The sequence below is a fragment of the Pieris napi genome, chromosome 4, assembly GCF_905475465.1.
Source record: "Pieris napi chromosome 4, ilPieNapi1.2, whole genome shotgun sequence".
Classification (NCBI taxonomy): Eukaryota; Metazoa; Arthropoda; class Insecta; order Lepidoptera; family Pieridae; genus Pieris; species Pieris napi.
In genome coordinates, this window is record NC_062237.1 from 3,895,394 (window position 1) to 4,039,572 (window position 144,179).

The window sequence follows — 144,179 nt, forward strand, 5'->3', positions numbered from 1 at the left end:
ATCTGCTTGCAGGTTGGGACAATTTTTTTGAAAAAGTCAATGCTAGTAAATTTTAACTACTAGATGTTTGGAATATAATGGTGTGACTGATGAGCAGGTAAAGCTGTCGGTCATGCGCCTGCTGTCGTGAGATTCGTCATGTCAGACGTCCGTACTCTCCTGCGAACATGTCCAGTCTTAATAGAGATTGACCGTCATGGTCGGATCAGACTTGAAAACATTATTCATACATATTGATATATATACGAATTTGTATTTGTATATACCACACAATATTTAATAATTATTCTGTAGAAACACCATAATCGGTATATTAAATAATGAATACACCGATAATTCTGAAATTATTGTACATACATAAATTTAAAAAATATATATTATACATATATACTACCCGCTTTTCTGTTGAAATTTTTCCTGAATTTTCTTTGCTATAAACCTCACGGAGCCCGAGACCTTTCCAACGAATGCAAAACCGTGGAAATCGGTTCGTGCGTTCTTGAGTTATAGCGTCAGGAAGGAAAACCCGACTTATTTTTATATAGTAGATAAGACCTACCTCTATAGAAATATTATTTATTACATGTATCGCCCGCGTTAGGGGCGCTTCGCTAACCAAGTTGGAGTGTGCAGTACACCCGAAAGTTGTGACTTCCGCCTCAGGTTCTTGCTTCGTCTCTCAATTATTTCCACACTATGTCCCCGACCCGTAAGTATCCTTAATAATAAAAGTAACCCGTAAGTGTCCAAAAACTGGCAAAACAAGCTCTCTTCTGAGGCGTAGCTGGTCATAACCCAGAACACACAAACAATATCTCATTAAATCTTTGCATTGTTTAACTCATAATTATTTCCCAAAGTTATAAATCAACTATCATAAAAAGATCTTATGTGAAATGAGATGTAGGAAATTAAACGCATTATATACCCGTTAATGTCAGGAAATGCGGAAAACAAGATTCCGAAAATAATGAATTGCATTTTTTTATTTCATTCCATTGTGCCGCATTGAATGTTAATGCTGTAAGGTCATGCCCATCTTTGGAGCCGCCGAATATCATTGACAGTCATTATTCGAACATTTACAACTAGCTCTGATTTTACTGAAATTTTGTGAATATTTTTTATTTTTTATTTATGATCTTAATTGACAATTGTTAAAAAAATATTTTTTATAATGTTCGCAATAACACTTGTCGTACGGCGAAGGAAAATATATATTTATTTACACTTTGTTACCTTAAACATACATATAAAAAACAGCTTAAGTACATAAGTTTTAAGGCAAGGGATTTCCTGATCGCTAACCATCGATTACTTCCAGGTAACCCTAGTATGTCAAAAGAAACACCTACTGAGGATAAAGTATAAGAAGTCCATAAATAATTAACAAACATAAAACATAAAATTACATGTAACACTGTAAATATAACAATTAAAAAGTAAACTCATCAAAAATCTAAAAAATCATCTAATCTTAGGGTTAATGAGTCATAATTAATATATTCAATTTCAATTTCAAAGCCTTTATTTCAACTAATACAAGAGAAAGTTTGCAAAATATAAATGTATATAAAAAAAGTTCTTTAAGAAGGTTTTGTTGCACAGCTGTCCTTTTGTACAGCATGCCTTTGTGGCACAAAGGCCTCCGCCAGCTGTTTCCAGTGCTTCCTATCCCTGGCAAGTCTTTGCCACTGAGGACCAGTGGCTTTTTTAAAGTCATCAGCCGAATTAATATATATAGGTAGATAATTACGAGGCAGAAGATAAATGCTCAAAAAGAAGATTATTCTTAAGGAAATTTATAGACGCACGTCTGATTTCAAAGATAAGAAATTCCAAAACAGAATACTTTGCGCAGTAAAGAAGGAGTGATAGAAAATATCGAAAAGCATCACACAACAATTTATAATGTCAGGCACAAACGACCAAGCTTTAACGGACGGGAAATTCTAACGATTGTTTATGGTTTCATGTTTCAATGCGAGCATTTCGCGCGAATTTCCATGCTCTCCGTCTGAATAGAGAATGATTTATAAAAGGTTATAATAAAAAAATCGTACGTAGGTAATATGAATTCCATACGTATCCAATGAAATAATAAATCAAAGCGGAGGTGCTAATTGGAATTCGACCTAACCTCCAAATGTATATGTCACCGTAAAATTGTAAACACCGTTAGATTGTAATATATCTCGCGAGATTGTAAACTGTCGAAAGATTGTGAACCTCAACGAACTGCTTACAATTTAAGGTATTATTATTCGGTAGTTATATGAAATTGTTGGGAAGTAAAATTAATCTGTAATTGACCAAAGAAGTTTGAATGATAACTAAGTTAGTGTAGTACAATCTACCGAATAATAATACGTTAAATTGTAAGCAGTACGCTGAGGTTCACAATCTTTCGACAGTTTATAATCTCGCGAGATAGATTACAATCTAACGGTTTTTACAATTTTACGTTAACATATACATACAACCAGAGGCGGATTATCCGTAAGGCAAACTAGGCACATTAGGCACATTAGGCACAAGGGGCGCGCGATCTCAGAATTTTGAAATAAATAAAGAAAATAACATATCGACGATTAAGAACTAAATGCTACACATATACATTAAGGCCTATTTCCCAGAGCAGAGAGGAATCATGAATTTCGATGTTCGTTCTGTCGTCCCTCTTGATTTCTTTACAGTTATAACGTCATATTTCATTCGCACTAGCGTAAGTACAAGGGTCCTGGTCTACTAAAGTCTAGGGTTTGATGATACAACGTCATCGTCATTGCAAAAACAACTAGTTAAAATTTATAGTATTATGATGGCCATTTTTAGCCGGTACAGGGGCGCCGATAAATTGCCTAGGGCGCTCTGGACCTTTAATCCGTCACTGCATACAACATACTTGCCATTGATCCCTTGGAAGATAGGACAGGCTTAGGTATGGGATGCTACTTGTGTGAACACGTTTGCCCCGTGTCACCTCCCTCGGACAAGCAGCTGGCGCGGCCGCAGAGCATGTGGAAAATAATAAAACGGCTCAAATATAAGTCTTTCCTACAACTTCGATTTTGACCGGGCTCGTCCGTGGGGTTCAAGTGCACAGGCGCTAGTTAAAGATTTAAGTTGCCGCTTGGTAGATAGTACCAGTGACCCCAGAGCTGGTGGTAGCGCAATACAGCGAGGAAATGCTGCCTGCGGTAAAGGTACCAAACTTTTTAAATTTGTTTTTATTAATTTTTAACTATTTTTATTATTACTTATTTATGTTAAAAAAAATTGTAAATAATTTGATTGTTATGATTACTAGTAAACAAGATCTGACAACATACTTATATACAAATAATAAAACAAGGAACTTAAATATTATCCTAAGAGGTTTATAAATACTATTAGTAGTAATATAATATGCCTAATTTAACTTCCTGTTCTATGAATTCCATTGCATAGATAAAATTAAATATAAATATCGCGCGAGCCGGAGCTGCACCACGAGGGTGGATTTTTATATACATATGACAGTTTCGAGTCCTGAATTAATCCTATACAGCGCTTATTCATGCCGTGTTTCTAAGTGGAACTACTCGTATATATACACCAAAGCGTATTTATTATTGTTATACAGTAGATTTTTTTATCAAAATAAAATCAAAAACTAAATCAAATCGACAACCAAATCAAATCTAATATAAAGTCGAGAGATAACACGCGTTTATGTTTATTTCGTTTCGTATATTGACGAGGAAATAGTACAACTATTACCTATTGATATCAATCCTTGGTAACAATGAATAAAAATCTAATTTGTAGGCAACTCAACGCTAGTAAACATTACTTTTTATGATCCAATGTCTATTTGTGATAATAATACTTCCATATGATTCAAGATTGTCATCAAAGGGAAGAATGTATCTTAGTATTAAGATAAAAGATAATTTTAATTTTTCATTCATTATATTATTTAATAACAAAGAATGTAATGCGTATCGTTATAAATTATTTAAATATAAATGTATTAAAGATTACATCATTACTTATTAGTTATTACTATAATTACGTTACTTTTTGTATAAAAATATTTTTAATATACCATATCGAAATAAATTGTTTTCCTCTTCTTTAGAATGAATCCAAAGTTGTTTCGTTTTTATTTTCGTCAGAGTTAATATAAATTTGACAGATAGAATTAATTTTGAATAAGCTTAACATAAAAAAATTCGGAATTCTACATGGATTCAAAAGATATCAAAAGCCACTAACAATACATCTTTTTTGATAAGATTCCAAAATGGATAAAATTACTTCTAGAAAAATCTGTTTGTTTAATTCCTTGTAGATAGGAGTATGTTATTATTCTTATCAAACAGTCATTACCAGCTTGTTTTATCTAAAAAATTACACTTCATAAATTGATGAATCACAGATAACATTTACAAGCTTTGTAGTAAACATTAAATAAGTATATTACCACAGATTCTATCGGCAGCTATGAAAGCAAGGGCGGAACCTGGACAGGAAAAAGCAAAACATATGGTTCTAGGTTAAGTTCACGCTCTAGATTTTTGTGGTGTGAAAGAAAACATCTTCCGCATTTATACTTTATACATTGTATGTATGTTAACATTATAAACTCTAATTAAGTGTTCGATGTCATTATGACAATTAACTATTTTTGCTGGTCTATAGAAAAAATGGTAAGCGATTGAAAACTGTTGTTTATCGTATAACGATTGAATTCTTATACCAAATACAATCGATTTTATTGAAAAGTTAATCCAACAAAAAAGTTGTTTTAATTGATCTACCTATTTAATAGCTTTAAACGAGTTGGGCAGGTATGACTTACCGGAACCCTATTATGAACGTTCGACGGTACCTTCATTTGTAAAATTCTCGGTTAATTGCATTTAATTGCTATCCTGAAATTATCAATTTCAAATACGGCTTTAATCTAAAGATAACTTTATTAATATTGATATTTCAGTTAAAATAGTGTTAGTATTTTTTATTAATAATAAATAGATAACATTCTGACATACCTACTAAGTTACTATAAGTACTACTGACAAATTATATTGAATGCTAGTTTAACTAATAAATATTGATACTTTTACTATCTGAACAATGGTGACTCGGCTACATAAGTGAATATTGACGACTGATTTAAGAATGGCTTTTTACTAAGTCCATGATGAGCTTATTTAAATGTAAGTTTAAAGTAACCCTTAATAATTATTATGTATACACACACTCTATAGTATATAGTTTAATTGAAGTAAGGTTCAATCATCTATATATTTTACCTCTCAGCCCACACACACACATTGTTTAGGTACAAGTTATACTTGGGGAATTGGGTTACTGTTGTTCTTATGAACAACAGTAACCCAATTCCCCATAAATAAAAATAAAAGTCAAAACTCTTATAATATTTATTTAATTCTATAATAGTCCTTCCATTTCCTTCATGAACTGCATATAAGCGTCATCTTTGGTTGGCACTTGTTTTGGCATTTCAGTCCTATGTATTGTCGCCTTAAGCTCGGTCTTCGTCCTTTTATCTTCACGTTTGACACGCAACGCTGAAGGCACAAAACGCGTGACATCCGCTGATAAATTCCGGATTTGGGGCTTCGCACTTATTGTTGCACCTGGAAGAAGAAATATAATAATATATAGTGAAAAATACCTAAATTAATATGGTTTATTTTTTATGTTTTTTTTTTGAGTTGAGTTTTGTGTCCCATGACCCATGAGAACAGCTTTACAGCTATATATGTGCTCATCCAAGATACAGGGTGTTCACACCCCGAAATCTTAATCAAAATGTCTGTCGTACGGGAGTCAGACTTGATGCTAAGTTTCGTTTCTGAGAACCCTTAGGGTCAATAAAAAAATTCTTTAAAAAATTGCAATCTTTATATATATAATTCTTCTGTGAGTGTGTATGTCACTGAACTTCTCTCAAACGACTGGACCGATTTTGATGAAATTTTTTGTGTGTGTTCCCAGATCCCCTTGGGAATGGTTTAGATTCACAAATCAGCCCGGCAGGTGGCGCTGCAGTCGGTACTTTCATACTTTAATATCCTAATAGCTTGAAATATCATGCAGGACAACGTCTGTGGGGTCCACTAGTATCATCTTATATTTGCAAGCTCACTAGTATACTAATCCTAAATAATCATGATTTGCAGTTGAACATGTCACTATAATTATGAGAATGTCGAACTTAGACGGTCAATTATAATATAGTGCAATAACAGACGCCAAATATTTTTTATCCTATATCTAACTATATTTATTTATTCGTTGCATACTATATAAGTTATCAAATAAAAACAATCGTTGACCACAATTATTCCCATATGGTTCACAAAAGCGCCATAATCAGACCGACAACCGATTGTAAAAAGTATATGAAAATTACTAAAAAAAAAAATTAACAATACTATTTTCCTCATAACATTTTAATAATTTTATTAATCGTTAACTTTTGCGTATTTTTCATAAGAATTTTTGCATTGAAAAGATTGTAAGCGGTATCTATTGATTGTGGTACGTGATGACGTCACTGATGCTGATATTATCTGTGCTGTTAGCTATAATACTTACTCTGTGGCGCATCCTTCTTCTGAATGAGTTGTGGGGCAGCCGTCAGTACTGATACATGTGGTGGTGGGGGCACTAATGGTCTCATGAGTCGCGGAGGCGCACCGGGGGGAGGCCCAGGGGGACGTAACGGCCGACCGGGTAGACCGGGTGGGGGTCCAGGGGGCATCACAAGTGGCAGACCGGGGGGCGCTGGAGGAACCCCAGGGGGGACACCAGGTGGTGCACCGGGGGGCACTCGAAGCATTGGGGGACGTAGACCTGAAACTGTCGTTTTGAATTAATAATTATTATAAAATAAGAAAAATATATTTTTGAAAAATTCATATGGGTAACACAATTTACAATGTACACATGATCGTCAAAAAAAATAAATGTATATGAAATGCTTCTAACTTTACATTTAGTGCCAGTTCTCAAATCAAGGTCGTAGAACAGTAGAGAACTGGCAATAAACTCTCCGCCACACTTTTTAATCGCCATGTTTTTTTACACAACGTTTGTAAGGAGCACTTAAGAGAGAACTACAGGATACTACCACTTTAATAATGTAGTTAGTTTAGTCCAAAATAAAATTAGTATTAATTTGAAGAGCTTTAAACCAATAAATAAAATATAGAATTTAATGTACCATTTTATACTTAAGTTTTAGGATATATCTTGCCCAGATTAACCGTGGGGTAAAGATTAACAGACTAACTACAAAAAGCTAACATAATAGTATTTTTTTTTTATTATTATATTACTTATTTCTCTATTAGCAGAGCAGTGCTGGTTAACCCTGAGGTCGTCCGTTCAATTCACGGCTGGATTAAAGGGTTTTTCTTTCTATAATTAACACTCGCTCGTAAAATATCGCTCGCAAAACTCTACAAATCTAATCTTAGAGCTGTTGAAATGAAGAAATGAAGTTTGAAGTATTTGACAGCGCTTATGACGAGATCGTGACTTGAGATATGAATTAGAATATACCCTTAGACCCATAAATGGGCAAAGAATGGCTGAAGAATTAAGAAAATACAAAGATCTGTCAAGACTTAGGCAGTGGCGCCAGTTTTGATGTGGATCGTAAATTTACAGGAAGCCGTACCTGGCATTAACGGTGGGGGTATCATGGGCCGTACTTCTAACCCTGGTGGCTCCACGTCGACTGAGTTCTCGGGCTCACTGTCAGAGTCACTATCGCGACCGGCTTTAGTCCGCTTGAGTGCACTCAAACTGTAAAAAAATTTACAAAATCAACATCAAAAAATATCTAAATAAAAAGTAAATAATTACTTCACGTAAATGTTGCTTGTAAACGGTACCTCAGTACTAAAAGAAAAAAAAACTCCTTTGTTTTAATCGACTTATAGTATATTTTTAAGTCTACAAGGATTATCTTTTTTTCTATGGCAATAGTTTTCACTTGATGCCAGTCTCAAGTAAAAGGTAGGGACACTAAACGCGAGAAAAATAAACAGACATCAAAAGAAAACAAAGGGATAAGCATATTAAATCTTAATTGATTATGAAACCATTTTCTTTGTGTGGACTTATAACTACTGAATAAATTGGAAAAATTCAGAAAAAGAAAACTGCCATAATGAGAGAAAATTAATAGGGATCATATTATTTCTCACTTAAAACCCCAAAATAATCAGTCTCTAGACCACGAGGGTCGTTGTATCACAAGAGCAACATGCCTTTACGTGCTTTCCAGGCCTCGAGGGTATTCCAGCACGAGAAAATAACCTTAATACAAGCAAATATTATATTAAAATTTATTGTTTAGAACGCATTTTGAAGTGAAAACTTCTTTAGCGGCGTTGTACACTTTTTTTGGAATGGGTAAAAAGTGTTAAACTCGCGTCAGGACACGTGACCTGATCGAAAATTCGTAAGACGGATGGAGAGTAGACTGCTGGCGCGGCGTATTTAATGTAATATAAATTGTCATGTTTGTGTACGATAGCGCAATAAATAAATATTGTATTCTTCCACATAAATAATAGTACTTTTATACTGATAATTAAAGAAATTCGCAGCAATTATTCCCTAACCATTCCAAAATATCGAAAATGCACAACGTTAATATTCAAGTTTTCACTTCTGCCGGCACTCCCGGAGTGCAACCCGTCGTTTTTTTTTTCAAATGTACATACCGTGCATTCAAATCCGCAGCTCTGTCCCTCTCTCTCTTTCGGTGAACCTCTTCCATCTCCTTCATAAAGTCGTCTATATTCTGCCCAGAGAGAGCCAACATTCGTTGCTGTAGTGATGTGGGCTTTGGAGCAGCCGCAGCGCCGGGGGCTCCAGGGACCCCAGGGGCACCAGGGGCATCAGCGATACTACCGTTTTGGACACCTGGAGGGATTGGGCTGGGTGGGCTATCCTCATCCATTGCTTCATCATTGCTTGCATCCAGATTTTGGCAACACTGTAAGGGAAACAGCTGTTTAATTTAGGTCCTGTAAAAATTATAATTTTTAATCACTTTGTTATATATTTCCTTAAAGTTTTTCCATTTTGTTGCTAAATATTTCATTAGTGCTGTGTTTAAATAGGATTTGCTAGCAAAATTAGCGTCTAAAACGCTAATATTGTGATAAAAAGTTAAGTGACAGTAAGGTTGAAAAATTCAAATTTTTATTTCCTTTTGGACAATTAGTGTTTTGTGTATTATACATATAAAGTAAGTACTACTTTAGGAATATATATATAATAACTAGCAGACCGGCCAAGCGTTGCTGTGGCTAAGGTTTTAGTTATATTACATAGTAGTAACCTATTCAAGGGAAACGGTAGGAGACCTTATGTGAAAGGTAGATAGCTTATGTGAAACGTTGGTACTTTTAACACAGCGCCATCTGTTAGAATTGTATCAAATAATAAACAAATATTTGCAATAAAATAATATTGCGGGTATAAATTGAGATGTAAGCTATCCTATCTTTTAAGTAAGATCAAACTGCACACGGTGTGCAAATTTGATTGATATAGGTTCGGTAGTTTAGGAGTCCATCGCGGACAAACAACGTGACACGTAATTTATATATATTAAGATAATAATACTAATAGACCTGTGCCATTAGTCTAAAATTACTACATACTTAACTTGAGTATTAACACTTCTTATTGGAAGCCAAAGCAACACCTTGTAGCATTATGATAACTCGCAGAGGCCTTGCCTTACAAGAAAAGTCTAAACTTAAGCTAGCGCTAAGGGAATTGAAAGCTTCCAGGGAGTTGTGTGCTCAGTTTACATTTGAGAGAGAGGACAATGAAAGATAACTGTTGGAAGTGCTAGAGGCCAATAAAAAGCTTAAAGCCGAACTATCGGTACGGAATAAGTTTAAGGAATTAAATATTATGACACTATCTGGTCAATATATTCTTGAAGCCTTGTTGTATGTCCAAAAAATATAAACGATTTTAAAACAAATGGTGACTTTCACCAGTATAATACGCGAAATAGAACTAATTTGAGTGTACGACCAACCAGGCTCCAAAAGATAAACCACTCCTTATATGGAAATTGTATTCGTTTTTACAACAAACTCCCAAGCGAAATTAGAGAATTATCACTAAATAAATTCAAAGTCCTCGTTAAACGAAAATTAATCAACAAAGCTTTTTATAAATTTGAGGACTACTTAAATGATCCTAATCCTTGGGATTGAATTGCTCCAGTTCAAACAATTTGTATGACAATACTTGGCGATTAAAAAGAGTGGCGGAAAGTTTCTTGCCAGTTCTTCTTACCCGCTCTACGCCCTTGACTTGCGAACTGGTAGTAAATGTAAATTTACGATTAATTTAACTTGACGATTCAAAAGTGTACTTGGTTACCCACTTGAATAAAGATATTTTGAGTTTGAGTTTACATTAGTTGTAATAATTACTTTTTGACAAAGGATAGATATAATCTACAGATAGCTGATTCGCTATCATATTTATTGTTTATAACAAGAATAATACTATCAATCTGGGTCATTGAGTTGTTTTTGAGCAGTGAAAATGTTGACATATAGTGTATTACAGAACACTGGTTAAAGACATGTGAACTTATGTTCAATTTTTGTAATCATCAGATTGGTAGTTCGTTCTGCAGAGGAATTGCAATACACGGTGGCTCATTAATATTGCTTAGTAAAAAAATAAAATTTAAAGAAAGGAAGGACATAGTGAGCCTCTCTGTGGAACGCTCCCTGTATCTTGTGTGAAGCTGGAGCAATTTATTTTTGTTAGTTTGTATAGCCCTCCTTCAGCTCAATATGATAGCTTAGAAAAAATATTAGAGCAGGTTCTGTACAAATTGCAAAAATCCAAGAAAAAAAGTAGTTAATGCTGTGTCGATGATTGATACAGGTACCGGCAAACATCTTGAACAAATGTCTTTGCCTTTGCAATTTTTAGGTTGGGGGGGCGGTGGTGCGCGGCGGCGGGAGAGTGACGTGTCGATCGCCTGATTGGTAAATCAGTTGACGTTTGTGTCCTCGTGTGTGTGCTCGTATATGTACGATACGCACTTTCCCCCTCTCCCTTGTTTAATGCTCAAGAAGTTTTCCGGTATCTGTACTATGAAATTTTTTGGTTAGACAATCTACATATTTCAAACTTCCTAAAAAATTAAAAATTACTTAACTTTGTTTATTATAAAAATATGTGTTTGGTTAAAATTAAGCAACACACACATTAAGGGTTATATGATATTCGCGTAGTCTCTTTTCTGAATATAACCCTAATATCTTTAATCAAAAAATGGGCTCAAACTTTAAGTTGCTGTCACCAGCAACATAAGTTTACCCTGCCCTTACCTCTCCTTTTTTAATCTTAGATACGCTAGAGTTTACGTTAATTCCCGGTGGTCCGTCATCAGCTATATCAGAGAAACGTATGGTCTTCTTCTCAGATATGCTTAACTTGACAGCCTCAGCAAGTAAAAGACCATAATCGGGTGGTGGACCTGGGGGCACCCCTGGGGGCTCTACTCCTGCTGGTCTTTCCTGAAAAGTTTGTTGAGTCTTCAGTTAGTCTTGACAAAAAAGGTATGTAATTTTTGTCTTAATAAGTCCTATATCACTAAAATAAAATATTGACACAACAAGTGTTAAGAATGTGTTATCTCTGGAAATATATAAATAACTTACACATGTTTGTATCTTCTGTGATTGAGTGAAAAAAAAAACGTTTTTTTTTTATTTTATAGAGTCGACTATCCTTTTCAATTTTAAATAGATTAAATTTTGCATTTAAACTCACTTAATGGGAGACCCCAAGGAAGCTATGGAAGAACCATTTCCATATTTTTACTTACTTTGAACTATCATCAAACGGAAAATCTGCTAGATATATTACAATAAATGTTACATATCATGGTTTTAAGAGTGTGCCTGATACCACACACACCCTCCTCAATACTTACACACACACACTCACTCACACAGACACACACACAACTCTATTTCTGTAGGAATCTAGTTGACAGTTTTGATTAGTTTTTTTTCCTTTTTTAAAAACTAAAAACTTTGTTGCCTACTCATATGATTTATGTACTTTTTTTTGTTATAACTCAGTATGACTTTGTTGTGAAATGGAAGCCTGGTTATCCATATCACAGGTTCGTACCTAGCTTGGAAACCAGTCTCCAAATACATTCTTAATTGTAATCGTACTGTTTGTTTCAAATGTTAAATGGGTAAGAATTAAAAGAAAGAAAATAAAGAATTATTATTATATTCACATTAATAATTCAACATTTTTGCAAGTGATAAGTTTTCTACAACATCTAACCCATAACAATTGTCCTGATGGAAATTTAACCCATTAGTAATGTGGTTGTTTTTATCGTTATTTCCATATAAGAAGAATGTTATACATATAAATGGATTTAACATATTGCTATGTGGTATAAATTAAGCCCCCATGGCATTAAAATAGAATTAGATATTTTTAATTGCATGACATAGCTTCTATGACGTTATATAAAAATTGTTTTTGGCTTCGTCTTTGAACACGTAGTATAAAATAAATACATACTTTATATGCAGAATCCTTCTTTAGAATTGGTTTCATTGGTACACTTGGATGTAATGTATCAGCTGGAAGTGGTATTTGTAATGGCAAGTTTCCATAAATCAAGTTATCAGGGACCTGAAATAATGTAAATGGTTTAAGATTTATTCTAATTCACCAAAATAATGTTTTTTGAGGTACATTTATTAAAATCAAAATTGATCTAGGAACTATCTGTGTCTCACTCCTCTTTGCCCCTTAGACTAAATAATCTTAGGAGGACTTAAATTTAATATAAGTGTAAAACTATATTTATTGCAAAAGTAAATTTTAAACAAATTGGTTTGGAAACTCTTTAACTATTTAGTTATTATTTACTTAAGGAGAAACTTAATGCTTACCAACACATAAAAATAAAAATTAATGTTTGTAGTATCCCGGACTTGAAAATCCACTATGTACTTTTGAGTGATATACACATTAGTGAATAATATATATTTTTACTGCCTCCATTTAAATACAGAATTTATATGAACTATACTTAATTTTTGAAATAAAAAATTTAAAACTATAACAAATACAAATTACCTGTAGTGTTGGCAAAGGAATATCATCAACTTGCACTGATTGTGCATGTTTTACAGATTCATAATAAGATATCAAATGAGCTCTTCTTTTCTCATACTCCACTTCTTGACGTTTTAAGTCAACCCACTTTTCTGGATCATCCTTGTACTACAAACACAAAGAAAAAATACTGAATATAGTATTTGTAAATGTTTTCTTCTAATTAACAATAGAAATTGTAAAAAGGACTGTTAAAACTGGAGTTAACATCTGAATAGAAAAGAGACCCTTTAAATACAATTAAGATTCTCCTCACTCTCCAGTTTGACACATAAGAATTAGGACCATCTGTACCAAATAAACATATAAATATGTTTATTCAATTAGCTAGGAACCTGTCATGATTACTTACATACATCTTTAACACCCTATCAAATGTTTCTTTTAACTTTTTTCTCTTCTCTTTCAACACTTTTTCATTCAGCGGCGAGGGTTGTAATACATTATATTCTGTAAGTTAAATTAATACTTTTATATTACATATAATGTTAAGAATTTATTGTCATATTAAAAACGTTTTGTATATCTAGATGGCGGATAAACCATTATTACCGAGAATTACAAAACAATTAATCTCTTCACATCAATCTCAGTATAGTGGTCGAGTTTATTTTAAGTACACATACAATACAATTATGTGCAAGTCAATTTAGATAGCACATTAGTATCTATATTGACGTTAAAGCTTTTGAATAATACTATTCAGTACCCATTTCATCGATTTTTTGTAGCTCATCAAGAATCTGTGTAGGATCTTTCATTTTGAGCACTGCTGCCCTGACCATTTGTCGTTGTCGTTTATTCTTCTTCAGTTCCTTCTTTCGGGCTTCCTTGCCTTAAACACAATTCAAATAAGTTTAATAATTTGTTTATAACCAACAGAATTAAGAGATGCTTAAATACTTACGAGCTTGATCCGTGGGATTCATGTATTTACCACTCTTGGTGGTATTTATTGATCGTCGACCCATTTTGATTTGATATATTTAAACTGTTTACGAAATAAAATTTTATTAGCTTTTAATATAATAACAATTTTTATCACATTTATTTGCAAACTCCTAGAGTCCTAGCTTAGCCCCATCTCTCTCACAGACTAGGTAGAATTAGAACTACAAATTTCGGCAGAACCTTCAACCGAGAACGTATATGACAAGCCACAGAGTAGAACGGTACATATAATTATTTAACAGTCGTTTGAATGTTATTGTGGGCAGTGCATATTAATTAAATTTATTATCTGTCATTATTATTCCACAGACTACATATTAATTTTTGTAATTCATGATTATTTTGTCGGGCAATATCTAATTACAGCGTCGTTTAAATATATTGCGCCAGAAGTCCTAAAGAATGTGGCTATATATTTATATATAGATTATAGAACGACTTTTTTATTTATTTTTAACCTGACCGACACTAGGTAGATTATTTATAATGTTAACATATTGTTTAATAAAATTATAGTAGGTATGTATTAAACATTGTCTTTGGTTTTCACACGTATTAAAACATTTTAAGAAATTATATTTATTGAATCTCTTCTTCTTCTTATAGTGCCATCTCCTTGCGAAGGTTGGCGATCCTCATGGCTATTTTAATTTTGTATGCCGCGCTTCTAAACAAAGACTTGGTGCTTTGTCCAAACCATTTTTTTTGGAGGACGTGCGTCTGCGGCCAGGTCTCTTTCTACCTGCCACTTTGCCTTGTATGATTAGTTGAAGCAGCTCATATTTTTTGGAGTTGCGTAAAACTTGTCCGAAATACTCAAGTTTCCTTTTCTTAACCGTCATAAGCACTTCTTTGTTCTTCTGCATTCTGTCCAGCACGGTTGTATTTCGTATGCGGTCTGTCCAAGATATTTTAAGCATACGTCGGTCGTCGATAAACCCAGATCTCAAACGCTTCCAGTTTTTTGGACATAGTCTCTGTCAGCGTCCAAGATTCTACGCCGTAGAGCAGCACAGAGAAGACGTAACATCGCGCAATGCGAGTTCTAAGCTGTAAATTTAGGCGCTTGTCACAAAGTACTTTTTTTAGTTTTGAAAAGGCGTTCCGATCTTGTTCAATTCTGCAGCCGATTTCGATGCTATGGTCACCCTTTTCATCAATCACTGTGCCTAGATATCGTATTTTCGAGACACGTTCCAAGGTCTGATTGTTGAGGTATATATGTTGCGTGAAAAGCTCCGGTTTTCGGCTTATTGTCATATATTTTGACTTTTTTGCATTGATGCTAATACCAAATTCAGAACTCACAGCGGCAACTGAATTGACTAAATTCTGTAGACCATCGAGGCTCTCTGCGATTAAGACGTGTCATCAGCGTATCACAAGTTATTCAGCAGTTTGCCATTAATTGCTATGTCATGTTGAAAATTATCCAGGGCTTCTGAAAATATTGCACCGGCATACAAGTTAAATAGCAAAGATGATAAAATGCAACCTTGACGCACACCTCTCTGAATCTCGATATATGAAGAATGTTTGCTGTTTACCCTTATATTAGCACTTTGTTTCCAATATAGGTTTTTAATGAAACAGCAATCTTTATAATCTAAGCCAATTCTCTGGAGTATTTCCATCATTTTACCATGTCGTACATTATCAAAAGCCTTCTCATAATTGACAAAACAGACGAAAAGATCCCTGTTCATGTCGAAGCATCTCTGTATCAACACTTGATAGCCAAAGAGAGCGTCTCTCGTTCCTAAACCACTTCGAAAGCCAAATTGGGTGCACTATCCGTGTTGATTCACATTTAGAGTATATCCTATAATGTATCAGTTTCAGAAAAAGTTTCAAAACATGGCTCATAAGTGAGATAGTCCGATAGTCGTTGCATTTTTTCGGATTCTTTGTTTTCGGAATAGTGATAAATGTTGACTTAAGCCAGTCAGAAGGAATGGTTCCTGAGTCGTATATACCATTAAAAAGGGTTGTAATATAATCTAAGTTACATTCCTCAATTTCCTTTATAATCTCTGTTGGTATATTATCAGCTCCGACAGCTTTCCGAGTTTTTGCTTTTGTTATGGCATAGTAGATTTCACGCTTTGTAATAGATGGACCAACATCACTACACTTGAGGTTAATATTTTCTGGTCGTGAGTCACAGAAAAGTTCATTAATATAGTCTTCCCAAGTGTTAAGCATGTCATCAGTGCAGGTTGTATATTTATTGAATATAAACGAGAATTGATTACATTATTAACATAATTCAGTATCAGTATGTACAACAGTTATATTTAAAGTATATTATTAAAATGTCATAAGTATACGGAAGTATGCATTATTAGATTCTTCTGAAAGTTATCGAAATTTTGTGTATTCACTAATCACAATTTAATAAAAACATCGGTACTCCTTTAATTTTTATCCTAAATAAAGTATAATATTGCCTTTACTTTTTAACTTGTATCGTAATCAAACACAATATAAAATCAGTTATCTAAAGGGTACGAACGGACAACAACAATAAAAGGTTTATTACTTAATTTTTTTGATAATATTCTTTCATTTTCATTTTAAGATATAAAAACTAACAAATATATAAAAACAAATCTACTGAATATCTATTATTTATTCTAGTTTGCACTGCGTCTGTCTAGCGCCAGACTGAATATATAGGTGCTTGGATAGTATTTTAGTATTTACGCGAGACGACGGCGGCGCTTGTATTACGTATATCACGTACTACGCCAAACACACACAATGACAATTTTACGAGACATCAACTACGTCTGCACAAATACGTATTATCAACTACTCACTGATTTCATTCATGTATTGAAACTAGACCTCTGTTTCTGTCTCTTTCTGTCTAACTTCTTTTTAAAAGGTGTGAGTGAAACGGGGACAATGTTTCTGACGGAAAGGCGCTGTGAACTAATTCGTCGCGTCTCTCGGCTCGAGCCGCAGTCGTAGTCTCGCTCGCTCGTCGCCCCTTCGGCCTCCGGCCTCGCGCAGTGGCAAAGAACGCGTTCAAAGCGTGTGTTCGACTTTCTGGTAGCGACAAACGCTACAGCGTGTCTTTAATCATTGATGCAAAAGTTCCACGATGGTTGATCACAACGAAAAAATATTACAGGAATTGCTTAAGAAACCCGGAAATCAAGTGTGTGCAGATTGTGGTGCCGAGGGTATGTTGAGTGTTTAATAATGATTCATTTCGCCTTGTAAAAGCGTGGTATTTCCATGGGATGGTGTATAGGCGGGGGGCGTAAGTGCGTCCATGCTCTGGAGTTCAGTGACCCCAAAGTAAAATGCATTCATTGAAAACAAATCGTCAACATCAACTGGTAAGATAGATCACTATTCTGAATAAGAAGAAGTCATATGTTATCGTTGGTTTATGCGGCAGAGCAAATAGTTTCCGGTTATAATTCCGTAGAAGGAACGCTTAATGTAAATTGATACCTATACGTAGCGAAATGGTTAATATTCTGTTTGATACGTTCCGTTGTATTAATCTACTCCTAGTATCAAAAAATTGTTTTGCCAATTAAAAAATAAAAAGCTTTACCAATTTAACGAAGGTATCTACTAGATAATAACTTGTCGAAGGACATGGGCTAATATTGTTCTAATTCTAGACAGATTAAGTCGTAGTAAGTATGTACATTAAAGCCTCTACCAAGTGTTTCTCATAGACTTTCCATAATACCTCAATAACAAATCGTGATTCATACAACATGATACATCACCGATATTTTATTATTCTTATCAACGCTTCACCTTTCTTGAGCTTTTTCGTTAATAGCGGATTTTCCTCATATTGTTTAACAAACATATTTTTATGTTTATAATATACGTTTAATAAATGCAGTAGAGACACAATTATTTTATCTAATAAGTACCAGTTATTTATAAAATATTGTGTGCGAAACCGATGTGAAGTTAGGGGCGGGCCTCTAATGCCATAAAAACCTTTAAAAATTCCGCGAAAAGTATGACTCAGGTATAGAACGTTCCAAGAATTCCATTTAAAAGTGAAAGTAGGTAGACACTTAGAGTACATTGAGTTAGCAAAAAAATTCCTTGGCTCTTGTTTATTTGTATAAAAATAAGTTTGAAATTATAGAGTTTAGTACCTAATTAGGTACATTCTTTCTCGTTGGTCAATTAACTACATTTCACTCTCTTCAGAAATATTTATATCACGTAACAATTATTTGTATTGTTAATGACATACAAAACCTTGTAATCCATATATACCAATCACGTGGTTCAAAATATGTTTGATAAGAAAGTAATCAGCTGTTTCTAGCATGAGTCAAATGATTTTCTTAACAATTTTTACCATATTTGGGAATTTAGCAATTTGATCTACTTTTCCGTAAACGTTGATCCAGTTTTTGTGTGTGAAGCATTTTAGATTTTAGTAAAGATTTTTATATTGCTTTTATTTTCTATTCTCTTTTTTATCTTTCGATTATATCGTTTGTGAACTTATTTTAAAGATACTCGGAGTCGTTCATTAAGAGTTGTAGCCGTGAACTCTTAATGAAGATATAATATATATAGTAAATGTATAATATACAGTATAAGTTACGATCTATATATTTTAAAATATATGACAATTACGGTGAACATAAAATTTACGAATAAAAATATATATAGAAATTTTAGTTTCTACTTTGGAATTAGTTATTTAAAAGTAAACATATTTAGTGTTTTTTCTTAATCCTCCTTCGACCGCTGCTTCTTTCATCTCTGATCATCTCCAGCTTGGTGAATGGCGTCAGAGACGTTATTGCCTTTGTGATACTTGGTCCGTCGTATAGTTTCTCTTAATATAACATAAAAAGAACAAGCTTTAATTATCAAAAGATACATTCTATAGTAATAGAGACTAAATTGGTATGTCGATGACGAACATAGTATACCTCCTAGATTTCTACTTTCTTCGAACTCTGCCACTCTGCAGGTACCGGACCTGACACAATTCTTATTCGCTTTAATATTTTATTTAAATTTAGAATAAAACATATACATATGTACTAAAATCATATTTCGTATAAAACCGGTTTTGAAAGATAGAGTTATATAACGTAAACAGCGAAGCTTGGAGCCCTGTGTTTTAAATTTCGAATAATCTATGTAATAATAAATTTAAAATGTAATATAAAACCTTCATGCTAAAGTAATTAATTAAAAAACGGATTTATATTTATTCTGTGACATTATCGGATGTAAGTTATCAATTTCGTTTTGACATTAATTAAGCAAATCGATTAACGTTCGCATATTTTAATTCTTAATTACAATACTTTATCAATGAAAGTTCGTAAATGTTTTCGTTCTCGTACCTACTATGAGTTTCTTATCGAAATATTCGATATATTTTTACATAAATTATCGCAGACTGGTATAATATGTCCTGTAACTGTATAGATTCAAACTGAAGACAAGCCCCGCGTACGACTGTGACGAAAGAACCGACTAAACAGTAATTCATTTACTTGTTGTCTGTGCGACTTTCGAAAGATCCAGGTGGTCTCTGGAGCTGGAGACTGGCATGAGGGTATCTCGGGATGGGCTATCCGACATGTTGCTTGAGCACAGATCGCAGCTGGAAAATGCCGTAAAACTGTCAAATATGTCAGAAAGATAAATAGCACAAAAGGTAACGCGGGTCCCGACTCCCGACCGGTACATAATACAACAGAACGCTACTTATTCATAGCTTGGAATATTTATTTTTGGGCTTCTTTATTAAAAAAAGGCTAGCTAAGCACCTGTCAGGTACCTAATCCGAAATATACGAATAAGAATCTTTAAATAACTAATTACTAAGTTGATGAATTTTTCTTCTCTTTTTTGGAAGTGTATTTTTATAATTTTTCGTAAATTTTATGTTTACCCTAATTGACATATTTTAAAATATATAGATTGTAACTTATACCATAGCAAATTATATATGATGTGGTGTGATAAATACATATATTATATCTTACTCGGAGTCGTTCATTAAGAGTTAATTAACGATTCCAAGTATAAGGCACAATAATTCATTTCCAGCTGTGATTTTAAATCAGTATTTAACTAATGAGTATTTAAATGTTGTAGCGAAATTACACGGTTCTTCATATTATAAACATAAAAAGATAATTAATTGGATATCTAAAGACTGTCGTTGGGATGCAACCGCTATCCGTCAAAATCCAATGACCATTTGACGCAGAGAGTCGCGCTTAGATTAGTTTCTGAATAAGCATATTATTATGTCTATATTAATAGTATTAAACTCAGCATTTGTGGCCGGCGACAGGCTCTGACTCGACTGATCACAACTCCAAACATCGCATGATGTAAATTATGTTAAGTATTTTTGATTATGGCCGATAAAAAGGTTTTAATGTTTTAATATACTCGCGGAGAATTAAGCTTGGCAAAGCTATATCACATTTTGTAATAACTGTAAAAAATCGTATCAGCCATTAATGGGCACTTTCTTATAAGTAATAAAGGTAATTTTATAAAGCAACAGAGTATTTAAATAAAGTTTAAACTGAATAAAAAATTCATTATATCTACATTAATCTTGCTAAAGTTTATTGACCTTTAGTAGACTTGTGCCGATATTAAATTAACATTCAAAAGTGTAGGTAATTCACTATCTCTATCAATTGTAGAGTTTTAACTGGCTATAACCTGTTTAAAAGATAATTATCAGCAATTGAAAACCGATATTTTCATGTATGTTTTACTTGTTTTCTTCGGCAGTTTTGAGAACGATTTCTGGCGAAATCATTTAATTTTGGTTTCAAGTTGGCTCGCTGGTTGGGTCGCTTTTTTATTGTAATTTTAGATTTGCTCTCAAACATCACTCGTGTTAAAATGAGGACAATGACACACTTATGAAAGTATGTTATAGAATACACGTGAGAAAATGACAAGAGAACTTAAGAAGGCGCACCGCTAACCAGATCCACGCAACTCCCTTAAGGCCGATTTACATTATATTAGTGTTTAGGAGAGTGCTTTAGGATAGTACTTTAGTTGAAACATGTAAACGCTACTTGCTTTAGTAAACGCTACGCTAAAGAACTTGCCTTTCAAGTTGTACTAAAGCACTCTCCTAAACACTAAGATAATGTAAATCGGCCTTTACACCGAGTAGCCCACAATATCGCAGAAAAAAGGGGCCTCTTTGTATTGCAGTTGTCGCATGTCATTACAACAATATAATAAACGGACCAATGCATCCATCCCGTAGTTCAACCAACATATATAAATATCGATTTCGTGTCGATTAACGATCATAATTCGCTGTTCGAACGTCCGAGAAGATCCACCCACAGCTGTTACGACCAAAACATTGCTATTTACGACGTCTGTGAACACATTGAAGAGGCCACGGACGCTTGTGTGCGTCACTGTGCGTGACGTTGGCGTGTAAACATGTGATGGCTATTTTCTTCATCGCTCAATGCAACCTGTGTATTTAGAATTTTAACTGATTACTAAATAAACACTCGACGGGAGCGCCTATTTTTGGAGAACCACCGCGGAGTTTAACGTGAGCTAGCTGCTAACTTTTCACGTGGTTTAATCAATACAGTGTAATTTGTTAGAATAACAACGATTAGTACAAGGTTATTACGATTATTCCATTAACGAATATTTATTTATAATATTCAATCTCCTATACCTTGACGCATAGTTCCAACAAAACGAGAAATAAATTGTTTTGTTTATTCAATGCAACGGCCTCGATGGTATCTTGAATACTTATTTGCTTTAAAATACCATATTCCCTTCATGTGATAGGACTTCCCCAAAATTATCGTGTCGTGGAACGTTTTGTTTTTCACCGTTCTTATCATGTCCATTGTGATTTGTGATATGAATTGATAAACAAACAGTAACCAATATATAAACTAATAACACAATTTATACCAACAACGTAAACAAGTTTTAGAAGCGTTTAGAATATTGGATCGTATTTGAAACCGGAAATTTGACACGTGTACAGGCTTTACCGATATTTTGTTTAAAGAACTACCTTAACTTCTAGTAATACCGATCCCCATATTTTTATATGCAAGTTCGATGAAGCGCGCTAATGTCGCAACCTTGAGATCTCGTGGTACAATAACAGAGTACAGACGCAATAAGGCCCTTGTTGCGTCCCTAATTGCTATTGTCAATATTTACGTGATTCATAGTTTCTAATGATGGGAGATTGAACGTCTTTTAGAGGATCATTTGGCCTTATTCATTAGCTGTGTAACTTATGGTATCTTGCAATACCTCTATGAGATAAACCATGCTAATCCAAGGAGCGCGAAAACCTCTCCAAACAGAGCCGTTCATAATCTGTCTTCGTACAGAATTTATTTGAAATATTATTGAAAGGAATCCGGCGAGGTAGTCGTGCCTACCAGAGAATGTCAGGTTACCGATTCCTCTCTATTATAGGCTTGGCACCTAGACTCATACCTCTGAATAAAAGAGATTCAGAGGCGACCTGGGTAGAAAAACATAACATTAATATATTAATTTAAAAAAAAATTAAGCAAATCGTTTAATTATTGTGGCTTGCATACCTACTCTATTTTTCTACGTATTCTGTGTCAAACTGTTTGTACTAATTAATACGTCGCAATATGCCTGCAGGGGTGCCCGATTCTCCTGCTCTAGTTTTTTGTCTAAACTAATTCACGTATAACAAAACATTTTGTTTTAAGAATGTACGTGAAAATAATTATATCGCTATGACTACCCCACCATTAATGGTTCGTCATTGAAATCATATCTACTTATTGAGATTACCGTTAAGATTGTCGGTATGACTAACCATAGATATTGGTCGGTAAGTCCCCGTAGCTGCAATTTATGGATATTATTTAGACAAGTGCTCACGGACAGCGTTAAATTCAATACGTTTTTGACATTTTAATGAATAATTAAGGTCCCTGGAGTGAGGCTATGGAATTTACTTGCCGTCCCTTTCCGATTAGCTTCTTCTCTGTCTTCCTTTAAATCTCTGCTGTACAAGCATTACCTGTCCATGAGCTAACTAAAATTATTGTTTCATGTGCCTTTTCTTTTTGACGTGTTTTTTGTCTCTTTCACTGTCTTTATGTTTTAATTGATTTGTTTTGTTCCATTATTTTTGTCTAAGCATTGTAGCTATGCACTTTTCGTGCGAAAAAACTTCTCACAGTTGCCTGTAAGAGATCGCTCGAAATCGATACGGCCGCCACTGGCCTCCTTTATATTTAATTATTTCTATTGTACTGTATTTCTGTGCTATTGACGTTTGTTATGTGTTACATAATCTAAGAGATTACTAAAGTAGTAATTAAAATGAACCTTAACCTAACTCTCGATTCGAATTTTACCCTAGAACTCTAATCTAAGGATACTAGGGTGAGGTTCAGAAATGATACATAGCGCGAACTATATTTGACATATGGGAGATATGTCAAAATCAAATACATTTTTGACGTACAAAAATTAGGCTTTGCACTAAGAATCGTTTTTGAATCTTACCCCTAAGTAGCTGTAAAAAATTATCTTTGGTTTCCGCGAATAGGTACTTAATTAATCCACAATCTCATATTGAAATCTGATTCAATCTGAGATCAGACCGTGACAGTCGATCGATCTCCTATCTGCATCCCAATAACCAAACCCTACGAAGACAATCCATTTTTCGCGACGGATAAAATGCTCTTTGTCGTTTCATTTTACCGAGTTTACACTCATATTTGATAATCAATGTATTAAACAAACCAAATAAAGTAAATAAAACCGTACAAATAACATTAAAATATACATGTGTATGTTTAAAACATAACAAACAGTTTTTTTAATTATTTAAAACACTGGTGTAAGTTAAAATCTGTTAAAATAATTAACTGTTGAAATCGAGCTTTTGTCAACTGTCATTTTCATACAAAGGTCTATCCACAGACACCGATACGACCTCCCATACCTAGACAGCATGTATCGACAGATCGCTATTACAATCCGTCGATTGGTTATTGGCAGACTTGTTACAACATTTGGATTAAGATTTCCTACTATCTCAGATGGTCAAAAGATTGTGATTGAGATAGGTTATTGGGTTCGGGCGTTAGTACACATTTTAATAAACCGCAAGCTCTCGCTGTCCGCTCAAAGGCCCTCGAAACGTCGAGTTATGTAAATAATGTAGTAAATTCTCGTTTATATCCGAATTTTTATTGAAATGTCTCTGGATGCATTCAGGCATTTGAATGTTAATCTGCATGTCTTCACAAAGTGCCAAGAGACTCACAGCTGTCAAATTGTTATCGAATTTTAACATTTGGGCGTGTCAGTTCGTACTTAGTACTGTCAAAATATTCGTATAAGGCTCGTCTTATCATATTACAATTCCTTTCTTCGGATTTTTAGATATTGATTTCCAAAGTTTTTCACTTTTATTTTTATTTAGATATTTAATTGCGACTTAATAAAAACGATTTACGTTGGTAATTTTTTTGGACTTGATAATTGACGCAATTTAAACAGACCGCGAAAATGAACTTGTAAAAAGTTACTTATTTCATGATGTGTGAATTTCGTGGTGAATGACCTCAACAATTTATCTGAATTAATTGCTACAAACACATTATTTACGTAAGCTTAATTATTTACGTAAAATGAAACGTTAAGTCGCAATTGAGAATAATTTTTAAGTATTAACTTTTTAAATAATTTTGTGAAGTATGCAGTCTATCGTGAGAAAACCGGCATGTCTACAGCCTGTGCACTAGAACGTCAATCAAACTTAACCCTAGTTTTAAGAACTGTCAAACTAATTCTTCTGTATGAAGATTGACATATTTGACAGCGCCCAAGACCAATATAATAATTAGAATGTGGACATTAGAGACGAAACATTTCATACATAAATTCAAGACGCGTGCCAGGCAGAGAAGGCATAGATAAAAACCCATAGAGGGCTGTGGCGCCATCGAATAATCAATATTAATAATTTCCATAATCAAAAATTAAAAATACAATTATGTAACACTAGCTGTGGTCCACGGTTCCATCTGCATTAATTCGGTCGTAGCACGATATATAGACTTTTAAATGCAAAAATAATATTTTTCTGTTAGACATCGGTTCGCAGACGTTTTTGTAGATATTAATGTCTTCTATAAAACTGTACATCACTTTGCTCTATTGTCAATAGTTCCGCAGTTAGTTTCCGCAGGGTACGCAACATAGGCATTTTCACACCTTTTTTCACACGGAACCCTAATATTCTATCCTATGTTCATCAGGGATAACGTAGGGTTCTAATAATAAAAGTTTTTGTTAAATCGGTCCAGTAGTCTAACCAATTAAATGCAAAAAAGCAAATATTTTCTCTTAATATCAGTAAAGATTATATTGTTGTCTATGGTTGCTAAAAATGCTGACTATTTCTTTATAAAAATATAACAAATATTTGATGATTTGTAGAATAACAAAATTGCTTATTACATTCTTGTTACACGTGTTATTTAATTGCTGATCTCGAATAACACTTAATGACTTAATAATATGTAAACAAGTTAAATTTATGTAAATGCAATTCGCTATATATAAAATTTTCCTAGTGTTTACTTAGTGTTGGCCTAGTGGGATCAGGGTGCGACTCTCATCCTTGAGGTCGTAGGTTTGATCCCCAGGTATGCACCAATGGACTTTCTGTCTATGTGCGCATTTAACATTCGCTCGAACGGTGATGGAAAACATCGTGAGGAAACCGGCTTGCCTTAGACCCTAAAAGTCGACGGCGTGTCAGGCACTGGAGGCTGATCGCCTTGCCTATTAGATTGACAAATGTTCATGAGACAGATACAGAAATCTGAGGCCCAGACCTAAAAATATTATAGTACCACTGGGTATTTTATAGATTATGTATCAGCTAAAATTTACAAAAAAAGATCATTAAGTTTAAAAAGAAATCAGATATGCGTTCTATAGACTAATCTAATGTGTCTGTTTCACCCATCCAAAATTCATCAAAAACCCTTTGACACCCCGCATGTATACCCGAAATAAATCATTGATAATTGTATTGTAGATGTAATGAAATATAAATTTAAAGCAGTTTTTAGTAATAATATAAGCTTATAACATCTCTCACCTACACACAGCCATACATGATTTTGTTTATATTTAACATTAAGACACACACATTACATTTTTATTTTTATTATATTTCATTTGTATAACCCCTGCTTTAATTACACAACTCTCTTGTATGTTTATTATGTCACAACCATATTTTGTTATTAATAAAGTTTATTATTATTAAGTAGGATTTGACGCTGCATCTTTTTACGTATTCATTTACGTGATTGAATCTTATCTTTACGACGTTGACGTCTTTAATTCGATTATTAATAATAAAATATGTTACGAGTAAATTGTAAAGAAGTGCCTAGATTTTGTAATCTCACAACGTACCTAAATAAAAATGGCAGATATTAACCACGAGGACTTCAATTAAAACTATTTATAATAATTTACTTTTCATAAAATATCTCAAAATTATTGCACTATTTTAGGTGCTATAATAATTTAAACTTTATAAATTTAAGACGAAAGTAAGGAAATCGAGCTTTGACTAGACAGACAAAAGTCGACGGCGTGTGTCATACACAAAAATCCGTGGTCACCTATCCCCCTAAACCCCGAGAAAAAAACAAATTGTATATATATTTATAGGAACTATCGCTATATATTTGTTTTGGAGCGGTCGCGACCAACTGGATTTGTCCCTACGTAATTTAACACTTGTATTCAATATTTCAGATCCAGACTGGGCATCATACAACCTCGGTATCTTCATATGTATGCGATGTGCCAGCATACATCGTGGTATGGGCGCTCATATTAGTAAGGTCAAACACTTGGAGCTGGACCGATGGGAGGACTCACAAGTTCATCGTATGAAGGAAGTTGGTAATGTTGCAGCGAGGAACAAGTATGAGGATCGGGTACCGCCCTGCTACAGACGACCCGCCAAGAGTGATCCTCAGTGAGTATTTAAAAATAATCGAAATAAGAAAAAAAATACAAAAACTTTAAATTGCACTTGTAAGTTAGTTGATTTATATAAATAAACCTGAAACGGTCTTGAAGTTGTTTAAAAAGAACACTTGTATATATTTTGTATTTTTAAAACACAACCTTGCTTAAGAACCTCCTTTTCACTTTCACGAAACAAAAGACAACCGAAAAAAAAAGTTAAAAGTATGGAAAACAATGTTTTAACCGATACGTTAGTTAGAAATGTGCCCTATTGAGTATTGAAAGTTTGAAAAGGTTTTCAATACATTTTAATATTCTGCAAATTAGTGACGAATTGTTGAATAATTGTAATGTAAAGGGAGGGCAAAACTTGCTGAGTTTCTTGCCCGTTCTTCTCAGAACAAGGCCTCCTGGTAGTTTTGCGAACGGATGGCGTAGTCTTGCTCTTTCGTGAATTTTGTAAACGTTGTTGACATTCATAAGCATGCTCTAAGAAGCATCTAAATTGAATAAACGTATTTTGATTTGATTTGATTTGACATCACAGAGTAAACAGAAATAAATAAGACTTTAGTTATATAGTGCAATACTGATTTTTTCTTTATAAATAAGGGTTATTGATTATAAAAGGAATTATATGTTGTTAAGCGTAATTTGGTAATTTAATAAAAAAATTGGTGCGCTTGCCGGATGAAAAACTATGACTATTTTCTTGACTAAAAGAAGAAGAACAATTTTTCAGGGTACTCATAGAACAGTGGATTCGTGCTAAATACGAGCGAGAAGAATTTTGTCATCCAGAGCGCCAAAGCTACCTCTCTGGCTCCATGGAAGGTTTTCTGATGAAGAGGGGAAAGGAAGACAGCAGATATCAACTACGGAAGTTTGTTCTAAATGAAAACGAGGACACTTTAAAGTAAGTAAAGCTTATGGATATTGGACAGCCGTCACACGTCGATTATATATTATCTAAAGAACGTGCTACGAAAATGGCTGATTAGTTAACGAATGATTTAATATATTGATCTTTTTAGTTTCTAGTTGGATCATGGTATTAAATCTTTACTTAACTGTTAATTAACGATCCTGAGTATGGTTTGACAGATTGTTAGTTGGGGCCAAAGGAATATATGTGTATACATTATTTTTAAGTGCGCTTCAATAATCTTAAATGAAAGGTTATTTTATATTTAAAATGGCATTTAATTCGGCATGGCCTTCATACTTTCCGTAATTTCAAAAAATCATTTAAAATGCATGTTTCATTGTCATTCACATACAGCATATCATATTTAAAAATAATAGTTAATTAAAAATTATACAAACTTTCAATACCTATAATACCAATTTTGAACTAATTCCTATGTTGGAATGTAATATTTACAGAAATTTGTTAATTCATGCGGAAATACACGTGCATACTTCAATTGTTTTTTTCTGTTAAAATCCGAATTTAATATAAAATTAAAACCAAAACCTCTATTACTATTATGTTGATTCTCAAACAATCTTTATACTTTCGTAATCGTCTCTATACATCATTTCATTATATGATGAAATATTTATCTATATCATTATTTTATCTGTTACCAGCCAATGTCAACAAACAGCAAACATTGTTTACCGAATTGCCAGCGCGATAAGAGATTACGATATCTCATACCTAATTAGTTTTTCTACCTACAGAATACCAACGTCACGACAAAAAATTCCACGTTTCAAAACGTCATCGCCGATATTTGCTCTACGTAACTAGGTGAAAATTTTACAACAATTATCGTCCACGGTTACCGAGGCACGTACAAAACAACGGCTTTAGAATTTTCTCGGGTGGAAGGAAAATCTATTGACGTCACCAGAGCCTACGCAATCGTAAAAAGGCAATTTTAATACTCTGTAAACAACTGTTAACGATTTATTATTAGAGCCTTGATATTTGCATAGTTGATATAAATAAATGTTTTTTTTATATATACATCCGGGTTATAGAAATCGGTTATTAGTGTACTTTAAATGACGGTATTTTAGTAGAGACTATACGCATAAAACCGAAACGGTTTGCTAAAACCGGTACTAAACGCATCGAATGCTCGGAATCGACTCGCGGACGCGGGCGAAATGACGTTCTTGTTCGTGATTGGTGGATTCGACGTCACCATGACCTTGAGATACACCAATCACGGTCAATACGTGAAATCCGTTAAAACGCGTCTAAAATCAACCCTGTCCTTTGCACGCTCTTCTATAAGAATTTCAAACAACGGAATGGTTCCTAGGTATCAGCGCCCTACTGACGCTTGTTCTGGTGCAACGGGTTGTCTTGGCCGTTTATTCAATCGGCTACGACTCAAAAACTATCGTTTGAGGTAAGATGAGTATTGACGATTCAAAATTTTTAGCATTGTGGTACAAAATATGTCAGGATGAGTTCTCAAACATATATAAAGTAATTATAGGATTCGTTTGCCTTTCAAAGTACGAAAAGGCCTATTTAAACCATGAATACCGGTAATTAAACGAAATCATAACTACTCTCTCCGAAATGCGAGACTATTGATAAGTCTATATTATCCAACTCATGCCCTCGTCAGCTTTCATTATCAATAGCATGCTTCGATCAATCACAAAGCTTAAAATATTGTAAACTAATTAACGTTTTTCAGCGGCAGGTAAGATGAGTTTGGTTTGATCGCTGTTATTGCTTGTACAATTCCAAAGATCAGATCAAATTGTGTTATTAAGAAATTTACAACAAGTGCCAACTATATTCGTCACAAACTATTATTACTAAATACGACGGATAAAGGAGTGTAGAACATATTATAGGTATATATTATTACCCATAACCGACGAGCATTCATGGTGAATGAAAGTACGGCAGAACTAAAGCAAATTGAGATCCGTTGGCGTTGCCTACGCCTTCGGGAAAAAGCGAAGCGTGACCGCGAAACACAAAATTTTTTAGTTTATCGAAATAGTTTCGAAATCAGGTGTTACAATATACTATTAAAATACAACGAGCGGAGTAACGTCTCTCCCCTTTAAAAAATAACATTCCCTCATTACCATTATATTCTTTTCTTTATAGGTACCACGTAAAAGAAAACAAGGAACCCAAGGGAATCCTAAAGTTGTCTGAACTAAATGTTTCTTTCGCCCCAGCGAAGATTGGTCACATGAATTCTATGCAGCTCACATTTATGAAGGACGGCTCAACTCGACACATCTACGTGTATCATGAGGATGCCGAAGTTATTAATTGCTGGTTCGTATTTTTGAAGTGAAACTTCTTTAGAATCGTTGTGATTTCAAACCGGATGCAATGGAAAAAGCGACAGTAAAAAGAAACAGACACATAAATTAATAGGATTTGCCGTGGAAGAGAGTGAGAAAGCGACAGCAAAAAGAGACAGACACATAATTTTCATCAAATCTGTTTTTTTATTTCAGAAAATGTTCAAATACACACTAATTTAAAGTTTATACACTGTATAATGCTATCCTATCTCATTTTCTCCTACGTTGGATCTTGTGAATTTATTTCAAACTTTTATTATTTTAGTTTTTACCAAATTAAAGATTGATATTAAAGTTATAAATAAAAAATTAACATTAATATATATATTTTTTTAAAGAAAAGATCCTACATTTAGATAGAGAAAAAGTCTAATTTACATATTTTAATTATAAATCTTTGTTTTTGAAGGTTTCACTTCTACCACGTGTGAATTCGACACATGATTTTTTTAATATTTAATATTACTTGCAATAAAAATTATAAAAAATCACGCAGTGTGTCGTATTATTACAAAAACACACTGGTTTTTGCATATTAAAAGACGGTTGAACATTCAAAAGTATTTTAGATATAAAGCTAGCAACACTGTCTATATAGTCCAGTAGTTTTTGAGTTAACAAACATGTATATTTCCTATGTATATTTATAATATATAGAAACACGAAATAAAATATGTCTATCGACTAATCTGATTTAAATACCGTTACCGGTATTTTTACAAACAAATAACGTTCTTATATAACAAGTAATGGGAATGCGATCGTTTGTAGTCTGAAGATACCATTCATTATTGTTAACCATTATTTGATTACATTAGAAGTGTTGTTAATTGTTATTAGTTTATTTTGTCAATAGATGACGTTAGTGCTAAACGAATTATTATTTTATATAGCGTATACATATATATTTTAACGGGTTTTTATTATTTTTTTCTTGTTGAGTTATTATGTAGCAAAATCGAAATTTAAAAAAAAATATTGGTTGTTTGTAAAGTAGGTTTACGATCGAGATGTTTACGTGATAACGTCTTATTGGTGATATAAGATTTTGGGAAGTAAGGAATTAATGAAGATAACAATTTTTTCAAATTTTAAGTTACATCTATCGTTTTATTCACACTTTTGATGATAAATTTCGGGTGTAAAATGACAAGTTTACTTATTCGACTATGATATACATTTTTCTTCATACATTCACGGAATGACTGGCAGCGCTCGAGATGAGACGGGAGATCGGTCCGTCTCTCTCTCGTTATACCTGCGATCGCGCTCGTGAGGTTTTGGTGTGACACAAGTTTCTGAACATGTCACCCGACTAAAACGATTTTAAAGACGTTATCACGTCAAAAGTAAGCATATTTTTAATTTTTTAGGTACACAGCCATCCGATGCGCTAAACTCCACCTTTTACAAGTGGCTTTTCCCTCAACACCACAATCAGACCTGCTACTACGTCTACCGAAAGACTTCGCTCGTGAAGGCTGGCTTTGGAAGACCGGACCCAGGACTTCAGATGTCCATAGAAGAAGATGGTTCACGTTGGACAACAGGAAACTGATGTACCACGACGAACCACTAGACGCCTACCCGAAGGGAGAGATATTTATCGGTATGTCTATTACTCGTAAAATACATGTGTAATGTATTGTCTTTAATTGACAACTGTTAAATGTCATTTAGTGACAGCTGTCAGTGTAGCTAGAATTTATATCAAAATTGGCTTAATATAAATAACATTTGAAGGTCACCTGCTGTGAGACAAATGCACTTTTCTTCAGGCGTGACACGCGCTAAACTATAATAAAAACTTGTATGGGAAAGAGAGTTCAGTAGCTTCGTCACGTGACCATTCAACTTGGTCACGCTTATCGAAAAGTGATTTTGTCTCAATCCCCACATCTATAAAATGCTTTAGTTGGTGGTCATGATTTTGCTTCCGATTGTAGAGATGTTGGGTTACCTACTGCTATAAAATAGATGAAGAAACGTCCTTTATAATCTCAACGACATGCTACCTAAGAGTTCTTACATATCGCCTGACGCGAACCAGATAACTTGGACTCGTCGTGAAGGCAAAATGCCGCAAATCCCCAACCCGCTGGTGAAGTCAAGTCACAATATTCACGGGTCTCCCCATAACAAAGAATAAATGTAGAGTTACTAGAAAGCACCTTACAGTGACGCGACCCTCAGCAATAAAGAATATGACTGAGAAAAGAACTTATGTGACATCCTCCCATAGACACTCACTCTACGGCTCGCCAGTGTGTTGCTGACCTTATTTTTTAATTAATAATTCCAGGTCACGAGTCAACTGGGTACCACATCAAAGTATCGAACACAGGAAACGGTTGTAAAGAGGCGAGGTTCCCCTTCTATCTGGTGACTCCAGAGCGGACATTCTGCCTTGCTGCAGCCACTCATGAGGACCGGGCTGGCTGGTTAACGGTCATCCAACATACGCTTAAACGGCCCCTCACACCTCAGGATTCTACCAGTAAGTACTTTTACAAATTAATGAAATACCCTCATTTCATAACTTATCAAATAAAAATAAGCAGATAAAATAGTTATTGTAAATTCAGTAATGATATTAAGAAATATATCGCGTAATAGCTGCTTAAGGAGGGTAGGACAAAATAAAATTCAGACACAGACTGATTAAAACATTTTTTATATATACATCACTATTTTTAAATTATTGTTATATTTCTTAGTTACATTGTTAAATTTTTCACAAGTACAAAATCTATATATAAAATTGTATAATCTATCCCATATGTGTTATCTGTTATTCATGCAATACAATAGTCTGACGTCACAAAACGTCAGTTACACTGTCGTCACATTGACGTGGATTGACAGAACGTCACGATAGAAAATCCCATAGTTATGGCGACTAGATAATTTGACGTCAATCGTATTACCATACAATGTACATTTTACACGTCACAATGTACAAACATTCTCTCATAGGCATACTCTTTACGCACGAAAACGTCTCCACTTTCGCTTGAAGCCTTCGTATTGCTTACGTTTAAAACCCTTTTGAGACAGTGATACCAACTTGGAGGGTTTCTCCCCAAATTTAGGGGCAATTTTCAGAGGTTTTTTTACATTTATTTAGGGGGTACTTAATTAAAGGGTAGGTAGTTTTTGAAGTGAAACTTCTTTATCGGGGTTGGAAAAAAATGTAGTGTAACATTTTTTCGTTACGAGTCACATTTTTCCGTTACGCGCCATCTTTTGAAGTGAAACTTCTTTATCGACGTATGGGAGAAATTTTGTAGCAGGTTACGCGCCATGTTGCTTTTTAAAGTCAAACTTCTTTATCGGCGTTGGAAAAAAATTTACACACATTTGTCACATTTTTCGGTTACGCGCCATCTTTTTCTTGTCCCTACCACGGTTGATCCGAAGAGATTCGAAGCCATTAGTAACAAAAATATATAATAACGGTAACAATGATAGTAATACTAATAATTCTATTACAATTAATGAAATTCTGTAATAATCTTAGTACTACATAGTAATAAGTTAAAATGAAATAATTGTATTTGTATTCATGTCTATGATAATAAAAGCCTTTTGTTAAACTTTATCTAATTTAACTTTATTTAACCAATTTCTGTAAAGTTGCATATAGTAGATCATTTTTCGAAAAATAAGGTCATAAAGAAGTTTCACTTCTTACGTGTGTACACCTAGTACACGCACACATTTTTATTTTCCTTTTTTTTCTTAAAAAATACGCACGATTCTATAACCAAATCAAATATCAAATACTTGTTTTGTGTACACGCTTGCGTACAGATATAATTACAAAAAGTTATCATTCTCCAAGATCTACAAAACATTTTATACTTTGTACCTAATTGTATAATTTAATTCATATTTAAAATTATCTTTTCGATTAGGGCCTTTCCGATATTGGGGTGTTTGTTGGTCCTAGGGGAACATTCTGTAGAAGTTGGCATCACTGTTTTGGGAGTCTTCTACCAAATTAAAATTTTCAAAAAAGTTATTCAACATTTGCTTTTACGTTGAAGAAAAACCTCGAATCGAGACTAAGAATCGCTAACGTATAAAGGAAAATAGAGGCAAAAATGTCTGCTTCATGCCTTTTGACTTAGTCCCATTATTCTCCAAAACGTGAATTATACTTAATTAAAACCTAAGTACTCTATTATCACGCGTCTTACTTTTTTACTCTATTTTTAACCTTATTTATATTGACGTTTGTTTATAGATCATAATTTTTATTTTCAGTTGAGGCAACATTGGTAAGAAAAAGGACGACATCGAACTCTATCAGCATATTTTCAGGAAGGTAGTTATGTTGTACGAAACTTAATACGTATAAGCAATACTTTAGTGGTTGTAGACAGCCGGAATAATTAAGCAATAATTTGATTTTTAAAACTAACGTTTCTGGCAACTTTTATATACCGTACGACAGACACCTGATATCGTACGACAGATTATATTTGTCGTATCCATAAGACTTATCGACATAATTTAATTTACGAGATAGAATATTTATTCCGGTATTGTTTTTACATTTGTAAATAATTTCACAGTATGAATTTATAACGTTAATATTAATTTATAATGAAATGTTGTAAATTATTTTATGTGTAATTTAGTGACGGACTGAATCTACTGAGTTTTATGTATGGTTTGTATAGTTTTTATTTAGATTTACAGAATTAATACGATTCGTTTTACTATATTGTACTTGGAAATGTCAATAGCATATACATAATAAGTTATATAATTAATACAGAATAATAGTTTCTTGTTTTTGAAGTTATACTTCTTTAGGCGCGTTATGAAAAATTGATGATAGTGAAGTTTTACGATGCGCGCGCTCCGTGACACAAAATTAACATATTTTAAAAACAACATTCGAGTAATAATAGAATTTATGTTACACTTAATGTAAGAGAATAATAATAAATATTCATTTATTTAATTTTTCAAATGTAAACTGAACTTTATTGACTATAATGACTCCTTTTCCAGTCTTTAATTATTTAATTGTAATTAATTATTTGCATGCAATCAAAAACTATTTTTAATAATGCCAAAGAAGTATAACTTCTTACGCGCGTACATAAGTACACGCACCCTTTTATTTACACTAAGTATTGAAGTTTGACGATAATGTTATGTAATGAAATTAAACAATCCTTTTTACCAGCGCACAAAATCATTTTTCCGAAATTAAACTACTATATCGACATTTCTATATGGCAGCTACATATTAGATATAGTGAAACGAAAACAAAATTATGGTTAAGATTTCTTAAACATATTTGTGTCAAGGTACAGCAGGGCTATTTTCTATTTCAGTGATTCAGAGACTTACAACTCTTTGTGGAAATTATGTGAGTTTTAATAATAACGCCATCTCATATCACTATTTTTAATGACGTTATTTGCTTATTGTGATATTTAGTATAATATAAAGTTATTATACTCTATATAGTTCAATAATCAGTGGTTGGATTGCGTCGTTATCCAAAAATTCGTCGTCGAAAGTTTTCAACTGAGATACTTAATAGCCCTGCTCATCAACGATTTTACGGAGAGCGTATTCTTCATTCCTTGACTAATTCTTTTATTATACGTCACCACCAAATGCGGTATACGAAATTATACATACGTTTAAGATATTTATTAATTAATTTCCATAGATACCACAGACAGAATAGTATCAAGAATATCGTATCGTATTATGATACAATATAGCAATACGATACGATATAAATCAAACTGTTACTGTCAGTAACAAAAAAATTTGTCTTACAATCTCAATTGTAATTGCTCTCTTTCATTACAACACGTTCTACAGGGAATATAATTTAAATTTTTCAAATATAAATCTTATTTAGTACGCTATAGCAATAATTAATATTAATAAATCCAATGTATTCCCTGTCACAATTATGTAGTGAATAATTTATTTATTGTGTGTATGTAATCGCAGAGTGAAGTTGTGTATTATTTAATTAAATCAAAAATTCTTTGCTAATATTAGGTTGTCGTTGGAGATTTGCATGCGAAATATCTTAAATTGCTTAAAGCGTCTGAATGGATTGACAGCTATAGGTTAATAAAAAAATAATTATCAATTATAAATAATGATTTAAACATACTAAGCATTAGATATAAAATAGGATATTTAAAGCTAGGAGACTGCCAAAAACATGGTAGAAATAATACTTTATTTATATTTTTATGCGAGTATACTATCGGATTTGATAATACAGGATGTTTGATGGTGTGAATGAAATTCAACTGTCTGTGCTTTTTTTTGGGCAGTAAAACTTAGATTAAGCCTGCGCTGAATAAAAAATATTTGAAATTTGATTCAAAATGGCGACGGATAGTTTTCGTGGCGTGTCTAGGGTTACCATGGTTATGGGTTGTTACCATAGTAACGCAACAGTAGCTCTACCGTGTGCTTTTCAAAGTATTAAACGTTTCGTTTTGCAAATGAACTCTGAATATTTAGGGTAAAATTCAAAGTCGAGATTTAACGCGAACTCGAATGTCAAATACGTTACGTTACGTTTAATACTCTGTCATTGTAGAGCTCTTGGCTCATTAGTCCAGTTTGAAGAAATGGTCGTAACTATGCAGGCACGGATTGACATTGAATGGATTGACAATGAGCTAATGTCATTTTGTAGGTTGATTGATGAGTCGTAAAGGTTGAAATTATTTTGCATATATCGTTCATGACTCAGCTAAAATTTGTGTTATGCGGACTTTTCCACTTTAATGCAAAAATAACTAATTACACAGGGTATACTTGGTTTGTGTTTCCAAAATATTTAATCTGTGACCGAAAAACAACGCCTTCGGCGCAAAAATTACATTGTACACAAAAATTATATTGATTACTTTAGAATTAATTTTATAGTAGAAAATAGAAGCATGTCGCATGGCTGTTTCATTATTACTTTAATCTTGATCCAGTCTTGCTTTGTCATTAGTGGAAAGTCCAAATGTCTTACATTGAAAATGTTTAACAAAAGCTTTTAGTTAGACTTTTACTTGAAGTCATTAAAAATACTGGATAACCTTAAAACCATTCTAGCTTTAAGGCACTAAACGGGACATTTTATAGTTTTAAATTCAGATGAAATAATTAAATGCGTTTTTATTTGGTAAAAGATATAAAAATTTCCTTTTAATTTAATAGAACATTGTGAAGATTCCGATTGTACCCATATCTATATTCTATAGTGTAGAATGTAGAGTCTAGATAATGCTAGATTTTGTATCTGTAGAAAAACACGTCGGCCGAGCCCTTATAGTATTATCGATCGTTCTTTGAGCCAATATTCACATAACCATTAATTGCACAAAATGTATTCGAAATTCAAAAATATCCTTAAATGTAGACTTAATTTTTTTATACAGACCAAAAAGGTTGCAGTGTATTCGTATACCCATAGACAAAATTAGATTTTTAGAAAATGTTTGTACCCGGAAATTAGATTTTGTAGCTATAAAGCAATAATTTGTATGATATTATCCTAGTGTATTCCTTAAAATAGTTTTTATATTGACATTGTATAAACATTGCGTAACTATAATATTTATTGTAATACTGGAGATAGGCAAGGTATTGTGAACAGTAAGGACATTGAAAACGCTCCATCTTTTGTCTTCTATTAAGAAGACAAAAGACTGTCTAAGAAAAAAATCTGATGACGATGTTTTATAAAAAAAATAGTTAAACATTTATTTATACAATTAATTAACTAATTGTTTTAAGATTCAGTCAAGATAAACAAACTATTTGACATATCGAAAATTGACAGGTTTCTATTGCCCTTACTGTATTCATTATCTGTGGTGTAAGCGTGAATTAGGGAATCATCGCTGTAGTTAATTTTAGCGTAATTATTTAATGAAATTTACCAAAATGTTGCCTCGCTTAAGTTACAATCATGATTTATTAGTTCTTAACTCATTTGTGTGCTCTGGCATAATATTATTATGATTAAATATATTTATGTCAACTGATATAACATTCACCAGAAAATATGTTTTATTTAACCCTCAGCCTCACCATATCACATAGAAATATCCGTTACATGCATCAAATGGATGGACCCTTGGATGAGATTTTTTTATATTGAATTAAAACCTATAATATAACTTGATAGAAAAAAAAACGTCGTAGTCTTGACGTCGCCATAGACTCTACATTACATATCATATCCCTGTGGCCGTACCGTGACAGGATTCCCGACAGTAGTCGAATATTATCTAGTAGTAGTAGAAATAGTCTAAGCATTGAACGAAGGCCCCAGTGACTACGGTCGAGAAGTATATATCCTTAGCGGTCGGAGTATCTTGTCAGCGCGTTTCAGAGTATGACGTCGTTCTGTCTTGTTTCGTGTTTGTAGCCGAAGATAATAGATGTCGCTGCACAGTGTCAGTCCATGCTTTGTTTGAGATACTCTTTATTTCTTTTAGTGCCTTGGTTTTAAAGGCAAAAGTGTTTTATAATAAATTAGACTTACAATAAACCTGCACACTATGGTTCGCTTTGGTATTTTTAGTTTTCAGTTAAAATTATCAGTATACTAAAATCTAAGAAAAAGTTAGAAATAATTGTGTGTGTTTTTAATTATTTTAATAATAAAACAATTACATATTATTTTTTTTAAAAATAAAAGAAATCTAAAAAGTTTGGTCCCTGTGGCAGTGTACTTTTAATGCTGGCAGCATTTACTCAATTGTGATACTTATTCGCTGATAGTGGAAATTACCAGCTCTGGAGTTACCAGTAGTCTACCAAGCGCCAACTTAAATCTTTAGTTATCGCCTGTGCACTAGAACCCCACGACCCCAGAGTCTCTCCATAGATAACAGAAACAAAGTTGAAGGGCACTTGTATTTTTGTCTTCTTTATATGTACGAGATTGTCTTCTGTGGTTTGTTTACGTTCATAATCATTCTGTACTTATATGAATTAGGGTTTTCCTATTAAAACTACATAGCTGGAATAAAACTACGCTTCCACGCTCTAAAGAAATTTTAAAATCCATCTTCAACGCTGCTCCTTTGTACGAATACTTACACAACTTATTACTGCTAATCATTAAAACCTTAGCAGCCCCTTAATATTACTCTCTTAAGTATTACTCATATAGGTACTAAGCACTAAGCACTAAAAATAAAGTAAGTACTAAAAGTATTTTAAGTATCGAAACAATTCGTAAGTAATCAAACATTTTTATATAAATGTTTAATATAAAACCTAAATTTAGTAAAAAACAAAGTGATATACTTACGTTATGAATATTATTGATCCTTAATCCGTAATTTCCACACTTATTTTTCTATTTAAAGCTATTTTTAATGTAACAATGGATTGATTAGGTACCCAAAGATCGCTTTACAGAGGTATTTACCAGTACTTTAACGCATTTAATCATAAACAATTGCAAACGTTGTAATTAAAAGTATATATAGCTACACGGTAAATGTAAATGGGAAGTAAAGAATCGCATTTATCCTTAAAAATATGTAAAGTTTGTAACCAAACTCCTCCGAAACGGCTTTACTGTGAACTATTTTTATATTATTTATACCCCAACATGATAAAGGTGGCTGACACTTTATTTCTGATTAATGATTTGAAATAAAAAAATCCAATTTACTCTAAATTTTCACCTTTCCACCGTCTTATACCATGTAATAGCTATATTAAATAAAATTAATAAATCAGTGGCGCTACAACCTCTTTAGTTCTGGGCCTCAGATTTCTGAATCTGTTTCATGATCATTTTTCAGTCTAATAGGCAAGTAGCCTTCTGTACCTGACACATGCCGTTGACTTTTTGGGTCTAAGACATGTCGGTTTCCACACGATGTTTTCCTTCACCGTTCGAGCGAATGTTATGCGCACATAGAAACAAAGTCCATTGGTGCACAGCCGGGGATCAAACCTACAACCTAAGGGATGAGAGTCGCACGCTGAAGCCACTAGGCCAACACTGCTGTAAATAGCGATATTAGTACTGTAATAATCTTAATTTGGCAATGAAACGTTTGCCAGGTCAGCTTGTAATATAAAATGATTACTAAATCGCTTTGTCTCTAACAAAATTAAAAAGTCCCGACGTGTGATATTTTTTGCGGACTATTTCGGTTTGTTTTGTCAGATCCTCGGGAAACTATCACGTTACCACTTTGATGCCGTTTTGTGAAATAAGCGCAAACGTTTGGACATCTTTGATTTTCTAAATATCAAATAACATTATTTTCGTCCCAAACCAATTAGCAGAAGTAGTAATTGGTATTATCAATTACGTGATTTTATGGAGTACATACTATGTAAAGATATAACATCAAAGAATAGGGCAGTTATCATCTTAATAATCGAAAAAATACTAGGTTTCCGATTTTTTAATTATACTCGCTAAATGCTTTGGCTAGGTGCCAAACATGGATAGAATGTAATTTGTAATCACTACATGAAGATAATAATCTCAGCCGAGAGATCAGTGGACGCATTATGATAGCAAATCGCTAGCCCTAGTAGATATTTCCGATCGCGACTTCTTAGAAAGAATACCGTAAAGAATATGCTTGTTATGTACAAAATTCTGCTGCGACCAGTGCTTACTTATGATTCTGAAAGCTGGGCCTTTAGCAAGAAAGACGAGCTTGCTCTCCTTTGTTTCGAGCGGAAGATTCTTCTCCAAGGGGCTGTATAGCCGTTGATGATGATGATGATATGATCAGCTATATGATGCGTACTATATGATCAGTGTGCAAATTTAACGAATTATATAAATGATTCATGGTGTTAACTGTTATATCACTACGTTCTCAGTCTCATAGGTTAAGCACTGAAACATAAACTAAAATTCATCATCAAACAACAGATCGTAAACATCATTTGTTTTTGACAGAAATTACATGGACGCAAAGAAAACAATGCAACAAAGTAATACATATATTATTTATTTTACATATGATCATTTTTAGTTTAGCATTCTATCGATCACCGTAAACTACATAAATGCAAATATTATCGTTATTCTTTCGTTAAACGCTGTATTTTTCCTGTTTTCACTTTTCCTTATTGCAATTCCACCCTATATTTTTCAAGTTTAACATATTCGACTAACCCGACCGCGTAACACGGTAATATTAAAAAGATCTAAAGGTAAGATTCATAGACGAGACTTAGTGGATTTCCGTTGGTAAACTGTAGGCAAAAATGAATTGGTTTTTGACATTCGGGAGTCATAAGTCAGTTTCAGAATCGTACTCTATGTGCACAGATAGAAGAGATTTTATTTTACACTACATAGATTTTTGATATATAAACCTTCCTCTTTACTTTAAATTTACGTAATGAAAATCTGTTGCTATAAGAAATCTTAGCTTAGGTCCTTTGAATATATATTTTCTATACAATTTAAATATTATGCATGACATCCGAAGAATATGCGTTTCTCGTTTCATAATAATTCTCCTTATATCCATAATTACAATATGTATTAGAATACGAAGGTTCTGCCGCTTCATCGTAATTTCTCTCTTCATAATCATTTTCCGAAAAGTCCTGTTGATAAGTTTCCTCGCCGACATCTCTTTGGGAACTTCGGTTTGTGTTTTCGTTATTTAGATTCCATCTTTGCGAAATTGTGCAGCTGAGCGCGCCGCCATTTTGAAATGTAAACGGCCATGCCTGAAACAAAACAAATCTTTAAAACAAAATTGTTTCATAATCTATATATATAAATAATGAAAATGGTCTTCGTTTGAGGCTCAATCACGCCTAAACCACTGATCGTATCATGAAACTACCACCATTCGATGCGAAATTTTTCCTAGATGGTTTATGGCTATTTATTTATTAAATTCCAACGTTCCTTCATTTTTTTATTGCTGTTTTACTTTTATGAAAATTTATCCATACGGACTTCACCGCGGAAACATACGGGGAGGCTTCCTAGAACCTCTAAACGTCAACATCTGTTAAAAACTCGATTTTCGAAATATTTCAATTTTCTTAGCGGGAAGTTAAAAAGAAGAATAATAAAAATATGAAAAAAAATAAAATAATGAAACATAAAATTTATTTTAATTCGTCCAGCAAAGCGGGCGCGAAACGGCTAGTATTGTATAATAAGATTTCTATCGAGGTACACCTATTTCTTTTTACTCCGCGAGTTCACACAAGCTGCTTGTTAGTTAGCTATAAGTTATTAGTTATAATATGTTTGTTTATTTTTGAAGTTGTACTTCTTTAGGCGCGTTATGAAAAATTGATGAGAGTGAAATTTTACGATGCGCGCGCACCTGTGACACAAAATTGGCAGTGTGATATAGCGTGCGCGAGCGAGATGGGAATAAGACAATCTACAAGTAAAAAGAAATAGAATATGCGTGAAGCTAACATCACGCATATTCTATTTCTTAGCTTAGCAGCTTAACAAGAATTTTGAATGACCATGACATCTGACAATGACATTTACCTTTTAAACAAATATAGGAGTTTTAATTATTGTTTAAAATATTTGTGAAAAAACTGTGCCAACCTTCCTGAGTGCTTCAATACAATTGAGGTTAACTATCCGTATGTATTATCGAGTATTATTGTTGATTAAAACTGAAACATGAACCATTATTCATTGCTTTTGTTTATTGCGTTTGTTACAGCAACTTTTTAGAAATATTCTACGACCCTATATATCAATAATTGAGAACAAAGATTTAAGCACGAATACTAATAAGGAGAAAATGAAGGCTTGGAGCGAAATAACAGAGAAGTAAACATTTTAATAAGTACCTGCATCTCAAAAAAATGACCACATTATTTAATCAAAACATGTAATTTTTCAGATTTAATCTAGCAAATATAAGGACAAGATACAAAAAACAATTGATGAATCAGTGGAAGTGCACTAAATTGAATACAAAAAAAGAGTTGTCATCTTATCGCCGTGAAACATCAAAAACTGGAGGTGGAACAAAGCCACCATCACCTTCTCAAGACACAATGGATATGGCAGAGATGATACCGCAACGGTTTGAAGTAGATTTCAATGAATTTGATTGTGATGGTGTCGAGGTAGGAATGTTAATTATAAATATGATGTATGGTGATGTTCAAGGTTCAACCTTTCAAGCATAGGTATATGCTCACAACAGTACTTTATTCCCCTACAGGGTAGTTAGAGATATTGTAATACCTCAAAACATCCATGTTGCACTTGTAGTACCGAAACTCTGTCCAGCCAGAAGTGAGCCCATTCCCACTTATAATGGACAGTGGGTATAATACACCTTAATACCTGAGTGCGAACCACTCACCATGATACTTAAATTAATAGATGTTATTTATATATTTCAGGATATTACAAATAAAATCATTTTGGAAACAATTGATATCCCAAAAGCAAATAAAGCCAACAATGACAAGGTAATAAATCAGTTTTGACATAACTTGAATACTAAAAAAGCCAAACAAAGGTGTGCACAACAGTGACAACATAACTTAACAATTTCATTATTTTGTAGGATTAAAGAAAGGTTAAAGAAAATCATGTCGAATTGAACAACAAGAATCCCCAAACAACTCCAAAGAAACCTACAAGGAAGACACCGGTATTATATTTAAATTATCTCTATCTCTAAATAGAATAAAAGAAAGTTGCTATCCAGGTCTGTAGCATGTGCTACAAATTATATTATTAACACATTTATATAATTACATATATTAATATAAATGTGTTAAAAATTTTATAATATGAATTTTAAAAAAATTTAAGTTTTGCATGGACAGAGCTTAAATTAATATTCTCTTATTTGTTGCAGAAGCAATTAGTAGTTTTATTTTGGAGAAGCCTCGTAGATGCACAACCAAGTAATGATTAATTTAAAATTACAAACCAAAATTCTGATGAAGACATTAGAGTCACTTAAAAATAAATAGTATAATGAAATAAAAATGTTTTAAAGATAAATAGTGTTTTATTTGTTTAATGTAAGAGAATAAAAATAAATATTTATTTAATTTATTTTTCAAATGTAAACTGAACTTTATTGACTTTAATGACTCCTTTTCCAGTCTTTGATTATTTAATTGTAATTAATTATTTGCATGCAATCAAAAACTATTTTTAATAATGCCAAAGAAGTATAACTTCTTACGCGCGTACATAAGTACACGCACCCTTTTTTTTTTATTAATTGTAGAATTATTGTGTAGTTCTATCGTATTAGTAATAAGTGTAGAGATAGAATATTTATGTGGGAATTAAATAAATAACTTCTTGATCTTACTGTGACACATAAAACACGGATATGAGTATATCAAAAGGTTTTAGTTAAGTATATTTTCTTTTTACAAATAATATTCGTAGGGACCTCACACAGTGCCATCGGATATCATAAGTGTGAAAAACACTTGTTTGACCCTTCCATAAACAAATAAACACGTGTCCGGCCTATTTTTATGAATTTATGAACAACCAAAACCATAAACATTAACATATTTTCAATAGATGATAAATGCATATGCGTATTCATTTACATTACGAAAATTGTCAGGGAATGTAGAATGTTCTAAAGGTGCGCTTACACGAGGGCAATAATTGCTCGGCGACACGAATGGACCGATCTGGAGCAATTAATTGAGCAATGTCAATAAATTCAATAAATTTCAATAAATTATTTCGGCGATATTGCTTCTAATTGCTCCATATATTTCATATCGCTCAATGTCGCAGATACGAATTGACGAATATCCAATGGACTTGGAAATTCCTAGCAATTTTTGTATATATCTCTTTCGCACTTGTTTGTTTTGCGGCTTGCCGTCTTGCTTCCGCGGGGAGAGCGAGAGGTCTAAATAATAATAATTTCTAATTACTTTATGCAATAGTAATTCAAAGTCTGTTCGTGACATTCTAGTAAATTTTTTGAATAATATATCATCTAATTTTTTACACGATGAAAATTGCGGCCTCTTTGCCAAAAACGATCGCACTCAGATACGCCCATTCCTTTTCTTTCTTTTTTGTTTTTGATTAATAATAAAAAAGCGCTACAAGCCACCGCAGCAAGAACAATGTCGTCAATAGCGAGCGAATACTGAAATCCTCGTGTAGGACAGTATTGCCTAGTTGATGAAGTTGCGCCATATCGCTCAATATTGTATTGCGCAGTATTGATGCTTGTTGCCGTTGCCGTAAATTGCTTGATGTAGTCGTGACGTCATAATTGGCGAGTATTGACTAGAATTGAGCAATTTTAGTTGCCCGTGTAAGCGCACCTTAAGACGTATCTTGCCTTAGCTAGATTTGAATGCCTTCAAAACCAACCAGGCAGTGTTTCACAGATAAAACATGGATTTTAAAAACAACTATATGGGAATGACCAAGAGGAAGAAGGAGAGGGCGCCCTAGAAAAAGGTACAAAAAGAAGATTTATAAACGAATGGAAAAAGAGTACCATACATGCAGAGGTTTGTAAAAAGGTGGAGGAGACCTTAATCTAGCTTATGTGGTCTCTGGCAGAATGACCAGTGATGTGGAACAGTCTGCTCCTCAGCATAATGCTGAGCCAGGGCCAATTACAACCACAACACACACGCATTACACACTTAACTTACTACAACCTATTTTAACCCATATTGCTCACGTATCCCACTATTAGGTACGTGTTACACCAAACATACTTCTTAACACTCTCATTTCCAAGGCATTTATTCTACTTTTATTCTGTATCTGCCAAACTGTATGAACCAAGGCTGTACATTTTGCTCACTCAGGCTTTCTTAGGTTTATAAGCGTGGCGATAACCTTAATCATCGGAGTTACGCCCCGAGAGTATAGCCAGAGGCATGAACTCACTTCCACATTTACATTACATTCATTTAGCATTCGTTTCATAGCAATAAGCATTAAATTATTGCGCATATATTCTATTGTACGTGAGTGGTTAATATAGAGTAAATATCAAATCCTCTTTTATTTTAACCACCCAGGTGACCCGTGCCGTACACCCAACATTCACTTACGTACCTTAACGTCGGTATAAGCATTTCCCTATTTCTGATTGAGCCTTAAATGAGATTTCCTGGCTACACATAAAGGAATGTAACCCATCTAACTAAAAGTTTTAAACAAATTTCGTTTAATACTGTCAAATCAATCGTAATGTTTTTTCCGGCTACACTTTTGTTTAAAACCTCAAGGCAAGGAACAATAAAAGTTGAGCATCTCTTAACGTCCGGAGATAAATTTTATTTATACCAGTAACAGCTGCAAACTTTTGGTCAGCGCGCGCGCAAACGACTGTTTGTTATTGTTATCTTTTTGTTTCTATCTTTGTTCGATACCACGTTTTGAAATGTTTTTCTACCCTTTATCCATCTATATAGACCATTATTTATTGACATATTAAAAGATATAAAAGGCTCTAGAAAATTGTAGTAAGTTATTTAAAAAAATAATAGTATCAATCTATCAGCTGTTTTAGACAGATTTAAAAGCAGAGTTGAAATCATTAACATTGTGATTGGCCTCGATACCTAAGGACTTATTAAAAATATTTATATTGAAGTTCTCTAGGACTGGAGTTCTATTTCTTATACGTAAAAGATGTATTTGTATTATACAAATAAAACAACAAATGCGTCGATTCAAACACCGTATCCTTCTACGTATCCTTGTAATGGTGAAGGAATTTATATAACTTTATATTTTTATGATTTTTTTGGCACGTCTGGAAGAAATGTAGATATAACGTCTCCTTTACTATACTGTTATTAATTTAATTACATGTTTATTGTGGGCAAAAACAATATAAATAAATGTAGATAACATACACGAAAAAAACGCTTTCGGTATAAAAGTTATATTTAATATGACAGTTTTCCGAAATCTATGGTCGGCAACCATAACCACAAAATCCATAAATTTAAACGATGAACGAGTAAAAACTTAAACCAAAATTGGTGTTTATATAAAAACTAATCCTACCATTGATCAATCGCTTCGCGGAACGTGCCTCTAATCTTCCGTTGACAGAATTTAGTCCCGATGGCGTTTGGCAAAGCCAGTTATTTATTGTCACTTTATAAATGCTAGACTCGACGACAGATAATAAATTGTCAACAATTACTCGATCAGCGGTCTATTAGTTTTGTTTAGAGAAATTGTACTTTGATTTAAATTAGGTACGAAGTTCTAATACAAATTAAAATTATAATTAATAACAATTTAAAAAAATCGGTTGTCTGTAAAGTCGGTTTACACTTTACTGCCGATAGTTAAACGTGACGTCATAAGAAAATTTTAATTTTATTTGTTTGATAGATATTTTGCATGGATATAGAGAAGGAGGTACATTTATTTGTACGCATATATACAATTGTAAATTTTTGACATAATTGTAGCGGAGGCCGATTGTGCCTCTTTTTCGCTCGTTCCGCGCTCTCGCTTGCACCTCAAGCTTTAATTGGAACGCCTCAGAGCAAGGTAACACCGCTTGCGTCATGTTTTTTCGTGCGTGCAGCCGGCTCCATCAAATTATAAGACATTGTCACGTCAAATAACAAATGAAAGAAATCCCAAGGTATATGACTTCTGCGCATCATGACACTGAAATCGGCTTGTTTCCCAGACTAAAATATCAAGAAGTTATGCTATCTTATCCTATCTTTGCTGGAGGAAAATTCAAACAGGGGTCGAGGCACCCTTAAAATATAATCTAGATATATCAATTACCAAGGTTGTTAGGTAGACGAAGAGCGTAAAATAACGCTAGGGAAATATTTATATATAATATTAATGTAACGCTTTAGCCATACTAACATCGTTCTTGTGGGATAATTTCATAACGAAAAACTACTAATGTATTGTTTGATAATTTTGTATGGGTATACGAAGCTGGTCATACGATAATTTCGATACATAATAACCAATATATAATATACAGTTTTACGGCCCTATTACGATATCTGGTTGCGAATAAAGTAATAACCGCCGCCCATGGACTCATTCAGGGCTAGCGGGTATGTTGCCGACTTTCGGGGAATGGTACGTTCTTTTTTTGAAGGCCCCTAAGTCGTAACGGTTCAGAAATACCTCCAATGGCAGCTGGTTCAACAAAGAGCTGGTGCGTGGCAGAAAACACCTTAAAAGTACCTTAGGAACGCCAGGCGTCGACATGCAGAGGATGGAGTTTGGCATTCTGCCGTCTGCGTCGATGATAGTGGAATTCAGCCGCAGATAGTAGACCCAACAATTCTTCAGAGGCAATTTAAATACTTACCAAACTTAATGGATGCGGCGGTGTATGCTGTGAGCGTGGTTCGTGGAGCAGTGCTCGTAAATGAGCTATATACGACGCAGCTAGTCGCAAAGTATCCAGCTTCGATAGCTTGGTGTCTGCCGGGACCCAGGGTAACGTTGTTTTTAATCTGATGTAATAAAAAACATTGCTACAATAATGCGTTTAAAAAACAAAAGAAATCGATAAGATTCTTTTTCTTAAACTAACTCAAATAAGATTAATTTTGTAAACATAAATCTTCTGTGTGTATGTTTATAATTAAATTCCTTCTAAACGGCTGAGCTATTCTGATGAATTAATCAATTTTAATGTGTGTTGAAGTTGATTTGAGAATGGTTTAGATTTTATTAGATATTTTTTGTATTTAGCCAACAACGTAAGAATTAACGTGTATTTTAGGATTTCTAAAATAATTCTGAACAATTTAATTATAAATCTTCTTGGTATATTGTATTTTACTATCAATATTCATCGGAAATTTTGTTACAGTGGGTACTTTTCCTAACTCCGTCGGTTTTCGTTTAAAGAACTAATTACAATAAAATATTAAAGACAAATGTTTCACAGATTTTTTTTAAATGTAACAGAAGTTTTTTTAGTGTTACGGAGAACTGTAAATCTAATTCGTTTTAAACTGTTGAACATTTTGGTTATTATTTTACTAACAAATAATTAATACTACGTCTACTTAATTCTTTAAAATATTCGTTAAATAATGGTTTGTTTATACATTTTCTACGTTCTAGTGTATTCGGTTTCTCCACTTTCCCTAAAATGGACTATAATGGAATACCATAAAAATCAAATATAGAATAAGATAGAATCTTACCGGCAGAATGCCTTAGATAATACTCGCATTCGAGCTCGTTCCCTGGCATTAGCTGCGTTCCTGTGTTGAGGTTCCTGGCCACTTCTCCCTGTTGCAATAAAATAAAATAAATTAATCTTTATCTAGATATTTCCAAGAGTTTAAAAATGGAATACTTATGTCTGGGTGGTAAGTTCTGACCGGAATATTTAAAAATAAAACCCTTTATTAAATAAGAGTTTTTATCGTTTCATATTTCATATTTAAGATTAATAGTGTATTGTACACGTCCTTTAAAAATATTAGATGTTAATTATTGTTGAAATTTAAAAATTATTTTATAGAATATTTAAAAGCAAGGTTAAATAAAAATTACCTGACTAATTAATGTGCAACACAGTAAATTTTAATGTTCATTCTATGGTAATTACCATCTATAATAATAAACGTCTAAATAATAATATAAATAGTAACTGAGTAAAATATATAAATAAACGATAGGTAAATAATAAAAGACAAAATTTATTAAAAAAACGAATAGTACGAAATTAATTTTTAAACACCTTTTAATTTAAAATTAATAATATATTTTTACTTTGTTCCAATCAAATAGAGGATAAGTAAAAAAATTATTAGATAAAATCTATTTTATATTTTCCCGCTGTTATAAAAGAAAATAGTCTGGTAACCATTGGATAGGCACACGCATTGGACAAGGTGAAAAGAAAAAATTAGTTCCCCACTAATGACTGGGCCAACACTCCCGATTGATAGGAGTCAGAAGAGACAGCTTTGGTATTTGTCAAAAGAAATGCGGAACATACTAAGCAGTAGATTATTACATCTGTTGAAGTGTTATTATTATTGAATAACTATCGCTTATGAAAATATATGAGTACTAGCCGTTTCGCGCCCGCTTTGCTGGACGAATTAAAATAAATTTTATGTTTCATTATTTTATTTTTTTTCATATTTTTATTATTCTTCTTTTTAACTTCCCGCTAAGAAAATTGAAATATTTCGAAAATCGAGTTTTTAACAGATGTTGACGTTTAGAGGTTCTAGGAAGCCTCCCCGAATGTTTCCGCGGTGAAGTCCGTATGGATAAATTTTCATAAAAGTAAAACAGCAATAAAAAAATCGTTGGAATTTAATAAATAAATAGCCATAAACCATCTAGTAAAAATTTCGCATCGAATGGTGGTAGTTTCATGTCGATACGATCAGTGGTTTAGGCGTGATTGAGCCTCAAACGAAGACCATTTTCATTATATATATATAGATTATACATACCAGAACTTGACTGTGTATCATCAAAGAAGAAATCATCGTCATCATCATCTTTCTTATCAAACGAAGGCGATTTATGTACTCTTTTACGTGGCATTTCACAAAAATCACTTCACTACACAATCAAGTCATTAAGGGGTGTTGTTCCTTCGTGATGAGTACCGTGTATAATTCAAGATGCGTCGGCGCAGGGCGGGCGGCGTTTTGGGCGGCGCTGATGTAAGCCCCGCCCGAATTTCAGGATTATTTATTGGGCTTGTAATTTTTTTTCTTTTATAACCAATATGTGAATTTTGAAACAAAATATTATTCACTAGTTTAGTTGCACTTAACGGTTCATTATTAAAAAAGGACAAATTGTACGAGTATGTTATCTATTTTATTATTTCTAAATAGAAGAGCTGTGTTGGCGTAAGCGTACGCCTCTCATTCCTGAGGTCGTAGATTCAAACCCCGGCTTTCAAAAACTTTTATGTTTATGTGCGCATTTAACACTCGCTCGTGCGATGAAGGAATCTTGTTAAGGATACCGGCTGGGCTTAGACGAAAAAAGTCGACGGCGTGTCTCAGGCAAAGCTGATCACCCATTTTCCACCCAAGAAAAATTATCACGAAACGGACACAGAAATCTGACGCGAAAGTTGTAGCTCCAATGGTTTTATTAAATACACAAATTATATACCAATGCTAGGTTCACTGTTGTTCGCGTTTCTTATTTCGAATAATATGTATAATATGTGTAATACAACATGTTAAAAACAGACCAAAGAGATCGGACCTCATAATACCTATGACTTAATGCTATGATTAATTTTGAAGGTATCTATAAATATATAACAACCACGTGACATTTATTTATTTCTAAAAAGACATCAAATATTTCCCTGGTAGAAAGAGATTTTATTAGAAATTTCAACTGTCGTTTTTAGTATTCATCTTTACTTATTATTTCTGTTTCCAACCAAAAACTTCCACAAATATTTCAAGATCATAATTAGCTAAATCAGTCCAGCCATTCTCGAGTTTTAGCCAGACAAACGCATTTTTGTATATACAGATTTTTCGGTAAATTATCATTGTATAATAATTTCCTTTCCTTGAATGGAGACCTCGGAAGAACAAAAAAGCGCGCGGCGCCCCACCGACTAGATGGACTGGCGACATCGTCAAGGAGGTTGGCTTCCAGTGGATACAGAGAGACCAGTGCAGGGCGTACTGGAGGCCTACGTCCAGAAATGGAACAAATAAAGAGGCTGATGATAATGAATAATTACTACAAATCATAAATGTTTAATTAATATATCCTATTTACCTACAGCTCGCTTATCTGCTTCATTTAATAGCGTATCTCGCTCTAACAATTTATATCTAACGTTTACAAAATACACAACAATCTTCTTTCTTACCGTAATTTCGTTTATTGCGCTCTTAATGTGGTTTAAATGTCTATTTAGATTTCGTTTGTTTGTCATTATATTTGCTAATTTGTAATTACTATGTTCTAATATAATTGATGTGTGTGTGAAATTTATGACGTCATATTTTATTGCATTAATTAAGCATTATTTTAGAACTTATATATAAATAATATTAAATGTATACAATCTACTTGATGGTTTACGATTTACGTAACAAATTTCTCATCACAAAACGATTGACAGTTCGGTACGCGGGGTCACATCCGTGGAATTCAATACTTTTTGACACCACGTGCTACACACACCACTTACTTTGCTTCTAATAATTAAAATAAGCGCTACCTCTGTGATAGTCTGAGTTTATTCGGGACTTCTGAGTAGACTTTTTGACAAATAATAAAAATGTATCACTCAAAGAAGAAAAAACTACTTTGATGATTAGTTTGGTATCAAACATTGTAAAACATTAATGTACATCAAAGACGTATTTGTTTTTCGCCAGTGAGTATACGCTGTAAAGTCTGTACATTTAGATTATATATGAACACGAATTTGAATTTCGAATTTGTTTATTTTTATCTTGTGACAATTATTTTTTTATGAGAATAATGGTAGGGGAGCCCAAGAGGGGATTTCGGGATTTACTAAAGCGCGGCAGATTAATATATAGGGGGATACCTTGTACCCGGTTAAGTACCTCCACAAAATATGAGGCCCATATATAAAGCCGCACGTGAAGGAGACAGGATCAGTTTAGTAAAAAAAAATTGACCATCAGAAATTCCCGAGCGCGTCAGATTAAGGTAGGGTGAGTTAATTACATCCTAAAAAGTGTATATTCCACTAATCTGACAATTTGAGAGTGACGGAAAAAAAGGGGAGGGCAACAAAGTTGTAAAAAAAAAACGTCATCTCGACATTCTCGAGCGTAGCTAATTTTTTTTTATTTTGAAGGAAATAATTCAAGAATAATGAAAAATATATAATCTGACGATTTCCGCAAGCCGAAATAACAAAAATTCGTCGATAAAGTTAAATGCGTGCAGCTGCGTGATGCCTACATTTCCTTAAACCGATCGGAATCTACTAAACGGCGTTCTAAATATTTCCCTCAAAATTACATTTCCTGTGAATTTGAACCGATTCGGACCGATAGATTTTGAGAAATTTTGAAAAATCTTAAAAAAAAAAAGAAATATTTTTTTTTAAAGTGGTTTCTTTATCGATCAACTTCAAAAACTAATCCGCCTTTGAGCTTGAAAAACCACGTCGATCGCCACCAAGCTGGTCAAAAGCGGTTGATTCGTTCGAGAGATATCGTACACGAAAGAAACCCGAAAAAGTGTTTTTTCGGGATTACTCCGAAATTTGTGGTTCGATCAATTAAAATTGCAAAATTATTTATGAGGATGATAAAACTGCGTCGAATGCCGCCAACCGCGTGAAAATTGCTTGATCCATTCAAAAGTTATTGCGGTTTGAAAATTCCAAAAATAGTGTTCTATGAAACTTCTATCAGACTTTCGAGCTGGGAGAGCTCAAATGCATAGAAATGTTATTTCTTTGAACTCAGCGAGCTCAAAATATCAATTTTAAGCGCCCAGGAATGGAATTAGCTGGAAGTTGCAGGGATGGCCCTTTAGGTGAACCGTTTTTCTATTTTTTTTTTGGCAGATCAGGCGAATCCCTCTAGATAATCGTCAGATTATGAGACAGTACGTTTAGAACATAAAGATGAACCACATATATCTTAATCTGACGCGCTTGAGTATTTCAAAATTGTGATTTTTTTTTGCAAATTAAGAAAATGGCTGTGGGTTTGCGTCCCATCGAAATCGTCAGATAAGTGAATGAGAGCTTTTTTTTGGTGCACTTAACACTCCCTTAGAAAATCTGACGCGCTCGATAATTTTTTTTTTTTTTTAATTTTCAACCCTTAAATACAACCACCCGCATCATGCAAACGATCAGATTAAAATACGTACATTATTAAAAATACGTAGGGCATAGATGCTATCAATATCTGACGCGCTCGAGGATGTCCATGCAACAGTTTTTTTTTACATATTTAACTATCTATAGCCGCTTCCCCCACCGATGAAAATGAATTTATCATATAACATTTTTTTCTTCTTTTTATCTAAGCTTTGCATCCCAATAGGTCTCTACGACGCTCGAGTAAATCCCCATTTAGCATCGTGGGCTCCCCTACCATAAAATAAACGTCTTTAAGCCTAATAACTTCGTTTTTGGTTTATTACAATTAATCTATTTTACCACGAATGAGTATTAACAATATCTTCCTATTTTCTTTCAGCCAAAATTACTTTAATAATGTCCGTTCTACAATTTCAATTCACATTGTCACCAGGCAATTTTTTTTTTTTCATTTACGTCATTCAATCCTAATTGTGGAAGTGATCAAGTACCAGTCAACTTCCAGCCGAGGTGTGAAGATTGCGGCAATTTATAGGATGTTGCTAGGGTTGTCATATATTCTTAATACAATTTTTAAATTTAACTGTTTACTATGAATAAAATAATATATTTATACAATAATGTTGACCTTGGGTTCGTCTACACGACTTCGTACGTAATATTAAACCAGCACGGAAGGAGGGTCCTCCCTCTTCAGTTTTAAAACTTAGTATATACTAAGTATATATATAGTATAGCAGTTTATTTTAATCAACAACATGTCACCATGTAACATATTTTTATAACAACAGAAATGTTATTAATACTTTTACAAAAAACTCCTCCTCTTTAGTTTTTTTAGTATTTTTTTAAAATGTTATAACTATATCCGGTCCATTTGATGATAACTATTAAATTGGGATATTCATATCATGATACCTATATTACGGTGAACATTATTTATATTCACAAAAAAAACCGCTTGAATTGTATTTTCATTTCCCTTATGGTTTAAGAGCCTGGAGCATTTTAATTGTGCATCAACTTTAAATAAGGTGTTCGTATGTCCTAAAGGCGACTTTCGTCTTATTAATTATTATTAACAGTTAGAAAAAATTAATTAATTTTAATAGCGACATCCCTACAGATCCAGGTGTAACACATCATGGAATGGAGTTTACCCGCTCTGTTCATTTTAAGCGCCATCCACTTTGACTTACGGCGATGCCCTAATGTTTTCTTAACAAATATTATTCTTTCTACCACTTACATGAGTAATATTTATTTTTAAACGTATAACTATTAATTAGCCTTGAAATTATTTTGAAATAATAAAATACAACATTTTGTTAGGTGTAGACGATTCAAATATGTAATAAAATCAAAAGACCTTTATCAATAACCTGTATAATCTGTGAGGAAGATATTAATGAAAATAATGACCTCTTTTAAGTAACCATCAAAAAAAAATTAAATTTTAGTATTTTATCACATTTTTAAAAACAAAAAAAGGAATTAGTTTCTACTTAGATTCTTAAATTGACATGGCAGTAGGCAGTCTTAGACCACTGACACTGAGTACTGACGCCAAACACCTATGTCAAATATCGAAGACATTTGAAGCTTGACAGTGGCATTAACCATTAAAAAAACAATAATTGTTTGTACTTTGTATAATTTGTAGAGAATTTTAATTTATTGCAATTAATGCGTTCTGTATCAATGATTATAATTATTCGATGAATGATAGTAGTAATGAATGACTATTGTGGCATAGGAATTTAAATAATGTTGCCTGGGATAGGTGTATTCGGAACGGGCGCAGTGGCCAAAGTATTAGTGCCATTCCTTCGTGAAAAGGGTTTTCCTGTTGAAGCTATCTGGGGTGTGACACTTCAAGAAGCCGAAAATGCTGCAAAAGAACTTAAAATATCTTTTTTTACAAACAAAATTGACGATGTTTTATTAAAGAAAAATGTAAACTTGGTATTTATAGTATGTGCCCCTAATCTACATGCTCAGATATCAGTTAAAGCACTTGGTATTGGGAAACATGTAGTGTGTGATAAACCAGCTGGTCTTTGCCAGGCTGAGGCCCTAAAAATGGTGCGTGCTGCCCAGTATTACCCAACTCTAATCTCCATTATAAACCATTCTCTGCGATTTTTGCCGGCTTTTACCCATATGAGGAAATGTATAGCAGATGGTTACCTTGGAAATCCAGGTGAACTAACTTTAATAGATGTGAGAGTACAAATGGGATCTCTCTTGGGAGACACATACAACTGGTTATGTGATGATACAATGGGAGGAGGAACACTTACGTTAGTTGGAAGCCATGTAATAGATTTAGTTTCATATTTAAGTGGTCAAAAGGTTGTTAAAGTTCATGGTATTCTCAGAACATTTGTGCAAGAGACTTCGAAAATTAATGGTATAAGAAAAGTAACTGCACCTGACTTTTGTACATTCCAATTACAAATGGATAAAGGGTTATTAGTTACTGCAACATTAAACAACCATCTGCCTGGTGTGTGTTTTCATCAAGAGATTTATGTTTACAGTAAAAGAGGATATTTGGTAGTACGAGGTGGCGATTTGCATGGAAAATTGCATAAAACTGCAGTTAAAGCTGGTGAAGAAGAAAGTAAAAGAGCACAAGATAAGGAAGATGTAATCTATGTAGATATTGAAGATTTAAGTTGCACATCTAGTGTCATACCAAAGCCATACATAAAAGGACTTTGCAAATTGATAAGTGCATTAAAAGAAGCCTTTTTACCAGTCAAAGAGCAAATGGACTGGATAAAAGAACCTGTGAGATCAGCTGCAACATTTGAGGATGGGCAGAGAGTACAGGCTACAATGGAAGCTTTGCGGCAATCAAATGAAGATGGTAGGTGGACTTCAGTCCAACTTCTCACAGAAACTCCAGACCCTAATCCAGCATTTTCTGCAGCAGTTAGGCGTACAGCTATTTCATTACAGTAGTTATATAATCACAAATATTAGCCATTTATATGTGCCTTTTTTAATTGTGGACTATGCTGTTTAAATTTGCCAGTATTATTTAATTTTATGCCATATTGAGTAAGCAAGAAATTGTACAAAAAGATCTGTAGACTGTGATACACAATAATTAGTTTGACAGGTTAATCATCAAGTTTGTCAGTGAAGATCTATGTAAATACAATATATTTAGTATTATTTTGTTTTATTTAAGCAATTTAAGAAAAGATTGTGTAATATTGAATCTAATTAGGTTCAAATTAACCTCTAAATTCATACATGTATTTAGGTTAAGGGACATTTAAATAATACACCATAATTTATAACAATATTATAATAAATGCAGAGATAACAGTAAGTTTCACAATTCCACTGAATTGAACATTACACAACCACAGCATACACATCCACTACCTACTATGAACTAAATCTAACCAAAAATGTAATTCGAAGCGAAACTAAAGCTATCTAAATTTAATTCTCAATTTTGGCCAAAATATCAGATTCTCTAAAAAGGTGGTATTCCTTCTCGTCGCTTTCCAGCGAAACTTTGGTGCCTCCGTATTCCGGTAAAAGAACTCGGTCGCCTACTTTCACTAGTACAGGAACAAATTCACCATTTTCTTTTCTTGCTCCGGGTCCCACGGCAACTACTTCTCCGTGAAGCACTTTAGATTGCGCTTTTTCTGGTATAACAATACCACCAGCGGTTTTAGTTATTGCTTCAGCCCTTTTAATGAGAACACGGTCCAAAAGAGGAATAAGGCGTTTCATTGCGTTTGCCATTTCTTGCAACGATAATTTTACTTTTGCTTGACGGGAAAAGTCAAATTATAAAAATCGAAAATCTAGAACTTTCGTAGCCGGCTACTCAGAAAATTCAATAAATTGCTACGAAAAAACTTGACGAGCTCGAAGTCCATGCGTTTTCTGTGTTGCCATTTAAGTTGAAAATAAAAACTATATTATTTAACCTAGATACGTCTAATAAATTTTATTTAAAATTACGATACTTATGAAGTTACGAAAGTAAAAATATATATATTTGGAATTACATAAAAATATAATCAAATAAATCAACCCAATTTTGAACAATAAAGCGTCACCTTTTGGCTGATAGAATAACTACGAAAGCGAACTCCCTCGCAAAATGCACGTTATCAAGTATGGACCAAATTATGTAATTAAACATTTTCATATCTACTCCCACCTAGATGGCGTTACTTGTCCAAGAAGCTAATGATCATTTTAAGTTATTATACTATGGTGATGTGAATTATGATTATATTATAACTAGCCGTTTCGCGCCCGCTTTGCTGGACGAATTAAAATCAATTTTATGTTTCATTATTTTATTTTTTTTCATATTTTTATTATTCTTCTTTTTAACTTCCCGCTAAGAAAATTGAAATATTTCGAAAATCGAGTTTTTAACAGATCTTTTGTTTTTATTAGCGGGAAAATTTTTCATAACAGTAAAACAGAAATAAAAAAATGAAGGAACGTTGGAATTTAATAAATAAATAGCCATAAACCATCTAGGAAAAATTTCGCATCGAATGGTGGTAGTTTCATGTCGATACGATCAGTGGTTTAAGCGTGAAAGAGCCTCAAACGAACACCATTTTCTTTTTATATATATAGACTAGCCGTTTCGCGCCCGCTTTGCTGGACGAATTCAAATAAATTTTATGTTTCATGATTTTTTTTTTTTTTCATATTTTTATTATTCTTCTTTTTAACTTCCCGCTAAGAAAATTGAAATATTTCGAAAATCGAGTTTTTAACAGATGTTGACGTTTTGCGGTTCTAGGAAGCCTCTTTTGTTTTTATTAGCGGGAAAAATTTTCATAAAAGTAAAACAGAAATAAAAAAATGAAGGAACGTTGGAATTAAAAAAATAAATAGCCATAAACCATCTAGGAAAAATTTCGCATCGAATGGTGGTCGTTTCATGTCGATACGATCAGTGGTTTAAGCGTGAAAGAGCCTCAAACGAACACCATTTTCTTTTTATATATATATAGATTATATTTTAGCATGGACTTTTGAGTGAGGAGCAGTGACGGTAACCAAAAAATGTTTTATATACGTTAGTTAATCTACGTTATTTAAATAAATAGCAAACATAAAAATCAGAAAGACATAAGAATATAACTTTTAGAAATCAGAATAAAATATATAAGTAATAAATTGATTTTAATACTGCATGGAGCAATACAATTAAGATTCAACAATGGAGCTTTATTAGAAATTACTGAATCTGTGCCCATAACTGTCAAGTACGCTCTCGGCGCCGCGCTGTGACCGCCGAAGGAATGTAGCCGGCGCCGGCCAGTCTCGGACACACCTGCGCGCGCAGCATTTACTCAGATACTCACACATACAGATCTTTATTCGGAATAACCACCTCTTGCTTGTTGCCTGTTGGTTCTTTGTATTATAAATAGGTGACCAACATTTTATTCTTCTACGTAGCATTAATTGTAACACGATACAAAATCATAGTAATTTGTAAATTTTTATGGTATAGCACTGCAAGAGTGTATATGTATATGAGTAATCTCGGTTATAAGCTTAAAATGCGATATGCGATTTAGTTGAAAAACTACAATTATCGAAATGAAGTTTGAAGGATTGGAAACTAGACATTACAGCTAATTCCTGAATCGGGTATGGTGTATGGACCTAGCAAACGTTTAATGAATGGTTTTCCCGCGAAATTCTGGTAGGGGCGGGGTGAGGGGAGATAAAACAATTAAAGCGCATGCATAAGAAGTCTTTGTCTTTGGTTATACGAATCACTATTATTGTTAAACCATGTAAATTGGTCCTAAATACAAATACATGCAATCCGATTCAAAAATATCGATATATTAAGGTCACTAACTACTATTGTACTCGTACATGTACAACAAGCTCGCGTGCGTATCACGATTTATGGCTCGTTTCTTTTTCAGCCACAATGACATATAAACAAGTCGATCGCACCATTGTTTAAACTACCTTTTAACATTTAATTGACATGCAATATGATAGCGTTAGCCTATAAAAATATTGTATAGAAAGCAGAAATACTAATATTCATTATTATAGTTTTAATAACTCTATGGCATTCTTTTACTTCAGTAATATGCAATAAAATAGCACTATACATTAAGGCCGATTTACATTATCTTAGTGTTTAGGAGAGTGCTTTAGGATAGTACTTTAGTTGAAACATGTAAACGCTACTTGCTTTAGTAAACGCTACGCTAAAGAACTTGCCTTTCAAGTTGTACTAAACACTAAGATTATGTAAATCGGCCTTAAGGAACTTTCCCATCTAAGTAATTTTTTTTTCTCTTTATGGCTCTGGCACGGTTTGTGCATTAGCAAGCGTCAAGACCAAAGTAATTATTAGCGTGAGTTGGATAATGCTTTTATTACCGCCTCTGTGCTTTGTGGTGCACTGTGCGTTCTTATAACTAGACCGCTAACGACTGCGTAAAAATTTCTATGAAAAATCTCAATTCTGTGCGTAGGCATTTTTTTTTATACAAAAATATTTGCAGATGTTAGCTTTTTATATAAAGTAGGAAAATAAAGCAGATCACTTACTTGTCCTTATAACTATATCAATGAAACAGACGCAGAAATGTTCATTGCTCCATTGTATGTGTGAACAAGTATGTAAAGTAAATTAACACGCAATCATACAACATACCCGTAGGATTTCATTGAAAATTTCTTGTTTTAAAATATTTAAAAGAAGCTGTAAAAACCCTTTTCAATGCATAGTAAACGATATAATGCGACTGGGTTCACACGGCTAAGTACGAACCGAATTTCGCAAACATCTGAATTATTCAGAAACACGTGCAACAACATGGTGACTATAATGTATATATTTTCTGGGAGAGAAATTCTATAGTTGATGTTAAACAATTATAACAGTATTAGCCATTTTATTTGCGAAAGAAGATTGTTGTGATATTTTTGATATGGTATACCTTTTCAAATAGAGCAGACAAATAAAAAAATGCACAAAATTATAATTGACAAATGGGTGATTGGCCCAATTGATTCAGTGTCCAACACAATCTGTCGACTTTTTTGGGTTGGACCCAAAGAGTGGAGGCACAGTTTCCTCACGATGTATCTACAACGTATAAGTAGCGGTACGAAACTCTAGCGCTGGCCGCTGACCGTTATTGCGCAGAAGTAAAAAATAAGGTACCTGAGGGGGGCTAGCGGAATGAAGAGCGTCGATTGGCTCTCCAGTCGCATTTTGTCCCCCGCGCGACAGTACACATGCGCAGCAATCCCCTCCACGTATCGGCCATCGCTAGACTTACGTGCCGCTGGTTATACGAGCGAATATTTGGTACAATACACGCAAAAGATGAAGTCAATTTAGAAGGTGGAAAGACCAAATTAAGGAAACAGCGGTGGTACATGGCAGAAAGTAGCACAGAGCAGACAGGAATGTCGGGATTTTGAGGAGGGTTTTGCAAAAAAAAACGGCACACAGATACCTAAAAAGAATGAGATGATAGATAGATAGATAGTTTAAGTGTAAAAGTATCTGAAATAAAAGGTTATCATTATTATTCCCTTTTAAAAAAGAACATAGTTCTACCTTATTTTAATAATTTGTTTGAACGTAAAAAACGCTGCGGGCGGACTGAAACAAAACTGTTGTGTCACGTATAAGAAGTGATTGTATGATCTACACATATAACTTGGATTAATTAAAAAAATATTAAGACATGGTCACAACATAAATAAAAAGTTGCGGTATCGTGTAGTAATAGTCTTACGCGGATGTTCAAATCGTACAAAATAACACAACAAACAGCCCACATTGTAAAGGCTTTACCGCTAATTCCAAACCTCTTTCACAAGCTCTTATTTAGGGGTTATAAAGCCTAAATTCCTTTGATCGCACACCTATATGTTCAATGTGTTTTACAAGGATAAATCGTTGTTCTCACGGCAACACAGGTGCGCATCCGGCTATCTCAGTCCCACGGAATGCTGGATAGAAATCGCGCTCCACCAATTACAATGATTTTATAAAATATTCATTTATATATATCGAGATATAGATAATATGTATGCTGTTCCAAGGATAAGAGTGTAAAATTTTTACGGATGAAACGCAATAATAATAAAATTAGCGTCCCAAAGATGTGCAGCGTTTTTGTCGAAGAGAAGGGAGAGAGCGATTAAGAAAGGGCGAACGTAGAATGAAGCAAATAGCCATGGAGCAAGAGTAGAGAGCAAGCAAGTGAGAAAGATCGAGAGAGAGAGAGAGTGAAATAGAGCGAACGTCGCATCACGCATAGTGCCATGGAGCGAGAGGTGGGAGAGAGCTATAGTGAGAAAGATTGAGAGAGAGAGAGGTTGATGTATTCGTTTAGACCAGGGGTCTCCAAACTACGGCCCGAGGGCCACATCTGCCCTGCGATTCTGTAACTCACTTCACGAACTCACACAGCGGTTTTCGCATCGGCGGTCTCTCTCAAATCAGTCGTGAAGCAGTCATTTTATGATTTGGCATTCTGATAAACAATAAAGTACAAGCTCCCACCTTTTCAGAATCGCAGGGCTGGCCCACGGACAGATTTTGTCCGGCCCGCGGAGAGCTAGCATACTTGAAAACTCCTTTTAGAGAACATATTTTTTATAGCAAATTAAATTTAGTTTACTGAAGTATTCTAATTTTATGTTGAATAATTATTAATATGACATCTACATTGATATCGTCATGAGCTAACTACTCATAACATTGTTGTAGGCTTATTGTTATTGTGATAGAAACAACTTATAATAAGCATAATGACATAATATGGTTTTGGCCCTACGGCTGGAAAGTTTGGAGACCCCTGGTTTAGACTTTAGTAGTTACATATTAGAACTTTAGATGGCAATTCTGTCGCATAGCGTCTTAATGTGCAGTAAACGCATATTTTTTAATTTATTTATTACCTATATCATTAGCACGTATAAAGTGTGTAAACAGTGTGAATATTGATATACAAATATATGGAGTGATCATATACTGGTACATGATCATCTATTGGGGCTTTTACCTTAGTAATAATTAATTTACAAAGAAGTTTCACTTCTGACATATTGTGTACTTTGTACGCACGCACTTTTTTTTTACTTGAGAATGTCAGATGACCTTGGTGACAGTGTCATATATTGTTGATTCTTCCTAATGCTGTTCTTGAAATTATGTGTGTTTTCCAATTACAGAGCATTATGCGACTCAGTGCCGCACAATGCCGCATAATGCTGAAGCTTAATTGGAACGTGAATTAGTTTTATGCATCAGCAGAGTGCGCTAAGTCAGTGTTGAAAAAAAAAATGTTCTGAATAGAGTTAGCAACCTCATTAATGTATAAATAATGTGGTTAACAAATTATTGTAAGCGTAAAAAGTTTTCAACCAATTATTAAATTGGTTTAAAACTTTTTACGCTTATTTTAATAATCAAATTATTTCATTAACATTTTTTTTACTGAAATAAGAGAAAACCTTTAAAGAATATAAGGTTTTAACAAGCTAAATTAACAGTAAAGTATATAGTTTCATGAAAGAAGTTTACATCATTTACGTTTTGAGCAATTTTTTTTAAATGATTTCTAAAAAAATTATATACATTTTCAGAACCATTGCAATGTTTACAAGAGTATAATCCTGTAAATTTGTTTACAGATCCGAATTTTAAAATAAAATTGTATTCATATTTTAAATGTGGAATATAAACAAAGTAACTATTTATACCTTCATCCATACTTATATATTTTTTTTTAGCAGTTTGAAATAACTTTAATTATTTTCAAAATTTACGACGAAACAAATTTTTCAACAATAAATAATATTTACTAACGAAAATTTCGATAAATGCCAACTTAAAGAAAAACACTGGTAAATTTTCTGTCACTGTGTTGGTATTTATTACGAGAAGCACGCGAGAGCATTCGTTTTGAGAGTGCTCAATTGTGCGAAGCGTTGCTGTAGTTGGAACATTCAACGTAGAGCATTATGCCGCATAATGCGCTCTAGTGCTGTAATTGGAAAACGCACTTTATGGTCACGGTATCAAAACAAAAAATCCCACAGATTTATAAAATTGCATTATAATATGGTATACATAATAATATGATTAGGCATAATGCATAATGGGGATTTACGTTTATTTGTTTTCATAAATCCAAGCTGCTATATTCTGTGGCAGTCTGGTGTATGACGGTGACAAGTTGACCTTCTGACAGCCCGCTTTGGCCCTGCAGCCTTATCTAAGCGCTGAACTAGGGATGTGGCATTCTGCATAAAAAACGATTAATACATAATCGATTTTTCTTAAAAAAAAAAAAAATCGATTTGTTTATTAATCGATTTTTTCCAAATTTTTAAATTCATTTCAAAATAAACATCTTAAATATTTTATTTTTCATGGTTTTATTAATTAAAAATAAACAATAGAAATTATAAACACAAATTAACGTTTAAGAATAATCAAATTCGAAATTAACCAAATCTCGTTTTGATAGATTTTAGGTGAAATTTGATAGATGCTGAGTGTATGCCTCAGTAGCACATTGCAGTATTTTTTAAATTTATTTTACTTTTAAGTATTGTGTTCCATTCAAACTTGAGTTTTTGTAAAATTAACAGGTTTTATAATTCTTTCGATGTTTTATAAAAAAAACATCAATGCATCGAGTATATCAATACTTTACATCTTATTTAATATTAAATGTATCGCATTGTAAACATCGAGGTATATCGAATATCTCTAATAGTTCGAGATCCGGGTTATAAAAGACCAGATATAATGTCGGGATGTGGCAGATGAAAAATCTACCTAGTTAATTTTCTATTATAATAGATATAAAATTTTTAAAATCGATTATTTTTTTCACAACCCTAGGCTGGACTCTGGAGGCCCTTCGGCTTTTGCTAGAGCTTTCACCGTCGGAAGTCGGAACAATCAAATCAAGCAAGGGAAGTCGTATCCAAATTCCAATTTTGGCGAATATTTAGGAATTCAATCGTTAGTTATTTATTCAGTATTTAATGTTATTTCAAGATTTTAATCTGAAAGTTGAATGTAAAAAAACACTAATTAGTAAGTCATGAATTTATAACTTACAGGTCGTGAGTTAATAAAAAAACTTTCTTAAGTGTTTTAAAACGTTATTAATATTTTTACAGACTTGGCAGTGCCCGACGATTTATTTTCAAACAACAAATCCAAGAATATTTTTATCACCAAGATGTCTAATCCGATTGTAGAAACATCACAAGGAAAATTACAAGGCTTATTAAGTGAAAGTGATAATGGGACCAAGTTTTACACATTTAAAAGTATACCATATGCTAAACCTCCAATAAATGAGCTAAGATTTTCTGTAAGTTGCCTCTATAAGTTAAATAGGTCTTTAGCTTAAATCTTGTTACATTAATTTTGTTGTAATGAATTAAGATTTAACAAATCACATGGATAAATTATATTTTTTTGTAGTTTAAATTGTTATTGTGTAGTATGTAATTGTGTACAGACAAAATATACAAAAACCTATTTATAATTGTGTTTTATTATATTTATTTTGAATTTTTCAGCCACCGTTAGCTCCAGACTCTTGGGAAGGGGTTCGTGATGCTACAAAAGATTGCAACATTTGTGCCCAGTTTGACAAAGAGACAATGAATGTTGTTGGTGATGAAGATTGTTTATATTTAAATGTGTATACTCCTAAACTTCCTACGGATGGTGTGGCTCTACCTGTGATGGTATTTTTCCATGGAGGTGGCTTTGTGTTTGGTAGTGGAACAGATGACTCTATTCATGGAGCTGACTATTTAGTTGAAAAAGATGTGGTTGTTGTATCTTTAAATTACCGTTTAGGTATATTAGGATTTCTATGTTTGGGTACTAAAGATGCCCCAGGAAATATGGGCCTTAAGGATCAAGTACAAGCTCTAAAATGGATTAATCAAAACATCAAAAGCTTTGGTGGAGATCCTGGAAATATAACCATTTTTGGTATCAGTGCTGGTGGTGCATCTGTTGAATATTTAATGCTTTCACCTATGGCTAAAGGCTTATTTCATAAAGCAATAGCTCAGTCAGGATCCTCCTTATTGCACTGGGCGCAAACAACAAACCAGAAAGTTAAGGATCTAGCCCAAATGATACCAATATTAAAGAAAAAAATTACTAATAATAGCAAAGAATTATTAGAGTACCTCAAAGGGATGCCACTTGATGAGTTGATTCGTAATTCTATGCTTGTATTGGCTTTAGATAAATGGAGAGGAGGTATTCATTTTGGTTTTGTACCAACTATTGAAGAAGAAGGTGATTGGGAGCCTTTCATAACTAAGTCAACATATAATTTATTAGCGCAGGGAGAGTTTAATAAAGTTCCATATATGGCTGGTTTTTGTGACCGAGAAGGTCTTTTGATGGTGTCTCATGGTGGCCCTATTTTAGAAAAATTGACTGAGGAGAAAAACTTTTTATCCCACCTTCCTTTTGAGATTGATGCTACACAAAAGGTTGAGATGGAAACACAACTGAAATGTGTTTATATGGAGGGTGAAAAAAATTACAAGGATATTGATTCCTTTGCAATTGATTTCTTCTCAGATGTAGATTTTCTCGGTGGTGTTTATGTCTCCACAATGTTAATTGCAAAACACAATTCACCAGTTTACTTGTATGAGTTTGCGTATGATGGCAGTTTAAATTATTTAAAAAAGAAAATGAAGATTGATAGAGAAGGTGCATGCCATGGGGATGATGGGGGTTACCTTGTGAAGAGTAAAATCCTGAAAGATCCTTTATCAGAAACAGATATATTAGTGAAGGAGAGACTATGTACTATGTGGACTAATTTTGCTAAATTTGGGTAAGTTTTTTTAAATTAATCAAAATTAACTGACAATAAGAAAAAAAATGAGGAAATAATATATGTGAAAGAAATGTTCTTTTACATGACACCAATACAACTACAAATTTCTTAAATTTATATAAAGCTCAAATAGAAACTATACTTGCATAAATGTTTATTAGATTTGTGTTTGCATGAGATCAAGTTCTGGTTTGAGAATACTCATTAAAAATATGATACACAATAAAATGAGTAATTATTAAATGTAATCTTAATAATAAAAATTATAATGCTCACATTGCCTCAATGTTGCTGCTGTAGCCTGAAGAAGATGCTTAGTTCAAGACAGTCTATTGTTTTGTTTCCATATTTATTTATGACTACTCTCTTATTCTAAAAATCCATTACTCTATTTTACAGAAATCCTACACCGAAGACAGACAAGACTCTACCTTGTATATGGGAGCCTGTAGCCGAAACTGGGTTGACATATTTAAAAATTGATAAAGATTTAACAAACAAACAAGAGTTATACCCAAAACGTATGAAACTTTTCAAAGAGCTGTATGAAAATTATTATAAATCTTAGGTTATGTTATATTATGTTATATTATCTTTTAATATAGAAATAGTCTGTTCATGTTTGTAATTAAACTCATTCTAAAGGGCTGGACTGATTTTTGATGAGCCCGCTAGTTAAATTGAATAATTGTAATATGAAGAGAAAACTAAATTAGCTAAGGAAGTTATTGTGTTTTAAACATTTATAACGTAAAACAGTGTTTATAGAATCTGTTCATGTCTATTTACTTAAGGTAGGTATACAAATTTCTGTATGTGATTAAATGTGATTGTATCTAATAAATATTGGTTACTAAATTTAATGAAATTGTATTTTCACTTGAGGGCTCAAACTATTTTATTACAATTTAATAGTTATATATACAAAATAATAAGCAGACACAAAGTGTTTTTAGGAAACTAAATTTTATTGTAATGTGTACTGTATATTTATAAACTAAAGGTATCGTCCTAATTTGAAAAATTAATTGTTGTCTACATATTGTATTTTGTGCTAAATATTTTCTTAATAAAAATTTTAGTAATTTTGTTTATTTTATCACAATAAGAAAATAAAATTTAAAAAACAGATACTTAAGATATCACATATATATATTATATCTTAAGTATAATTAGTAACTCTAATTGAAACTTGTTCATTTGTTTGTGATATCATATGTTGAACAGGGAATCTTACTCTGCAACTTCCAATAGCGTTACCGACAGCCCTCCCGATCCCAATAATCAGGTTTTGTTTCTTGCGATGCCAAGGACATCAGCGGTACGGATATGGTGACAACTAAATTATAAACGTTGGAATCGGTATCGCTGTTGATGTTAAAGTTATAAAGCACAAGCATAGGGTTCGCGGGCGCTTCTGGAGGCTATTTCCCGAAAGAAATACAACCAAAATATCTCCTGGATCGGAAATATTTGTTGAAAGTATATTATTGACCAAGTGTTTTCTTAAGAATGAAAACGAATTATTGGGCGTGATTACTATCTGTATAGACAATCCCATTAAGATCACCAATACTATAAGCGCATTTACTAACGAATATCTGTAGTTTATTCGTTTAATAGAAAAAATATAACTTGTAACAATTCCCTACGCCTAGTTTTTTAATATGGAACCCGAGCGTAACATATATTGCTTCGCTAATATAAATTATGTGCCTCAAATTTAAACCTCTTTTTAATTTTTTCTTTAAAATGAAGGCTAGTCTAATCAAATATTATTTTATTGTGCCACCATGCTACCAAAAGGTTTTGAGGCTTAGGCACTAGTGGAATGTAGGCTTGTATTGTCTTGAGTTTTGCAGGTGTGCGCACGGCGTGGGAACGCGATATTTAGATCTGATTTTCAGTGAAACCATTTTGTCCGATATTTTCTCAATCCTGTTTATAAGTGAGTTTTATCGACTTCACTTTACTAACGAATGGTACGGACTAATCGTTTGAAGTGGTTTTAGCCATTTATTGCGACACTGTAATATTATGAAATAAAAAATAAATCAGTAGCGCTACAACCTCTTTAGGTCTTGACAGTGGCGGATGTTATTTACCAGCAGGCTGAGTAGGCTTGAGCCTAGGGCGGCGGATTTGAGGGGGCGGCATATTTGTTCCAATTTTTTTTGTCTTACAGATATAAAAAATAAATAAATACCTAAATGTTATTAGATTTCACCACTTAACTGAACCTGTCAAAGTGGGGAATTTGAGGTTTTCCAATCTGCTAATATACTTTTTTATACTACGTATTTGTGTTGGTAGCCGTATGGCATATTTAAAAAAAATCAAGATCTCATTTTTAACAATTGTTGTAACACGATGTTTTCCTTCACCGTTCGAGCAAATGTTAAATGCGCACATAGAAAGAAAGTCCATTGGTGCACAGCCGGGGATCGAACCTAAGACCTCAGGTATGAGCTCGCACGCTGAAGCCACACTGCTCAACTATAATATTCCTATAAAAAATATCAGTAATATTGTATTCCTATAAAAAATGGAAAATACGTTGTATAAGCAAAATGATGAGTAAATACGTCCCATGCACCAACAGGAGTACCGTTTAAGGATGTAAATAATTAACACTTAATAAAAATACTCGCAATTATGAACCATCATTGAAAAGTTATTTCCACGTATTTTTTACATCAATTATCAAATTGCTGACATTTGGCACCATTCATACTATAATGATGACTAGCATTGTACGCAATTGTACTTTTATTTGTTAACAATAGACCAATGTTGACATGTGCCTTAGACGACATACGGACCTATTCGAAAAAACTCCTATCACCTTTATTAATATAGAAATAGAGTTCATTCTATGCATTTAAATATAGTTTTTAATGCAATAAGTGCTGAGTCCATTTTTCTGTTCACAAATTGCATTGTTAAACGAAATTGCCACTTGTTACGGCTTGTGAGGGGTGACAACTGACAGCTATTTGCACAGCCATGTTTGCCATTTGGCGCAAACATGATACGTAATTTGCATGTTTGATATGCTCATAATGCGATTAATGATTGTGTTAGCGATTTTTAAAAGCTTTTAAGGGTGAAAGGTTCATTCCTACTACTATTGTAATTGTTCTGGACGCCAAAACGGTTCCGACTTAGGATGACGTCTGAAGTATATTATGTAGTCGAAATTCTGGAACAACGGAGTTCCTACTTATTTAGATTTTAGTTTGTTAGATGAATGAGATGAAGAAGCGAAAGTTGTTAGTACGCATATAAATTTTTAAATCATTTATTTCATTAAAATTGGGGTTTACCAATGAATGTTTAAAATTTTGCTTTTGTCATTGATTTGCTGGATGAAATAAGAACGCGTAAATTAGTAAGTGTAAGACGTAATAAATTGATAATTATATAATTTTGAATTCATAATTAAATAACATAGTAGGTTTAAAGTTTATTATTTCCCTCTGACATTCACTTGTTTTACATAGAGAGGGACTTTCAAATTTGACTCTGATTAACGCGGTTTACCCTGTATTACAAATAATTTCACATTCTAGTTTTTACCCATGACGTAAATGAACGTAGTAGGCACCACAAAACAAGCTACTTTTGGTAATAAAGTTATTGCAAACCAACCACATTAAATCAACACAATTAAAATAAATAAAAAAATCCCGAATCACGATGAATTAGCGTTTTGTGTGTACATTTTTTAAGTAAACATGTATTATTAAAATAGTTATGGTAATCATATGAAAATTTGTTTTTATATATTTTATTTATAAATTATTTTTGCACTGTCAAGAAAAACGTACGTATCAATGTTTATGAAACCTCTTTTGGAAAAAAATACGGCTTCGTGGTTGTAGCGTGTAAAACCAAATACTTTCATGCAAATATAGATGTATTACATCATTTGTCATCGTCTAATACTTTGTCAAACTAAGTACAGTAGAACCTCTATAAGTCGAACATCAAGGGAGACGCCAAAAAATTCGAGTTATAGAGTTTTCAACTTATGGAGGATTTCGACTTAGGCGGATTTTGATTCGACATAAAGAGTTTGAGGTTTATTCTTATAAATTTTGAGTATTCAAAATTGAACACCTGACACAAAGCAAGCAAACACGTGTTTCCATGAGTCATAAATTTATTATTGTATACTCCTAAAATGTTTTCTAAGAAACAATAGTGTACTCACATTGTCGGCAAGTTCTTAAAGTCGGTAACTTATTTTTGTTCGAACAATAGAGATATGTAATAAATTCCAAATGACCAAGTTGTAAAGCTTGTAAAATAAAACGTTCCTATGTTCGAGATACAGAGGTCAAATTTAATTTTTCGAGTTATAGAGGGAAAATATGTACCAAAATGGCTTGGAGGGACTCGGTGATTATTTCGATTAACAGAGGGTCAAGATTTCAAGTAATGGAGGTTTTGGTGTTTTAAGGGAAGGGAACGAAACATTTTTTCGAGATTTGGAGGTTTTTGACTTATCGAGGTTCGACTTAACGAGGTTCTACTGTAATTATTATACTATTAAATGCGTCAGTCCCGAAGCCTAGAAAGCGAAGACAAGATTTTTAAAACCATTATAGATTATTCTCTATTAGTGACTATAGAATAAATGGTTAAATAACCTATATTCTATTGTAATTTTGTTAAGATTAGCATTAAAATTCAAACGAAACATATTTCAAGAACCCGCCAAAACGTTTCTCTAGGTAAAATTACGTAGCACCAGGGGGCTTAGACATGTATGAACATGACGGACAAATTTCCATACAAATTTAATTTTTCTTCTACATACACTACTGTTAAGGCATCCTGACTTGGGGGTTTAGTCCCTACTATACCTGAAAACACGTAAACCAACGTCAAGTTTTACTTGTTCATTATAATTCTTAAATTACACAAATACATATTTATCATTCCATCAAAAACAGTCTCCACTCTAATTAAATTCCAACATTTGAGAGAAGTAGAGGAATTAGAAAGGAGGCGTTTTGTTTACAAGCATGCTACGTCATCGTCGATTCGACTAATCTGACTGTTTTGTTTCGTGAATGATGTATAAAAATCAATATATAGGCATGTTATGTTGTGAAAAATGATTATTTATAAGTAACATTACTACTTACATAACTTTTTAGAGATTTCTTTAATACAGATTACTCTTATAAAACACCTTATTTTTCATACTGCCAAACAGCCCAGGCTTATCCCTTAGATAAAAGGGTAGTTGAAAATTTAAATATGTATTTTTTATTATATTTTGTAGCCGTAAGCCCTTAATTTTTGACGTTAGTACTTAAATTAACTTGTCCTTGTGGCCTGGTAACTTCGGCCGGATCTTTAAGTCAAAATAAATCTCTATTATTAAGACCAAAGACAATACATACTTTAACAGAAGTGAAGCTGCAGTAAACAGCTAGTTCATATTACATAATTGTTGTGACATAAGGTCAACACGTAGATACTGGATTATTATCTGAATATTTATAAAGATAAATTCAATTCATCACACGTAGTCAAATATTTTTTTGTTCCCCATGATCGTTTATGGTTAGATAGTCAAGGTTCCTGAGTTCAAAGATGGAAGAATATATTAATAAGCTAATGCCTTTTAATTTTAAAATACAATCCGACTTAATTAGAAATAACGTAAGGATTTGCGAAAGATGAATTTCTACATAATGTTGAACTATCGGAAAATCTAGTCAATTAGTTTTTTTTTTACAATCTGTGGCATTTTTGGCGCCATTTATTCGTTTTAATATGTGACAGGAAACAATAACCAAAATAAGTATAGTATTTTAAAACGATATCTATACGGAAATTCGTTTTCGTTTTATTTATTTTTTTATTAAGGTTACATACCATTGTTAATATTTGATATTGTTTAACACACATATTTGTTAATCCAACAAAATCATATCTTTATAAGTACAAGCAGATGAAGGTCCAGACGAAATTTGGTTTAATATCATTTAATATTTCTATTAGCTCGAAGCAATATTATCAGTATATATATATTATCAGTTAGATAAATACCTGAATATCAAATTTGAGTGATATTTTACATAACTTTATCTTAACAATATCAATCATTTTGTTATTTTAATAATATTATACAACTCTAAATTCGCATATATCCAGAAATATTAACATTTAGCATTAAAGGCCACAGGGAGCAAACTTGCTAAATGTATTTTAGTTTTCTATTTATCCATCTTTAAATATTATTATTGAAAGTATGTAAAGGTAGGTAAATAATTTTTTTATCAGCGTAAAATGTTCGCAGCTGTTCGTTTGTTTATAGATGTAGAGTAGTATGCAGAACATTTGACTGATGAGTGGAATCATCTGGACCTCAACTAAATCGTTTCACAGGCCTTTATGGTAATCTCACAAAATCATAAAAAATCAGTATGGATCATGTTCCTTTCAATATCATATTTATTATAAATTGTTATAAATATGATAATATAAAAATAATATATTTTATTTATTATATGTTAAGGTTAATTATTGTTTTCTGTTATTAATTAATTTATATATACATTAAAATTATATTATAATTGTTATATCTATCTACTTCAATGTCACAGAAATTTTTTAAGTTTTGGAACGAAATCTGCAATTTTTTTTATTTCTCAGAATTAGAAACGCATTAGAAATAGATTTAATATTCTGTTTTTTAATGCTGTTTCGTACATTGTTTAACAAAATTTTCCATAGCACAATTTACAATTTAAATTTAATGTTTGTTCTATGTTTTCCATACTTATATGGTGTGTAGATTGACACCTGAAGGTGCCTGAAGTAACTACGCATTTAAAATATATTACGTCTAAATTGATAAAATAATCATACGTACATAATTCTTCCTGATATGATTAGCTCCAAAAACTTATGTCATATCTCATTTGCATTAAATATTTAATTGTATCGATTAAGACTACAAATTATTTTTTCTTGTTCATCGTAAGCGTCTGCTATAAAAATTCCTGATTATTTTGTGTATTAAATTGGTATCCTACCACAAAAAATTTATAACGAATTTAAATATATACACCAAAATTTATAATTTTAAAATATTAAAACTTTCGTGACCTAATTTAATTAAGACTAAAGAACTATTATTGTAAAAGATGTTGATAAAATTCCGCTACTGACCATTATATGACCAGTTGGTAACAATATCGTTATTGTTATCGATTATGTTTGCATCTGCTTATCTCAACATTGACTGCATTGTTAGTTGTTCCATTTATGTTTTCATTAACACTTCTCCACGTGCCTTTGCAACCCATCCGAAGCTATCGGCTCGCGAAACGTCACACGAACGCACGACAATCGAGCACTTAAAGCGGGCTGAGAACGGTAACATTATTCAGTATTGATTGGGTCACAATACAGAATAGACAAGATAAATAAAATATCGAAATGGCTAAAGTGAACGGAGTCCCTAACGAAATCAAGACGTCCGCACTGGACCTCATCGGAGAGACACCTCTACTCGCCCTCGATCGCCTGCATCCCGGACCAGGACGAATTTTAGTAAAATGTGAATTCAATAATCCTGGAGCGTCGATTAAATGCAGATCCGCTTTGCACATGATTCAAGAAGCTCGTGCCAAAGGCCTGCTTAAACCTGGACAACCTGTGTTAGAAGTGACCTCCGGAAATCAAGGATGTGGTCTCGCAATCGTGTGTGCTATTTACGGTCACCCACTCACCGTAACTATGTCGAAAGGTAACAGTGTGCAGCGAGCTATTCACATGGAAGCTCTCGGCGCTAAATGTATTAGGATACCTCAGGTGGAGGGTACCTATGGTAATGTTACCATCAATGACGTCAAAGCTGCTGAAGACGAAGGCTTAAAAATAGCAGAAGAGATCGGTGCGTACTATGTTAACCAATTCAACAATGAAGATAATGCAAACTCCCACTACCTTACAACAGGTCCTGAGATTTGGAGACAGAGTGGCCACCATATCGATGCCTTCATCGCCACGGTTGGAACGGCCGGTACCTTCGCCGGTACATCGAGGTATTTGAAGGAGAAGAACCCGAACATCAAGTGCTTTGTCGTGGAACCTGAAGGATCGCAGCCTATTAAGGGGAGCCCGATCACGAAACCATTGCATTTGCTACAAGGTTCTGGTTATGGGTGCATCCCAAACTTGTTCAAGTTTGAAACAATGGACGGAACTCTGAGTGTGACTGATGAAGAAGCGGTGGAGTACCGGAAGCTTATTGGCGAAAAAGAGGGTTTATATGTTGGCTACACTAGTGGTGCGAATGTCGCAGCCGCGGTCAAGTTGTTAAAATCTGGTCTTATTCCAGAAGATTCATGGGTGGTGGCCCCACTAAATGATTCTGGCTTGAAATATACTCCTGTACCCGACAGTTTAACGTAATATTTATGGACAATGATTTTAATAATAAGGTATAGTCATAGGGTACTGATTTTGTCAATTATGAGCACTTTTTAAAGTACTAAATGGTTTGTAAATAAATTGTAATAATAAAATATCTACTTAAATTCTTATTTTCATTCAAAGCGCCGTATCGAAAGATAACATATAACTTGTTACTTCCTATTAGATTTGGTGATATCACAAACTACTTTATTTTATAGAATTTGTTTTATCGTTTAAATAAAAACTTAAAACATCTGTACAATTGAATTGGAAATGTTTTGTAATGTTTTATGTATTAAAATGAATAAAAACTTCTCGTTAATACTTAAATCATTTTAATCGCAATTATGACATTATTAAGTCATAACGGTAATTATTCAGGTAAGTAATTAATTTTTAGTCGTAAATATTTATGGTTATGATCCTTAATATTTTAATAGACTAACAGAACTAATGTAACGTAATATAATAACTTTAAAAAATAATAAATCAGTGGCACTACGATCTCTTTAGGACTTGGCCTTAGATTTCTGAATCTGTTTCATGATCATTTTTAAATCTAATAGGCAAGTAGGTGATCAGCCTTCAGCCCTGCGATTCTGTAACTCACTTCACGAACTCACGCAGCGGTTTTCGCATCGGCGGTCGCTCTCAAATCAGTCGTGAAGCAGTCATTTTATGATTTGGCATTCTGAAAAGGTGGGAGCTTGTACTTTATTGTTTATCAGAATGCCAAATCATAAAATGACTGCTTCACGACTGATTTGAGAGAGACCGCCGATGCGAAAACCGCTGTGTGAGTTCGTGAAGTGAGTTACAGAATCGCAGGGCAGTGCCTTACACACGCCGTCGGCTTTTTGGGTCTAAGACATGTCGGTGTCCTCACGAAGTTTTCTTTCTCCGTTCAAGCAAATGTTAATACGCACATAGAAATAAAGTCCATTGGTACACTGCCGGGGATCGAACCTACGACCTCAGGTATGAGAGTCGCACGCTGAAGCCACTAGGCCAACACTGCTCTATATAATAACTTTAGCAATACAATAAAATCGTCTCTGTGGCTTAGTTTTAGTAGTGGTACAATGCTGTGTACTATGGAATTAATTTTTAATTTAAAACATGTTGCCCTATTCCATTTAAAGTATTCAATAAGATGTAAAATAATACTTTATATGCTGTAATTATTATATCCTCTTTAAATAACAAGTGTATCAATAAAAAATGAAAGACATCGTCGACCGTGTCCGTCTTTGTTGTCTAATTTCGTTTATTTCAAAACAATGGACGAACCGTCCTGCAGGTGTTTTTTGTATGTTTTCGCTTGTTTTTGACCATTTGCCGATTTTTATAATGACACTAATCGGTGTTCGTATCGCTCTAGGCATGGGCACTTTTTACATCCATCTAATTATAGGGTCTTCTTGATTTGTGACGTATTACGAAGAAGATAAAACGAAGTCAGTCAAACGTTTAACTTGGGATTTTAATTGAAATCTATGACTGAGTAGAATTACTAATTATTTATTACAATTAGATTGCAGACGAAGCAACGTAAGTCTTAATTTATATATAACAAATTCATTAGTAATAAAATTTTCGCCATATCTTGTCATATCAATATGCTATCGAGATGTAACATGAGCCCATGGGTGAACGTTTAGCTTCAACGACTTTTACCTTAAATCTTCCACAGAAGATAATATATTTATTTATTATTAATATAAAGGGATAAGAGTAAGCACAATACTACGTTATGGAAAATATTTTCAGTGTTACGAAGTTCTTCTTTCTTTTCCCATTTCTTGGCATTGCTAAAAGTTATTTTAGATGTAGATTATATATTTTTCCGTTGCTATGCTAAACCATATATTTTTAATAATAAACGATGTTCAGTGTAAATTGTCACTCGCGTTCAACTTAGTGTCTATTGTCAGTCATATTCCAAGCAGCTTATCTTGGGATATAGAAAACCGTTTATATCTATTATGGTTTATCTTTTTATCTATAACATAGATATTAATATGATATTGTATTTTCGTATATCAATGAATATGTAAAACGTATTTCGCCATTATAATGGTACATTATTCCTGAGTAATATATTTATTTACAAAATATTTTATAAGTGGACTAGTGGACCTCACAGACGTTGTCCTGCATGATATTTCAAGCTATTAGGATATTAAAGTATGAAAGTACCGACTGCAGCGCCACCTGCCGGGCTGATTTGTGAATCTAAACCATTCCCAGATCCCCTTGAACACACACAAAAAATTTCATCAAAATCGGTCCAGTCGTTTGAGAGAAGTTCAGTGACATACACACTCACAGAAGAATTATATATATAAAGATATGCCCTGTGAAGCCGGCCAGGCTGCTAGTCGGGAAAACAAAGATTTACATGCTTTGCTTGTTTTAATTATAAAATTAGATAGGAACACATTTTTATGTGCGAATTGCGTAATATCTCAATATATTTATTTGTATTAAAATCTAGATATCACAGATATTTCGTGTTATATATGGCATGCTAATCAGGACACAAATATTTCACGACGAATTTGGTTTCATCGATCATAGTTTTTAATTTGTATCAACTTGAAATTTGACTTTCAAGGCAGTAGACAAAAGAGCAGGCGGTTCACTAATATTTAAGGGATTATCGCCGCCCTGATAATGCGACACCAGGAGATTTCCAAGTGCGTTGCCGGTGCCCTTGAGGTAGTGCTATACTCGTCGGTATTCTAACTCCCAATAGTGATAGCAAAGCTAACCACACATATTGAGGTTTAAACAGCAGCTCTTTAGAGTTTGTTTAAAGTACTTTTAGGAACTGCGTCCATACTCTTATCGATACGTTTTGTATGGACTTTCTATATCGTTTGAATATCTGTAGCGTAAAGTCACCTTGAGATCGCGCATTACAAAAACTCATTATTGAGATCGGAATAGTTGTCGGTGTCGCTATCGGCAGTTACACAGTACGGGTGCAGAATTCCATATTAAAGTGAAAGTACCTAAACCAATGCGACATACAGTTTGTATTGATATATATATTACTAATACCCGAAGGATTTAAATACTACTAGTGAATGACGTGGTTTATCAGCAGTCATAACCAGCCATATTGTGGCTTAAGACGAAGGCATCTAAAGAGTTTGTTTGCACAAATTTATCTTCTCTTCTTCAGGTGCCACTTTATTACTAAAGGTTGGTTGGTAACAACTTAAATTACCGGGTAATTGCGCTAGTGTTAACAGCTCCTCCCGGATGTGACGACGGTCCACTCCCGTACGTTCCACAACCACGACTCCTTCGTTCTACCAGCCTGTCTCTAAATATCTGCCTTGATATTTGCCCATCTTTATAAGCTGCAAGTCGTCTCGATGATGACGAAAAACGTGTCCGAGATATGCGACTTTCCGTATTTTAGCAGTCTGCCAATAAACTTCACAAATTTTGGAAACTGCTGGATCAAACTTAAATATTTTTGTGTGTCCATTTATGGAGGCTATATAGCTCAAACAAGGCTCAGACAGTTCACGGCTACTTTCTAATAGTAGGGGAGCGAGGATTTTGGGATTTACTAAAGCGTGGCAGATTAATATACAGGGGCATACCATGTACCCGGTTAAGTACCTCCACCAAATATCAGCCATATATATGGCCGCCCGCCAATGATAAAGGATCAGACAGAAAGGAATGCAATTTAAATGTAGACAGGTTTCATCGGCCATAAAAAAAAATACGGCGCTGACTTTTGCAAGCCTCAAGAAGAAAATTCGTCGTGGTCGCTCAGCTGGTGACCTCCTTGTATACCTTACCCATAGGTGGGCAGAGGCAATTGAGTCCAAGGGGGAGGCGCTGGCGGTAAGTTTGGACATAGCGAAAGCCTTCGATCGGGTGTGGCATAGAGCACTGCTCACGAAGCTTCCAGCCTATGGGCTTCCCGAGAAATTATGCGATTGGATCTCCAGCTTTCTGGCCGATCGGAGCATCAAGGTCGTCATCGACGGAGCATGTTCCGACCTTAAACCCGTAAACGCTGGGGTCCCACAAGGCTGTGTTCTATCCCCGACCCTATTTCTTCTGCATATCAATGATATGTTGCAACTTAGCAACATTCATTGCTATGCGGATGACAGCACTGGGGATATTCTTTACACTGGCCGGGCAGGTATTTCTCGGGCAGTTGTTGATGAGTACCGGAACAAACTTGTGTCTGAAGTCGAAACTCTACTACGTGGAGTCTCAGACTGGGGCAGACAAAACCTAGTCCAATTTAACCCCAAGAAGACACAAGTTTGCGCGTTTTTCGCTAAAAAAATACCCTTTGTCGCTACTCCTCTTTTCGAAAACACTCTTCTTAAAGCCACAGCCAGCATTGGAATACTTGGCGTTGACATATCGAACGACGTTCAGTTTCGCGGTCACTTGGAGGGAAAGGCTAAATTAGCCTCCAAAAAGCTTGGTGTGCTCAGCAAGGCGAGGCAGTACTTCACTCCGGGCCACCGCATGCAACTATATAAAGCGCAAATTCGGCCCCACATGGAGTACTGCTCTCACCTCTGGGCGGGGGCTCCCCAGTACCAGCTCCTTCCACTTGACCGTATACAACGCAGAGCGGTTCGAATCGTCGACGACCAATCCCTCTCCGATCGGCTTGATCCTTTGGCGTTGCGTAGAGATGTGGGGTCACTCTGCATCTTCTACCGCATTTACCATGGAGAGTGTTCAGAGGAGTTGTTCGGATTAATACCTGCAGCTGAGTTTCATCATCGGACGTCGAGGCAGAATACGAAATTCCACCCGTATCACCTCGACGTCCGCCGTTCCACAACTGAGCGTTTTTCAAGGCAGTTTTTGCCGCGCACCACCACTATGTGGAACCAGCTGCCCACTGAAGTATTTCCGAACCAATTCGACTTAGGGTCCTTCAAGAAAAGAGCGTACCAATTCTTAAAAGGCCGGCAACGCACTCGCGAGCCCTCTGGCATTGAGAGTGTCCATGGGCGGCGGTATCACTTTACATCAGGTGAGCCTCCTGCCCGTTTGCCCCCCGTTCTATAAAAAAAAAAAAGAAAAAGAAAAGAAAAATGAAATTTGGTGGAAGATAAATAGCAGCGAGTATTATTTGGTCGGTTATTAGCTATATCTCTTGACACGAGTATAGACTTGAATAAAGTCCTTTGTTTTCCCATAACTTCAATGCCGTTATCGCTATGCCATTTAGATGGTTCTTTAAACAAGACTGCTAAGTCAGTACTAATTCATTAGAGAAACAAGTCGAAGTAATATACCAACTGCCATCCCGTGTTGATGGCTTCTTTTTAAATACTTTCAAAAAAATGCCCCGTCAAAAAAGTTATTGCAATGGCTTGTCAATAACGCTGCTAGTAGAGTTGCCATTGTATTTGATTCACAGCAGAAGGTGTATCAAAGATTATTAACATTCTCATCTCTTTATCTTCGAGGTACCGTACACGACAAGGAATTCCACATTTCCGGTCCTCAACACACAAGAACAGCAGATTTTACGAAAGACTTGAAAAATATAAAGTTATTGCCAAGTTTTTGATCGATCGATGGGCTGATCAGGAGATAGCAACGATTATCGGCAGTAAGGAAATTTACATAATACATGATTTGTGGTATGAATGTTTTGTTACTGATAATAAAGTGACACGCCTCATTAATTATGAGTTATCGTGCCCTGATCACGAAGAAGCGGATAAGAAGATAGCATTTATTGCTTGCCAATAAAATGAACATTCTACTATTACTATCAGAACTTTTGATATAATGGTCATCGTGTTAGTGAATATGAAACACCTACAAACATCAGTAGAAGTCTGGATGGATCTTGGAGTTGGCAATGCACATCGACATCCGCTCTCTACAAAAAAAAACGAAAATTTCGAAGTCGCAAGACATAAAAAAACTTTGCAATTTCTGATAAATTCATAAATTTTCTAAAAAGCATTTCTGGATTTGGGATCAACGGAGCATAATGTGCAGGATTCTTTATTTCTTCAGTTATTCTTCACCATACAGTCTTTTACTTACCACTTGTATGGGTTGAAAAAGTTAGACGATGTCAATCAAGTAAGGATTGCCATCTTCAATAAGACCTACAAGGTGAAAGACAAATCACAACCATTTTCCTTGAGTATCCGGAATTACGATGCGTGCAACTTGCCACCTTATCAATCAGAGTTACTCCAGCAAGTGATACGCACAAGATTCATTGCATGCTTATGGAGTAGAGCCCATAACGCAAAAATTACTAATCTTTTACCAACGGACTATGGATGTAAAAGTCGACGGAATGTTCGAAATGATATGGTTTGCAGGTGCTGGTTTGCCGAAAGCTAATGAAGATGAAGCCTTTTCTCCAATAATTAAAAAACACGTAAAAAAATATTTTTAAACATTTTAATGATTTCTTGTTACAGATTGCGTATGAGGATGGAATCGAATCAGAAGAGGAAGAAGATGATGATTAATTGATCAATTACTAAATCAAATAATTATAAAAAATGATATTGTTTTAAGCATTTTTTAAAATTATTTTATAATAAATACAAGTTTTCTACTTGAACAACTTTTTTGGTTAACAATTAAGTTCAATGATTTAAATTTTTGTTTTTTTTTAATTATGAGATTAGTAGTTAATGAGTCGTTAAGTGTTAAAAGATTATTATCCGCTAAGTTCTGAAACATGATTACAACAATTTTATTTACTGCTTACAATATATTAATTTAAATATAAACAAATGTTTGATTGCTTATTTTTGATATTGCGCTGACTGAAAGTTACTTTTATTTTTCAGTAACACATTTGGAGTGTGTAAATGAAACATTAGTCCAATATCTCCTGTCGTAAGCAAACAAGTGATCTCTAATGGAGTTTGCATTTGCGAAGATTGACCAATTATTTGAAGACGTGCCCTCCGCCTCACACTGAGATTTAGCGTCTTCGGAACTTTGTTAGCTTTTGCAAGGAATCCCAGTATAAACATATTAAAAGTACAGTCAATAAGATGAAGATTCAGACTGATTTGAGAGCGACCGCCGATGCGAAAACCGCTGTGTAAGTTCGAAAAGTGAGTTATAGAATCGAAAGGCAGATAGGCTCTGACCGTCCTGAACCAAGTTATCTATCAATAAATTTTGGCATACGTATTGAAGTTTGACAGATCTAGGTTTAATAAGCCCCGGAGTGATAGAGCGATTCCAGAGCTTTTAGGAACCATCAGAGCTAGTTCAGTGGGTAAATCTCACCCAGATTCAAAGCAGCAGAGATTCTGATATGAGTCGGGTCTTCATACCTCTGCTACATTTGGCGGCATACGTATTGCATTTCCACCTCGATTATAGAATAAGGATTGATAAGCTGGATGTTGTCTAAGTAAGATCATTCAACAATTAATTATTTTTATACAGACAAAAATGTAAAATTAACACTAAACATTTTAAAGTGACGTAATCACGGCCTATAAAAATAAAAAATACAACATACAATATAATAAATACACGTTCTCCATTTTAGGCTGTATATCTATACAATCATATCATATCATTATCAATCTTTACTGAAATATTGTCTAAGTATTTAATAGTGTGAGGTGATTGTGGGTTAAAACTTAAGTTTAGCTCTTAAAATCATGAACGAATTTGTTGTGTTAATTAACCTAATATATTTAACAACGAATAGTTTTTGTCAGCGTGACAACAACAACTCATTTATCTTTTTAAATAATAATATCTTTAATCTTAAATTGATATTTGCTAACTCATTATGACTAAACGTTATAGCTGATATTTGGTTATCAACATTTTTCTGTTACCATATCTACGTATTAATTTGTTATTACGTAATCTGAAAAATGCTCCTAATTAACAAGCGTCCGTAAATATAAGCATTAAAATTAAAATTTTACCATATTTTAGTTAGGTTGACATTGTTCAATTATTTTTATGAACGTTTAAACTTCGTAAATACTATATATATACTTTGGTTTATTATTATTGATTGCCAGGAAGAGATCGCCCGAAAGCGATAAGGCCACCAGTTGCCCTCCTTTTCATTTAATTATGTCTAGGTATTATATTTATGTATGCAACGAAGTGTTAATAAATAAAATAATAAATAAATATACTATATACCTCGTGGTTAAGCAGTTTAATAACGGGATGAATCGCGGGGTATAGGTTAGCAAGTCACACACAATTTATTTATTTATACTTTACTACCTTATACAAAAACATACATATAAAAAATAAATAAAACCACGTTACATAAAATATAAGGCATATAGGGAGCGTTCAAGTATTACGTCACGCAGTTTCTGGAGATTATTGACCCCCCCCCCATGTAACGCGCTGTAACGTTTTTCTGTACCCAAGGATAGTAAAACGTTTCGTGACCCCCCCTAAAATTCGTTACGTAATACTTGAACGCTCCCATATATTTATGTGCGTTTTAACTATACAAAAAATATAAAAGCTTGTCGAAATTGTCTTCAGACTTTCCCAATTGATTTTGTACCCCAGACTGTGTGAATCATTTCAAAAATATTTTTAAAAAAGTAACATCATTTTTTTTTTTTGCTTCTGAGCTGATTTTCTTCTTCTCGCATACCAGTACCAGTACGATAAAGTCATATCCCGAATCACGCTAGCAAATATATACAACTTCTTCGGCCTTAGCAACTAAGGCCATTGGAGCGGTCAATTGTTACACTGGTCAAGGATAATCCCCTTAGGTCAGAGGAAGAGCGCAACAACCTTGTACACCATTTAATATCTTGGTTTAAGTCTATGTTTAAATTTCATAAAAACTTTTTACCTCTTTAAAATAATATTGTTGTTCCACAGATGAGTATCTCGATCTATGTCAATATTGACTACGAACACAGAGTAACCTACGTTTGCACAGGTGGCCTCTTGCATATCTAACTTTGATCGCATCTTAAGCTCTTTCATCTTTTTGTTTACTTTCTGTAAAAGATAATTAAATAATGCCCTATTTATTATAAATATATTTTATTTTTATAATCAAGTATACAGTATTTACAATTTTCCCAACCTACAAAGTAGTAATATAAATAATTAGAAAGAAAATCAAAACAAATTTAAAAAGTTTGGTCCCTGTGGCAGTGTACCTTTAACGCTGACAGCATTTCCTCGCTGTATTGCGATACTTATTCGTTGAGCCAGGAAAGTGCCAGCTCTAGGTACACCGGTACTATCTACTAGGCGCCAAATTAAATCTTTAATAAGCGCCTGTGCACTTGAACCCCACGACCCAAGAGTCTCTACTCCAAAGGGAATAAAATCGAAATTGGAGGAAAGACTCTTATATTTGTGCCGTTTATTATTTTCTGTCTGCTCTGCGGCCCCATCTTTAATAATGCCCTTAATTTTATATCGTTTAAAATCTCGCTACAACCCTTGCCTCAGATTTCTTTATCTGTCTCGTGGTTATTTTAAATAGGCAAGAAGGTGATCACCTTCGGTACCTGTCTCACGCCGTCATCTTTTTAGTTTAAGGAAAGCTAGTTTAATCACGATATTCATCTATATCTTACACGCGTTAAACGCGCACATAGAAAAATCAATTGCAGTGTGCAGCCAGGGGTCTACACTTACGACCTCAGGTACGTGAGTCACGCTTTCAAGCCACTTGGCCGACACTGCTGTCTGTTTTATATGGTTTGACTTACTTGCCTTGACTTAATGTCATATAACCCCTAGATGGGGCAGAGGCCGTCCACAGTAAGTCTCTATCGCATTCGCCTCGCTCCAAGTCTTTCTGTACGACGCCCGGTTTGCTTGGAACAGCCAAACTTCTGCTTTGGGTATTTGCTTTGGGATATAATTGGAATCTCTTCGGAGTTTATGGCCTATCCAATTCTACTTGTGTCGCTGGATCCGCTGGCTTATCGGTGTTTCTCGCAGCGCTTTCAAAGTTTATTATATTTTCAAGGGCCAGTAGATACCCAGAATACGGCGAAGACAGAAGTTGACGAAGACTTGGAGCCGGTGCGGTATAAAAGCACAATTTGCACACACAAAACGTACGTCCGTACGTACGATTCATAAAAAAGGAAGACTATAATCGGAGGTGAACTAGCGTTAACCAAGTGTGATAGATGGAGGCACCCCGACTGTGCATCTATATATGTTTAAATATCTTGATAAAACCAGCGGGTCTTAAAACCCGAAATTGAATTACTTTCCTAAATCATATAGCGCACATTAAACATTATACATATATAAGAAATAATTTATGTAAATTAGTAGACTAACCTAGCGCTGATAAAGTGTGGGGCAAACAAAACGTGCTTTAATTTATTAGAAAAACCTACTTCGTTAGCACCCACCCACTATACAATAAATAAGAAAATTGACAGATCTAAAAGCCACAGCAATATTCATTTACAGAAACATTTGATTCCTATACAATTATACATAGATAGTTTCTCATCATTTCTGAAGTAAATAGTAGCTTTTGCTTGCTTTATACCTACCTCTTTATTTGTCCTAGTTCTTTCAAAGAGTTACCACTTAAAAAATGGTTTGTCTAATACCAAAAACATTTCGTATAATTCTAAATCAACCAAAGACGGAAACGTATCAGCCCGTTGGAGGTATGGATCTTTACAAATTGCCACCATTCATTGATTACTAAAATCTCTGAGTCATTGCATAAATTAATAGAAAAATGAATGAAATTGTAGGTACTGTAACGTTGGAAAGGTGCATAGTTGTGATTGGAGCAACACAGCAGATGGCGTGCGGCCATTCCGAGGCGTTTCCTATTAGAATCGTGTTAGAGACTTCATTCTGTAATTATTACAAACTACTTGGTACAGGGCTGGCTCAGTCAAAGTAAGTTAATAATTTTATCACAGCTTAATTTTAAACTAAAAAAAAAGTATTATTAAAACACGAATGTCGAGTTTCGTTATTTAAATTTTATTTCAGGCAAATTTATACCGTATATATTCCATAAATAACCGTTGTGTTAATCTATTTTTATTTTTATTCCGATATTGATCACTTCTAAGTTTGTAACAAAGCAGAACACTAAATGCAGAATGGATCTCATGGTGACTTCTCGACATTCTAAATACATTACGATGGTATTATATATTTAACATGTTAGTGTGAGGAATATTACTGTCATGTTTTGTAACGGTGACGTGACTTAGTTGCTATTAAATAAATGATTTACCGTTTTAAATATATTTTTATATAATCTCATTCGGTAATATTGTAATTATGAAATGAAATACATTTATTGGCATAATTTATATACATACTTCTTTAAGAAAATTAAATTAAAGCATTATTCTCCTAACAAAACAATGCTTTAAAATATTGTTTTAATTATTAAAGTACAATGTGTCCCCAAGGAGGTTTCAATTTAATTTAAGTACACATAACCTGTGGTGAGCGCGCGCAAATCGCTGGTTCCGAGCCAATAGACCAATAACAGACTTTTTCCATTGGCGTTATTTCGTACATATGAATTTCAGTAATATTTTATTGGATAAAACTTTAGTAGCAAAAGTGTCAAGCAACACCGACGATACCGATGAAAATTTAACTCGACGAAGAGTCTTTTGCCAGAAAAATCAAGAAAAGTGTACGACAAATGTTACCAAGATTTTATGACTTGGAAACCTATAGCCATGAGATTGAGATTAAATAAAGTAGTGTATGCAATGCATATAATTAGGTATTAAAACACTCATGTAATCTTATTTTGAACTACACTCATGTTTTATTATATGACAGTTGCATAAATTACTATAATATTATAAAAAAATCGGAAACTACACAGTCTAACCCTTATTATCTTGCTACAAAGCTTCAATCAGATTGCGTCACTATACACTATAGTCGCGTTTGTCAGTATAGCAAGGTTAAGGTGAGAAATAGATAATATTTTTTTAAATCATATTTTATTAAAATGTGCCAAATCATGGAGCTTGTTTATCAAAACTTAGTTGTCATGGCCACATCTTAAGATAAAATTTTGGTAATATTCAGAGAATTCTAGTTTGGGAAATGAAAAACCAGGTCAGATCAAAAAATCCAATCAAAATGTAATTTATTCATACACGTACAATGTACACCTTTGAACGTCAGTAATGAAAAATAATGGTTCTAAATTTATATTTGCCGCCAGTTCTCAACATCGTAGTACATATGCCATGGGATTGGGAATTATTAACTAATCTTTGATATTTGTTGAGATAATTATTTAATTGATGAATAGTGGTAGTATAAACGTTTCAGGGAGGTACCACATTCTTCTTGGTAACGGCTTTCATTCCTGTCCAGTCATGTTAAACGATGTAAATTATCGTTTCTCAACCATTTTTATTTCGCGACCCACGAAAAACCAAAAATTTAAGTAAAACAGTCTTGCGACCCCGTCACTGTAAAATTATAAATATGTACATAGCGTGCTATTTTTAACTTGTACCTATATGTAGTTTGTAATTATTATTTTTCAACAGACTGCGACCCCCTTTTAAAACTAATCAACCCCCCTAAGTCGCGATTCCCCGCATGAGAAATGATGTTGTAAACAAATAACTAAATCCGACTTGTGTACCAATTAAAAAAACAAATGAATTGTTTTTTAAGTGGAACACAAGTCGATTATAATTCAAATGTTAAAAAATCATTTATAATATTTAAGTTATGTAAATAACTTGTAATATGAATTGAGATCTTTCATAATGCTCAAACGACTGATTTCATATAGAGGAAGAAGGAAGATTTTTAACACACTTAATTCGAAATTTTATGCGACGAAGGTAGTGGACCTTAATTTTTAGTTACCTAAAGATACAAGGCTTTATTAAATCAATCAAGGTTTTATTTACAATTATTGAATTGAATTTTAATTATTGTTCTTTATTTGAATGTAGTGTTCACTCTAATTACTACATTGGCTCGCTAAAGACGCTCAAATAACAACAACAATTGTATCAAAGTAAAACATGATTTCTGACACTATTTTTTATACAACCTTTTCTAGCACAGCCCTGAGTTATATGCGAGCAGGTGCTAGACACCCACATACAATTCACATTTATCTAATGACATCAAACGACGGAAATCAAGACGCGGCTGTATTTTAAACTATTGTGCTCTGTGGAAAATGCTCAATAAAAATATCGTTGGATTAAGTGGCGTATTGGATGTATTGAATAACTAATAAGTCTTATCTATCATATGTTAATGACTTCGATATTGCTTTTCACTGCAACGACCATAACATATTTTAGTTTCATTTATCAAATTTGTTTTTGTAGCTTTTTAAGTGAGACATTTATGATTGTCTTGTTCTTTTAGTGGCAAAGAGCAGTTGGCCTAATGACTGGAAGGTGAGTCTGAAGAATGACTTTTCTAAGTGCCCATACACGCTCGTAATATGAAGTAAAACATCGTAAGGGCTCTCTTTAAATTCAGATGTTGACAACATGTGTCAGGCACAGAAAATTTATTACTTGTCTAAAGAAAAATATCCCGGAGCAGATACAGTAATCTGAGGCCTATAATTGTAACCGACAAGAGCTTTATTTGCTGTAAATCTGTAATATTATATGTAAATGACAATAATATTATGTATTTTTAAGTCTAGCTAGTATAGGTTTTTTTTATTGCTTGTGGGCCTACCTCCCCGGCGACTTACGCTCCGTGGTCGAGGAAGCTAAGCTTAAAATGAGTTATTCAGTACACTGTAATATTTATTATTTATACAATATTTGAATTGGACATGGGTTAGGTGGTTAAGGGTCAGATTTGCTATTTGATACAATAACTTTCGCTCAACCGCCTTAGTAGAGTAGTATAGGTAAACCAAAGACTATATTTGCATAATGTACGTCAAGCGATACGAAATGACAGAACCAAGTTATATAAAAGTTAATGAGCAATTTGTCCATTCATAGTCTTTGCTAAAATTTTCCTTTGACATTAAATATTATAACTTTAATAGTACGCCTCATCGCCTCCGTGGCTAATGAGTCAACGCTAATAATACGTGGTAATCCTGGATCCAATACTAGCGAATTGTAATACTAGCAAAGCAACTTTCGGGTTGATAGGCTCCAAGTGATAGTAAATAATGCACAAAATCACTTTTAACAAGTTTCCAAACGTACCTAGGGTATAAGTTAGGGGGCGTCCATAAATTACGTGAGGTGTTTAAGGGGGGGAGGGGGTCTCGGCAAATATCACGCAATTTTTTTTCTGATTGAAAAAGAAAAATAGGAAAACGGTTGACCCAAAAGGCCATCTCTGTAACTTCCCGCTAACTCCATACCATAATGCTCAACATTTCACTTATTTTGTTTTAGTCGTAAATAAAAGCACGAAGCAATTTATTTTTCTTTTTGCAATAACAATCCAACGCGTTTACGTAAGAAAGCCACATTTTGAAAAATCTCACGTGAGATTGGGGGATGGGGGAGGAGGTTGAATAAAATCTCACGACATCTCACCAGGGAGACACAGAAAATTTAAAAAAACACCTCACGTAATTTATGGACGCCCCCTTAGTACTATTAAAATATTTCCGAACCAATTCGACTTAGGGTCCTTCAAGAAAAGAGCTTACCAAAAGAGCTTCTTAAAAGGCCGGCAACGCACTCGCGAGCCCTCTGGCATTGAGAGTGTCCATGGGCGGCGGTATCACTTACCATCAGGTGAGCCTCCTGCCCGTTTGCCCCCTGTTCTATAAAAAAAATATTGCAGTATAAATCTTGCTATATAACTTTAATAAGATTACAATAATTTATAACCAATCTAAAGCCACGTAAGCCTTGTCAAATCTAACATATTACTGTGGCTCATGTATTAGATATAGGCACCACCTGTCGTGGTACTTTTTAATCCTGTTTCCATATACGAACTTGTCTACAATTACGACGACCATAGAGTTATTGAATCTGGACTTGTCTGGCTCATAGCTTCCATCGGAAAAATATCACGTTTTATTTTATATCATTAGATGTACCATTAAAAGTAGATTGGAGAGCGGAAAAATCAATACAACATAACAGAAAGTGGTTAAAACTTTTTAAAACTGAATTAGTTTGAATTTATTTTTATTCTTATTTAACTGAGCAATGCATATATGGATACACAACCTAAAAAGTTGGATTCCGATTATCTATTATAAAATATTGCTTTCTCGTCTATCTATTATTTCTTAAACCTATCTTCATGAGGTTCGAAATTTGAAATTTCAAAATTCTAAACCATTAGACAGACAATATGTAACCATAAACAACAATTAGAATAATACAAAGATCTGTGGCCGGTCAAAGTCCTTAATATACGTGATTTGAGGTGTAAAGCCGCGGACCGAGGTATGTTCGTCCTGTCACCTGCCTCTACATTCCTTACACTGATTACAGTACACCTGTGCTTCTAAGATTCTAACATTTTACAAATTATACACCGCTAACTGAGTTTAATTTAAACGGTATCTAGAATATACAAATTTACTTTTTATCTTGTTTGTAGTCAAAATCGCATTCGTCAATTGTCAAGTGACATGTCACAATGACAATGTCAACCTTGAAATTGATTCAATAACGCTTTTGAGATAAAGTTCTGACTCGGAAAGATAAAAGAAAGATTCTATGCAGAGTCACGACGAAGCGCGATTTTGATTCCGTACGTCAGAAGTCAATACGTTTTTGACATACGTCAAAAATATGCATCTTTCAATTATAGATATTATGTATGTATTGGCGGGAGAGAAGTTTCTAGTTTCGGAGATCAAAACACTTTTTGGGTGGCAGAGTGAGTATGTGTTGAATTCATCTCTTCAGAATTAAACATTTGACAGTATATAATACTTAAACACTTAAAAATTAATAGCAATGGCATACAACCTTGTTACTCTGAGCAAAACTAACGCGCGAATGATTTTAATAATTTAAAAACAAATAGTACAAAACAGTGTTTATTTAGTGATTAGAACAATTGTCAAACAAACAATTATTACAGTATAGCTTTTATAACCTTACTTATAAAACAAAAGATGCGGAATAAAATAATAACAGACAGTGACTAAATTGCCTCCTACTTAGAATTTAATGTCAAAATAAAACTAAGTGCTTAATCATTTAAAAAACAACATTGTATGAAGGTGATTATTTTCTGTCTTAAGTAGCTACTGGCTAAGCAATTTACGCGGCTACCTGCGTTCAGATCCGCCAATTTGGCCGGCAATTTAATATCGACTCCCGAATATAATGGACATTTTTGAAATGCCTCTGGGCTTCTGTTTTTACTGGACTTTTAAATTTGTATGTTTTATTTATGTAACTGCGTGGTTATGATTAAAATTGCCGGTAAACTTTATGTGCAAAAAGGCAAATCTGATCTTGCAAGGCTCAAGATTTTTATCTCATATGTATGATCATTTTCTACTAATTTCGTTGGGAGTTCAGCCGTGCGATTCTGTTAATCCGTGAGTTCACCTCGCACTAACAAAGCTCCCTTCGTCACTCACGTCATTTTTGGAATCTGATGGTATTCTGTTAAGCAATTTCACATTACGCCTTGTCAAGCGGAGGGAGCGTGTAGTTAATTGTTTATTAGAATGCCAAATCGTAATATGACTGCTTCACGACTAATTTGAGCGCGACCGCCGCTTCGAAAATCGCTATGCGAGTTCGAAAAGTGAGTTACAGAATCGCAAGGCAGTTCACAAATTAAGATAATGAAATTGTAACAGAATTTTAAAGGCGTATACAAAATATCATTAAACACCTTCTAGATTGTGTTTTTATAATGGTTAGGTTTTTGCGAAACATATATTTTACATTTATGTAGAATGTCGACGCTATTCAACTTCTTTACAACACGGGCCTAGTGAGAAGATAGAAAAGGAAAAACTATTTGAATTAGTGAATTAGTGCTAGTGCACGTTAGTCTTACTAGTAAGTGCTAAACATTGGTAAGTGGAAAAATAGAACACAAGAACAGAGTGTCTTATACTTAATAGAGACTTTAAGTAGTTTTATTGGACATTTGATGTTAAATATCCTTATTAGTAGATGATGTTAGAATTAAATTACTTATTAGTCTTAAGTTAGGCTAAAGCGTAATGTTCCATGATGTCTCAGTGAAGATAGGTGTATGAGAAAAAAAAATACATATAATAATTACATTTATTTTAAGTATAACAGTAACTCAATTAACGGTAATTTATTATAAAGTGCATTTTCTTTCATATCAATCGATTAGAACCGATTTTCGAAATGAGCACTGGAAACTTTTCACCCTTTTACCCTATAAACAATTGAAGCAATAGACAAGCGATGTTAGTAAAAAACAAATATTTTAAGAATTCTGGCTATGTTGGGTTGCCGAACGTGTGCATTTACCCGGGGAGGGCAAGGATCAGTTCAACGTGTGACGATTTTTTTGTCTCTTTGTTTTTACGCGTACCTGTGGACTAGTTTCAATCATGTAGGTGAGAATTCGGCTAAGACAAGTTCAAACCGAATCATCAGCATACATATTATGTCCTTCAACTATATTGAATATTGTTTATACTTACTTCTCTACAATTTTATTAAAACCTTATTAAGTTTATCTTATGGATTTTAATATATTTTTTTTAATTAAATTTATTTTAATGTTTCGTCCATAGCCAAGAATTTGTTTCTTGTAGAATATCTGCTAAGTTTGGGTTTTTCCACGTTGATTGGTTCGTGCAAAAACTTGGTATTTGGTATTAGAAGCTCGAAGTTCCGCCATCGGCCGCCTCAGGAATGCAGTCTGGCTTAGTCTGTATTTAGACGAACCTTTTTTGGACTAAATTTTACATAAGGCAAACTATAACGTATTGTGATGTGTACGTTTATTATCAAGAGATAATTATTTTACATTTAAAAACTTGTGGGAAAAGAAGCATATGCAAGGTGATCCGTTGAAATACAAAATAATTATTATTTCCCCAAGTATATAAGATTCTAGAGACGGCATTTTTATCACAGATTAAATAAGCACATTTAGTAATTAATTATATTTTAATACGAGATATAATTTTTGAGTATAACATTTTTACATCTAGTAGTGTTTCCATATTCTAGATGGCGTCATTAATAATTTATATTGTCACGCATTTATACAATTATAACAATCTTGTTCTGATTTAAATTTTAGGAATTTTTTCATTGAAATATTATTCCTCATATGAACTAAGAAGCGCCTGAAATAATTTATAACGCAATTATTTCCGATGCGTGTTTGTAAACGGAATGGAAATACATTACACTAATATGTACTTTGCAATTTAATTTATACAAATTATCAATAAATATATACTGTGAAAGTATCAGACGATGTCTCCCTTTCTATGCACGCTGCATGAAAGTATGATAAATTCTTTTAAAAGAAACGCATTCTATTCTCCAGGAGAACTTTCTCAAGTACATTGATTAAACACCGACTATCGATTTTAGTAGTACTACTTGCTAACCTAATATATTAGTAATTTTAATCACAATAAATCAGCCCAAAAAAAACATAACTATTGATTGAAGACTTTTCCAAATCTACATATTAGTTCCCGCAATTCACAAAACTATACTACGTATATTGCAAAAGTTATTCATGACCTTAAAATTGACTAATTTGACACATTTTGCGACCCGATTAGTCAACTTATTAAGAAAAGAGAAATTTACATTCTACAAAGGATGAATCTGTGAAAAGATTCCTTTGTATAGAAGTTATGTATCATTATGGTCAGCTCCGGCAAATTAATGAAAGGGGTTAAATATAATGATCACCATAAAATGCTTTGATACCCTTAGTTCTTTTACCAAAAATATATACTTAACACCAGATAAATAACGTCTAAAATTACAATAGTACTAGCTATTTTAGTCACGACTGCACTTCAAATTGTATTCGAACACCAAATGTAGTAAATGATCACCAAATCTTAGCGAGCAAATTAATGCGCTATTTCTGCCTAAATAAACCACTATGATTGACATAAAATGTAGGCTTATTACCAAATGAAGCATTATGATGCCATATTAAGTTATGTCTGCGGCTTACGATCCTCTCCCACCACACTGGGACATCTCGTTGGATTGGCGATTCGGCTTAAGCACGTCCAGCCACCTTCAGAGGCCAGAGCTATTCCGATTGGCATGAAGCGCAAAAGAGGACGACCAGCCAAAGCTAAGAAAGCATTAATTGTGCAGTGAATTAATACAGAAGACTGATTCTTCTTAAGATTTTTTAAATGCTTATTATTAGTTTAGTTTTAAGATCTTTGAACTGTTTATTATTAGTTTTAAGAGGACTATCTTTTTAATGATTGTTTCAATAATTAAAAAAGGGATTATTGAAATTGTAAGAGTTTTATTTTTTATTTTAGGTATAGCATTTGGTTGTAAACGAAACGCTCAAGATAATTTTTTTTTGTAGTGGTTAATCAATTTGGAGACAAAAAGGTTAGGAGTAAATTTACTTTACTGTGTTTGGCAAAATATTTTTTTTGCCGAGGGTAATTTACTTTAATCGGATAACGAGATTTTATTTTTTTGCATTTCATTTTAAATTAAAATATGGTTAATAATTTGGTTTTCATTAACTATTTTTGGGCTAACAATGAGTTTTTTGGAGCCAGTTTGCTTAAATAGGATAGCGAGATGTTAAAACTTAGGTTGTAATTTTACATTAAAATGCGGGTTTAATTTTGGTAATCATTTACTATTTTTGTCTGTTATATGTTACTATACCTGGTGGTAAGTTAAACATAAGCCTTAATGAAATACCATATCCGAGAGCCACTAGCCACGGCGACGACCAGGCGGCCGCACACCTGCGTCGGCGCATCTCGATCGATCCAATATAAATTGCACCTTATTTCATAGTAACAGAGTATACTTTCTCATATACATCTTATCATTACGAATCACGGACATAACAAACTATTCAAAACTTTGTACCTTTAACAGCAAAGTTGGGTTTACAGCTAATTGATAGAGTTACGATTTGATTTCTTTTGTTATCTTGACCGCGTAATCATGCGAGAAATGTGCTCTTTTGTATTTAATAATTTAATGACTGAAAAGGAACGTTGAATAGATTGTCAAGATAACATTCTTGCAAACTTTTTCCAAGCTCATAGAAAACACAGCCTTTGTATGTAATAGTTTACTTGGCAAGTGCAGAACTTTCAAATATAAGTTGAACATTTTTATTTCAATAGCATAAATAATGGAATTTGAAATAAATTAAATTAATGACGACCTTCGCTAGTGACGAGGTTATAGTGTGAAAAACTGTCAATAGATGGCGTTGTTTACGGCCGAAGTCAATAATGATATAATATGTTTTAAACATTAAAGAAAACAATGTTATTCCCTATAGTTAAACTTTTCAAAGATGCGTTTGCTTGAAGAATAGAAGGTTTCATTTAAATAAAAATAAAAAAGTAATAATAAGTGTTCTTTTCATGCAAATATTTTTTCAAACTTAAAACGCGCTTACGAAGTTTTTCTTTCGAATAAGTAAATATAGCCAGATTGTAACTTTTGTCACTGGGAGTTCTAACCAGTTCAACTGTCGGGATCACATGCTGAACCTCTTTGGTTCCTTTATCCTGAGGAAAGTCCCCGGAGACAGGGCGGAAAGCGTCGCATTATGATGATGCAGGCTGTGATGGTTTCGTAGGGGATGTAACCTGAGCGATAATCTATCACTAAGCGTTGCTCAGAGCAAAGTGGATGTATGAAAGACGAAATTGTCTAACAAAATGGGGCTCATTCGGTTAAGATCTCCCGTTCTTTTTATATTTTTAACAAATAAGTCATTAAGTACTTTACAATTTACAGGTAATTGATTGATTATAATATTGTCTAAATATTTCAACCACTTATTTTAAACGGAACATATATTTTTTTTTAATAGAATAGATTTTTAACCAAATTAAAATAAATGGGACTACATAATAAATTTTAGAAAAAAAAAAAAGTAATTGGTCTGCCTCCAGAGAGATTTGAACTCTCGACCCCTGGTTTACAAGACCAGTGCTCTAACCCCTGAGCTATGGAGGCTGCGACAAGGTTGTCCATATTTCTATTCATATACTAATACGGATATTTCACTGTAAACTTATCGTCAAATGATAATATTAGAACGAAAAACGTTCCTTATTTATTTAGTACTAGCTGGCCTGGCGAACATCGTATCGCCTAACAGTCGATTCTTTATTTGTTTAAAATACTTATTCTGCTATTCGGGACACCGGTCTAGCTAGTAAAATAAAAAAAAGAAAATTGATAAGATAACAAATTCATTATGTCAAAAAATAAAAATTTACCTTCCCGGAACCCCTCCACTAACTAACACTTGAACTTTATGCTATGGCATTAAAGTTCAAATTGACTTAAGTAGTATTACGAATATTTTGTATGGGAATATAGAAAAGTGTTGTTTTTAGACTTTTTCACTCAATTTTTTTTAATTTTTCTCCGTAAGAACTATCCTCGTACTTCAAGGTATATTATTAAAAATAAATCAGACAAATCGATCAATCCGTTTTCATGTTATGTCGTGACAACGGAAAACGGGTTTCATTTTTATATATATAGATGTTATGTTACTTCTTAGATAAGAATGAAAATGGGTAATTGAATAGTTTCAGTAATATAGTGGTTTGGCCATCTGGAATGAGAAGCGGCTTACAAGTAGGATGGTGACAAGGCTGGTGACAAGGCCGTGGATGGTGGATGGTAAAGTCGAGTTTCATACACCCTGACGTACACACCTGAACCAAATCCGTACCTCTTGGATTTGGTTACTCGAGACTACTTACTATAGAAGATACAAGTCCAAAGTTCCCATGGATGAAGCGAGAGCGGTACCTACCTGTGTCAAGACCGTAGCAAGGTGAAATCCGTGGTCTATGCCTACCCCTTCGGAAAAACGTCGTCACTATATAAATAAAATAAATTAATATCGTACATACATAAGTATTTGTTTACTATTCAAAAAATCAGTAGTGTATGTGTAGACAAGACATAAATAAACGACAATATATCAGTCTTCAATTACATAGGTACAATCTGTACTAATGCTAGCAAGGTTAATAGAAAATATGAATTAAAAAATGCGCTTAGTTGTTCAAATTAATACCTGGAAGTGAGATTCATCATAGGACTTCGAGGCAGAATACGAAAGTCCGTCGTTCCACAACTGAGCGTTTCTTAAGGCAGCTCGTGCACCACGACTATATGGAACCAGCTACCCAATCAAGTATTTCCGAACCAATTCGACTTAGGGTCCTTCAAGAAATAAGTGTAATAATTATTAAAAGGCCGGCACTCACTAGCCCTCTGGCATTGAGTGTCCATGGGCGTCGGTGGTATCACTAAACATTAGATGAGCCTCCATTTGCCCCTGTATAAAAAAAATATGCACGTAGTGAACTACTATTCAATATTCGGTGTTATCTTTGTTTTATTATGAGCTCGTGATAAAATGTACATATGACATTATAATGTACTAAATATAATAGTTTTAATATAATAAAAAAAAACATAATAATAAAATAATATATGTACCTTGTCCCTAGTCCCATGCTAAGCTGGTGAAGCTTGTGTTATGGGTACTAGGCAACGGATATACATACATATTATAGATAGATATACATATAAATACATATTTTTAAACACCCAAGACCTAAGAACAACACCAAATGCTCATCATATCGATGTTCGCCTCAGCCGGGGATCGAACCCGGGACCCATGGATTCGCAGTCAGGGGTACTAACCACTAGACCAATGAGTCGTCTTTGAATCGCTAGACTAATACTAAATGTACATTATACAAGAATATTCAAGCATCGCAACAAAGTTTTCGTAACTACTGATTATTTCTATTTTTAAATCATGTCACACTGAGTAAACAGATGAATACTGATAAGGCTTACGCAATCGTGTTAAAGCACCTCACGTAATGTTGACTAACAAATGCTAACAGTATTAGTCGAGATCTTCTTATATCTGTCGCAGGTAATCTTAATAAATTCAATGTAACTAGGTCTATGTTCTTCGTAGGTAGGTTAGGTTAGTAGTTAGTACGGTATAAACATCTTGGGGAGAAAAATAAAATTCTTGTTAAGAGAATATATAGCAATAAACAATTATTGGTTAGTGTCAAAAACTAAGATAATGAATAATAATAAATTAATTCGTATAATAAATTATGCGAATGCAAGCATCTTATTGTTATTAATAGATTTAATTATTAATTATTTAATTATTTGTTTTATTTAGGCAGCTGTAAATATAAAACATTTGGCCAATTTTGTAAGAGGCCTTTTTAAAAAAAAAGTCAAATTGAGAAAATAAACCATTATACATTAACAAACACAACACAACACAACAACAATGCACAAACTCTATCTATGTGGGCGTTACGAGAAAAGTTATTTTCATTTGGATTATTTATTTATTTATTTCGTACAGCTATCAAAAAATATAACAAATAATTACACTAAATATATATCAAGAGATGAAATACATAATATTAACCTACAAAAAGGTTCAAAAATTTACAAAAGGGACAATAAAAATTATTAAATACATTTCATCTCTTAAGATACCTAATTTGGCTGTGTTATGTGATGGTTAACCGAGAAAAGAGTAGTATATCATGTTCTCCGTCTAGTGACAGAAACTTTAACTTGATCTGGGCAATCTAGGCGTTCATAAAGAAGAACATGTCAAGGCATTGGTCCAGAAGAATGCGTTTTTCCTGTGAAGATAAGAGATTATATTTGTTACATCTCTCCTGGTAATTTTCCGCTCTTGTAAAAACGAGATACCGCGTCATTTCTCTTGTATAATTTCTGTGTATGTTGGATTTATATTTATGATAAAATGGGGACCATACGCAGCTACTAAGGTGCATATTATTGCATGCTATGTTATTAAAGTCGCCACACATAATTCTTGTACTTTGTTTACTAAATTCAATTTTAAAAAATTATTGTTAGTACATTAATCAATCTGTATTATCTAATCAATTAAGTTGGCATTATCATTATAAAACTTCTAAAATAATATGTAAATGGGCCATTAACCCTCGAAACCATAGTTCGTGCGTTTGTTGGACTTGGATAGGCAATTCGCTTTCGAGGGGTTCTGTGTTACGCATTTGTGTTAATTGTTAAACTACAAAGACAAACAATCTAATATAAAAAAGTCTCGTGTCACAGTTTTCGTTGCCATACTCCTCCGAAACGGCTTGACCGATTTTGATGAAATTTTTTGTGCTTATCCGGTATCTATGAGAATCGGCCAACATCTATTTTTCATCCCCCTAAATGTTAGGGGTAGTCAACCCCTAAATTTTTTTTTTTATTTTTTTATTTTTTTTTTGTTTTTATTTTTTTATGATACAGCATTAAAAAATACATACAACCAATAATTTTCACCTCTCTACGATCAACCCCTATTTTTTATTAAAAATGATATACATGGCAAAGCGACGTTTGCTGGGTCAGCTAGTAATTAAATAAAATTCAGTTTTTTACCAATCGTATTCGATGCTGGAATGTTGGCAAGTACTTGCAATTATATATACACGAGTTCCGATTCCTTTTTACATTTTGGCACAGCTGTTCTCAAGATTAACGCTACGTACCAATAACAAGGGCCCATGTAAGGGCACGACGTATGAACAGTTGTGTCATACCATTTGTGGTATCAGACATCAGCTACTTGCCTTGAAGATTTCCCGATAACCTGCAATTCCGGAAACATATGAACAGTTATTTTACTTGCTCTGTGTCTTCAGAAATGTTATATTGATATTATTTTTGCTTTACACACCTATTGAACAAAAAACAAAGGATTTTGCTAACAAGTGTATAGTTGTCAAGTTTTATAACTTGTAACATAATATGATTAGAGTTATGGCAACATTAACGGTGCTCCTTTGCAATTTTGCTTTATAAAATTGTAATAAAAATACATATATCTCATATATTTGCAAAGGGCATTAAAGAAGCTTTTTATTTAATTACTGGCAACATTGTAACTTTTACAGTATAATTAAAAACACTGATAGTTGTGGCGTTATCATATTCCTAAGGCTTTTAAGTTCTTTGATGTCTTTATTAAACCATTAAATGGGATTAAAATGTAATTTTATGGGTGATTAAAACGCTGTTATAATTTTAAATGGAGTTTCTTCAGTACCGCACAGTACTTGGTTTTGCTAATTAACTTTTTCGCGTTTACTCCCGCCATTGATATTATCAATTAAATTATAAACACATATTGCAAAATTAAGATTGCGCTTGTCCTGTATGAATTCGATTAACTCGAAAACTACAGATGGGATTTATTCGTTGTTTCACTAATAGATAGTATGTTTATTGAGGAATGTTTATATATATATTCTCTATGGTATTTTGTAAATTGACTGAAATATAACGATTATAGTTGAAGAGGTCACGCTTGCATTTGCGTGCTTGCGTTTAGTTCCTGAGAAGACCACGGAGCGCTGTGCTAATGTTGTTTATACAAAAATCAATCGTTTCTTTTGTATTGAAAATTGTTTGTACTAAGAACTGCGATATGTATAAAATGTGAATTCAGTATGTAAACAATTTTCGTGATCTCGACTTCGTTAGGTATCATGTGTTGGAATTAATATATAATAAAATAGTATGTTACTATACAACCTGTTTAGCCCTATATGGCCTCAGGCTATCTTCCAATCGTTCTACCGATCATCAGAACCGTTTTTGGCTATCAAGTCGAGCCAACCAATAATTTACTGCACCATACTTGCCATAATCATCCAACGGTAATATTTTTTTGTTTTTTACACGTCAGGGTTGCCACGTCTAGTCCACGTCGCAAAAGGCTGTTTTCCTGGTATTTTTTTATTTGTAGACATCGTTTAACATGTATCTACTTTATAACAAGCGAATGTTCGTGATCATGTTTTGTTTTTTTTGTTCGATCCATTCTATATTTGAGACATACATGACGCCACGTAAGTTGGCCGCTAAGAATATGGCGTGAAATATTCACATATTTTTAAATAAATCCCAAATTATAAATACTAAAATACTGTGTCGAAGATTGGTTTATTTGATCAGTGTGCTTACTACTAAACTTCAATAGTCCGTTCTCAATATTGAGTTGGACGTAGTCCCAATTTGAGACAGCTAAAGATATTTAAAGAACTACATTTGATTATAAGGGATTCTTTGTTGGGGAGCGCTAATGCGAATCAACTAATCAATCAATCAAAATCATTTATTCATGTAGGTAACACAATGTACACTTATGAACGTCAAAAAAGAAACATACATTAAATGCTTCTAATTTTGCATTTACTGCCAGTTCTCAAATCAAGGGCGTAGAACGGAAGAGAACAACTGGCAATAAGCTCTCCGCCACTCTTTTTAATCGCAAAGTTTTTTGTTTTACACAATGTTTGTAAGGAGCTGCAACCATTACACATATATATTATTAACATTATCTACATGACATCTTAATTTATTAATAGTTGATTAATAATTATTATTATTAATTAACTAATTTAATAATAATTAAAAACAAACATTTGTCCTCTATCAGCAGGAGGAATGGTGAAATAGGAGCAAATTTGTTTTAACTTAAATATTTCAAATTATTATTAAGGGCCTTAGGAAGTCATAAAAATTCAAATTGTATTGACCTAAGCTTGGCGCCATTGAACTAAACGGAGGTAGAAAACATTAAATAAATTATTCAGTTCGATTAAATTAATTATAATTACAAAAGTACTAGCCTTCTGTGTGTTTATTTCTGTATTTTATCGTTACTTATTAAACATTTAAACCATTTTCTATTCATTATTTACCCTGGATATATAAAAAGGCTTTTATTCAAAGTTCTATTAATAACAGTGTTATGGTTTATTTAAATATATATTTTGAAAACTGGATTTTCAAACTCTTCACAAGTATACAGAGCAGACTACTAGTAGGTACTTTAATAGTTGATATTCGTAAAATTGAATTCAACAGTTGGAAACATTCAGTATAAATTCTTCAAAACAATTTTGTTTAAATTAATAAATCGAGTATCTCGCACGTCAAGAACTGCGCCTGCTATCGTGATACCCCGAATTCTCATACTTTTATTACCTCCTGCTTTTTGTTCTATAAAATCTCTTACGATGTATGGTTGTAAGCCCTCCAAAATCATTGTCCACTTGTCATGATCCTTAGCGATTTTCTCCATCTCGTGATCATTGTCATCGTAGCATTCTTCAGTGCAGTCTTAGTTTCAAGATGAGATTCAGCAACGAGACAATATAAACCATAACTCATGTCAAAATCCACGTTTTGACAGTCTCTGAATATTAGGGTAAGGGCCTGTCAGCACTCAGCTATCGCTGAAAGCTATTAAATAAAAAGAAGCAAACCCACAAAGTCAATCTAGTGTTAATTTATAATGATATCCAATTATCGCAGGTGGGAAACAAGTGTAAATCATGTCGAGTTCAGTGCCAAAAAGTTAATTAGTATTTCCTATACAAGATTGACAGCTTTTTGTTGTGCCAAAAATTTCGTTCCTATTTAATACTTGAAAATATATTTACTGTCAAACACTTATATACATATCAAGGCGAATCAAACAATATATTTTTATTTATATAGGCATTTTAAAAATGTTAGTTGATTTTAAATCATCGTAGTTAAAATTAGGCAATCCAATTTTCCAAAAGGAAAATATTTACAAATCATATGTATTTCGAAACAAGATTTGAAGTACTTAAATGTTTTTTTTTAATTTAGACACTTATTGAGCATTAAATGTATAGTTTACAACAGGAAGAAGGGCTGACGTTAATAAGGAAATAATTTGTAACGACTGTTTCTGACGAGATCCGCTAACTGATGACTCGGTTAACGGCCAATCTCTATAAACTCAAACGTTTCATTCTCGGGGCTTTCCTTCCTATAATAAAACATAATACTGTATAATATAGTTCTGTAAACAGAGTTAGAAAATTATTTCGCGTATATTTTTATTTTTTTACTATGCAAGATGCAACAAGCACCATTTAATTTTCAAGAAAATGTAGTTTGTATGCCCCATCTTTTCGAATAGTTTACTGAATACTGAAGTAATATGCTGCAAAAAGTTTAGACCGCTATAAGTTCCCTATTTAAAATTTATTAATTGCGCATTTGTTTTAGGTGTCTACCTACTAAAGGTATACAAGCAAACTTTCCTGCATTTCCTAGGCCTATACATATGCTTTAGATTAATGTTTTAATAAGTTCATCGACCTCCGACTTCTCATACATACATCTGCGACGCAAAATGTCTGCCTCGAAAATGAGAAACTTTCGCTGTTCCCTGTTCTGCAGCAGGTCTTCTTTGTGCAATTTTTTCCGTATTTCCTACTGAACGAAGTTGGCAGGTAATAATTAGCTATTCAGAAATGTAGTAGCTGTTTCTTTGACATTTATTACGGTTACGAAATTAAAATTGTCTATTGACGTCTGATTTTATTACAAACTTGATTAAAGCTGTTTAATTGAAGTTATTTATGTTGTAATAAACATTTAATAAATGCATTAGGCTTTGCCCGAGATATAACAAATAACTTGAATATTATAAACTTTTTTCCTGAACCTATATAATAAGTTTTAGGATAGTTGATCTTTTATAATACAAATTAAAATTATCGAAAAACGTCGACTTCCGCATGAACAGTCTAGAAGGTAACTTGACTCCATGATCGGCGCCAACATTTGCATCAGATTGCTGTCATATTCTGACAATTTTTTTTACAGTTTACACACCAAACAGTTGTTATATTGTATTATGTACGCTACTTTATTCAAAGAAACTAAATCAGTCCAATGCAATCAGTACAGCCTTTAACTAAAAAAATCTCTTTAGTTTATTTCTTTTCTTGATAAACTGTCACGCTGTGATGAAATGAGATATATTATTATTAAGGATAAATGGGTGCAATCATTAAGGGGCATAGTTTAAAAGTACGCCCCAATTAGTATAATAAATAATTTATAAACCGAAAGTACAATGTAGAAATAAACTAATATAATATTGATATACTAACCGTACTCGTACGTATATAATTAAGTTCAGCGTGCGACTCTCATAGCTGAGGTCGTAGGTTCGATCCCCGGCTGTGCACCAATGGACTTTCTTTCTATGTGCGCATTTAATATATGTTCGATCGGTCATGGAAAAACATCGTGAGGAAACCGACATGTCTTAGACCCAAAAAGTCGACGGCGTGTGTCAGGCACTGGAGGCTGATCACCTATCTGCCTATTACATTTAAAAAATGATCATGAAACAGATTCAGAAATCTGAGGGCAAAACTTAAAGAGGTTGTAGCGCCACTCATTTATATTTTTTTATTTTTATTTATTATTATTAGTGATAAAAATATCTAAAATCTGTCATAAATCTTAGGCGACTTTAAGGGATATAATAACGCCTGTGACTAATGCTGAGTTTGACTCATAATAAATAAAAACGCGGATAATAATTCTATACACTATATTTTGTACTTGTCCCGGCGGTCTGTCCGTCTGTCCAGCAGAGCGGAGTTCATATCACGACGTATGCACTGACCGTTCGCCCACCGGCTGGCCCTGTATCGTCTTACCGCCGGCGTCTTTTAACACGATACCTTGAAACACTGTAATTTGATACACTGTAAACCTGTCATTGAAACGCCCATAGATAATAGACTGACCATAGATGTAAATAGGTTTATTACGAGCAATAAAAAAGAAGTTACATGTCTATGGCACCTTGTTTTAATGATACGAGTTGAAAATAGAAGTTAGATTTGTTATCTGTTTTGCTTATGTTAAAAGGTGTTTAAAAATGATTTGCTGTCGATTTAAATAATAATGAAATTCTAAATAATAAGACTGTAAAATAAAATTTTCAAGACGATATTTATAATACTAACTTGACTTGTAATTGTCGTTAAATAAATTAATATTATAAAGGACCGTGCATACTTCTATTCTGTACTCAATGTGTATAATTTTAGGAAACTGAAAGAGCAAGATAACAAGCACGCAGCGAACAACTTAAATTATATTTAGCGGACCCATATTCTGATATAATATTTCATAGTCCTTTAAAATATATGATCTATTTACAAGCAAATATTCTCTGTTAAGTGAAATCTCTAAGCTATTTACACTTCCAGAATACGTTGTCGGTCCTTTAAGAATATAATTGCAATATATGTGTTGAACATAACAGTAACATGTAATCTATATATATAAAAATGAAACCCGTTTTCCGTTGTCACGACATAACATGAACGGCTTGACCGATTTGTCTGATTTTTTTAAAATAATATTCCTTGAAGTACGAGGATGGTTCTTACGGAGAGAAAAATAAAAAAAAATGAGTGAAAAAGTCTAAAAACTATTTTTCTATATTCCCAAACAAAATATTCGTAATAATACTTAAAAGTCAATTTGAACTTTAATACCATATTATAGGGTTCAAGTGTTAGTGGAGGGGTTCCGGGAAGGTAAATTTTTATTTTTGACATAATGTATTTGTTGTCTTATCAACTTTCTTTTTTTATCTTACTAGCTAGACCGGTGTCCTGAATAGCAGAATAACTATTTAAAAAAAATAAAGAATAGATTGTTAGGCGGTACGATGTTCGCCAGGCCAGCTAGTAAACAATAAAGAGATTTTCAAAATTCCAAATTCAAATGTGCACTTTACCGTGAAAATTGGAATAGATTACACGCGTCAACGCTCCTGACTTCCTGACTTCCCTTATTCACACGGAGTGTGACGTATTTCATGCTAATTTCATATAAACTTTGATTCATTAATGATTTAATCGTGTGAAACATATGAAATTCACACACCTGACCTGTCGAATATTAATGATAAATTAACTTAAAGGATTTTATGGGGACTGCTTTCTATTTGCACTATATCATACGTAATAAATAGTTTTAGTAAGTGGATATGTTATTTTATAAAGATTTTGTAATATCTTCAAACTAATTCTTAATGTATGTCATACTTTTCCTTGATCTAATTAGTTAATTGCCTTTGTTAAAGACAGGGGAGAGTGGAGGAAGTTGTTCGACGCCACTAACATGACCTTCAGAATTGAAGCGCGACTGTTGAAGATTCCTTCATAGAATAATTTGTATGGCTATATTTTTTAATTCAATTTTATTGTGAAAAATTAGATTTAACGCAGTTCTAGACTATGCTCTTAATATTCGTAAATGCTTGTGGTGTATTAAAAATACCTTATACAATACAAAGCAATCATTAGGAATTTTTAATATAATTTACGATAACATGGTATGAATCTGTACCAGCCTCAACATATATATACGTAATTACATATACAGTAACTTTATAATCACTGTTTACGACTACAAAAAACCCGAAGGATGTTTGACGTGTTTTGTTTTTTCAAGGCTTTACTTAATATATAGTTATGTACTGCAACAAAACTACCACTTCGACTACACTTCTCCATACAAAAAAACCTAAATACACCGATATAACAGTGAATTTTTTCTTGTCATAACACATTTTCTACAACCACACAACGACCAAAACAAATATAACCTGCTCCGCTACTTCTACCAACCAACGCAACCACTAGGGGTCTACTTACGCTGGACTTCCGGATGCAGAGTCCCTAATATTGAGCTACTACGGTCGAAAGTTATCAGTAATTTACCTGAAATCTAATGAATCATCTAAAATGTATTAAACTAAACTTACAGCTTGTCTAGATTGTGAAAACTAAGGTTATTAATTGCCTTAACAATTTACGTTGTAAAAGCAACCGACACGTTAAGGCTTCGTGCAATTCTCAAAATTTGAAGGAAACCGTCTCAATTACATTTTAATGGAGTTTAGTTAACATTGTGGTCTAGCTTCAGAACCATCATGAGGCATTTACGGCACTTGCACGGTTTTATGCATAAACTGGTTTGTTGGAGGCGTGAGATTGTTCACTTTGTGTAGTTTCTCAGGGTCGGCGACGTCACAGCACACCTGCAGACAAAAGGATAAAGTTAACCTCTGGGCCATGAAACCTATACAAGAAAATACCTATAAAAAGATCTCATATTCCTTGAGCAATCCTAAACGTTTCTTCGTTCGTGATTTATTCAATGTTATAATTACTTCAATCCAGCCTTGCGATTCTGTAACTCACTTTTCGAACTCGTACAGCGGTTTTCGTAGCAGCGGTCGCGCTCAAATCAGTCGTGAAGCACTCATTTTACGATTTGGCATCTTAATAAACAATAAACTACAAGCTCCCTTATCAGAATGCCAAGGAATCGCAAGGCAGCTCAAAGAAAAACGTTTTTGTCCATATAGTGTTAAATCGAGTAGTCGAAATCTTTAAAGCATGGTTCTGAAAATATTACTTCCCAATAGACTTTCGGTTCAGTGCTTGCAAAGACCTTTTTTGGGGCTATGTTGCCATAATATGACAGTTATTTTTTTCTGCTATTAATAAGGTCATTCTGTTACGACTACCAACTCCATGCTCCGTAATCAAATTCAAACTAATATTACTGAAAATCTGAAAATAACATAGTCGCGTCTCAACTTCAAATGCAGTTGCAAATTATAGACTAAGGTTCCGATTTTAAAGGTTCTACACGGATCTTATGATAAATCTGATAGTCCTGTCGCTAATACATTGTGCGACAGGACCACGCGGATACAGCGATTCATGGCCCGCGGGTGAGTGGTTACTGGTTATCCAATTGCGGTTTCAAGTTCAGACAAGTTGGTCTCAAGATCTTAAAGGAAACTTATGTGTATCGACTGGAACGGTTTCTCATTGCTTTATTTGTTTAAACGTCAGTCACATTGTTGAGGTGTGTATAGCAAAGTATTTATTCTGATAGACTTTTCTATCCATTAAATATTCTGTTAACCATAAATTAAGCGAAATATTTATTTGAAGATATGCTTTATTAGAGCACTGTTTCAGCTTACGACTTTCCTACGGAGGTCGTAGGTTCGGTCCCCGGTTTTCCAATATACTTTTTATGGACCCATTTAGCACTTGCTCGAACGGTGAATGATACCGGCATGCCCTACTCCCAATAAGTTGACAGCGTATGTCAGACACAGAACGCTGATCAGACCAGGCAGACAGTTTTTAATGTTTTATTACGTTGTATTATACGAAATATTTAAATTAATATTGATAAAAATTTCGTAACTGATAACTTGTGTAGAGTGTAAAACTTCTATTGAACTTTGCTTGATAATAAAAAAAAACAAAAGTTACTGTCAACATAATTTCACGTCATTAAGAGGACTTCCAGGATGTAAAATATATTATTATGAATCTTCAGTTTACATCTGAAATCTCATTGGGAGGCCGTCAAAAAGTAGTAATTACAAAAGTAATTGGTGTTTACCAAAAACACAAAACATTCCCAAATCAATATCCGACCACACGTGGTTAATAGCAGGATATTATAATTTCCTTACAATTTATCTTCGAGGCACCCTGAGATCATTCTGTAAACCTGAATGTCAATGCGAAACCAGTAAATACGGTATTCACTAACGGTACTTGCTAATTGAAACGAATAAAAGTTTTGTTTGCGAGAAACGCTTGAAGTTGAATCAGATCACATATTTTAAAAACGAGCATGCTTATAGAATTTAGAAATATGTTGTCCTTATCATTTAGCCTAAAGCCTGCATCGTGTTTTGGCTTATATACCAAAGATTCCCTTCGTTTCGTTTTCGCCTTCGTTATAAATTTTAATAATGCATACTGATGATTCGATAAGACATTACTTAAACTACAAATATAGACTAGACTCATATACTTTGTAACTGAATTGATAAAATTAAGTGCGTTTAAATACAGTGTAAACAAGTTCAAGTAAATTTAAATGTAATCGAAAAATATTGTAATTATCTTTTTATCGGAGTGATAGCAAAAACTTGGCTTGAAAAACAAGTAAACGAAGAGATTGGACGAGGACAAGATTCGAGGCTACTCCATGTCCTTATCAGGGTTGGTACAATATAGTTAATATTATATGTACTTAGTTTAGTTACTGTCGAAAAACTTGCAGAACATTAAACAACGGAAAGTTGCGTACCTGGGCCACGTGTTGACCGTAACCAACTCCTTCAATTAATTATAATGGGTAAAATCCAGGGTAAACGGCGTGTTGGTAGAAGGAAGAAATCATGACTTCGCAATGTTAGGGAGTGGAGTTGCTGCATCTGGCTCAGGACAAAACACGCTTCAAGAGACTGACGGCCAACCTCCAGTAATGGATAATAACTGTTTTTATGTACAGCATTCAATATGATTTATGCGAACCGTGTTGAGAGAAGAATCTCTCGTGGGTCGTCTTTAGTTATATTCTATAAAACAAAATGTCAAATTGTGAAAAGGCAATGTGTTTTTATCTATAGTCCCCGATAGAAATATTTTGTATAGTATGTTACGGATCATAACAATTTAATTTCTAATGATTATCAAAATACCAGTGATTTTAGTTGCTGAAGTAGTCAAGAAGAAACCTTTTGAAAGAACAAGGGAACATATAAAGAAATCAAATACAAGCAGGGAACTGGTTTCAAAGCTCATAGCGGAGATTGTTACATTTATCACAGTACATTACAATATGTTTCTACTTGTCAGATGATGATCAAAAAACGTCATAGAGATCTTTTGTCTTGTCAACCATATCTGTTCGATATTAGACGTAAGACGTTTGTATCAAATAAGATCTAAAAGGCTCATATTGGATTGAGTATCGTATTTCGTAATATAACCATTGTATGTACTCTTTGGTGTCAGCGAAGAGTTGGCAGACACATATTTCTGCACTTGTACTTTTTACGTGACGTCACTTGCCACGACACCAACCGTGTACGGTGCAATTGTGTGTCGTAGTGCCGTCCTTCGATGACCTTCAAGGCCGCTAATACGGTTCGAAAAAATCTTTGCACCTAGGCTGATCTTTTATCATCTATTGCTGGGGTAAATATAGTTATCGCCATTACCAAATCTTGCAAAAGCTGCCAACCCTGAGTTAGGCTGATCTTTTATAATATTTATTACTGGGATCTTCTGGCAAATATAGTTATCGCCATTACCAAAATTTGCAAAAGCTGTCAACCCTGAGTTAGGCTGATCTTTTATAATATTCATTACTGGGATCTTCTGGCAAATATAGTTATCACCATTACCAAATCTTGCAAAAGCTGTCAACCCTGAGTTAGGCTGATCTTTTATAATATTCATTACTGGGATCTTCTGGCAAATATAGTTATCACCATTACCAAATCTTGCAAAAGCTGTCAACCCTGAGTTAGGCTGATCTTTTATAATATTCATTACTGGGATCTTCTGGCAAATATAGTTATCACCATTACCAAATCTTGCAAAAGCTGTCAACCCTGAGTTAGGCTGATCTTTTATAATATTCATTACTGGGATCTTCTGGCAAATATAGTTATCGCCATTACCAAATCTTGCAAAAGCTGTCAACCCTGAGTTGCCGCAACGTCCGGCGTGGGAACCACGGACAGGTGTAAGTCTGTCACCGCTACTTGTTCTGAATCTGTGTAATGAGTTTAAGAAAATTATGCACGTATACGGCTTAAGTGCACGTCACCATTTGCATCATAAAATGACATGCGCGGTCATCGGCCGAAATTGTGGATTATGAAAGTTGAATAATGTGAAATTTGTTATGTCATATCTAATTAAGTAGCTTGCTAGACTATGCTAAAGACATAAAAAAGAAATCTAGTTAATAGCTAGCCTAGATTTTTGGTCTAATAAATTCAATCTACATAAAATTATAGTAAAATCTGTGTGTCTGTTTTTTCTTGTCTCTAAAGATAGCGCAGGTTTGCAAAATGTTTGTTTGTGTTTTATATATAATAATATAATCGCCGGAACTACTAGCATTTTTGGGGAAATGCAAAAATTTTGTTAAAACAAAAATACCCAGAAAGATACTTGATAATTTATGTTATGAAAAGTATTTTCAAATATTATCAAATAACAAAATCTAATGTACATACATCCCTCCATCTATTTCAAAGTTCTCCGTAGAATAGTTGTACTAAATAATAAATTATATTTACTTTAATCGATATATAAATGATATTAAAATTTCGTGTTGCGTAAACTTGCAAAGTCACAGGCACTAACTAACATAAATTCGATCTATTTAGTATTATTAATCAACCAATAAATTATAACTTTCTATCTCTAAGCTATGACTTTAATACGTCTAGACTAATTTAAAACTCGTTAAGAAGCATCCTGTGTTGAGGCTCTAAAAAATATTGCGAATGAATAAAAAACGCATTTATTGTGTAACCAACGTGTGGGAACGGTGGACAGGTGTAGTGCTTGAGGAAATCTCTGCGAGCTTCTGTGCTGATCAGCGGAACTAGTATATGTGTATTGTAAATCATATCTAATATATAAAATTCTCGTGTCACAGTTTTCGTTGCCATACTCCTCCGAAACGGCTTGACCGATTTTGATGAAATTTTTGTGCTTATCCGGTATCTATGAGAATCGGCCAACATCTATTTTTCATCCCCCTAAATGTTAGGGGTAGTCCACCCCTAAATTTTTTATTTTATTTTTTTGGACAAAATTTTTAATTTCTATTTTTTTATGATACAACATTAAAAAATACATACAACCCCTAACTTTCACCCCTCTACGATCAACCCCAATTCTTTTATTATAAATGATATACATGGCAAAACGACGTTTGCCGGGTCAGCTAGTTAATATATAATCTGAGCTTAGAGGTTACGCGGCTTTGTTCGTGTTTGTTGCAGTTCTTCTCTCCCGTTCTACGCCCTTGATTTGAGAACTGGCAGTAAATGTAAAATTAGAAGCATTAATATGTATTTCTTTACTGACATGTCATAAGTGTACATTATGTTACCTATGTGATTAAATGATTTTTTACTTAACTTTACTTTACTGCATATTGGAATTAATTTATTTACTTTATTTTCGTGATGAATAAACACTTCGTTAATCAGGTTTTAGAGCCGAAATCGACGAAAAAGTGGTAAAGTTTTGATATCCTGACGGTTGAAGGTTGATTATTAAAATTACATTAAAACATTTTGGCATTTTTTTAAAAGGAATTAGAAAAAAATACAATTTCAAATAACGGCAGACAAAATGGGTATACATCTACACTAATGGCTAAATCTTAATAATATCTGATCTTAAATTAAATTATAATGATTCATGTGCACTTTTTATTATTATTATCATGTTTTTTCATATATCCTTAATAAAGGATAAGGACAACTAATAAGTTGAGTTTGATTTTTGTTCCTGTTTAGTTTCTTTTTCTGAACAACTATTTGTATTACATGTATTTTTGCACTTTTTGCCTACCTTATCTAATTTAATAATTTTTTTCTTTTCTCACAGTGGTTGCCTGGAAGAGATCGCTCGAAAGCGATAAGGCCGCCAGTTGACTCTCCTTATCATGTAATTTTGTTAATTTTTATATCATATCATAAATTGTAAATAACTAAATAAATAAAATATTTCTTTAATTTTACATATATATATATATAGGTATATTCTATGCCTCGGGGTTCAGATAAAAATTATGTGACTGGCGTCCGTTTCTTAAGTCATACGGGTTTTTATTACTAAAAATGGCTATTTAACATCAAAATATAACATCTTTAACGACTGTGTACTTCTCATGTATACAATTAACTTGATTAACTTGCGTATCTTTAGTCATGTAGAGTATCTATTAAAATCGTGTAAATTGTGCAGTATTTAACATAGGCTTATTACAAAAATGAAGGCCTTATTTCCAACATAAAGTTTTATTACAAATGTTTAAAACTAGCGGACTGTCCCGTCCTCATTCACATAGACAGTTAGATTAAAAAAAATATATATTACTAAGAGATAAGATAGAGCAGTGTTGGCCTAGTGGCTTCAGCGTGCGACTCTCATGCCTAAGGTCGTAGGTTCGATCCTCGGCTGTGCACCAATGGACTTTCTTTCTATGTGCGCATTTACGTACTCGAAGGTGAAGGAAAACATTGTGAGGAAACCGACATGTGTTAAACCCAAAAAGTCGACGGCGTGTGTCAGGCACTGGAGGCTGATCACCTACTTGCCTATAAGATTTTAAAATGATCATGAAACAGATTCAGAAATCTGATGCCAAGACCTAAAGAGATTGTAGCGCCAATGATTAGTTATTTTAAGAGATAAGGTAGCTTTCTAACGGTGAAAGAACTTTAAATCAGTCCAGTAGTATTTAATTTATTCTTTCTTTATCTATACTAACAGTGCTTGTGTAAAAAAAACTTGTAAAATTTCAGTACACACCACGTTGCACGTAATTAAGGTGACCTAGAAGTTGGGTAATGAAGAGAAATCTGTCAATCAGACGTAATTAAAACGATGAAATCACACAAAAACATTATTTTTATTCTCGACAGGTAATGTTTATTCATTTTCTTATGATCAAGATGAAGAAAGTAAAATATTCCCATAATTATCATTGAGCTCGCTATAAACAGAAGAAATCGTGGGAATTGCGGCAGGTGTACGTAACAATTATGTCAATTGTTTTTTTATCAATCTAGTTCGTATCTTTTGAAACCTAGAATGTGTGACGAATGTATTAAAATATTTTAACGTTGGTTTTGATAAGGAAAACGATAAAGAACTTTCGTAAAGTATTAACTATAATAATACCTTTCATCGGTTGAAGCTACGAGGTACTCCTCTCTCTCTATCTCGTTGTTTACCGAGAAATAAAATATGTGTTTATATGGAATTAATTTTATATTTTTACAAATACTGTAAAAACGTCAGTGTGTCTAGTACATCACGCACACATGAAACATATTGCACGAGTGTTGCCTTAAATAGAATCTCTTAGTGTCTTAAATAAATGAACTATATCGCGTATAATGTAAAACAGCAAACAGTTGTTAAGTAACTATAAAAAACTAAAGATCAAGATCACTATTACTTTGAAATCTCAGGAAAAATATTGGCGTGTTTATTGATTTGTGATATTTTACATGAATAAAATTTTAAATATTTAAAAGTCTTGACTGAACCTATTTATTATATTCCCATTCGAAATATTAAATTTGATACTTTGGGCAAGGTATTCTTAAAGAAGTTGTGTGTGTGTGTAGTGACGAAAGGAAATCTAGGTTCATTATAAGGCTCTGATATAATGAGTCACCGTGGGAAGTCGCGCAGGTGACGGCGCCAGCGCATGTCAGATACATTACCTGCATCATAAGTGGCCCAGTTGTTGAAACAGTATCGCATTAAAAAACCCGCCATGTTCTTAGAACCTTTGATCTATCCTACAGAGATTATAATTCAATGATTTATTGAGAAATTGTCCAAATTATCCTACACTAGGAATAATTTATATATACCAATGGCGCTACAATCTTTTAGGTCTGGGCCTCAGATTTCTGTATCTGTTCCGTGATCATTTCTAATAGGAAAGTACCACCCTCTGTGCCTGGTCACACACCGTCGACTCCTTGGGGTTAAGGCATGCTGGTTTCCTCACGATGTTTTCCTTCACTATACGAGCGAGTGTTAAATGGGCCCATAGAAATTCTAGTAGCGCAAAAAGGGGGATCGAACCTACGACCTCAGGAGGAAATTCGCAAGTTGAAGACAATTAACTGTCTGTTTGTCTGTTTCTATCTGTGCACAATCGGGGATTGAACCTACAACCGGGGGATGGAAGTTGCACGTTTAAACTACTAGGTTAACACTGTAAGAAGAATTTACCGAAAGGGATTTTTTTTTAAATTCTTCCCAGTAGTTTAAAAATTTCTATCAAACTCATATGAAAAACTATGAAATAATTACCTTTTATTAAAGTTTAAGTATTTATTTTTTCATTATATTGTAGCGTTTAAAATGTTATCACTATTATAACTCACTGTGTGATTTATTAATAGGAATCGTTGATGTAATCCTGCGCCTTGTTTGTTGCGCAATTAGCAACCTACCTAGAGCCTATAGTAGTTATTTACTTTTTATTTACAGCTTCGTTAGTGTTAGCTGATAAAAGGCGAACAAAAAAATCAAATCCTTTCCATACCCGGTATATATAACTAAATTCTAGTTTTCAGATTTCCGTTTCATAGCTTTTCTAACCGAAAAGTTGAGGAGGTCATCAATTCGTCGAGTAATTTTTTATTCGATTAAATGTGCAGCAAGCCGTAAATAATATGGCCATAGAACCTCTTTGCGTTTTCTACAAAGTGTACTATGGTGTGTTCTGAAGAATTGGTTGGGTTGATCCGTCCTGCCTCGTTTCAACACTATACGAGCCGTATCAATTCAAAATTTCATCAACATCACCTTGATGGCTGGAAGTCTTCCACAGTTCGTTTCACAAGGCACTTTTTTTGCGAACTAGCGAACTGTGGAATTGACTCCCGGTGGGGGTCTTCCCTGAGAGATACGATCTCCAACTACTTCATAGTAAGAGTGTACTCCTCCCTGAAAGGCCGGCAACGCACCCACTAAAAATGGGTATCCATAGGCTGCGATGGCTGCCCTTTTTGGGCGTCTATTATATAAAAAAATATTAATTCACTTTCATTTATTACTTGTGTACTGGCTAGGAAAAGGAATCGTAACTCTCTGTATAAATTATGTGTTTATGCTGAATTATTTTCACAAAAGACTTCGGAAAATTACTCTAGTAGAATCTTCGTACTTCGTAAATAAATAAATTACGTACCGTTTAATACATAGAAAACTCTTCGTAATACAAGCCTAATCAATATAATACAATTTTAATTATCACGTTTTTATCTTTACATTTGCCTTGCCCAGCCTTTTCTATTTTGGTAATTTTATAAGTTATAACTTATAAGTTGTATTTAGTAATATTTATATTTCATAGTAATATTTTCATTTTTTTGTATTATTATTATTTTACGCACTCTTGCTGTTCTTCACAATTCTTTTCCTATTTACTGTTTTCTTTAATTAGGGTTGCCTAATCGTTTTTTTTTATAGTATAGTGACAAACGGCAGGAGGCAAATCTGATGTTAAGAGATACCGCCCATGGACACTCACACTGCTAGAAGACTTGCAAATGCGTTGCTGGCCTGTTAAGAATTGGTACGCTCTTACCTTGAAGGCCCCTTATACGAATTGGTTCGATAATACTTCAGTGGATAGCTGATTCCACATAGTGGTAGTCCAGGGTAAAAGGTGGTGGCTTTAGCGCTTTGTATCGCCCTTTACATCAATATTTCCGTTTTTAAGTTCATTGTTAATATAATTAATTAATATAGTCTAAATAAAATAAATATATAAAAGCATAGGAGAGGTAAATGATCTAATTCTGTATATAATAAACAATTGGTGTTTTGTTTATAATTTAGAGGAACAGATAACGTATAAATTGCTTTATTCTGACGTCTATGCGCTTGTTGTTATTATTATTGGTATAAGGTTTTCTAAGATAATCATTGTATATTATTAATTGAAGTATCGTCAATCGTGTACAAGAAAATATTCTTTATACCTTATTTTTTTAAATAAGGTATAAAGTTATTATTATTATTATATTAGTATATTTTTAATGCTTATTTTTACTTCAGCATAATATAAAATATATCCTAGAGGTCCCAAAACAATGGCTCAATATTCTTTTTTTTTGCGGTTAGTGTATAATGAAATATTTATTATCAATAATTAGGATACCGACTTAACATACTAAAATAAAATTTTACAAAATGATAACCATGGTAACACAATGTCTCTTCGAAGGTCTACGATTATTACTCTCTATATTAATGTTTTAAAGTGTATATATAGTCGACTTAGCCCTTCATGAACATAACCAATTCTTACCAGCAACAAACTCGGCTCGACTCGACACTTAACATCAGATGAGACTCCTGGCCATTTGCCTTCTGTCTTAGTTATGACATCAGGAATTATTACTTCTTGTCTCATGACCCACATAATTACGGGCCACACACATTGCACATTCGAAGCATTGTTTAGTTTCAGTACTATAATTAACTGAAGGCGATTTTCACGGGGCGCACCGCGATGCCAACTGCGCGTGCGTCCATGCTTAATTTCCCTACTCAATAAAACAGCGTATGTTTGTACTGAAAATACATTTACTGTCAGTTGTTTGATCAAACTGTTTTAATGGAGTTGGAAAAATAACGCTTTGTGTACAATTTATGGTGTTGATCGACCGTTCGTTTCGACTTTTATCGTTTGTTTGAATATAAAATGATTTAATTGTGGTAATCGTATACTTTTTAGAGTAGCATTCCTTTTTTACATATATTGTGGTTTAAACGTAAAGTTTCTTTAGATATTACAAGCCCTGACTTAACTTTAACACCCGGTTGCTTTGACTAAATAACTTTTAGGTTTTTGTATAGTTAGTGAATTGTACAACTCTTCTTTATTTTTTTCTATAGTAACCGGATGTAAATATGTCCGGATGTCTTCGCCAAATCTCTCAATGGCTTTCAAATAATCTCCTCTCACTCGATATGTCTAAAACTATATGCTTTCACAGACGATACTATCTTAGTGCATCTTGAAAATTGAGTGTGCCCAACGCGCCATTTTTAAGATATCCTATATGCGTTTTCGCTACCCAACTTCAAAATTCTACTATGAAACAAAACTAGTAACGGTTAGATTATACTTAATGGCAATATGGCGACTTTTTACAAACAAACACCAACAACACCACATCATACACAACCCAAACTTGCATATAAGTTACCCAAAACATGCACTTTCTTCGCCCAACGATTTTTCTCTTTCAGAGGCTTTTTCTGTCATCTTTAAATATTTACTACCTACTAATTTTAAGCATCATCTTCTAAATCTGTCCTATGCTGATATTGCAAGTATTCTTCTTGTGCAACAGTAGCTTCTTTATAAAATTGTAAGTGTTATGTAGAATTTATTACCTCAAATACATAAAATGGAAGAGACCAGCTGCCCGTGACAAAAGGAATCCTAGTGTCCCCCACACTAGGGCATTTTCACTTTTAACTATACATTCTTTTTTATTCTTCTTCTTTTCGTTGAATCTTTTGTTCAACTTTTCCTTTATATATAAATATTGTCATTATTAATAAAAATATATTTGTGTTCGATTACCTGTACTATTTTAGAAATAACCATATAACATTTAGGGCGGTGCTACTTTAATATCAATTGATTTTGAAACAAACGAGTCAATTTCATGGTACAATAGAACTTCCTTTGGAGCGTGAAAACTCGACCATGGCCACGGATATCCTCCACAAATCACCCAAAACCACCGTGAGACCTTATTATGTGCAGGTGGCTCTTTCATTTATGCAAACATTAACTTGATTTTACGTTTTGATGAAAAGGGACAAAAATATTTTATTGGACTGATTTGAAGAATGGCAGATAGAAAGGGCCACCAGGGAAAAGAAATAGAGGTCTCTTGCCCACCGTGCATCGTGGGAAAGATTGGGAGAAAAATGCTCAAGATAGAGAGAGATGGAGCCAGTTGATGGAGCTCTATAAGTCCTTGTCCTTGAAAAAAATATTATTATTTTTCTATAAAATTTTAAGGAAAAAAAGCTTAATTATTATTAGATTGATTTAGTTAAATGTAGTATGGGTATGGGGTCTTAAGCAAGCATATGCGCCAGGGTGATGGTAAGACCCTAATTATTACCCCATTATAACCTAACCTAAGATTTTTATGTCGACATACACCTTGGATAGTTTAATTCTAATTAAATGTTAACTGCGAATATGAATATAAATACGCTTTTTATGTTAGTTACTTTAGGTTTTAACCTATCACACATTAACATTATCAATAATATCATCTAATATATAAAATTCTCGTGTGACGGTGTTTGTATTTAAACTCCTCCGAAATGGCTCAACCGATTTTCGCTAGTTAATTTGGTGTGCATATCGATTAGGTCTGCGAATCGGACATCTATTTTTCGTCCTCCTCAATGTTTTTATTTTTTAGACAAACTTGTTTGTTTTTATTTTTTTATGATACAACTTACAAAATACATCCAACCCTTAACTTTCACCCCTCTACGATCAACCCCTATTTTTACTATAGTAGATAGTTATTTTTATTCAACTAAAAAAATGTTTCCTAGAAATAATATACATACATGGCAAAACAGCGTTTGCCGGGTCAGCTAGTAATAATATACATAACTAATGATAATACGAATAATATATTTCAACAAGATTATCAACTGATTGCATTCGAACTAAAGTTTCCTGTAACTAGATCACCAACCGGTCTTCATGTCACACTTTGTTGCAAACCCTGACGATTAGTATCGTCTGTCGACGTGTCATGCAAGATGCGAAATAGTAACTATCACAGTTAAATAAAATCTATTTCTATACATATACATACGTAGAATATGTGAAACAGTAAAAATTTTAAAAAACCTCATATAAGTAATGTATATACACAAACGTACACAAAGGTACTGCATATTAAAAAAACACCAGTGTCGAGTTATTTAACGTAACATTATTTAAGTTACATGTATATATATTTTAGTTAATATATAGAAGCGCAAACCAAATGTTAGCAATCATCGCACACTTGAAGCCAAAATGAGCCCATTAGTTTTTCCCACACTTGTAAATAATTGTAATAGAAAACATTCTCGTTTTCGATAATATACAATATTGCACTTATATTCTTTATAGGTTTCAAAAATGTCACTTAGATTTAAGAATTTTCAGTTAATTTTTTGTTAATCCAGCGTCAAACCCAAAATTTTATGTTAATTAAAAGCTCATATTTAAACGATTAAAGCCAGTTGACACCCAGCTTCAAACAAAGAGTTTCATTTATCATACATTTGAACACCTCTCTCATAGCTCATTTGTCAATCTAATAGGCAAGTATCAGGTGATCAGCCTCCTGTGCCTGACATGACTTTTTGTATCTAAGGCATGACGGTTTCCTCACGATGTTTTCCTTCACCGTTCGAGCGAATGTAGAATGCGCACATAGACAAAATATACTAAAGAGTAGATTTTCTTGTTACGACGCTAAATTTCTGAATAAGAATTCCATCCAAGTTGGTTGAGCGCACAGGTCCGGTAATAGTCTTAATCCCACTCTAAGACTCAGTATAAGTAATACGGATTTCCATGAACTATTATGAAGTACATTTGGTAATACGTACCGTTATGCGCTGTGCCCATTTGTTGACCCAATAGAAGCGCACGCGCAGCTGCTCGGCGCCAGCACATCTGTGAGACCCATTGTTACTACTGTTTGTTATTGTCGACTATTATTAGCAACATTAACTGTCTACATTTAGTATTATTAGGGCTAATCATGAACGCTGGCATGCACCGGCCGAAATTTGTTAAAATTGCAACGAAAATCTGGTAACAACCAGTTCCAGACAATACCAGTTTAGTCAGAGATGAAAATACTTTTAGTTTGTCAATACGTTTATTAGAAAGCATTACGCCGCTTTAATAAAACCATAAGATAGATTGGAAAAAGCAGTTGTTAACCCGCATAGTCTAGTTATCATGAAAGTATGCACTTTGTCTTTTTTTATGACTACAGCTGAGTCATATTTATGCTCAGTTAGTCACGCAGTTATTTTATTTTCTTTGGTGCTTTTTCCGGAGATTTGAAGGCTGTTCAGATGCGTCATTTTGAGTTGGGGCAGAAATATTCCTGTCTCTTTATCAGCGTTTAGTAATTTCAAACACTTTTTCTATCCTTCGGCACAACCGGAATCCAGAACTTCTAGATTAAAGACACTATAAACAAGTAATAATTGATACATGGCGGATATTCAATATTTTTAATCAGATATTCCTAAACTCGGATATTGGTTTTGATTTTCCAGGAAACATATCAATCCGCGAATCGTCTCAATCGATTTCTCATTGCACGTCAACAATGCATCAACGTATTTTAGCATCTGTCGGTAGCAGCCGCCAGTGACATGTGCTGTAAAACAAAACCTGAGGGCCGAGGGGTGAGATTTCCTAAACCAGGTGAGAGTAACTTCACATATGTTGCCACGTGTGGGGAACCCCTTTACAGGTGCTGTTACGTGAATGAATTCATTGTTGGCCGCTTCATTGACAAATGTGGCATTTGGCGCGCAATTTTGGCGGGAAAAAAAATAATAAATAATGAATAACTTCATGGTTCTACCAATAGAGCAGTGTTGGCCAAGTGGCTTCATCGTGTGACTCTCATTCCCAAGGTCGTTGGTTCGATCCCCGGCTGTCCACTAATGGACTTTCTTTCTATATGCGCATTTAATTCGCTCGAACGATGAAGGGAAACATCGAGAGGACACCGGCTTGTCTTAGATCCAAAAAGTCGACGGCGTATGTCAGGCACAGAAGGCTGATCACCTACTTGCTTATTAGATCGACAAATGATCATGAAACATACAGAAATCTGAGGCCCAAACCTAAAAAAAGGTTTTTTGTTTCTACCAATATGTACTGGCACCAATATGTAGGTGGTAATGTTAAAACGTATGTCTGCTGTTTATATTAATATCTTAACATCATATTAGTACATTGTAATAATATGGTTGATTGTTAACATAGGAATGGACCTTACTTCATCAATTCATGAACATTTCTAACGAAGATAAAAGAAAGAAGGAAGATAAAGAAGATAGTAGTGCAGCCTTGCTCTTTGTATTTAATTGAAAATTGTAAGTTCAACTACATTTCTTTCCGTGAACACTGCAGTAAAACTTAAAACTTAAAACGAGTTTTTTTTACATGGTAAGATTGCTACCTAATATTTTATGTATAGATATTAATTTTCAGAATGTTCCAGATAATATTACATACCTACACTATCACCATAACCAAAAAATATTCTGAATTAGTCTCAAATTATTAAAGCAATTTATAAAACCACCATCTTTAATAGATATTCAAATCTATTCGTATTAAAATATGCAACTTACACGATTATAACACGATGAGCATTAAAAATAATATTCAAAATTGAGTAAACTGCTTAGCATAACGTTAAACCCTATAAAAAAGTTTATTCCCATATTAAGATTCACCGCTGAACATTTCGTTTGGCCTTTGGCAGGTGTACCTTGATTAAGGTCAAGGAGTTCCCAGTGCAATGGGTCGCTAACTTCCGTTAGACCATGACAGACCGTTGTAAGAATGTGAAGTTGCCAGCTGTGTAGACGTGGTTGACGCCTTCGTCGCAATATTATATGGTATTAAGTTTTTAGGAAATATTAATAAAATCAATAAATATTTAATCAGTGGTGCTACAACTTTTTTTGTCTGGGCTGGACTTCTTATCTGTTTCATGATCATATGTCAAATCATTTATTCCAATTCGACTACCTAAAATGGCACTTTTAAACGTTAAATAAAATGAAGATGATTCTAGTTGCCCCTTCCAAAAAGTATTTTCGTGTGGAGGAGAATGGGCAAGAAACTCTACACTTACTCTTTTAAAATAGGTTTTACAATATTTCGTATGTACATTAGTTAAATAATTATATGTGAAGACAATGTACTTCTAGAATAAAACTACTATACTAAAATAGGCTCAAAGTATTACTTACAAATTAATATGTCAATTATTGTACTGTTAGTAGGTATACATGTTCCTCACATATTTACAAATATGGAAACCGTAGAATAATAAAAATATTATACATTAAAGAGTAATATTAATAAAAAATCAATAAAACAGTGTGTGAGATAAAAATTAAATAATTACAGTTTGTAGTATTATAAAAAAAATCAAAATATGTAAAATTAGAACAGCAACCAATTCGATTTTGTCAAGACTCTATGATTGTCCTATGGAGCAGGACCAGCATGTTTCCTGTGCCTGACACACGCCGTCAACTTTTTGGGTCTAAGGCAAACCTATTTACTCACGATGTCGACAAGAAAGTCCATTGATGCACAGCCAGACATCGAACCTACGGCCCCCGGGATGAGACTCCCACGCTGAAACTAGGCCAACATGGCTTTGCAAGAAATATTAATTATTATTATTACGAAAAACACACAGTTGAACTAGCATCGTATCATTGTTTGAATAACACTGTCCCATTTAAACTCATAGTTACAACGATCTAAAATTATGGCAAAACAGTATAGGACAGGCGGACGCGGTCGAAGTTACAGCTTCCTCATTAGCAGCGGGTAATCGGCCCTTCCGCCACTTAAATGTTTAACAGTACAATTGATATACTACACTTTACTCCAAGGGTACGACTGATTGGAAATTATTTTGAAGGGGCTTAACAATCTTCATGCGGGCTTAAAACTTTAGGAATATTTCTCATCAAGTTTACTATTATTTCTCTTAATATACAATGAATGCTTATGTACGTAAAAAAGTGTGGTCAAATTTTGCATACTGAAGTATATCTTATAGTATATCATCATATCTTTAGTACCGCCGACCTCTGCATATTACTGCTGGCAAATGTTCGGCCTGAAACTATGGCTTTATTACCAATATATAATTTGTACTAGAACCGACCAAAAACTATGGATAAAGTGCTATTCGTAATAATTTTAAACAATAGCGACAATGTAAGTCAACAACGCGTCTTATTCTTTTGATATAAAACAAATGAATTGCGAAGATGGATATTACGCATGCAAGACTTATCAAGCTTATCTTCATTGCTAATAGAAATAGCTAGGCAGAGTTTTTTGTATGTTATTTTTAGTTTTGAAAAACATTAACTTCGCATTATAATCTCAGTCTGATATCTTTTGTTAAATAAAGAAATGCTTTCATATTTCAATTTAGATTTTGAATAAGATTGGAGTTTCGCGCGTGACTGTCGTTCGTGAGCCAGGTGCGCGCGCAGCGACGCCTAATTGGCGCATACCGAGACGCCTTGCTGTAATTGGACGTCATTTGCAGAAATTGCGCTTTGATTGGGCGATATAAATGTCACGTTGCGTAGAACGATGCGATTTCATGCAAATTGAAATATAAATTAATGGTTTAGCAGTTTCCTGCGGTCTGAGGCCTTAAAACCAAAAAATATAGAGTATGTGATATTAAAAAATTTCTTCGAATAGTTTTTTACCAATTTCGAGAAAGGATTCAACAATTACGACTTATATTTTTTGACGTGACAACGTCTTATAATTCGATGGAGCCGGCTGCACGCACGAAAAAACATGACTCATGCGGCGTTACCTCGCTCTGAGGCGTTCCATTTCAAATTGACATAATTGTATTTATGCGTACAAATAAATGTAACTTGATCAATTCAATTGTGATTTCCATTTACCTCCTTCTCTATATCCATACAAAATACCTATCAAACAAATTAAATTAAATTTTTTTTTTGAAAAATGCAACCATCCCATCAATATTTTTTTTTGACGTTGTCACGTTCAACTATCGTCAGTAAACCGACTTTACAGACAACCGATACTTTTTGTCTAAAAGAACTCCAAACTACTAGTAAGTTATATAAAACTATCAATGTTATCGTGTCATCAAAAGTACCACCCATTTATTAAGGATAACGCCCTAAAATCACCGCACCGAACATCAGTGTTAAAACACCATGAATCCTGTGATTCACTTTTTATCTCACCGGTCATTCACCAAAGGGCAGCAGAGCGAGACACAGAGTATGAATAAAAAGGTAAAGGAATCACGGTGTGTAGACACCCCATAAGGAGGCATAATGATCGTAAGATACGTTTGGTAAGACAGAGGAAGTGTGGTGTCTGACCACCCTCGCAGGAAACCGAATCGCAATCACGTCTAACGATTTAACGAATTTGACGTCCTTGGAGATGCAATATCGTTCTTTCTTTGAAATAAATTTATTTAATAACCGATGGTCTGAATTGTGGACTGAGCAGCAAGAATTGAAGAAGAGAAACTCAACATTCTTTAAAGTTGCTTCAAACATTCATCTGAAAGTTAGTTTCAAAAACAATTTAAAGCAACACTCTTGATTGAAATAAAAATACTATTACTGAATCATACAATATTTTTAAACTACATTGAAGTAATAATAATATTTCGTTGCTGAACGAATAAGTAAAGCAAGGAAATACTGCCAGCATTAAAGGTACACTGGCACCGAGATCAAACTTTTTAAATTTGTATTAAGTTTCTATTCATATTATTAATATTATTTATAAATTAAGACAAGACCTTACAATAACTTTATTACTCCTAATGTGGCGTGCCCTACATGATTTTGCACGGGTGATAATAAGCACCAATATGATGCCTATTTGTGATTCATAATATTAATATGACTACAGATATATATTTGATCGTATCTAGGGATTAATAAGTTATCGTTTGAAAGACAATTTAATGGCTGTAAATTTTCTAATACACTTACATGTGTGTAGGCCTCGAATCATCGGCAAATGAGCAAAAAGTCAAATGTAATTTATGTGTATACTGAGCTACGCCTCTAATGTCTTTGAGAAATTACTTTATCGGTTGATTTAATATTAGTTCCGGTATATGATACCGGTCATTAAAATCACATTTTGTGGTCGCAACGAAGTTTGCTAGAAACATTCTAGTATTTTTTATATTAGTTGTAAAGTAAATATTACAACCACTAATAGGTCTATTGAGCAGTGTTGGCCTAGTGGCTTCAGCGTGCGACTCTCATACCTGAAGTCGTAGGTTCGATCCCCGGCTGTGCACCAATGGACTTTCTTTCTATGTGCGCATTTAACATTTGCTCGAACGGTGAAGGAAAACACCGTCAGGAAACCGACATGTCTTAGACCGAAAAAGTCGACGGCGTTTGTCAGGCACTGGAGGCTGATCACCTACTTGCCTTTTAGATTTAAAAATGATCATGAAATAGATTCAGAAATCTGAGGCCAAGACCTAAAGAGGTTGTAGCGCCACTGATTTATTTTTTAATAGGTAATCTAGAACTTATTTATTTAACAAAATAAGCTACCATAACAGATTACTCCAATGCGGCAAGTATTTACATTTATATCACGCAACATTAAACAGTAACAAATTAAAATATTTACAAAAAGATTAACTATTTGTTACAGTATAGGAACTGACATAGAGCTGACCTTTTGTCATTTCACCTAACGGACAATTGAAAACGTTAATTTGTCATAAGTTGTGTCATGTGTGCCCTTTTCGAGAGGTTAGTTTTCGCTGAGGGTTCGAATAGTAACGGCGGTCAATGTCACCTCCTAATGTAACCATCAGGCACCCCGAGGGCTAGGCACTGGTGCAGCCCTGCGATTCTGTAACTCACTTTTCGAACTCACACAGCGGTTTTTGCATCGGCGGTCGCTCTCAAATCAGTCGTGAAGCAGTCATTTTATGATTTGGCATTCTGAAAAGGTGGGAGCTTGTAGTTTATTGTTTATCAGAATGCCAAATCATAAAATGACTGCTTCACGACTGATTTGAGAGCGACCGCCGATGCGAAAACCGTTCTGTGAGTTCGAAAAGTGAGTTACAGAATCGCAGGGCTGTGCTGTAGATTTAAAAACTCACATACGCAAAACCAGTTCCTCCCACATTGGTCACTACGCAAAAAAGCGCGCAACGCAGAAACAAAAGCCTTTGTCGAGTTCCCAGTATCCCGCGGGTGTCAGTTTACAGAATTCTATAACTAATCGAAATGTTCATTGTTTGACGAAATCTGATTAGGTTTATTCATTGTTTCCCGCCACTCTTTTGATGTTGCGCTTTTTCGCCTGACGTGAGATTTATGGGTATTGTAATGAAATACCTGCTGAACACGCTTAAAGAGATTTGAGAGATAATGACTTAATTTATGTTACCATAACCACAGGGCAAGCGTTAAATGCACGTTCATTTTCACATTCGTAATGTTACTCGTCGTTGATAAAAAATCGGTTGTCTGTAAAGTCGGTTTGCTGACGATAGTTGAACGTGACAACGTCATAAAAAAATATTGATGGGATGGTTTTTAAAAAATTAAAAAAAAAAAAAAAAAAATTGTTTGATAGGCATTTTGTATGGATATAGAGAAGGAGGTAAATGGAAATCACAATTGAATTGATCAAGTTACATTTATTTGTACGCATAAATACAATTATGTCAATTTTAAATGGAACGCCTCAGAGTGAGGTAACGCCTCAGAGCGAGGTAACGCCGCATGCGTCATGTTTTTTCGTGCGTGCAGCCGGCTCCATCGAATTATAAGACGTTGTCACGTCAAAAGTAATAAAATAATAGTGAAACTTCACTACCCCGTAGTGCCAAAGTTGTGGTGAGTGACCAACCTCGCAGCCGAATCGCAATCACGTCTAACGATTTAGGAATGTCCTTGGAGAGTCGATATCGTTCTTTCCGAGAAATAAATTAAACTTATTAACTAACGGGTTCCTTCGTAGGCCGAAGTCAGTAGACATTCTTCTTCAGAGTTGCTTTAAACATTTATTGACGTGAATCTGAAAATCCAGGGTTCTATCGAAGACACTATAGTTAATCATAGTCAAATCTACGGTTAAAGAGTGAAACAATATGAAACTTTGGAATTTATAATGTACGCCCACACCTGCAATAAGCCTTTTATTTAAGGTACAATTTACAATGGATTATTTATATTTCACTATTTATGAGTTAGTAGTATTAGAAACTTACTAAAATTAGGTTAATACTGTTAATAGAGTAAATCCTATCTCGGGTAAGTGCCTCCACCATTTCGTTCCAATGTTATCTGTTCTTGGTTTGGTGCTGCCACTTTCTACACATCCACGAGATCATCCGCCCATCTTCGCATCTTTGATCTATGGGCAAACAAATTTCTGCTAATTAAATTAGACGTCTATTTTCATCAAAGCAAGTCTGTGGTTGAAACCTAAATTGTTAAGAAGAACATGACGTTATGCGCCAAGAAGTTTAAAAAAACAAAGAATCATAGTAGATCATTTTTCGAAAAATAAGGTCATAAAGAAGTACACGCACACATTTTTTTTCTATGAGCGCGATAAGATTCGCTCGAAAGGTGAAGGAAAACATCATGAGGAAACCGGCCTTACCCAAAAAGTCGAAGGCGTGTGTCAGTCACAGGAGGCTGATCACGTGCCTGCCACGATGCCTACTAGATTGACAGATGATCATGAAGTAGATACTGAAATCTGATGCCGAGCCCTAAGGTTGTAGTGCCACTGATTTATTTTTAATTGTAAGATTCCAAGGTCTTGTCTGTTCTCATCCTTTCGTTGTTGCAATATGATATTTGAAATACAGATGCATGTAGATAAACGGTTTAATTAAAAGTAATCGCTTTATAACATAAACAGCTGTTAGTTAAACGGAATGAATGAGACGCGGACGCATCGGCGCCTCGCGGGTTATCGCAGGTCGCTCGCCAATCAATGGACCCGCAGCTGACTTGTTAGGCTGCGTCTACATTGGTTTTAAACGAATAGAAACAGCTTTTATTCGTACAAACTTTCATTGTAGACGTTTATTTTATTTTTTTGTACTTTTCAATCATAGTTTTTTCACCTTTACATTACCTTACCTTAGTACCTTCAGAAATTGTGTGGGGGAATTCGATTTAGGTTTTTAAATAACCAGAAACCTATGTAGTATGTACATCAGTTTGGTAATAATAATAAAAACAATTATTTATTTAACCATTCAATTCCATCGTGTTGGTTACCATGATGTCTTAAATTTGTCTTAGTACGGTTAGTTTAAATATATTATAATCAGTCATTTAAATACTTATTCTATAGAAATCTATAGAACATTCTATAGATTTCTATAGAATAAGTTTTTTTTCATTGCATTCTATTAAAATCGCTGAAACTCACAAAACACTTGCCGTTTGCAATCGCTATACCATTTGGTACATAAAATATGCTGTCAAATGCACTCAGGATAGCCATAAAATGCTACCAAGCGATGACTATCCATTCAATTTTCATTAAGTTATACACACATAAATTTCAAAAGATTCTTTTTCTAGGATATTTTGAATATTATGTTGCTATAAAATGCTACCGAGCGTCTGTTATCCATTCAATTTTACTTGATTATATTTAAATTCATTACAAAAATACAAAAAATAATAATACTTATGTTATAACCAGAGATGGAAAACATAATATATACAAAACATTTACGAAATAAAAGAAAAAAAGAAAATTTAGCTACATTTTGATACCGATGTCTTCAAATGCATCAACTGTGAACGAAACCTTACCACTATAAACTTACACAATTTTCCATTGATAAATAACGGGAATTTGTCTGTTAATGTTTTCTTATATCTGGTAAACAGTCGAGACCAATTAGCATATTTAATTCAAGACTTTATTTAAATATACTCAATGATCATCGAACAATATTACTCAATTATGTTGACAACTGATAGCCAATGGCCCGTGTCCATAATATAAACATATAGTCAATGCTAATAATAATAACATCGCTTCATCAGAAGCGCTTTGTTAATTGGGTTATCTTTGTATGGATTTCCTTAGCCCTTCAAAGCGGTCTAGGTATGGCACTTCTATATCTGTTTTATTCATTCAGAAAAGATGGCCAGTCTTCTGTGTCTGATATGCGTTGTCGATTTTTTCTATGACATGCCGGTTTCCTTACGATGTTTTAACAAAGATTGACAATTCTATGAGTGATCAGACGGGGATTAAACTAACGACCTCAAAGTTGTTAGTCGCAAGCTAACTTTTCACCTTGTGTCATAAGGGCTTCCAAATTTCCGTGAATTCTATCCTGACCTACACACCATATCAATTCACCAAATTAAACTTAGCTATTATTCCACTAACATAAAGTGTTTGGACGCAATATAAACAGTCTAAAGAGGTGACACAAGAGTGTCGCATTACTGTCTCAATGAATGGGGTTATGTGACCGGCGCCGGCGCATGCAACGCGATGCACATTCACAATTCATGGAAACATTATACATACACGCGTCTATATGAATATCTATGGCTTATTAGATTTTAAATATATATTTTATGTTAATATGGTAAATCCTACTACAGTCAAAACCGTTTATAACGACATCGTTTACAACGACCTATCGGTTATTACAACCAGATTGTATGGTCCCGTCCGAATCCCTATTAAACTATTCAGTAAACAAACCGCTTATAACAACATCGGATACAGCGACATATCGCTTACAACGACGAAATTTTATCGATATTCATCGGCTATAACGACCAACCACTTCTTATCTCAGCAAAACAAAACAATGCAAACGATTTTAAATCGTATTTATAAGCATTGAATGAATATTTAGGCATATTATTACCTACGCACTTTCTCCCAACGAACAGTTTCAGCCAACAACGATTTCCGAGGCTCTTAAAAAAAATTGTTGCCTTTAACGAACAGTTTGAAACTGGTGATAGGTACTCATACCTTGAGGAGTATGAAACGTAAAATGCAAAAAATATTTGAGACTGGGCTAAAAAAAAAACAGACCAAAATGACTGATTACTTTTGTACCTAATTATTTCGTAATAAATATTTTTGTTTCTTTTTTAACTCGTTTACATATTATAATATTAACATACCATATTATAACCCATACCTACCTATTCTAGATCGATAACTATGATAATATAACTATGTACAATGTACATACATATGTACTGTACTTGTGTATATGACATTGCTTATAACGACTATCGGATATAACGTCGGCAACTATACGGTCCCTTCAATGTCGTTATAACCGGTTTTGACTGTATTAATCTATGCAAAGGTTAAACTGACAATACGAAAAAATAATGAAAAAATAATTAATATCACATAGGTATGTACCCATGTCGATAACAATTTTTTGAATGACACAATTACACAAATCAAGGGCGTAGAACAGACGAGGAAAACTGGCTAGGAACTCTTCACTACTTCCTTCTTTTTCGCCCAATATTTCACAATGCAATAAAAAATAATTCCTAATTTAGGCTGAACTAGAGCAACCCACGCTTTTTCACAATAATACCAGTATTTTATGTTCATTACCATTTTTCAGCCTAAATTAGGAATTATTTTTCACTTTTTAGTTTGATGTGCTTTAAAAGCGTGTTTTTTAGTTTTTTTAAACTATGATTAATTTTTTAGTTAATTTTTTTTCGGATTATTGCATTGTCATCGATCTTTGACAGGTGCGCAAAATTTGAATTAAATCTGTCCGTTTAAAGTGGGTCAAAATCGAGTCCGAAGGAGTCGGTTACATACATACATACATACAGCTGAAGCTAATATAAAGCGTGTAAAAAATAAACGTTTAGTCTTCATTTAAATATTACACACGTAGTTCTTGCTTTTCTGTTAATACTAAATTCTGTTAAATGCCTCCGGTAACGCACATAAAACCCGGCAGCTCTGGCTTCGGTCTTGGCAGAACAATTGTTATTTGTTTTTCACTTTTGTAAATTGAATTGACAGACTGAATTGAATATGATCGCAATTTAAAAGTAGTACAAAGTTACACTTAATTTACGAAAAATATAAATTAAACCCTTTCTTAATACCTACTACATAATATGGCTACACAATAAACATAATGTTTAGCGATACTGGTAGCTTGTCATAATAAGATAATAAGCGCTGCTGAGTCAAGATTATTGTGAATTATGTTCTTGTAGATCGGAAAGGGCTCCCGGTTTATACGTTTATATAGAAAATTATGGCTGTTTATATACTTTACGTAGTAAATACGTCATGCTTATATGAGTTTTATCCACACTATTATATTCTTATATGTAAATTATTTAATGAAGACTTGTGGGATAATGAACATTGAATCTTTTTCAAACAACGCTTTGTAGAAACAAATTTTTCAACATTACAGCAGTTTTACTTTTAGCCAATGACAGCTTTGTAAAGGACAAAGCTGTCATTGGGATTCGAAATTATTTTCAACCTAAAGATGTTAATAAATGAAAACATGTGTGTGTACTCATGTACACGCGTTAGAAGTTATACTTCTTTGGCGTAACAAGATAGAAATCTTTTAAAAAATCATTTTTATCTTCCGCCTTATTCTACGTTTGTAGAAAAAACGACACTAACAATAGAAAAAAGGTATTTAATACATTGAAAGGTTTATTATAACGCATTATCTAGTTAAATAAAGTTTATTTAAATATCACAAAAAAATTATTTCTACAAAATAAAATGTTTACTATGCTAACTTCAGGGTGTCGGTTTTTTGTGACGGTGTGCGCGTGCATCGTAAAAATTTAGTCTCATCATTTTTCCCTAACGCGCGAAAAGAAGGTATAACTTTCCAAAATTTTTTATTTAATATTACATTTATTTGCGATGTTCCTCAGAAGGTCATGTAGGCGTTATGAAGAATTGTGTTGGCACAAAACAGGTCAAGTTTGGAAGGAAAGGCGCCAAAACAAACGCACAGCTGCGCAACTATTTGCGGAAGCCAATTGCGTATTTAAATACGTATCTATGCGTAATTATCTGGATTCGTTTCTATGGATTCGCGATAATCCGGATTGAACGAATACTTTGCTGTCTGATGTGTTCTGGAAGCCTTAGACTAGCCCTTATATTCGTATATTATTAACATCTTTGTCATAGTATATCCTTCTTTAATGTATTTATCACGTACTTTCTATGGTTTTCTTTGGTTAGATATCAGGTACAACAATCCAATTCGGTGGGAACTCTCTACAACAAAGATGACTTTACCGTGATTCAACGAGAAAATTTAAAAATGGAATTTTGTAAAAGAACATAGCGTATCTGTTAAAAAATTATATTACCATAGAGTAAATGCATGAACCATAGAAGAGACTCTCTCTCTCTTCGATACAAAGTTTTATTGACTATAGGACTAGTATTACGTGATTATTTTTGTTTTATGAAATAGGTTTTTTTAACTACTAATTGTGATGTTTTTAGTCTAGCCGAAGTTGTACATGAATATTACTATCATTTGTTATTTTCGGGGATAAAGGAATAGTATTGAAAAAATAAAACAGAATATTACAAAATAGCAGTAGTTGTACAAGGACATGTCTTTATAGAACAATGGACAAGTAGGTGATTGAACTGACCGCAGACAAAGATGAAAGCACATTGTTTACTTGTATAACTGCACGTGTTAGCATTCGACGCAATTTGATAATTCTTTTAACTAAAATCAAGAAGTAACGTTATTAATTTGCTTGTGTTTGATAAATTTCGGCTTGACGAAGATGATGGCTCCTTTTTTATATTTATAAAATTACAAATTTTCTTCGAAACAGTACTATCAAGTTTTGACGAAGGTACTTCAAATTATATATTATTGCTTTTAGTTTCGAAAAGGTTGAAAGGTTGAAGGTTTCGCGAAGTCTTATAAGAACTACTACATAAATGGATGAGAAACACAGGCTAGTCGATAGAGAGACGACTTAGAAAGCACACCTACGCAACACGGTCACTTACACGGGCTTTTGTGTGTGTAGTAGAGAGTGCTGATGGTACCTAAACAAAAATCAGTGGCGCTACAACCTTTTTATAGATTTCTGTATCTGCTTCATGAACATTTGTCAATCTAGAAGGCAAGTAGGTGATCAGCCTCCTGTGCCTGACACACGCCGTCGACTTTATGGGTAAGGCTAAGGCAAGCCGGTTTTCTCCGTTCCAGCGAATGTCGAATGCGCACATCGATAGAAAGTTCATTAGTGCATAGCTGGGGAATGAACTCACGACCTCAGGTATGAAAGTCGCACACTGAAGCTACTCGGCCAACACTGCTCTACAACAATACCAAACATAAAATGCTACGTATATACCTATTACACAATTAAAAAGCACCGCAACAATCGTGAATCGGTCAAAATGGGTATATCGCAAATTTAGATTGATAAATATCAAAATTCGATGTGTCGAATTCAAAGATATTTTATAGAATGCGTCGATCTGTCATTTTCATACAAATATCAATCCAAAAATATCGATCAATACCATCAAAGATGGTTTACAAAAACAGATTGACTATTGGTCCATCGATCGGTTATTGAAAAGTAGTTTATGAGAAATATCAAACTAGAGATTGATATTTCAATTTCTACTACTATATAGTACTAAAAATTGGATTGGGATTAAGTATAGAAATGGCCGTAGGCCGACACTGCTCAAGACTTATAATTATATATTTTTTTTAATATATCTCTCTTTCCTTCAACTGCTGCTAATTAACCCGAGCTTGCTCGCTGGTCCCCCAAACGATCCTTGTGCTTTATATTTCAAGTTATTAAATCCCATGGCTTGAGTACTACTCCTCATTGTAACATCTAACGTAATTTTATTTATAATTTTCTGAACATAGAAAAGGCTTAATTGTCTCCATAGCTAACTCGAGCCGTCATGCAATTAATTTTTTCGTGTTGACACACGCTTACTAATTGGATATATCACTGATAAGTGGAAATCGTCACCTCGACGGTTAATTTATTACAGTAGGTAACACGATATTCTTGACACTCATAAAATGTGATAAAGTAACAGAATATGATTAGAATCACGAAGGAATTTTTATCACTGTTTGTTATTCTGTGCGTATGACAACACGACGAAATGTCAAGCATACCACAGATGATGTAAGATTCGTTGCTCACCAAATTATTTCTTGTAACTTATTTTAATTTTATCACACTGTTGTATAATTTATCTTTATGATATTAAACTATGTGACCATGTATAACAAACTGAAATGTGCACAAATTCTCCCTCTATTTAAGTTTGTATTTACATATTTATTTATTTTAAAATAACATCAAATTATAATTGGTCTATCATTACAATTTTTTTTTCTGTTACAGGAGGCAAACGGGCAGGAGGCTCACCTGATGTTATGTAATACCGCCGCCCATGGTCACTCGCACTGCCAGAAGGCTCGCAAGCACGCTGCCGGCCTTTTAAGAATTGGTACGCTCTTTTCTTGTTTCTTGAAGGACCCTAAGTGAAATTGGTTCAGAAAAACTTCAGTCTACTTGTTCCACATAGTGGTGGTGCGTGGTAGAAATAGCTTTAAGAAACGCTTTGTTGTGGAACGACGGACGTCAAGGTGATACGGATGGTATTTTGAATTCTGCCTTGACGTTTTTAAGTTTATTAAATTCATACACAGTGTATCTATATATGTTTGCCTATGAACGGTTATTATGTAATGAATTAGCTTTTGCCCTATGCCAGTATGGAGTTGCTTTTATGTAAATAGAACATTTTGGTTTTTAGTCTAGTCTTGAATTTTATTTAAAATATTGCGGTGACATAAATGCTCTAATTTGCTTAAATTTAAAAAATCATGTTATTTAAATCTTATAATATATTCAAAATATTTAAGTTAATGTATTCAAGAGACTTCTAATTAATTTTGTGTTTTCCCATCATGCTGAGAAGTGACCTTGCACCTGAACTATTCTAAATTGGCGCCAAGTTACAACAACAGTACACAGGCCAGGAATGTACCATGATTTGCATTGCGAAATTGGCCATCACATAGAAGTTCATACGGCATTATTGCAGCCTGGCGAAACACTTTTGATGTTCGAGGATATCAAGGCTGATTTAAGTGAGAAACGTGTATTCCAATTAGTAGCAACATTCCTTTGTTAAACTACAAGCTAAAGCGACACGTGTTCTAAAACGCATTAAACTTTTATGACAATATTGATTTATTGTTTTCTAAAAACATAATACTTTATTAAAGGTTGATTTAGAAATTTTAAATTCACCATTATTTGGTAAATTTCGTCTACATTCTGCGCAGCTAGTGTTGATGTGGTGTGATGATATGCCAACATTTTACTTGTTACCTACATGTTAAAAACTGTCACTAGAGACTTGTATACTATTTACAGAACATTTGAACATCGATGTGATGAGCATTTGGTGTTAGGTCTTGGGTGTTTAAATATGTATTTATATGTCTATCTATCTATAATATGTATGTATATCCGTTGCCTAGTACCCATAACACAAGCTTCACCAGCTTAGCATGGGACTAGGTCAATTGGTGTGAATTGTCTTTAAAAAAAAAAAGAAGAAGTTTAATAACAGGTTGCGGAAAGTTGTGTTTAAAAACGTACTTATTGAACCATTGTTTGTCCATCTTATAGTATTATCCGTTTCTTAAGGCTATGTAATAATTACTAAGTAATTAAAATAAACTAAGACTATGAGAATGTTTTATTTAAAAAGTATTAAATAAACAAAAACTGTTTTGTATCGCATAAAAATAGTACACGGAAATATATCTCTACTTTCCTCACACTTAATAGGTTTTCAACCTCAAATAACTCACCGCGAAACCGATTCCACAACAAAGAGTTATTCAAACGGACACATAAAGTTTTTATTCGTTTAATTTTAATGTTCCTAAACAATCGGTGTTCTAGTATTGACGAGAGGAAACCTTGTAATTATGGCCGGGTTGTAAAATAACCATCAAAGTCAACGAGTTAAAATTTAAATAACTTTAAATCACTCGCGTGCCTCTTATTCCAAAAGTATAGGTATTAAATTTGTAGAGCCGTCTTGAACAGTGCAAGTGGTTTTCACGTAAAATCCGACAACATAATATAAATTATGTTTTGTATGACAGGACGCTGTAAGTCGTATTTTTACGAGTGAAAATATAAGTTTTTGCAGGTGGTGGCCGATTCGGTATGCATAATTATTTTAAATTGCTCTCTATGAATTTAGAAAAGATTAGCATGTTTCGAACTAGACACTGTCGTGAAATTCTTTTTTCAAATTTATTGCTTTTACTGCAGTAATTTATAAAATTGTCTAGATGTGTGATAACTACCGAAGGAATTTCATGAATGTGTCGAATAAATTGTCATGATCGTAGAACAATGTCGGATATGAAAAAAATCCAAAATCCACTTTTTATCATATTTGGATACTACATTGACTAAATATTACGGCTACATTAAAAAAAAACCATGTGTTTTAAATTTCAAATTTATCAGTCAGTAAAGTGACGGATTTTATAGAAACATGGTGTTTTTTCTAGAAAACTGTGTAATTTAATGCTATTATTTTTATTTTGTTTCAAAACAAACCCTTTTGTTTGCTTGTATGCCAATTTTCATAATAACAGAATATGAATTAAAATAGTTATGACAAAAACTAACATGATTATATTGTTTTGAAATGGCTGCCCTGTAAAGTTTACTATTTGTCAGATCCGTCAGTATTCTACGACGATGGCGATTAATGTTTGAATGATGACACTTTCGTATTTTGGAATATAGCTTTAGATTTTTTCAGTACCGTAGTATCTAAATTACGAAATATTGATTAATAATAATAAAGTTTCGTAATTTACAGAATTCTTAGTAAGTCACGCAATCTCAGTTGTGTAGGTTCGCACAATGCTAATAAAATTATCCATTGCTTTGTTCTCACCTCATAAATCACACACTAACAAACATCGACTGTCAGTTTTAAGACCTATTTATAAATTTGGATCAAATATCAAATTCGGAAATACCCAGACATTCGATGAACAAAATATATTATGTTGGTAATAAAATTCGGAATGCCCCTAATAAATATTCAATTTATTGAACATATCATTTAATCATTTTAATATCTTGATTGATATTTATACTTTATTATTATGTTGATTTATATGAATAATATACAAACGACAAATAGAAATGCATACAGCCTGCACTTTGAAACGAATATTTCGTCATTTTCATCATTATTATTTTAAGTCTTTTATATGAAAAATCTTTATATATTTTTTTTTTTTTTTTTTTTATAGAACGGGGGGCAAACGGGCAGGAGGCTCACCTGATGTAAAGTGATACCGCCGCCCATGGACACTCTCAATGCCAAAGGGCTCGCGAGTGCGTTGCCGGCCTTTTAAGAATTGGTACGCTCTTTTCTTGAAGGACCCTAAGTCGAATTGGTTCGGAAATACTTCAGTGGGCAGCTGGTTCCACATAGTGGTGGTGCGCGGCAAAAACTGCCTTGAAAAACGCTCAGTTGTGGAACGGCGGACGTCGAGGTGATACGGGTGGAATTTCGTATTCTGCCTCGACGTCCGATGATGAAACTCAGCTGCAGGTATTAATCCGAACAACTCCTCTGAACACTCTCCATGGTAAATGCGGTAGAAGATACAGAGTGACCCCACATCTCTACGCAACGCCAAAGGATCAAGCCGATCGGAGAGGGATTGGTCGTCGACGATTCGAACCGCTCTGCGTTGTATACGGTCAAGTGGAAGGAGCTGGTACTGGGGAGCCCCCGCCCAGAGGTGAGAGCAGTACTCCATGTGGGGCCGAATTTGCGCTTTATATAGTTGCATGCGGTGGCCCGGAGTGAAGTAAAAGAAACCACCGATCATGCGGGAAGATCCTTTCACGACTTTGCTTTGGCTTACGACTTGACGCAAATGGTCCCTGCGATTACGCGAATACCAGATGTGGATGGTCATAAACCCTCTTTGTTGGACCTTCTGCTGACTTCACATCCGGAGAACTACCAAGTCTCTGTTGAACCGCCATTGGGTTCATCAGATCATTGTGTGGTCCGGAGCATTGTGCCGTTCACGCGCCCTCTTCGGCCTAGCTTCACTGGCTGTCGCCGCGTGTGGCACTATAAGTCAGCAGATTGGGATGGGATGCGGTCTTTTTTTGCGTCCTACCCTTGGGGGCCCATTTGCTTTTCGTCGAGTACTCCAGATGCCGTCGCTGACTCTGTCGCCGAGGTGGTCCTGCAGGGTATGGAACTCTTTATTCCATTCTCTGCGGTGCCCGTCGGTGGCAAGTCCCAGCCTTGGTTTAGGCGTTCTTGCAAAGCGGCTTTGCGCCATAAGCGTGAATGCTTTAAAGCCTGGGCAGAAGCGGTGACATCCTGTGATGTGACTATCGGCGAACGTAAAAAAGCATACAATTCAGCCTCCAGGTCCTTCAAGCGAGAAATCGCTAAAGCAAAGTCAGAGCACATTGCCAGATTTGGTGAGAAATTGGCCCACCTCCCTTCGGGAACTCGAGCCTTCTGGTCTCTTGCCAAAGCTGTCCAAGGGAATTTCTGTCTGCCCTCAATTCCACCACTGCATAGGGAGGATGACTCACTGGCCCATACCGCGAAAGAGAAGGCCGATCTTCTAGGCTGTCTCTTTGCGTCGAACTCCACTTTGGATGATCAAGGGAAGGAACCACCGACATTATTGCGGTGTGATACTACGATGCCCGAAGTTATATTCCGGCAACGTGCTATCCGTAAAGCTTTGTCTTCCTTGGACATCCATAAGTCGAGCGGACCCGATGGCATCCCTCCAATTGTGCTGCGTACTTGTGCTCCTGAGTTGGCTCCGGTCCTAACGCGCCTTTTCCGGTACCTTTACACGCTCGGCACTGTTCCGAAGTGCTGGAAGATCGCTTCGATACATCCGATCCCTAAAAAAGGCGATCGCTCTGATCCGTCCAACTATCGCCCAATAGCTATAACCTCCTTGTTCTCCAAAATAATGGAAACCATTATTAACAGCCAGCTCCTGAGGTATCTAGAGGGCCACCAGCTGATTAGCGATTCTCAGTACGGCTTTCGTCGTGGTCGCTCAGCTGGTGACCTTCTTGTATACCTTACACATAGGTGGGCAGAGGCAATTGAGTCCAAGGGGGAGGCGCTGGCGGTAAGTTTGGACATAGCGAAAGCCTTCGATCGGGTGTGGCACAGAGCACTGCTCTCGAAGCTTCCAGCCTACGGGCTCCCTGAGAAATTATGCAACTGGATTTCCAGCTTTCTCGCTGATCGGAGCATCAAAGTCGTCATCGACGGAGCATGCTCCGACCTGAAACCTGTGAATGCTGGTGTCCCACAAGGCTGTGTCCTATCCCCGACCCTGTTTATTCTGCATATCAATGATATGTTGCAGCTTAGCAACATTCATTGCTATGCGGACGACAGCACTGGGGATACTTTTTACACTGGCCGGGCAGGTATTTCTCGGGCTGTTGTCGATGAGTACCGGAACAAACTTGTGTCTGAAGTCGAAACTCTTCTACGTGGAGTCTCGGACTGGGGTAGACTAAATCTAGTCCAATTTAACCCCAAGAAGACACAAGTATGCGCGTTTTCCGCTAAAAAAACTCCCTTTGTCGCTACTCCCCTCTTTGAAGACACTCTCCTTAAAGCCTCAGCTAGCATCGGAATACTGGGCGTTGACATATCGAATAACGTTCAGTTTCGCGGTCATCTGGAAGGAAAGGCTAAATTAGCCTCCAAAAAGCTTGGTGTGCTCAGCAAGGCGAGACGGTACTTCACTCCGGGCCACCGCTTGCAACTATATAAAGCTCAAATTCGGCCCCATATGGAGTACTGCTCTCACCTCTGGGCGGGAGCTCCCCAGTACCAGCTCCTTCCACTTGACCGTATTCAACGAAGAGCGGTTCGAATCGTCGACGACCAGTCACTTTCAGTGCGGCTTGATCCCTTGGCGTTGCGTAGAGATGTGGGATCTCTCTGCATCTTCTACCGCATTTACCATGGAGAGTGTTCAGAGGAGTTGTTCGGTCTAATACCTGCAGCTGAGTTTCATCATCGGACGTCAAGGCAAAATACAAAATACCATCCGTATCACCTCGACGTCCGTCGTTCCACAACAGAGCGTTTTCTAAGGCAGTTTTTGCCGCGCACCACCACTATGTGGAACCAGCTGCCCACAGAAGTATTTCCGAACCAATTCGACTTAGGGTCCTTCAAGAAAAGAGCGTACCAATTCCTGAAAGGCCGGCAACGCACTTGCGAGCCTTCTGGCATTGTGAGTGTCCATGGGCGGCGGTATCACTTAACATCAGGTGAGCCTCCTGCCCGTTTGCCTCCTATTACATAAAAAAAAAAAAAAAAAAAAAAAAAGAAGTACTGCCTCGCCTTGCTGAGCACACCAAGCTTTTTTGGAGGCTAATTTAGCCTTTCCCTCCAAGTGACCGCGAAACTGAACGTCGTTCGATATGTCAACGCCAAGTATTCCAATGCTGGCTGTGGCTTTAAGAAGAGTGTTTTCGAAAAGAGGAGTAGCGACAAAGGGTATTTTTTTAGCGGAAAACGCGCAAACTTGTGTCTTCTTGGGGTTAAATTGGACTAGGTTTTGTCTGCCCCAGTCTGAGACTCCACGTAGTAGAGTTTCGACTTCAGACACAAGTTTGTTCCGGTACTCATCAACAACTGCCCGAGAAATACCTGCCCGGCCAGTGTAAAGAGTATCCCCAGTGCTGTCATCCGCATAGCAATGAATGTTGCTAAGTTGCAACATATCATTGATATGCAGAAGAAATAGGGTCGGGGATAGAACACAGCCTTGTGGGACCCCAGCGTTTACGGGTTTAAGGTCGGAACATGCTCCGTCGATGACGACCTTGATGCTCCGATCGGCCAGAAAGCTGGAGATCCAATCGCATAATTTCTCGGGAAGCCCATAGGCTGGAAGCTTCGAGAGCAGTGCTCTATGCCACACCCGATCGAAGGCTTTCGCTATGTCCAAACTTACCGCCAGCGCCTCCCCCTTGGACTCAATTGCCTCTGCCCACCTATGGGTAAGGTATACAAGGAGGTCACCAGCTGAGCGACCACGACGAAAGCCGTACTGAGAATCGCTAATCATCTGGTGGCCCTCTAGATACCTCAAGAGCTGGCTATTAATAATGGTTTCCATTATTTTGGAGAACAAGGAGGTTATAGCTATTGGGCGATAGTTGGACGGATCAGAGCGATCGCCTTTTTTTGGGATCGGATGTATCGAAGCGGTCTGCCAGCACTTCGGGACAGTGCCGAGCGAGTACAGGTACCGGAAAAGGCGCGTTAAGACCGGAGCCAACTCAGGAGCACAAGTACGCAGCACAATTGGGGGGATACCATCCGGCCCGCTCGACTTATGAATGTCCAAGGAAGAAAGTGCTTTGCGGACAGCACGTTGCTGGAATGTGATTTCCGGCATCGAAGAATCACACCGCGAAATGGTCGGTGGTGATCTCCCTCGGTCATCCAAAGTCGAGTTGGACGCGAAGAGACAGCCCAAAAGGTCGGCCAGAGAGTCATCCTCCCTGTGCAGTGGCGGAATGGCGGGCTGACAGAAATTCCCTTGGACAGCTTTGGCGAGAGACCAGAAGGCTCGTGTCCCTGAAGGGAGTTGGGCCAATCTCTCGCCAAATCCGGCAATGTGCTCTGACTTTGCCTTAGTGATTTCCCGTTTGAAGGACCTGGAGGCTGAGTTATATGCTGTTTTAAGTTCGCTGGTATTGGCATCACGAGATTTCGCCGCTTCCGCCCATGCCTTAAAGCATTCTCGCTTTCGACGCGAGGCCGCCTTGCAAGAACGTTTAAACCAGGGCTGAGACTTGCCACCGATCGGCACCGCAGAAAATGGAATAAAGAGTTCCATGCCCTGCAGAACCACTTCGGCGACAGAGGTGGCGACGGAATCTGGAGCTTCCGGCGAAAAGCACATAGGCCCCCAAGGGAAGGACGCAAAGAAAGACCGCATCCCATCCCAATCTGCTGACTTATAGTGCCAAATACGGCGACAACCCATAAAGCGGGGCCGTGAAGGGCGCGTAGAAGGCACAGTACTCCGGACCACACAATGATCTGATGAACCCAATGGCGGGTCAACAGAGACTTGATAGTTCTCCGGATGTGAAGTCAGCAGAAGGTCCAACAAAGAGGGTTTATGACCATCCACATCTGGTATTCGCGTAATCGCAGGGACCATTTGTGTCAGGTCGTAGGCTAAAGCAAAGTCGTGAAAGGATCTTCCCGCGTGATCGGTGGTTTCAGAGCCGAGCCAATCGGCATGGTGGGCGTTAAAATCGCCAAGTATCACGATTTCAGCGGTAGGAACCCTTTCGAGCAGGGAATCTGTAGCCATTTGGATGTGCTCAATGAGTCGGTCAGTTTCGGTATTTCCGCTATGGGACCTATACAGGCATGCGTAGAATCGCGGATGGTCATCGCAGTCTACGCGCAGCCAGAGGTTAGATAGGTCCCTTCCTTCAAGCGTCCCGAGGCGACGAGAACAGATATCCTCTCTGACGTACACGCAAACTCCAGCCCGCGGCACAAATGAATGTTCCAATTTGTACCCCGGGTAGGAGAGGTAGGAAGTATCAGCCGGGGGGGATATCTGAGTCTCGGTAAGAAAGAGCAAGGCCGGCTTCGCAGTCTCTAAATGGTAGTGGACTGCGTTGATGTTGGAATTGAGCCCCCTAACATTTGTGAAGTCCACGGCGAGCGTGGACGGGGGTGCCTTTGTTGAATTGCTCCGTTTGCCCCGAGAACGATAACTGTT

General features: G+C 34.3%; 7 protein-coding genes, 1 long non-coding RNA gene and 1 other non-coding gene across 12 annotated transcripts; 4 read left to right on the forward strand and 5 right to left on the reverse strand.

Moving 5' to 3' along the window:
• Window positions 1–5,414: 5,414 nt before the first annotated feature.
• Window positions 5,415–14,348, reverse strand: LOC125049092 (WW domain-binding protein 11). Of its 2 annotated transcripts, none has more exons than XM_047648189.1 (10): window positions 14,144–14,348; window positions 13,946–14,071; window positions 13,589–13,686; window positions 13,198–13,344; window positions 12,634–12,747; window positions 11,412–11,600; window positions 8,757–9,031; window positions 7,703–7,830; window positions 6,616–6,873; window positions 5,415–5,651 (listed from the first exon to the last, which is right to left on the reverse strand). In XM_047648189.1, exons 1-10 carry the CDS (start codon window positions 14,205–14,207, stop codon window positions 5,443–5,445), a joined length of 1,608 nt encoding a protein of 535 aa, XP_047504145.1. In that variant the 5' UTR covers window positions 14,208–14,348; the 3' UTR covers window positions 5,415–5,442. The 2 variants fall into 2 exon arrangements, with proteins under 2 accessions (XP_047504145.1, XP_047504144.1); XM_047648188.1 differs by having other exon boundaries at window positions 6,616–6,879.
• A 2,806-nt stretch (window positions 14,349–17,154) lies between these two features.
• On the forward strand, window positions 17,155–35,410 carry LOC125049107 (arf-GAP with dual PH domain-containing protein 1-like). 2 transcript variants are annotated; one of them, XM_047648209.1, is made up of 8 exons: window positions 17,155–17,378; window positions 27,028–27,253; window positions 27,989–28,162; window positions 29,523–29,612; window positions 30,335–30,511; window positions 31,917–32,152; window positions 32,846–33,040; window positions 34,813–35,410. In XM_047648209.1, exons 1-8 carry the CDS (start codon window positions 17,297–17,299, stop codon window positions 34,875–34,877), a joined length of 1,245 nt encoding a protein of 414 aa, XP_047504165.1. In that variant the 5' UTR covers window positions 17,155–17,296; the 3' UTR covers window positions 34,878–35,410. The 2 variants fall into 2 exon arrangements, with proteins under 2 accessions (XP_047504165.1, XP_047504166.1); XM_047648210.1 differs by lacking the exon at window positions 29,523–29,612 and having other exon boundaries at window positions 17,158–17,378; window positions 34,813–35,409.
• Window positions 35,411–41,520: 6,110 nt separating this feature from the next.
• On the reverse strand, window positions 41,521–51,181 carry LOC125048842 (transcription factor 23). Its single transcript, XM_047647761.1, has 4 exons — window positions 50,993–51,181; window positions 49,721–49,808; window positions 48,871–49,018; window positions 41,521–42,274 (listed from the first exon to the last, which is right to left on the reverse strand). The coding sequence occupies exons 1-4, from the start codon at window positions 51,084–51,086 to the stop codon at window positions 42,002–42,004; spliced, it is 603 nt and encodes a 200-aa protein (XP_047503717.1). The 5' UTR covers window positions 51,087–51,181; the 3' UTR covers window positions 41,521–42,001.
• A 4,781-nt stretch (window positions 51,182–55,962) lies between these two features.
• On the forward strand, window positions 55,963–57,528 carry LOC125048799 (glucose-fructose oxidoreductase domain-containing protein 1). Its single transcript, XM_047647697.1, has one exon. The coding sequence runs from the start codon at window positions 56,113–56,115 to the stop codon at window positions 57,313–57,315; it is 1,203 nt and encodes a 400-aa protein (XP_047503653.1). The 5' UTR covers window positions 55,963–56,112; the 3' UTR covers window positions 57,316–57,528.
• Window positions 57,529–57,652: 124 nt separating this feature from the next.
• Window positions 57,653–58,280, reverse strand: LOC125048800 (10 kDa heat shock protein, mitochondrial-like). The gene has a single exon (XM_047647699.1). The coding sequence runs from the start codon at window positions 58,117–58,119 to the stop codon at window positions 57,808–57,810; it is 312 nt and encodes a 103-aa protein (XP_047503655.1). The 5' UTR covers window positions 58,120–58,280; the 3' UTR covers window positions 57,653–57,807.
• Window positions 58,281–65,253: 6,973 nt separating this feature from the next.
• On the forward strand, window positions 65,254–68,270 carry LOC125048763 (esterase FE4-like). Of its 2 annotated transcripts, none has more exons than XM_047647633.1 (4): window positions 65,254–65,383; window positions 65,545–65,741; window positions 65,953–67,244; window positions 67,647–68,270. In XM_047647633.1, the coding sequence occupies exons 2-4, from the start codon at window positions 65,607–65,609 to the stop codon at window positions 67,813–67,815; spliced, it is 1,596 nt and encodes a 531-aa protein (XP_047503589.1). In that variant the 5' UTR covers window positions 65,254–65,383; window positions 65,545–65,606; the 3' UTR covers window positions 67,816–68,270. The 2 variants fall into 2 exon arrangements, with proteins under 2 accessions (XP_047503589.1, XP_047503588.1); XM_047647632.1 differs by having other exon boundaries at window positions 65,290–65,458.
• Window positions 68,271–74,596: 6,326 nt separating this feature from the next.
• On the forward strand, window positions 74,597–76,016 carry LOC125048764 (putative inactive cysteine synthase 2). The gene has a single exon (XM_047647634.1). The coding sequence runs from the start codon at window positions 74,712–74,714 to the stop codon at window positions 75,687–75,689; it is 978 nt and encodes a 325-aa protein (XP_047503590.1). The 5' UTR covers window positions 74,597–74,711; the 3' UTR covers window positions 75,690–76,016.
• Window positions 76,017–94,513: 18,497 nt separating this feature from the next.
• On the reverse strand, window positions 94,514–115,889 carry LOC125049171. The gene is made up of 3 exons (XR_007116957.1): window positions 115,875–115,889; window positions 115,340–115,342; window positions 94,514–95,523 (listed from the first exon to the last, which is right to left on the reverse strand). It is a non-coding gene; the product is annotated as an uncharacterized LOC125049171 (long non-coding RNA).
• On the reverse strand, window positions 96,748–96,820 carry Trnat-ugu. The gene has a single exon. It is a non-coding gene; the product is annotated as a tRNA-Thr (tRNA).
• Window positions 115,890–144,179: the final 28,290 nt, after the last annotated feature.

Excerpts from the sequence above, each read along its gene's own strand:
- LOC125048842 (XM_047647761.1), bottom strand. The coding sequence starts at position 51,086 with ATGCCACGTAAAAGAGTACATAAATCGCCTTCGTTTGATAAGAAAGAT. Across the intron at positions 49,019-49,720 it reads TTATCTAAGGCATTCTGCCG|ATTAAAAACAACGTTACCCT; the intron begins GTAAGATTCTAT and ends TTATTACATCAG. Across the intron at positions 42,275-48,870 it reads CGCCGCATCCATTAAGTTTG|GCATGGCCGTTTACATTTCA; the intron begins GTAAGTATTTAA and ends GTTTTGTTTCAG.
- LOC125048763 (XM_047647632.1), top strand. The coding sequence starts at position 65,407 with ATGTTATTTCAAGATTTTAATCTGAAAGTTGAATGTAAAAAAACACTA. Across the intron at positions 65,459-65,544 it reads ATGTAAAAAAACACTAATTA|ACTTGGCAGTGCCCGACGAT; the intron begins GTAAGTCATGAA and ends ATATTTTTACAG. Across the intron at positions 65,742-65,952 it reads TAAATGAGCTAAGATTTTCT|CCACCGTTAGCTCCAGACTC; the intron begins GTAAGTTGCCTC and ends TGAATTTTTCAG.
- LOC125049092 (XM_047648188.1), bottom strand. The coding sequence starts at position 14,207 with ATGGGTCGACGATCAATAAATACCACCAAGAGTGGTAAATACATGAAT. Across the intron at positions 12,748-13,197 it reads TTCCTTTGCCAACACTACAG|GTCCCTGATAACTTGATTTA; the intron begins GTAATTTGTATT and ends ACATTATTTCAG. Across the intron at positions 9,032-11,411 it reads CTAAGATTAAAAAAGGAGAG|TGTTGCCAAAATCTGGATGC; the intron begins GTAAGGGCAGGG and ends TTTCCCTTACAG.
- LOC125048764 (XM_047647634.1), top strand. The coding sequence starts at position 74,712 with ATGGCTAAAGTGAACGGAGTCCCTAACGAAATCAAGACGTCCGCACTG.
- LOC125048800 (XM_047647699.1), bottom strand. The coding sequence starts at position 58,119 with ATGGCAAACGCAATGAAACGCCTTATTCCTCTTTTGGACCGTGTTCTC.
- LOC125049107 (XM_047648209.1), top strand. The coding sequence starts at position 17,297 with ATGGTTGATCACAACGAAAAAATATTACAGGAATTGCTTAAGAAACCC. Across the intron at positions 28,163-29,522 it reads GAAAACGAGGACACTTTAAA|GTATCAGCGCCCTACTGACG; the intron begins GTAAGTAAAGCT and ends AATGGTTCCTAG. Across the intron at positions 30,512-31,916 it reads GCCGAAGTTATTAATTGCTG|GTACACAGCCATCCGATGCG; the intron begins GTTCGTATTTTT and ends TTAATTTTTTAG.
- LOC125048799 (XM_047647697.1), top strand. The coding sequence starts at position 56,113 with ATGTTGCCTGGGATAGGTGTATTCGGAACGGGCGCAGTGGCCAAAGTA.